Source organism: Hoplias malabaricus, chromosome 1 (genome assembly GCF_029633855.1).
Source record: "Hoplias malabaricus isolate fHopMal1 chromosome 1, fHopMal1.hap1, whole genome shotgun sequence".
Lineage (NCBI taxonomy): Eukaryota > Metazoa > Chordata > Actinopteri > Characiformes > Erythrinidae > Hoplias > Hoplias malabaricus.
Window position 1 is genome coordinate 5,245,182 of NC_089800.1, and position 121,896 is coordinate 5,367,077.

At 42.7% G+C, this 121,896-nt stretch overlaps 6 protein-coding genes across 9 annotated transcripts in view; 4 read left to right on the top strand and 2 right to left on the bottom strand.

Annotated features, from left to right (window-relative positions):
- The window catches only part of csmd3a (CUB and Sushi multiple domains 3a), a 287,911-nt gene extending 252,551 nt beyond the window's left edge, over window positions 1-35,360 (top strand). The window contains 12 exon segments of the mRNA XM_066676154.1: window positions 2,610-2,789; window positions 12,793-12,966; window positions 19,949-20,122; window positions 22,546-22,619; window positions 25,374-25,485; window positions 25,753-25,932; window positions 28,276-28,341; window positions 28,831-28,989; window positions 29,911-30,023; window positions 32,719-32,806; window positions 34,656-34,791; window positions 35,039-35,360. Of these exon segments, the coding sequence (XP_066532251.1) occupies window positions 2,610-2,789; window positions 12,793-12,966; window positions 19,949-20,122; window positions 22,546-22,619; window positions 25,374-25,485; window positions 25,753-25,932; window positions 28,276-28,341; window positions 28,831-28,989; window positions 29,911-30,023; window positions 32,719-32,806; window positions 34,656-34,791; window positions 35,039-35,198 (1,616 nt within the window). The 3' untranslated portion in view covers window positions 35,199-35,360.
- Window positions 35,361-53,555: 18,195 nt separating this feature from the next.
- Window positions 53,556-71,312, top strand: cthrc1b (collagen triple helix repeat containing 1b). Of its 2 annotated transcripts, XM_066644878.1 has the most exons (5): window positions 53,556-53,726; window positions 55,325-55,399; window positions 64,981-65,199; window positions 66,426-66,642; window positions 70,074-71,312. In XM_066644878.1, exons 1-5 carry the CDS (start codon window positions 53,604-53,606, stop codon window positions 70,214-70,216), a joined length of 777 nt encoding a protein of 258 aa, XP_066500975.1. In that variant the 5' UTR covers window positions 53,556-53,603; the 3' UTR covers window positions 70,217-71,312. The 2 variants fall into 2 exon arrangements, with proteins under 2 accessions (XP_066500975.1, XP_066500984.1); XM_066644887.1 differs by lacking the exon at window positions 55,325-55,399.
- On the bottom strand, window positions 71,195-79,065 carry slc25a32b (solute carrier family 25 member 32b). Its single transcript, XM_066644864.1, has 8 exons — window positions 78,986-79,065; window positions 78,639-78,809; window positions 77,586-77,736; window positions 76,666-76,751; window positions 74,726-74,880; window positions 73,934-74,047; window positions 73,588-73,733; window positions 71,195-72,378 (listed from the first exon to the last, which is right to left on the bottom strand). The coding sequence occupies exons 2-8, from the start codon at window positions 78,799-78,801 to the stop codon at window positions 72,234-72,236; spliced, it is 960 nt and encodes a 319-aa protein (XP_066500961.1). The 5' UTR covers window positions 78,802-78,809; window positions 78,986-79,065; the 3' UTR covers window positions 71,195-72,233.
- A 6,625-nt stretch (window positions 79,066-85,690) lies between these two features.
- Window positions 85,691-102,975, top strand: septin7b (septin 7b). Of its 3 annotated transcripts, none has more exons than XM_066644900.1 (14): window positions 85,691-85,732; window positions 85,964-86,066; window positions 89,242-89,348; window positions 90,343-90,443; window positions 91,653-91,787; window positions 94,049-94,166; window positions 95,536-95,628; window positions 95,876-95,972; window positions 97,084-97,135; window positions 97,284-97,409; window positions 98,421-98,441; window positions 99,881-100,016; window positions 100,422-100,567; window positions 102,062-102,975. In XM_066644900.1, exons 1-14 carry the CDS (start codon window positions 85,706-85,708, stop codon window positions 102,099-102,101), a joined length of 1,302 nt encoding a protein of 433 aa, XP_066500997.1. In that variant the 5' UTR covers window positions 85,691-85,705; the 3' UTR covers window positions 102,102-102,975. The 3 variants fall into 3 exon arrangements, with proteins under 3 accessions (XP_066500997.1, XP_066501004.1, XP_066501012.1); XM_066644915.1 differs by lacking the exon at window positions 85,691-85,732 and adding an exon at window positions 85,845-85,863; XM_066644907.1 differs by lacking the exon at window positions 98,421-98,441.
- An 891-nt stretch (window positions 102,976-103,866) lies between these two features.
- Window positions 103,867-107,997, bottom strand: LOC136666983 (protachykinin). The gene is made up of 5 exons (XM_066644984.1): window positions 107,258-107,997; window positions 104,861-104,963; window positions 104,702-104,725; window positions 104,093-104,143; window positions 103,867-103,935 (listed from the first exon to the last, which is right to left on the bottom strand). Exons 1-5 carry the CDS (start codon window positions 107,372-107,374, stop codon window positions 103,925-103,927), a joined length of 306 nt encoding a protein of 101 aa, XP_066501081.1. The 5' UTR covers window positions 107,375-107,997; the 3' UTR covers window positions 103,867-103,924.
- Window positions 107,998-109,075: 1,078 nt separating this feature from the next.
- On the top strand, window positions 109,076-120,336 carry si:dkey-256h2.1 (uncharacterized protein LOC337520 homolog). Its single transcript, XM_066644983.1, has 12 exons — window positions 109,076-109,567; window positions 110,224-110,363; window positions 110,606-110,781; window positions 111,986-112,146; window positions 112,269-112,409; window positions 113,281-113,402; window positions 113,576-113,744; window positions 114,864-115,009; window positions 117,141-117,268; window positions 118,583-118,709; window positions 119,039-119,172; window positions 120,115-120,336. The coding sequence occupies exons 1-12, from the start codon at window positions 109,161-109,163 to the stop codon at window positions 120,232-120,234; spliced, it is 1,971 nt and encodes a 656-aa protein (XP_066501080.1). The 5' UTR covers window positions 109,076-109,160; the 3' UTR covers window positions 120,235-120,336.
- The last annotated feature ends 1,560 nt before the right edge of the window (window positions 120,337-121,896 follow it).

Sequence of the window (121,896 nt, forward strand, 5' to 3'; positions counted from 1 at the left end):
ATTTTCGTCAAAGTTATCGTTAACGAAATCAACACTGGCCTTGAGGTTAGGGTTAGGATTATAGCCCTGGGCTGCATTTTCCTGTGTTGTAGTGACGTTGAACATTTCATTAGTTTCACTGCACAAACCTGTCATTTATATGCTCTGCTGCGACACTGAGCTGAATTATCAATGTAAACAATAAAAATACATTTTAAAGCCTGCATTAACACACAGTTCACACAACAGCAGCTGGAAATACGTGTTTCTCCTGGGATCACTCTTCCTATTCACAATAACAAGACCACCATTGTCCTGAGCTGGTCTCATGGCTTGGGAGGCCTTTGTCTCAGGCTCTGGAACATAAACCATGACGGGAAGTGCAGCCTCCAAGAGGATTAAGTAGCAAAGTGCCTGACGATAGCACATGCTTGAGATGTTTTTAATGCCGCTGTACATCATCTTCTCTCTGTGTTTCACAGCAGCCAAGCGCCCCACAGTGCTGCTTTTGATTACGGCTTATTGTGCCTTGGACGTGCTTAATAAACGGAGATTTGTTTAGGCTTATTGGCACGGCCCAGAAAAGCGCCCTGTTGATTCAAGGCAGGACGCTTACATAACCGTGATTAGCGTCTTATTTTCTGTGCGGAGATGGCTTAAATTGACCCTCAAGATCAGTCCTTGTGTTGTTTATGTGGAGTGGAGTCATGTCTAAGACTGTGGAAGTTGTTATGGGAGGATTTACTGCAGGATAATCTGTATACTCCCTGTTTGATGATCAGAGCTACACTGATCATTAGACCACTAACCTGACCCTAACCCTAACCCTAAGAACAGTAAGCATTATATTTACCTTAATATCACAGTTTTAAAATCATTGAGATGCGCCACTACGCTGTACTAGGAAGAAAGTAACCTCTCCTGGCTGTTGCTACTCTAGGTACAGCACAGTGGGAACAGCATTATGTACAGAGGTTGGACAATGAAACTGAAACACCTGTCACTGTAGTGTGGGAGGTGTCATGGCTAAATTGGAGCAGCCTGGTGGCCGATCTTCATTAACTCCACATTGCACCAGTAAGACCATGTGCATCCAATGGTTCAAACACTGTGTCCTGAAGGCGGTGCCGTGTATCAGGACGACAATGCACCAATACACACAGCAAGACTGCTGAAAGATTGGTTTGATGAACATGAAAGTGAAGTTGAACATCTCCCATGGCCTGCACAGTCACCAGATCTAAATATTATTGAGCCACTTTGGGGTGTTTTGGAGGAGCGAGTCAGGAAACGTTTTCCTCCACCAGCATCACGTAGAGACCTGGCCACTATCCTGCAAGAAGAATGGCTTCAAATCCCTCTGACCATTGTGCAGGACTTGTGTATGTCATTCCCAAGACGAATTGACGCTGTATCGACCGCAAAAGGAGGCCCTACACCACTCTAATAAATTATTGTGGTCTAAAACCAGGTTGTTTCACTTTCATTGTCCAACCCCTGTACTTTTGGAGCAGGGTAGGAAGCCAGAATTGGTAGTAAGTGTTCTCCTCCAAGTGTGTTGGGTCTCAATAACATTAGCAGCACTACAGACTATGCTTGTGCTAGGATTCTTCGCCCCTTGCTCTTCGGTGAGTGTGCTGAAGGCCAGTGCTGTTAGTGTTCTCCTGCAAGCGTGTTGATCTTCTTTAGCTGCAGTGCATTTTATGTGTCCTGGAGGAAGCTAGATGTAAAAAGGTATAAGGTGTTTTTCCAGTATAAAATCTCCCATAACGTCAACATGCAGCTTTATACGACTGACCTGCTCCACTGACCAGTGTGTGTTTTGCTTTATTTATGGTCAGTGCTCAGACCTTGGCAAGTACCCTGTCAGATATACCCTCTGAATTATAAATAAACTACATGATGGTCGATCTTTCCACAACACTGTGGTTTCCCTTGGAAACGGACCTGGAGTCTGCAGGTGTTTGCTACACTTTGCATGCAGTAATATTAATCTGATTATAAATGAACACATATATGCAAATATTTGAACATTAATAATACCATGCTGTAATATTATTCACAAGCATAAGTAATGAATCCAAACATTTGTAAATGTCAGTGCAGGATAAACAAAGTTAGGGCATTATAATATTCATAACACACAGCTGCAGAGTCTCGGGGTCCTGGGTTCGATCCTTGCCTCGGGTCACTGTCTTTGTAGTGTGTTCTACAAAGAACCCGTGGTCGTGTGTGTGGGTTTCCTCCTGGTGAGTGTGTAAGTGACTGGGTGAGTGAGTGATGCCTTGATGTATGTTACTGCCTTGGGCTAGGTTACGCATGAATGGATTAATGAATGAACACAGCAACTTCTCCTCGTTCCAATGCATATTGTATAACATTGATGTGAGGACAAAAACCTTGTATCTCCATTAGTTTTTAATGAAATTTAATAGAAACTTACTTGGACCAAATCATTTCTGTTTTGATTTCAATTTAAAGTTAATAATCAGTTATTATTATGTTTGAAATTAAACATTCATGTTTATAAATGACTGACAGCTGATTCCATACCTTTAAGTGTCGTTGCCCTCTAAAATGACCTTGTTTTATGATGGGCAAGTTTTTACTTGTGGTTTGTGTCTGTCCAGTGATCAGTTGTGGTGACCCAGGTGTTCCAGCCAGTGGTCTGCGTTTTGGAGAGACCTTTACCATCGGACACAACGTCTCCTACACCTGCCAGCCTGGATACCTGATGGAGAACAGCACCACCAACACTCTGACCTGCACCCACAATGGCACCTGGAGTGGCACCCTGCCTGCCTGCCAAGGTACTAATGCAAAACAGGCTTCCATCCACTTGTTTCATGGTTTGCATCCATAGTTTTGGATCAGTGCTCTATCCTCCCTCAAGATCCATAGCTGAGGTACCCTTGAGGCACCTAACCCCCAAATCCTCCCTGGGTGCTAGGGTTGGCCGCCTGCTGCTATGGGTTAAATGTGAAAGTACAATTTCTTGTACATTTTGCAATGACAATAAAATCACGTTTACCTTTAAGCTATTATGATTGATAGTGTTCTCCTGCAAGCGTGTTGAGGCAGTGAGGCAGTTACTGCAAAGTGTTACCAATGGTCTGTTTTATTACCAAACCATTTATTACCAAACCATACCTGCCTTGATCAAGGTCAAACTTAGAAATCTCTCGAATCTGTCTCCCGTTTCTTTTTGCTGTGTTTCTGGTTTGAGCTGCACTTGGAAGAGTGCATGACGGAAACTAACAGCCATCATCTTTGCTCTTTGCCTGCTCTGCATTTGTGACGCTGAGGGATTTTCAGAGATTTCCAGGGCCAGGCACGAACACCTGTCTCTCTGCAGCGCTGCCAAGATCGCAGCCGTCCAAGAAAACGGGTCATTGTTTCCGAGAAGCACATCTCGGAAATCGTCAAAGAGCAGGAGTTATTCCGTATTTTCTTCCACAGCGAGAGAGAGAGAAAGAGAGAGGGGGAAATAGAGAGAGGGACCTCATGAATAAATGATGCCACCTCCACACTCTGCCGGCTCTCCGAAATGACCACTGACTCCCACAAGCCCCTCTGCCCCTCAGTCACTGAGCATATCCAAATGGACCTTAACAATCAGCTCACTCCTTCGCCCTCAGATCACCTCATCTCTCCAGCCCTCTCTAGACTGGCATCGAAGTTCCTTTTCTTTCACTCAGACATGTTTTTTTATGAAGCCAAGAGTCAAGAGAAAGAATGCTGTGGAGCAGCTGTACATGATCATAATGTCATTATGCCCAATGCCTATTGTCAACTACAGGGACTTTATACCCATCTAGCCAAGATTATCAGCAATAAAACATAACCCCTAGACCCCTGGGGGAGTGTGTGACTTTGTCCACAGTTGTGTGAGTGACTGGATGAGTGTGTGAAATGAACTTACTTGTTTTTCTCATTTGGATGTTGCATGGTTTCCCTCTATGCTCAGCTAAATATCAGCGTTAGCTTCAGGGACTGTCGTCTATGTCGTCTCACGGCCCTTTCCCATAAATAATGAATGCTCCCTAATCACTAATAAATTTGCTCACTAATACAGGGGCAACAAATTGGTTCAGAATGCAAACAAGGCCAGAGTCTTGAAGGGTCGGAGCGTTGTTTGCTGATTGGGAGATGGCATAACCTTATTATCACCAGATCACGACTACGGCTCCAATAAACGAGGCCTCGTGGCTGAACGCTGGCATGTTTGTTTAGGCTGCTATCAGTCAAGCCAATCACATTAGAGCAGGAATGACATCCACATGAGCACAAAAGACCTCTGAAGATCTCTGAATACCACATAATGGGATTCTTTCTGCGTAATTGGGGTACCCACACAATTAAATACTGTGGCTATGTCCCATCCAAAATATGCACGGTATAGGCAACTTCTTATGTAATATAACTGTGCAAAGGGTGGCACAGAGACACTGCAGGTAGTGGAACTAATACACAGCTCCAAGGTCTCATGGTTTAGGGTTCAGCCCTGTGAGTGGCTAAGCCAATAAGAGTCCCTGGGCAAGACGCCTAACCCTATATTAACCTGCATATGTAAGAAGATCGCTCAGGAAGGTTCCCTCTAAGAAGGTTATTCCTTCTGCAGGCGTCTTGATAATGCTAATAAGAGACGTGACAGAAGAAATTGGCACTGACCAGCACAAAATGCTTGGAGAACTGCCCAGATCTTGGATGCTAGTTAGCATGATACTTATGGCACTTTTCCACTGTATAGTACCTACTCTTTCTTGAGGGAAAGCTGTGGCAGTGGGAAATGAACTAGGTACCAGGCACCAACAGCAAGTAGAGTCGAGCAGAGTCGAGTAGAGTTGATTCAAGTACGTATCTTCGAGTGGAAAACTGCCTATTAGTCTCAGGGTGAGATGGAGGGCCCATTCTACCCACCCAGAGGGAGCAAGACCAGTCAGCCTCTAATGGACTGCTGGCCTCAGATGGCAAAACCTCACTGGGGACCCAACCTGTGATCCTCCAGTGGTAGGGCCAATGTTTCCACTGTGGAGCTCCGGGGTCCGGTGTTAGTTGGCACCTTAAGATGAGTCATATGGTGCAGAGCTGTAGATGTGAGCTGAGGAGTGATCAGTACTGGCTTAATATCAAGCATCTGCGAGAGTGGCAGATCCTCGGGCATTTAGCCGCTCAGCCGCTCAAACACTGGACGCAAGTGGGAAGACGCCTGAGGGCCCTCATTCTCTTTATGTCTCTCTCTTTCTCTTTCTCTCTCTCTCTGTAGGACTTTCTTCTTTCATCCTTTTCTCTTTTCTCCGTCTCTCTCCAGACATGCCTGGCTGTGGCTGTCAGTGTCCACTGACCTGTTTGAGATCAGAAAGTGAGCTAGCAGGCTAGCAGGCTCACTATGTCCACACTACAATAGAAACTTCACATACAGTACACACACACACATGCAAACCTGGACAGACAATACAAGCCCCGGCTTCTCCACCTCTTTCTTTCCCTCAGAAAGAGCTTGCAGGGACAAATCCTGCCACCACTATGGGAAATCTCTCCAGCGATCTCTTTCCCATCCACTTTGTTTATGTAAGTCTACCAGTGTGGGTTTTTGGGGAGATATGAACTGTGGTTTGAGTGATGCCCTGACGTCAGACTCAGTGGTGGAAGTTGATAGAAGAACAGTAGGCCATCTGTCTTTCACACACACCAAAGGCCTATAAGATTCACACTTGAGTAAAATCGGAAAACACTGAAACAGTATGGAAGAAAAATGAATTAATTCATAAGCAAATAAAAATGCAATGTTTATAACATTTACTTTGCAACTGTCTGAATAATGATATTTTGTTTGGATATATACAATATATACATCCATTTCTGCTTTTTCCCAAAATTGGAACGAGGCAAATCAGGGCAAGTATGAGGTTAAAAGAAAAGAAAAGAAAAGAAAAGAAAAAGAAATTTAAAAATGAAATTTCAAAGGTTCAAAAGTAGTATTTATGACTGAGTCTTTGAGGAGCAAAGATGGATAGTGGATCTCCACTTTGTCAACATATAAATTACAAAATGTTAAAGAACAATGTTCCTCAAAAAAATACTGGAAGATATTTGCACATTTCTCCCTCTACAGTGTATAATATGATCCAAAATGGCATGTTAACATCCAGCAGCCCCTTCAGGTCCAATAAAATGATCTTGTATGGTACAATTTTCTTATTTCACTGTGTATTTCTATATGGTTGAAATGGCTAGAAAAATCTGTGATTCGAGGAATTGGGAGGGATTTCAATTTTAAAAAGAGCAAGAGAGCAACTGTAAACTGAACACCCGTGACCTTCTATCCCTCAGATGGCACTGCATCAAGAACCGTGATTCATCTCTGGTTGATAGATCCACATAGTCAATGGGTAAATTTGATACACCTTTGTCCAGGAACCCCAATACTGTGGTATAACAACAGTTCAAAATGTACCCGGAGGCACCCACCTTGGAATTAATAAATAGACGTGCCCTGATTACCAGAGCTTCAGCTTTAACATGTTCACCATCTAGATATTGGACGCCGTCTATTAGCTTTATTATTCTGCGCCTATTGTTGCTCTGTGGGCCTAAGCGTCATGATGTCTTGCGGTGTGTTTTCTGCATTAAAGCCATGCAGCCTGTAACTGCTGCATGAAGATATTCTTGTGTCAGTATAAGACCTACATCTTATAAGACCTAGGAATTACAGGAAACACTGCAGTTAAATAAACTCCTTAGTCTCTGGGTTGGTAGTATGTACTCCACAACACTCCCTATGGTGCTATTTAGTATGGGCATCTGATGGTTGATGTGACAGATCTGGACAGTTTGCAGTCTCCCTCACTCAGCAGACATTTAGAAAGCAGTGCTGGGCTGGCATCATGGTCTCAGAGGATACATGTTCATCTCCAACCTCCTGAGAGTGTTAATGCATGACATTATGTTCACATTAGCATATGGTGGAACAACAGTTGTGATTTTAGTCCCGTCCGAATACACTCTCACCTCTGCCTGCTCCTGTTATTAAAAAGTATAGCACCTTGTTTTAATCCAGTGCAAATTTAGCAATTTATACAAATAGAGCTATAATCAGGTGACGTTTGTTTTGAAAAAGCATTAAAACAAACACACTGTCACATGCACAGATACATTTGGCTCAGCATAGCATGTTGCCTCCATACTTCCACGGAGACTGCCAGACCCTGTGGCCAGACGGCACATCACTCCCTTTGAATGAACCATGAATTCCAAGTGACCCTGGCCTTCGTTTGCTTTTGCTTTTGTGCTCATCCTCTTCTCCTCAAGCCTCAGGACCTTTTTAATGTTCGGTTTTGTACAATAACTGGTGGCACTGTCTCTTTTTGACTTTGTAATGCTGTACACCTTGGGATTTCCTCTCACTTCAGCTGTAGGCCACATTCTGGAGTTGAAAAAAACACCTGGCCTTCAGCTAAAATTGTACCCGGCGGCACCTCACACTCTTCCCCACCTCAGAATTCATTTGTACAGACGTGCCCTGATTACCAGAGCTTCAGCTTTAATACAGCTACTATCAAGGTATTGGATGGCATCTATTAGCTTCATTATCCTGCACCTCTTTCTTTGCTTTGTGGGCCCCGGGGCCATGAGCCCTTGCGGTGTTTATGCTGCATTAGAGTTGTGCAGTCTGCAGCTGCTACGTGAAGATACTGTGGAGTCAGTTGAGCAAATGGAAGGCCAAATAAGTCGTAGGGATTAGTGTCGTTGCAGTTAAACTTGGGAGAATTACGGTTTTTCGTAACTAATCACTAAGCGTGGCTAGTGTGTTACTATGCAACACTATACACTGTATTATAAGTGTGTGTGTGGCAATAATAAATATTGCCATATTACCCACCCATCTGTTGCAACCTAAATAACAGAAAGGTCAGATGTAAAACTGTCCACAGGTGTGAGTGACCTGGGGCCTCATTTATAAAGGGTGCGTACGCACAAAAACAGGTCTGAAATGTGCGTACGTAACATCTCACATTGTGTGGTAAAATAGAGAATTGCAAGTACATGTGCAAACCATCATCACACATTTCTGTCTAAAAAGCATAAAGATTAAAAAACAAAGATTAAAGAAGAATTAAAGAAGATTAACACTCATTTAAAAATATTTTTAAAAAATGCAGAATATTAAAAAAAATTTCAAAGTTACATTGCTTGCTGTACCTCATTCTACTTTATTAGTAGTATTGTTTTTAATCACAGGTTTTTAATAACTGACAAAAGAGGCGACAGCATGTTTTCAGAGATCTCTTACCTCTGAAACAATAACTTCAAAGCTTCTCTTTTTTGTATTTTGTTTTTTTTTTTTTGTGTGTGTGTGCAACCGCTTATCCACTTCAGGGTCACTGTGGGTCCAGAGCCTACCCGGAATCACTGGGCGCAAAACAGGAGCACACCCTGGAGGAAGCACCAGCCCCCCACAGGGCAACACACACACATTCACTCACACACTCACACCTACGGACACATTTGAGTTGCCAATCCACCTACCAACGTGTGTTTTTGGACTGTGGGAGGAAACCAGAGCACCTGGAGGAAACCTACGCAGACACAGGGAGAGCACACCACACTCCTCACAGACAGTCACCCGGAGGAAACCCACGCAGACACAGAGAGAACACACCACACTCCTCACAGACAGTCACCCGGAGGAAACCCACGCAGACACAGGGAGAACACACCACAATCCTCACAGACAGTCACCCGAAGGAAACCCATGCAGACACAGAGAGAACACACCACACTCCTCACAGACAGTCACCCGGAGGAAACCCATGCAGACACAGAGAGAACACACCACACTCCTCACAGACAGTCACCCGGAGGAAACCCATGCAGACACAGAGAGAACACACCACACTCCTCACAGACAGTCACCCGGAGGAAACCCACGCAGACACAGGGAGAACACACCACAATCCTCACAGACAGTCACCCAGAGGAAACCCACGCAGACACAGGGAGAACATACCACACTCCTCACAGACAGTCACCCGGAGGAAACCCACACAGACACAGGGAGAACACACCACACTCCTCACAGACAGTCACCCGGAGGAAACCCACACAAACACAGAGAGAACACACCACACTCCTCTCAGACAGTCACCCGGAGGAAACCCACACAGACACAGGGAGAACACACCACACTCCTCACAGACAGTGACTGTGTGATGGTGCCTGTGCCCGGTGCCTAGTGTATGTTCCTGCCACGTGTACAGTGTTCCACTGATGAATGAATGAATGTCAGTGTTAAAAGCCAGTACTGAGTAACTCCATTCAGTCCCAGTTGTAGCCATCTATTTTCGAACCCCAGACCTTCCCATGGATGAATTCAGCCCAAACTTGTCTGTATTAATAGCCGCACAAATGAGAGGGATGTGAAATTAAGGAGCATAAAGGGATGTGTAATTACATTCTGAAGTGCAGCTGAAAGTGATGGTGTGGTTACAATAGGAGCCGGCTGTGTACAATGAGGAGTGCGGTGGTGGTGGAGCAGTGTTGTGATTCGCCCTTTTTTTCTTTTTCAGTTTCCGTTTTTATTTTTATCAGAACGCAGCTCATGGTTAATTCATCCTCGGCTCAAGCCCAGCTGCTCTCCTCTCCGTCGCTGCGATGTCAAAATATCAGCTGACTTGTTTTGCATCAGGGCCCTCCCACTCCCCCTGTTTCCCAATAAACAGCGTATTTGCAATTTAAAAAACATTGCTCGAAGAACCCCAGGCTGAATGCGATTGATTTTTCCAGTAGAGGCTCTATTAGAATCAAAGCTTTACATAATGTATCTACAGCAGCTTGTGAACCTTGTCGAAACACATGCAGTGATCAGCCATAACATTACATCCATTATCCACTGACAGTACACGGGCACATTGTATTTCTACAGTTACAAACTCTAGTCCGTCTGTTTCTCCACCCCCTGTTCGTTAATGGTCAGGACCCCCAAAGGACAACCACAGCACAGGTTTTATTTGGATAAGAGTCCAAATAAAAGTGACCCTGAGAGGTTTAAAAGCTCCAGGAGCCAGTGCTTTGTCTGATCCAGTTGTCACCAGCTAACAAACACTAACACCCCAGCACTATGTCGGTGTCACTGCAGTGCAGGGAATGATCCACCATACAGATTGTGGTCTGTGGAGGTCCCATGGTGGCCCTGATCGTTGAAGTTTAGGGTGAAATGAGGATAACAAGGTATGCAGAGCAACAGAAGGGCCACAGTCTGTAATTGTAGATCTACAAAGTGCTCTTGTATGGTCAGTTTTATCAGCTGATAAAATGGACAAGACGTGCTGATACAAGGAGATGGTTGTAATGTTAGGGCACACAGTGTACTTCCTGTGTCTGTGTGGTCTTTATATATATATATATATAATGTATTAAAACACCCCTTGGAGGCACAGCTCTCTGGGCACTGTGGGGTGTCCAGTCTGGAGTTAGTGAGCTCTTCACCACCTGTGGACCTTGAAGGCGTGATGCTAGGCTAGCGGGAGAGCAGTAACGATACCTGCTGCTTTCCACTCCATTTCTGACCACTGTTCTGCCTCCTGCTTTATTCAGCTGACCGCTCGCCAGCCTCTTTACTTTCCCAGCTTCAGTCTCAGGTGAACAGTAGGAGAGAAAAAAAAAGTGAGTGCGGTGTTGCATTCACAAGTGAAGCCATCTCAAATGTATTCCACATGTGACCGTTCTCAAAGATGTTATTAATAAGGTCGTTTGCCCTGTTTCTGGAGGTTTTGGTGTGTTCTAAGCAATTGTATCCAGCTGTGATGCCTTAATCCATTTGGAGAGGTTTGGATTTCAATTGGAACACTAAAGAAATAACACAGTTCTCCTGAATAACATCACTTTTTGTGTAGACATTCATATTTACAATCCTTTTATAAATTACTAGAGCTGTGGTGTGTTATCCCTGAGTCTGAGTGGGTTTCCTCCGGGTGACTGTCTGTGAGGAGTGTTGTGTGTTCTCCCTGTGTCTGCGTGGGTTTCCTCCGGGTGACTGTCTGTGAGGAGTGTGGTGTGCTCTCCCTGAGTCACACCAGTGTGTTGTGTTCTCCCTGTGTCTGCGTGGGTTTCCTCCGGGTGACTGTCTGTGAGGAGTGTGGTGTGTTCTCCCTGAGTCACACAAGTGTGTTGTGTTCTCCCTGTGTCTGCGTGGGTTTCCTCCAGGTGACTGTCTGTGAGGAGTGTGGTGTGTTCTCCCTGTGTCTGTGTGGGTTTCCTCCGGGTGACTGTCTGTGAGGAGTGTGGTGTGTTCTCCCCGTGTCCGCGTGGGTTTCCTCCAGGTGACTGTCTGTGAGGAGTGTGGTGTGTTCTCCCCGTGTCCGCGTGGGTTTCCTCCAGGTGACTGTCTGTGAGGAGTGTGGTGTGTTCTCCCCGTGTCCGCGTGGGTTTCCTCCGGGTGCTCCGGTTTCCTCCCACAGTCCAAAAACACACGTTGGTAGGTGGATTGGCGACTCAAAAGTGTCCTTAGGTGTGAGTGTGTGAGTGAATGTGTGTGTGTGCCTGTGTTGCCCTGTGAAGGACTGGCGCCCCCTCCAGGGTGTATTCCCGCCTTGCGCCCCCTGTGATTCCAGGTGGGCTCTGGACCCACCGCAACCCTGAACTGGATAAGCGCTTACAGAGAATAAATGAATGAATGAATCCACCAACCTGGGTGCGTTGAATGTATGGATAAAAATAGCTGTCAAGGGCGGAGACTTTAGAATTGCCCCACCTCCCTTGTCTGAGTCTCTTCAATCACAGCACTGGACAGGGCATACATACATGTTTAAACAGAGCAAAACAGACTCAATCAGCGCAGAGAAACGAGTGCACTGTGTCAAAACAGAGCAGTGAGAGATCTGAGCGAAAACGGCTCCTCGCTCCTCACTGCTGTGTGCTCAGGGTCGGGGTGATCAGCGAGTGGCTCATTACCATTTAAAGGAACAGGTGTTGATTTAGAGCAGGGCTATTTAGACAGGGGTAGAGAAGAATGCTGCTGTGGGGTGTTATCCTTGTGGTATTTTGACCAAAGAATGTCACAGATGTTTCATTAAGACCCAGGACTTTGTTCACTCACAGAAACGGGGGGAAATATGTTTATTTTAGGATGGTTTCACCGTAAAATGATGTTTAGCAGAGTAACTGGTCTTGGTATTATCCAAGCCCCTGGAGATGCTGGGCAACCAGAATAGTGTCACAGCACATGTTAGCAACAGTCTTTCATCATGTTTTTTCTTTAAAGAAGGACTGGTCAGTTCTGGCTTTAAAGCATAGTCAGAAGTAAATGGTGTCTGAGCTTTGCTTTTTCTCATTTTGTGATGTATGACACACTATCATCTTTAAAAATCAATATCAGTCCCCAGGGCATTCTGGGCCTTCAGAGGAATCCTGAAGAGGCTCATTGAGTGAAACAATGTAAGGGCTTTGTGAAGCTTTGATGAGTTAAAATTCACCCCAGCAGAACGTTGTCCAATCAGGAGTGCTTTATATCTCCTGAAACTTCAGGAGACCTCCAGGAGCAGAACAGAGTCACTATAGTGTGCACTAATTTGAGGTTCCGCCATTTTGTTTGTAGTGTCCAAAAACAGAAGACACACTTTTTAGTGTGCTCAAACAGTGCACCGCAGTACATAGTGGACACCCAAAATACACTGATATAAAAAAGCTGCTCATGCACCTGTGTCCAAAACTGTACACTACCCTCCTGAATTCAATGGCAGCTTTATTTTTGAGTGCATATAAATATATTTTAATCTCCTGCTAACCTCTCTGCCTGTGTCTGTTTTTCCGCAGCGGTGACGTGCCCCCCTCCCCCCAGCGTGGCCCATGGAGAGGTGGAAGGGTCAGTGTTCCAGTGGGGCTCCAGTGTGGGCTATCGCTGCCTGATGGGGTATGAACTGTCCTTCCCCGCAGTGTTGACCTGTGTGGCCAGTGGCTCCTGGAGCGGAGAAACACCCCTCTGCATGCGTGAGTCCTTATAACAGCAAAATACTACCTTTCAGCATACAGCATACAGGGTGAATGTGTGTGAGTGACTGGGTGAATGTGTGTGAGTGACTGGATGAGTGTGTGAGTGACTGAGTGAATGTGTGTGAGTTACTGGGTGAGTGTGTATGTGACTGGATGAGTGTGTGAGTGACTGGGTGAGTGTGTAAGTGACTGGATGAGTGTGTGAGTGATTGGGAGAGTGTGTGTGAGTGACTGGGTGAGTGTGTGAGTGACTGGATGAATGTGTGTGTGAGTGACTGGTTGAGAGTGTGAGTGACTGGGTGAGTGTGTGTGAGTGACTGGGTGAGTGTGTGAGTGATTGGCCGAGTGTGTGTGAGTGACTGGGTGAGTGTGTGTGTGTGTGACTGGGTGAGTGGGTGAGTGTGTGTGAGTGACTGGTTGAGAGTGTGAGTGACTGGATGAATATGTGTGTGTGACTGGGTGAGTGGGTGAGTGTGTGTGAGTGTGTGTGTGTGTGTGACTGGGTGAGTGGGTGAGTGTGTGTGAGTGACTGGTTGAGAGTGTGAGTGACTGGGTGAGTGTGTGTGAGTGACTGGGTGAGTGTGTGATTCTGTCCACAGGCTTGAGTGTGTGAGTGAACGGGTGAGTGTGTGTGTGTGACTGGGTGAGTGTGTGTGAGTGACTGGGTGAGTGTGTGAGTGACTGGTTGAGTGTGTGAGTGACTGGTTGAGTGTGTGTGTGACTGGGTGAGTGTGAGTGACTGGGTGAGTGTGTGTGTGTGACTGGGTGAGTGGGTGAGTGTGTGTGAGTGACTGGTTGAGTGTGTGAGTGACTGGTTGAGAGTGTGAGTGACTGGGTGAGTGTGTGTGAGTGACTGGGAGAGTGTGTGTGAGTGACTGGGTGAGTGTATAAGTGACTGGATGAGTGTGTGTGTGATTGGACAAGTGTGTGTGAGTGACTGGGTGAGTGTGTAAGTGACTGGATGAATGTGTGTGTGTGACTGGGTGAGTGTGTGAGTGACTGGGTGAGTGGGTGAGTGTGTGTGAGTGACTGGGTGAGTGTGTGTGAGTGATTGGTTGAGTGTGTGAGTGACTGGGTGAGTGTGTGTGAGTGACTGGGTGAATGTGTGATTCTGTCCACAGGCTTGAGTGTGTGAGTGACTGGGTGAGTGTGTGAGTGACTGTGTGAGTGTGTGAGTGACTGGGTGAGTGTGTGTGAGTGACTGGGTGAGTGTGTGATTCTGTCCACAGGCTTGAGTGTGTGAGTGAACGGGTGAGTGTGTGTGAGTGACTGGGTGAGTGTGTGATTCTGTCCACAGGCTTGAGTTTGTGAGTGAAAGGGTGAGTGTGTGAAATTGTCCATAGGGTGTGATCCTCCCTTGCGCTCAGTGATTCCATGTGGTCTCTATGACCCGCCAGAACACTGACCAAGATAAAGCAGTTATAAAAATGAATGAATGAATGAATGAATGAATGTAAAATATGTTTCTTATTTATTTGTTGTTGTTGTTTCTGTTTTTACTTTGATGTTTTAAGCTGAATCAGTATGAAAAGCCACATGTCCACTCAGAATGGAACAGCTGTATATCTGTAGTGTTATATGAATAAATATAATCATAATTCATAATTAATGAAGGAATTAAACACCACATAATTACAAAAACCCCTCTTTAGAAAAAGGAAGGCACAGTAAACCAGCAGTAATGACTGCAGTGGTCCGAGGGTTTGTTTTGGGATGAAGAGACGTCCTGTTTATTTGTGAGAGGTCCAGACATCACACAGCGCTCAGCAGAACACAGTCTCTTCCAGACAGCAGCAGAGAGCTGGAGTTTGTTTTCTTATTTTCGTTTGCCCAAGCCTTTGCAGCCACGCAAACCCACCGCTCGGGGTAAACAACTCATTACCCGCCCTCAGCCCAAACTCCGGAACCAGAACTCCATCTGCGTCCGCCAGTCGTTTGGGGACACCTTGTTTCCTTTGCAAATTGGAATTTTCCAGCTTTTGCTTTTCAAAAAGTTAGAGAAGGTGCCTCTGCGGAGTTGGATGCCATTAAACGGCAGTCATGAGCAGGAGGCTACGGCAGTAGCGGGGGGCTACGTAGCCCTTCATTGGTGACGACTGGCTGCAAGTACATACTTTACTTCTACAGGGTGGACCAATTGGATAAGAGTGTGTTACGCAGAACTCAAGCAGCACTGCTGTGTCTGATCCATTTGTACCAGCACAGCACACACTAACACACCACTGCTGTGGTCCTGTGGGGGTCCTGGGCACTGAGGTGTACAGGGCGAAAAAAAGGGTGAACAACCTGTGTGGTCAGTGGAGCTGATAAAATGGACGCCGAGTGTTTATTTTCTTTTTTTTTCATGCCTTTAAGCTGAAAAAGCTTCATGGTTTTACTGAGTGTGGAGTGGAATAAGAACCAAGACTCTGATTTATTTACGTCTGATTTATTAATATTTATTAAAAGAGTGATGTTATCGCAGCGAAGACACGTCACTTTGTATAGTGGGTGTCCCTGAACTTTTGACGCAACCCACAGCTCAGGACTTGTATCTGCTTTGAAGGAAGTCTATCAAAGCCTTGCTCAGCGTGGCCGTGAGAAGCCCCCAGGTGGTCAAGTTGCGAGTGTGACCCTATGACCCCGCTGGTCAAATTTCCTCCGATGTAGTTTTCCTGCTTCGTTTGCAATTCCTTTAAAAAAATTTTTTTTTTTACAACTTGGCATGGTGCCAGCTGCTGCAGTGGGGCAAAAAAAAAAAAAAAAAAAATATATATATATATATATATAAAATACAAAATAAAAGACCCCTAGAAAATTCCATTCATGTAGTGCTGATAAGGCACGAATGGAAAAGCACTCCATGAGAGGATCTGCCTGGGCCTGGGGATTAGCACCACACTAATATTCCACTCAAAAAAAGCCGCGCGGAAATCTTGTCCATGCTAGGGGAAGAAAAGAAAAAAAAAACGAGTGGCAGCTCAGGTATTAGGACCCGACCAAAGCTCAAAGTGAGCAACAGCAAAGTGCGAATATTAAAAAGCTGATCCCGAGGCTTTAATGGAGGTATTTAATCGCGCTAACTCACTTCCAGCACGGGATGTACACACCACATCATCCCCAAGCTTTGGGCTCAACCTGAAAATCCTTGATTACTGCTGTAACTATTTATTTTGTATTTCCAACCCACACTACAAAAGATGTTTGATCCTTGTGGTGTTTTGACCAAAGCAGGTCACATGTTTCATGTTTAAAGTCCCAGTCTTTTTTACATTTATAAGAAACATACATTGGAACGTTTCTGTATTTTTAAAGAGGGGTGGTGTTTCTGAAACGTTAAGAAACTTTAACTATGTTTACATAGCGCTCTGGAGTCTTTTCTTAAGGCGAAGGAGATTTGGTGTTTCTGTGATCTGCCTGTTTGAGAGGCTGCTTTTGTTGACATGTGGTGTTGAGAGCGTCTCGGACACTGTGTATTATTCATCAAGGAAACTTCCTTCGCAGTCGAGCACTAGCTGGGCCTCCGCCAGGTCTCTTTCAATTTGCACAAGTCAGTGAGGGTGGTTCAGGCCAGAGCTGTAGAAATTACTCTTCCAAGCACACAGTTGTGAGGAAAATCAGGCTGATTTGAATTGAGGAGGATCTGGCTAGTGACACCACGGCAACGGCGGAGGGATACATACATTTATCCATCATCGAGCTGACTCACTCACTCTGGAGGAAACCCCTGTTCCTCCACCATACTTACCTTCCGCGCTCCACTCTCCTGTGCCACATATTCTAATTTAGGAGCCACACATGGAAAAGAGGAGGTTTAGTTTTTCCCATGTCCCTGAGGATTAGAGTCTGGAATGTATAAATTATTCAGAGTGTTTTAGAGCTGATTTGCATATCTTAAAAGCATAGCCAACAATCACAGCTTGTTTCTTTTGGAAGGGAAACGCGAGGTCAGAATCCGGTTGTGTAAAAACGACTACATTTTGGTCCGTTAAAACCTCACAAACATCACACCTTCTGGGTAAACTGTAGAATATTGCAGCTTTAAGAAGCGCCACTACTTTGGCTTAGCATCTACCGGCTCTTCTTTCCCGCGGCACGGCAGCCGTTTCTCTTTTGCTCCTTTTCTCCGGGGATTGGGATGGTTTTATGGATGGAGTGCGCCCCGGAGAGACGAGTTAAAGATGAGTTTGAAATCCCGCGACGTCTCCTTGATCCACAGGGCTTCCACTGATCTGTCGTTTAGAGACGGTTAGCGTTTAGCGGCCGCTGTGAATTAACCACCGCTGTGCTAACGCTAATGCTAACGCTGTCGCTTCACTCGGCTCACTCAGCTAGCTCCTCCGCCGTTCTTCCAGCTTTAACAGCAGCATCCATTCATTCCTTCATCGCTTTATCCCTTCATACCTTCATATATTCAGTCCATCTTACCTTCATTTCTTTGTTATTCATCCTTTCATATCATAATTTCTTTATCCTTTCAAACCTTCATATATTTATTTAGTCATAGCTGTATTCTGTTATCCTTTCATGTGTTTATTACTTCATCTGTTTATTCTTTCATATTTTCATACATTCATTCCTTCATTCCTTTAACTTTTCATATGTTCATGCCTTCATCTGTTTATTCATTCATACCTTCATATATTCATTCCATCATACCTTAATTTCTTTATATTATTCATCCTTTCATGTCTTCAATCCTTTATCCTTTCATATAGTCATTCCTTCATCGGTTTATCCATTCATACATTCATGTATTCATTCATACCTTCATTCCTTTATATTCATCCTTTCATGTCTTCAATCCTTTATCCTTTCATATATTCGTTCCTTCATTGGTTTATCCTTTCATACAATCATGTATTAATTTGTTCATTCATTCATACCTTCATTCCTTTATATTCACCCTTTCATACCTTCAATTCTTTATCCTTTCATATATTCATTCCTTCGTCGGTTTATGCATGCATGTATTCATTCATTCATACCTTCATTCCTTTATATTCACCCATTCATACCTTCAATCCTTAATCCTTTCATATATTCATTACTTCATGCCTTCATCCCTTTATCCTTCATACCTTCATACGTTCATTCCATCATACATATATTCTTCTGTTATTCATCCTTTCATACCTTCTTTCCTTTATTATTATTCCATACTTTCATTTCTTCATCGCTTTATAACATTATCTTTTCATTCCTTGCTTCACACATTTATCCTTTTATACATTAATTTGTTCTTTTATTCTTTTCTCCATGTGTTCTTTCATTCCCTCATTTCTTTATTCCTTTATCCCTCCATCGTTTTCTGCTCCCGTTTAAATATAAATCAGTGTGTGGCAGGTGCCACAGCCCTTTGGCCTCAGCTCCTTTTACAGCGGGATCATTACCTTTGATTTATATTCAGGTGAGTCGACCTGTGGCTTAAGGGACGCCGACACTAAAACTCGCCCCGTCTCTCGCTTCCTGACGTCCAAACACACCACTTTTTCCGACCGCTCGGCTGTAATTTATAGGTCGGGAGCTTTTGCCCTTTGATCTCTTTACATATGAAAAATACATTTCTCTTTGGCCTGTCAGTAAACACTCCATTTTCCCTCGCTCTGTTACTCACCCACGAATTACAGCTGTGATTAGGTCCTTAATGCAGCACTTAGACATGGCTCTACACGCAGCTCGCTGAGATACTCTCAGTATCAGGATCTGTATACCATTATTAATATCACATTCTGATACTGACATTCAGATTTAACACTCACAATAATGGCCCACATGAACCCTGCATACGTCCGTCATCACCGCCGAACACCTTTAGAGGCTTATTCCAGAGCCTCAGTTGCACTCTGAATGATGCGCATGTGTGTGTCACACTTCTCTGACCTGCTTTGGTTCAGAATGGCCACTTTCAGCGCCTGTTCCTTTAAATGATAATGAGCTGCTCGCTGTTCACCCCAACCCTGAGTGCACAGCAGTGAAGAGCAGAAACTCTGTTCTCTTTCTCTTATTTCTCTGCGCTCATTGTGTCTGTTTTGCTGCGTTTAACCTTGTCTTTGCGCTCTCGTATGAACACAGTTCCAGCGATGTGATTGGACAGACTCAGATGAGGGGGCGGAGCAATTCTAAAGTCACTGTAGTTGACGTCAGAAGCGGCAAAATAGCAGAACGGCTTGTTTTAAACCATGATTTTTATTTTTGTTTTTGTTTTTTTGACAAAAGGCAGGTCACAGAAAACTGATTGGGTGAAACAGCCTTGTTTCACAGTGTGTGGGTCGGTGGGCTCCAGATTCCCCATTCATTTGCACTGAACAGTTTTCAGAAACTGTTTTACAGTTAAAGAAGACTCATCATAAATCGTAGCTTCATAATGGTCACACTGGTCATTTCAGGGAAATCAAGCCCACGTTCTTCACCAGCACATGGTGGATGGTGAGAGTACAGCTCTGTGGGATGGATGGAGACAGAAAGAGAATGGACTATGATAAGGTCACCGAGTGCTGGGTATAATGAGACGCAGTGGGGACGGGACGCTGGCGGAGGGCTGGACACTTATAGATCCTCTTTCTCTGCAGAAGATACGCAGCTCGTTGTGCTTTTTAAAGAGGAGGTCTGTGGAGTTGTTAATATTTCAGTTTCAGAACATTGTTCTCGCATAATGTCACTGAGAGGGCTCAAGTGTTCTAGAGTCAGAACTGTACTCAGTGGTAGTGAATAGAACCAGACGTCTGAAGAGTTGTTGTGACCCTGCCTCACCCCTGAGACATTGTTTATCAACGTTTTATATTGAGAAATTAGCCCAAGGACATTGTTACCATGGAGAGGTGTTTGTATGCAGTTTTAGTGCAATATAGTCCTCAAAGAAATATTAGTTTGGCAAGAAATACACATCTAATTTGCTACTCTGGACACTAATTTAATATAATTAGGTGTACCCTGTTTGTTATTGTTTACATTTTACGGTTCTTTGTGGTAAATTCACTGTGTAACTTTGTGGTTACAGCGAAGTTCTGCGGCGATCCGGGCCTCCCTCCCCACACCAAGCGAGAGGGGCAGAGTTTCATCTTCAAATCGGAGGTTCTGTACAGCTGCAGCGCCCCCTACCTGCTGGTGGGCTCTTCTACACGTATCTGCCAAGCAGACGGCACCTGGAGCGGCAACCAGCCTCGATGCATAGGTGATGTGTTGAAAACCTTGCCATATTTTGTGTTCCAGCATCCAGAATTCTTTTGTGTTTTTGCGACATAGATCTTTAACATTTTACATAATTTTTTCCACAGCTGTGGATGCGAACGTGATTTGAACAGAACAGTTTAGAGGGCTATAGTCCTAAAAAAAAAAGTAAAAGTACCACCAAATATTTAGCAAGTTCCTTTCAAAACCTTGGAACCACAGAACTATAGCATTAAAATGTATTATATAGGTTTATTCTTCACCTTCAGCCCACTTCCATTATTAAACTTGAATAAGAACACAGTCTCTCTGCATTCTCTTAAAATGTGAAAATAAAACCCATTGCCCAATCTCCAAGTCCATATCTCAGTCTGTTTCTGCTGCTGGACACTGAATGCGATGGTCAAAGGAAGGTAATAAATTCCAGTCTCACATGCATAATACATGTGGATCAAACTCAGGGTCCTATGTGTTAAACATGAATGCAGCTGCTGGACCATGAAGCTCTGCTTTTCGCATAGAAACATTCAGACCTGCCCTGCCTTCACTTCACAATACAGTGGTATTTCAACTTCTTTAGTCAACCTGCTTCTTTCTATACACACGCCACTCAGGAAGAAATCCCGTTTCCTAATATCTGACCAAGTGGAGAGCGCACACTCTTCGTCTCTGGATCTTTCTGTTACGTGGGTCCTCGTGGATGCCACTTTTGAGGATTTACGGTTCCTGTTCCATTGAAATAAGTGTCATTTCAATCTACATTATTATATATAATAGAATAGAATAGATATTATAGAATAGAATAGAATAGAATAGAGTGCAGCAGAAGCCTGTTAAAACCAAAAAATGGCCACCGCTATTTGGGAGACCCACTCTGTGTAGTGTAATCTTTTTTTCATGAACTACAAATCAGTGCGATTCTTCACTGGATCATCTGAGTTCCGGTTTATGGTAAAAGTTGAAACCTACTTACGTACATAAATATGGTCATGGTATTATGAGGGTTGTCCTGGATACATTGTGGCTATGGATATAATCTACTAATCCTGCAGGGGATGTTTTAAATGTTTCTAGAAGCAACACTGTCTGAGGGGAGATCCAGAAAACATCAGCTCATTTCCATCATTAGTTTGGTTATAATCACTACAAAAATTAAAAAGAGCCAAGAGGTTGTGGGTCCAAGTCTGGGTGACTGTCTGTGAGGAGTGTGGTGTGTTCTCCCTGTGTCCGCATGGGTTTCCTCCGGGTGCTCCAGTTTCCTCCCACAGTCCAAAAACACGTTGGTAGGTGGATTGGCGACTCCAAAGTTTCCATAGGTGTGAGTGTGTGAGTAAATGTGTATCTGTGTGTGTGTTTTGCCCTGTGAAGGACTGGTGCCCCCTCCAGGGTGTGTTCCTGCCTTATGCCCAGTGAGTCCAGGTAGGCTCTGGACCCACCGCGACCCTGAACTGGATAAGTGCTTACAGACAATGAATTAATTAATTAATAAATATGTATACACTATAAAATGTTTTTGAAATGGCTACCTATTCACTCTTCCCTGTATTACTCACTACACAGTGCACTATTATAGGGAATGGGATTCAGTACCATTTCAGACACCACTCATGTGCAATGGATTATGGGTATCCACTATCCACTATCCACTAGTGTGCATGGGTTGTAAACTTCTTTTTGCAGTGCATTCTGGGATTGCTTGAGTGCAATGAAAATTGTCCCCTATGTTTTTGGACACTGCTAAAAAATGGTGGAACCCATCAAAAAAGGGCCCTTGTTAATGTTTTTATATTGTGCTTTAATCCATATTCTTGTTTTTAAAAAAGCACTCCGTATGTGCAAAGTATGTAAGCTACTTAGGTCCAGTCAACATCATTTTAATTTATTGTCTGACTTTACGGACCTTGTTGATGGCTCGTTTTTAGTGGTAGAGAAGGCTGCTGCTGTAATCGAGTAATGGTTTGCTGGAATAGTCTGAAAGTACCTTCTTTCTCAGCGCTGACCCAGTTTGTGCCACTTTTGTACGGAGGACGGCTTAGCGAGAGCGTGTTTTGGTTTTGGGCTGGGATTTGAGCTTGGGATTTGCCTCCGCAGGTAAGAGGTGGTGAACATGATGCAATAAAAAGGCAAGAGGAGGGTAAAGAATGGGCTGTATACCTTAGTGTCCTCTACAGTGTCTTTTATGTCACTTCGAATGTAGCTTGCTTTGATGTAAATAGTGAAAGACGCTGGCTGTTAGTGATGACAGTGATGAAGATGATGATGAGGATAATGTTGATGGTAGCTACGATGGTGCTGATGATGATGGTAATGGTAATGCATGATGATGTTAACGATCATGGGAACGATAATGATACAGACAGTGATGATGATGTTGATGATGATGATGACACTGATGTACCATCTGTATCTCTCCCTTTTTCATTGTAGAACCCACCAGGACCACGTGTGAAAACCCAGGCACCCCTGAGTACGGCTCTATGAATGCAAGCCTGGGCTTCAAGGTGAGGAAAAAATACCCGATGTTTTTGCACCCTTCCACCCTTTTATTCAAAGCTCTGGACCCCCACAGGACACCCCCCCCTCCCATATAATAACACATTGCCTTCACATGAGTGGATCAGACACAGCATTTGCAGCTGGAGTTCTTAAACCCTGTGTCCACTCTGCGAGACACTCCTACCTCATTGGTCCACCTCGATGTAAAGTCAGAGAAAGTAGCTCATCTGTCACTGCACAGTGTGTGTGTTGGTAGTCCTTCAAGTTGGATGCCCCTATCCCCCCACAGGACACTTTTGGTTAGTGGACTTTTCTCAATCCAGCAGTGATCCAGAGTGGTTTAAAAACTCCAGCAGCAGCTGCTGTGTCTGATCCACTGAAGCACTGAGTATGCAAATCGTACCTGTTCTGTGGAGGTCCAGACCATTGGAGAACAGGGTCTGTAGTCTGTAACTGTAGAACTAGAAAGGTCTTTAGGTCAGAATGCCTCTGAGGGTTAGGTTTGTAGGTGGGATGGATAGCCAGATTGCTTATTTGCTGCAGCAGGCTTTATTTTTTCTACATTACTGTAAATACATATTGGTTAATTAGCTTAATTGCCTGTGTACTGCATATACTGTGTGTGGCAATTACGAAAGTGCATCTTGTTTATTGCAGTCAACTTCCGCTGTTTGCATGGTTCAATTTAACAGGAATGATTAATGCTGGATTCAGGCAATTCATCTGAGGATGTGTGTGTGTGTGTGTGTGTGTGTGTGTATAACAGCCAGTGTGTTGTCATTTCTTCCCAACTGCCCTTTCTTCTAAAGCACAATTGACTTATTGTCAGGATCGTTCAGAGGAACGTCGTCTGAGAAGCTTCCGGCAGTTAAAAGACGTGTCTGACCGTCTCCCTCTCTGTCGGCTCTCATTGTCTGCGCGGAATCCTCGTTTCCTACACGCTCTGGCTCTGATCTCTAGCATTAGCTGCCTTTCAAGGCCCTCCCCCTCCTCCCCCCCACCCACCTCAAAGGCGACGAGCTCAAAGAAAAGCAGCGGCAGGTGCTTTCATTACCCAGAATGGAAAGTCATTATTTCCCCCAACCCCCGGCTGGCAGGTCTCACCCTCGAGTGACACGATGGGAGCAGGCACCTGGATTAAGCACGGCTAAAAGGGAAAGGATGGCGTCGGACGCTAATGGGAAAAAACGATCCGGGGCCTGATCTGTTTCTCGGCCCAGCCCCCGGGGCCTCGCCAGGCTCTGAGGGATAAGCTTTTGAAGGCTGGAATAGGAATCCGACCCTCTTTATTTGGTACTGCATGGCGTGGGTGGCCCCAGCAGAGGGCTGTTTGTGCCAGTCACACTGGGTCACCAGCACAGTGGAGCTGCCACTTTAAGCCAGGGAGATGTTCCACCTGCTAGGGCCATAGGATCTCTGTTCAAAAGTTAGCATCTCCACCCTTTGCCTTTGTCACAGTTTCCATACTTTAGAAATGTACAGGGCAGGTGTGTTGAGGTCTATTGACTTGTGTTGAGGACAGGCAGCTGGAAAAGAGCTAGTTTTCTGTGGTTTTCTTTAGTTATCTCATAGGACACTTGTGCTAGGATTCCTCATCTCAACTTGGGGATGACTTTTCAAGTGAATGAAAGTGCTTGGGTAAAGTCAGGTCGAGGTTTTTTTGAAGGGGTTTGAATCTTAGCAGGGATGCACAGCCTGCGGAGTTTACTGACTGACCTGGCTAAGCAAGCTCTTCAGGAGCATCTGTGTATTAGAGTCATACATGTTAGGTTAAGGTTGGATCTGATCTCGGCAAGGCTTTAGAGATTCAGCTGCAGTATCGGAAGTTGATCTGCAAAAATGCAGTTGCTGTCCATGTAGGAAATGACTTTTCCTTATGAGGGAAAAGAAAGTGTATTGAAATACTGAAATGGAAGAAAGGCTCTGAACGTTTTGAGTGCCTTGATTGCTGTGATTCTTTTAACAAAATGGATTTAGCCTGAATGGCAGCAATTACGGTAGTTTGGTCAGAGCGGAACCTCTTGGATTCAAAAATCTCTGATGGCTTTGGAGCACTCTTGGCTTTGATTAGGGTATTTGGCTGGTGTCAGTCAAACGTGGTGGAGTTTGTGCTTGGTTTGGATGGTTTGGGAATGCATGGATATTGGGGACCTACTTCTGGATCACCACATTCCCAATTGTATGCTATAGAGTAGAGGATATTCTTAGCTTTGTAGTGCCACATGTCACTGGGTCCAGTAGTCAGCTTGCACTTCCAGAGATCTGGAATCACTGGACTGATCTGGCAAGGAAGACTCCAACTTGCAAGGACTGGGCAGCCTTGCCCTTAAGCATGGGAGTCTTTCGCACCCCGCGGAATTAATCTCGAGAGACAACTGTCAGTTCACCAGAGGTGGTAGGTGAACCAGGCTTTGCTTGGTTGCATGGACCTATTCTCAGCCTATATTTCAGATACCACATCTGGAGAGTTTAAATTTGTGTCTGAGATTACATTTTTACATTCGACAAGTCGCGAGGTATTCCCTCGCTTAAGGACAAGACTGCCCTTTCCCACCAGGTTCAAGAATAAAGTTGTCCCTTGCGAGGTAAGTCCCAGTTTCTGAATTCCAATGTTCTTTGGAGTCCAGAGGGGCTGGATCTGTGGGGGTACAAACAGACCAGTCTAATTTAATGACTGCCCTTGTCCCCAGCTCTTTATATGCATGAGTGACTATATGCGCACTGACTCCAAGTGTCCCAATATGTATGTTGTATCTCAGGTGGGCAGCACGGTGAGGTTCCACTGTCAGACCGGACACCTGTTACTTGGCTCCACCACTCGGACCTGCCAGCCTGACCTGACCTGGAGCGGCTCCCAGGCCCTGTGCATCCGTAAGTCCCTCTTTTCTTCTCTGAGGTTCTTGATAAACTGTGCTAGAAGAACTAATCCATCCTCCCGTTCCTGACTCGCTCTCCAGCCATCCACCTGTTCGTCTCATTTCTAGGTAAAATAACAAACGTGCGTCTTTCCCTGACCCTGTCCCATCCCGCCTCATTTGTTCTGGTCTAGTTAGCACATGTTGCTGGGGTGTTATCTGTCAAACATGACAGATTAGAGAACAGCTCACCTGACCAGGCTCTCCATGTGTCCCCGTGCAGCCCACTCATGCAAGCAACCGAGGAGCCCCCCTCATGCCAGTGTGGTGGGCATGGATCTGCCTGCTTTTGGCTACACACTGCTGTACTCCTGCCAGCCTGGCTTCACCCTCACCGGGGGATCGGAGCATCGAGTGTGCCGGCCGGACGGATCCTGGACTGGGAAAGTGCCCGTGTGCAGAAGTAGGCCAACCTTCCATTCACACATACATACACACACAAACACACACAGACAGAGCTACAGCTACATTACTAAAAACATAAAAAAACACATGTAGAAGCTATGTTCAGTTATTTTCCATTAAAAAAAAAATTTGAAATATGTAATTTGACCTGAAGCATCCAATTTTTGCACACGGCCCTTTACACTCACACAAACAGACTCAGAAATGCCATCCCCGGCTGTTTCCTCGTAGACAAGTCTTTGAAATTCTGTGCGTTTCTGCCTGAACTTTGTAGCCTGCCGTCTGCAGAAGGCAAGAACCTGGGATGGGGCCGTAAACCGGGCTCTGCTTGATGCATATTCATGAAGTTTATGTTCCAGATCAAAAGATAAATACGAGTTTAAAGCATCTAGTGTCAGCTTTTATTTCAGGGTAATATCCCTAACACATATTAAACTATGTGAATACAGCGACTTATTACGGTTTACAAACTCACAAGTTACAACAGGCATAATAGACCTCCGCTATATGGCCACAAAATTCAGAGACTCTTTCAACCCTTATCCGACACCGATAGCCCTTTAACACCAAAAGAACTCGCGTTCGTGGACCGGTTCTGTTCAGGATTCTTCCCATCAATCCTTGATGAATGACTGAACGACTGAATGAATGAATGAATGAATGAATGGATGAGTACAAGCACTTAAACTGTGTTCTCAGACTTTTAGATCTCGATGTGTGTAATGCACTGTGAGCACTTTCTAAATATTGCTGTTTGGACAAAGCAATTTTTTTTTTCGTCGAGGTTGCGTGTAATTTGCTGGAGCTACAAAAGGAGACGTTCGTGGGTGGACAGGTCGATTGGGTTTAAATCCGGAGACTGTCTTGGCCTGTTTAAAATGCTCCAGTTTCATTTTCTGATGAACTCTTGCTGAAGAGCATGTTGTATTTTAGGACAATGTTGGCTCATCTCTGTCTTTTTTTTTTTTTTTTTTTTGGCAAGTTTCAGTCTGACCTCTATGGCCTTGGAGGAAGACCAGTAGATCTGTGTTTCTGTGTAGTGACTTTATATCTTTTCTGTTCCTTCTCGGGAAATCTTTGGTAGATGGTAGAGGGTGGAACTCTCTCACCCCTGCAGCCCTGTAGAAGCTCTGCTATTTCTCTGATCGCTATTTTGGGCTTTCTCTTTGCAGCTCTAATGATTTTTTTCTGTGGTCAGGTCCCTGTGCCCTGGTCCCCCTTTCTCAGACAACCCTAGTTGCTCGAAAATTGGTCCTCCAGCAGGTTTAGCTCTTTTTTAAGAGATTCTATCCTGTTGCTGCAGTGAGGGCTGAGAGTTGTGTAATGGTTCCCTGAAAAGTTTAGCTTCTGAAGTTGTTACTTTAGTTCTGCCTTGGAATGATGGTGCTAATGTTGCTAATTACAGTAGAAAGGGACTTTTTTCTTTGGTTCTGATGAATACAGGCATTCGTGATTTGAGTTGGTTTTGAAGGGAATGGCTCAGTCAATGACTAATATCAGTTATCCAGTTTGGTTTTTAGCAAATGTGATCGACGAGTGAGTCCTGTGATTAGTTTTTCAAAAGTAACACACCACCCACCACTTGTTTCCCAATGGCTCCTGCTTCCAAAAATACATTGTAGATGCAACTGGAAGCCACCGTTCCAGATTATACCAGAATCAATACCCGATTTTGCTTGGAAGATGTTCAGGACTTTAGAATTAGAATCAATTTGTTGGGCACTGCACTTGCACACAGAGGAAAATTGTTCTCCACATTTAGCCCAATCCATGCAGTGAAACACACATTTACACACACTAGTGAACACTAGGGGGCAGTGAGGACACTTGCCCAGAGCGGTGGGCAGCCCTAGCCTAGGCGCCCCGGGAGCAGTTGGGGGTTAGTTGCGTTGCTCAAGGGCACTTCAGTCATGACCTGCTGGCTCTGGGGATCGAACCAGCAACCTTCCGGTTACACGCCCTGTTCCCCAACCACCAGGCCATGGCTGCCTTTAGCCCGTGTGCTTACAGTAATGAAAGCTTTAGACCTGGATCTTCATGAACATGTGACCACATGCAACTAAAACATGCATACGAAGGGTTTAAAAATTATATTGCTTTATATACATGTCATTATAAGCTTATAAATGTTGTTATAACATCACTGGGTAACAAGTAGCTTCAAAAGCAGCCATGGATTTCTCTCCTGTTCTTAAGCTTGTCACTGTACTTCATATTTGTATGTGCACTGTGTTCTGCACTTGGAACGGCATTCTCCGTGTGTTTTCTTCTGGGGAAATCAGGCGTGTAATGTATTGCTGCGAGTGTCTGCTAGTGATACGCATCACTCTGTGTCTTTCAGTCGGCCCCAAAGTGGCGGAGAAAGTGACGGTTCCTATTCAAGGAACTCCGAGCCCAAAAGCCAGCCGTAAGTATCCGTCCTCCAGAACGGCGTCGCTATAATCGACGTGGCATGAATTTTTAATAACCGGCACTTAGTCTGGAGAGCTGTACTTAGAGAATATAGACAGACTGTGTTCTTTTATCAGTGTTTTACTCAGCCCTCCTTAATTTTCTGTGAGACTACCTTAAATGATTAACCCCTCAAAGCCCAGAGCCTTGATATCCCTGAGAGGGAATATGAGTCTACTCCTGGACCAAAGGCAAGGCAATGAATAATATATTTCATTTTAAAACTACAGTTATCAATATAACACACCTGTAGTTTGGCTGATAGGCTGATATTCTGGTGTGGAGAAGTTTAAACAAGTGTTTTACAGTTAAGTACACTAGTATTAATAATAATAATAACTGGACTGAGAAGCCTCCATCTATTTTGAACACATTACGTAGTTTATTATTAGGTGGAAAGGCCCCGCCATCTAATGTGTGACAGCTTAATTGTTGTGGATTGCAGTTCCCAATGACGTCCTGGCCCCGGCGTATGTGTGGAAGGGCTCCGTGGAGCACAAGGCGGTGAAACAGCCGTCCACGCTGACAATCAACAGCTTTAACAGCAGCTCGGGCCGAGTCAATGCCACCCTCAGCACCAGGAACGCGGAGCTCTTACTGTCAGGTACGTCAGCCGAAACCGGCTCTTAACAGCCGCTGGGTTTGGGTTGACCGTCTGACCTCTACTTCACTTCCATACCCTTCAAAACATGCAGCATATCCTGCATGAACTAGTGAAGCCTCAATCCACAGGTTTGAGTGACTGGGTGAACACGTGAGCGCGAGTGACAGGGTGAGTGGCTAGCGTCCTATCCTGGGTGTGTTCCCTTGTGCCCAGTGATTCCGGGGCATGGGTTCTGGACCCACCTCGACCATGATCAGGATGATCGAGTGATCACAGGATATGAATGAATGAATGAACGAATGAATATATTAATTGAAATTGTATTTAAAAAAGTGTACATCAAAGTGCAAATTAAACCTCTATGTAATTGTGTTATAACAGTGTTATAAATCAATTGACATACCTTATTTATAATTTTAGTTCAAAACGAGTTTAAAAACCATCAGCAGTAATTATGTCACCAATACTCTCTATGTCTCTGGGCTTTATAACAAATGATTAAGCATTGAATAACATATTTATAACATGCTATCAAAGCAAAGTGTGACTATTGATTGCAAAGTGGTTGAAGATTTGTAGCAAGGTTTTAAACATTTCAGTAAAATTACTGCACATTTCTAATATTTGATGAAGTTTGTTTGTCGCCGGCCGACAAAGTCTTGAGTTTTATTTGTTAAAAATAAAGTAGATCCTTGTGACTCATGGTTTGTCTATAGTTTCAATGAAAATCATTTTTCTGTGTTCTGCGAAAGAACAGTGTAACTGCCACTGGTTCATTCTGTAATTATACGTAATTATACATCTATAATTACAGTCATGTGATTGCAGTTCAGAGTTGTATGAGTTATGTAATTCACACAGTGTTTGCTTTCCTTCTTTGCCTTTTGACGTGTGCTTGTTGTTTCGTCTTTTGACCTGAAGGTGTGTACAAAAGCCGAGAAGCTCGTCTGACCCTGCTGCTGTACCACCTGAGGACGCTGCTGCACGGCTCCCACACCAAAATCACAGAGGACACGTGGACCATGGACGGCTTTGTAAGGACTTCTATTGGTTTGGTTTATTCTAGAAGTGTCCACAGTTTCCTAGAATATAAAACACATATCACCGCAGATGCGTACGGTTCTAAAACGTGTCCTGTACGACTCTGCCTTCCTCAGTTCAGTGTTGAGACCAGGGGGCCGCAGGGCGCCTGACTACACAGTGGGAATATAGGCACTGTGAGCTTTGGGGACTCCATTTTCCAGAGTTCTTCAGATGAATCCGTGCAAACTACACATACCTGCGCTGGGCCTGTAGTTAAGACCACACGTTGGAACTTTGGAGATGAGGATGGCATCGGTGTTAAGGTCCCAGACATCAAGTCAAAACAGCTTCAGGCTTCAGAAGGAAGGCTCTCATGTCTGAGCTCATAAACTGAGTGACAGTTTACGTCAGTGCTTACAAGCCTCTGATTTTCCTGAACCACTCGATTGTTTGTCAAAGATTAAGGCAAAGCGAGTGTATTTATAGAGCACCTTTCATACACCGCAGACGTTCAAGGTGCCTTACGAATGAGAATGTACAGAGATAACGGATGCGAGAGAACTGAGATAGAAAACATATGTGTGATTAAAATGAATAGGCAAGCGCGATTAATAATACTTTTTTAAAGAATCTAAACATACAAAGCAGTGGGACATTCCTAGGAGACCTTCAGACAGGCATTTGCAAACGATAGCCACAATTTAATCACAAAGTTGAAATTAAAGGAACTCGATGTACTACTTTTACCTTAAAATCACAGCTAATACATCATTGGGCTGCTTCAACGACCTGTAATAGAGAGAACTGAGCCTCTGTCATTGCTACTCCAGGTGCTAAGAAATGTCCATTTTGGAGGAGGGTAGGAAACCACCATCTCACTCCCTAGTAAAATAACGTAATGACTGCCGTCTAATCAACGTTCTCTTAAGGTTGAAAATTAAAGTTGAAAAGACGTCCAAACACAGACGTTGAAAGACGACTATTAGACGTTTTTTGGACGTCCATTGACGTTATTGATTGGTCCAGAAATAAATGACTTGTATAAAACACATTTTGGACGTCCACTGATGTTATCGATTGGTCACCACTTAACTAACTTATTAAGATGGATTTTGGACGTCCATTGACGTTTAAAATATGTCCTTGACGGACAGACTACTTTTAGACCTATTTTGAACGTCCAGGGACGTCCCTTGTTTACTGGGTCCCCTTCCTTGTTGGTCTCAGTACAGTGCTGTAAATTTGACTTACACTCGGGGGAGCACCAGGAGCCAAGTAAATAAATAAATAAATAAAAACCCTTACCTCTTCATCAGAGACACATGAGGATACAAAGATTTAACCTGGATTTTAAAGTGCCTACATTTCCAAGATCTTCTGGCAGTCTGTTCCATTTCTACGCGCCGTAACTAACAGCTCAATGCTTCTTTACTTTCTTTACTTTACATGGATTTAAGAGATTGCTTTATATTCTTTAAACATTTCCCGGTTGTATTCAGGGCCAAAACCATCAGTGATTTATAGACTAGTGGCAGCACTTTAAAAGTCTGTTCTGTAACTAACTGGAGTCCAGTGTTGAGTTTTTACGGCATTGTTACAGCTTTAATATGGCTTTAATACGCCTAGTGAAGGTGAGATCAGAGTCTGAGAACGCCAAGATTTCTGCCTTGGTTTTTAGAGCCTAGAGCATTGAGGCGCTGATACGAATCCTTTTCTCTGTTTCCAAACACAACCGTCTCTGTTTTATCTTTGTTTAATGATAGGACGTTATGTCTCATCACATTATTTATGTGCTTTAGACATTATGCTCGGCTCCATCTTGATTTAAATATCTACAGAGGTTATATTTGCATGAGAAGAAAGCCATGAAACACTGCTTAATACCTGACTATATGTTATTATATGCATGATAATATTAGTGGAATCTGGCTCAAATATCAAGACAGTAGTATAGACCACTATTTCCTCAGAACAGAGCAATCGAAGCAATCGCTTTAAATCTGGGAAAGAGAGAGAGGTATTGTTATTGATTTCATTTCATTTCCTCGTAGCTGTTTTGTGTAACAACACTGTTATCACACGAGCGCAATGGAAATCTTTTCTTGGAATCATTTCAGATACAGATATAAGAAAACTCCTGAGGGAGCGGAGAAATTTGACGGATGCATTCTGAGTTATTTAACATCGACTTCACCAGGTCATTAGGACGGGCTTGATTACTTTGTGGTATAGTGTGGTATTCCGGCTGGGAATGCTTCCCGTTTGAGCTTGAGTGAATTCTGTAGCTGGGTAATGCATTTGCACTTTAATATGCGCCTCCTTTTGTTTCCCCCTTGAGTTGTTCTGTTATTCTTTTCTTATTTTTTTTTATCTAAACCTTGACATTCACGCTACTTGCTCCAGCGCAGATGCATCTTAATCACGCGCTGATGCTGCGTGCCCCGGTCAGGGAAGAGCTGTGATTATGCCTCTGCTTTTTACATTTGGCCAGCCACCTCAAAAAGGCAAAAATGAGGGAAGAAAAACAGCTCTTGCTTTTGAGTGCACAAATTCTGATAGTGAAATACTTAAGCCTTTTGATCTGACACTTTTGTGCCCGTTTTGTAAGCAGCGTTACTTAGCGAAACATGAATGGGTTTTATTTCTCCGCTGAGTGGAAGACCTCTTTGCATTGCTGTAAAAAGCTGTTATCGTTTCTCCCTCCAGGTCTCTGCCGAGCACGAAGGCGGGACTTATGTGTTCCAGGGCTACGTACACGGCCGAGACTATGGACAATTCGGACTCCAGAGGCAAGGTACGCTTCAGTAAAGAGGTCGGAAGCTTGGGTTCAATGTGCTTCATTATTTTCCTGTGACCAGACACTGTGCCACTAGTTCGGGAGTAAATGGGAGTGAAGCTGAGACCCTTGTGATGCAAGATGCTTTACAATATGCATCTTAAGTTGCAGGAAACTTTCAGTGCACACAATCATTCCAGAGAAATACAATACATTTTGTCTTTACTTACAATAACCTCTACACTGAGATCTTTCGAAGAGAGATTTGGGGAGATTTCCCCAACCCCAGAGTGAAACTCCTGTGGTGTAAAACATGGATGTGGCCAACAACAGCTAAAAAACATAAAGCACCAGAGTGTGCGAAAACAGTTCCTTGTTTATTGGCAAGAGCACTAATGTATATTAAATTATGATCAGTGAGCATAGTCGAAGAGTCCTGGTGTAGCACGGAAAAACATGTATGACGTACAAGGCCACTGTTAATTCTCTTCGGCTTTGTTCATACGTATCAGATTATTTTTAAAAAGGGATTTTTCCAAAAGCAAAATATCCTGTGGTGTAAAACATGGCTGTGGCCAACAACAGCTAAAAAACATAAAGCACCGGAGTGGGCGAAAACAGTGCCTTGTTTATTGGCAAGAGCGCTAATGTATATTAAATTATGATCAGTGAGCGTAGTGGAAGAGTCCTGGTGTTGGTTACAGCACTGAAAAACATGTATGACGTACAAGGCCACTGTTAATCCTCTTCGGCTTTGTTCATACATATCAGATTAATTTTAAAATGGATTTCTCTAAAAGCAAAATATCCACACCAACAGTGTTTTCCAAAATCTAGACTAGAAGATGCTTAATGAGCAGTGGCTGCCATTGATGTCGGAGTTGTGTAGTTTCAACTGAATAAACAGCACCAACCCATGGCCTTATGTTTTATTTTTGTGTGTTTTTAAATCTAGACAAATGCATTTTTGTAATTGATATATAACAATCAGGGAAGGGCCAGTATTGCACAAGCCTCGATGACTTGCAGACGATCCATCCGGCATGGTCATCATCAATAGGCAACAATGTCCCGTGGACTAAGTTGAGTTCACATTACTTAAACAGTGGGTGACAAATCCGCAATCCAGAAGGTGTCATCACCTATACACACTCCAGTCAGCTCCCATACATCCAAACAAACCGAAACAAAGAGTAACTGCAGGCGTGTAAAGGCCTTAAGCCGTGTCGAGCCTGACTCCCAAATGCACTTCTGTGCTTCCACTGATTGTCCAATTAGGCTTGAGTTGGCAGTGAACCCCCACCCGGCTGTACATTTCTTAGCGTGATTATGCTGCAATTAAAATAATTAATTGAACCTAAAAAGTATGAATTGACCGTCATAAGCACAAGGTCAGGGGCATGAAATTCCATCAGGACGACTGGGTGGTGTAATCCAGATCCACTGGGGAAAGGAACCTTAATCATGTCTCAAACTAACAGCTTTTAATTCTTATTACGCGGCAGGAGGCAAAAGTTTGGGCACACTGACTTAGGGTTGACAGATTGATTGTTTTAATAATCCAAGTTGGTATTTGTCTTTAGATGTTTTTCAGACCACAAGAGCAATGCATTAATGCTTCCATTGTCAATATATTTTTAGTTAGTTCTGACTGGCTATGTTTGGTGGCTCTACCAACAGCTGCAATGTCTCTGGGTCTTCAATTAGGAATGTGGTGTGTTCTCTCAATGCCTATGTGGGTTTCCTCCAGGTGCTCCAGTGACACACAGTTGATCTAAACTGTATTGGCTGTATTCGAGCGACAGTTCCACAGTGTAAATAAACCCCAATGGAGAGTGTAAGGTCAGTTCTGTTTTGTGTCCTGCAGGTCTGAACATCACTGAGACCACAAGAAGCTCTGAGGCTCCACCCAGGACCAACAGCAGCTCAGTGGCCGTCGCGATTCTTGTGCCTTTCTTCGCCCTGATTTTCGCAGGGTTCGGATTTTATCTCTACAAACAGCGGTAGGTACATTTCACTGGTCTCCATGTCACATGGAAGTGTCAGGAATCACACATTGAATAATTCGTACTTTGTTCATCAAACCTGTGTTTATTTATACGCTTTTATTTATTTTATTTATTTAATGGGGAAGGGGTGTTGTATTTAAAACCACTGCAGTTGAATCCTCATCCTTTACTGTGATATACCAGGCAGTTCTAACCCATAGTGATCATACTGTTTTGATTTTGTGTCCCTGTCTGATTTAAGGAGGACGGATAAAACTGAGTATAGCGGCTGTTCGGCACACGAAAACAGCAATGGCCAGGCCACTTTCGAGAACCCAATGTACAACACCAACTCCAAAACCATCGAGGGCAAGGTGGTCCGCTTTGACCCCAACCTCAACACCGTCTGCACAATGGTTTGATGAAGTCTGTTCGGCGTACGAATTAGGCTTCCAGCTATTTTTTTATTTTTTTTGGTAGCACTTTACAGATCTGTAATAAATGAATAATAATATGGTAATAACCTAGTAATAGATGTATTTAAACCATAAGTTGTCAGTTTTCTATACTGCATTTTTTTGAGGAGTCATAAAATTAGCAACAGATGCAAGTACTAAAAAATATTTCTTTACAAATATAAAATTGACATATTATTTGCATATATAAATTGACAATTTATAAATGCAGCTTCAATGCATTTGAATTAGTAATAATACAGTAACAATTGTTACTGTATTATTACACTATTATTACCCTATAATTACATATTTATTATCTATCTGTATTTTTTTTTATTTTTTTTTTTGCCGAATCCTGTCCCAAAACAGTGACTTCAAAGAAGGTCTGTCTTATGTCTTGGAGGACACACAAAAAAAAATCAAGCACAGTAAAGAGGAGCCAATACTCACATATGCCTATGGCTTTAAGCTTTGCGAGGGTTCTGGGATTCTTGGGTTGGGGGCTAAGGGGAGTTGGGTGGTTAGCTTCACAAGTCAAGTGGAGCATCTTAAGACTTTTATCTCACTCTAAGAGTGCTGTCGAGTTTTGTATTTAAAAAAATTAAAGTTTTGTCTGTGCATTATCTGAACCCTGAGGAGGACTCCAGGGGACTGTGAGCTGCTTCACTAATGGAGAGGGCTTTCCATAAGCCTTTCCCAGAATGCTGCACAGTCTTAGCTTCAAGTTTGCAAACCTCATCATCACCATCATCATGTGTGTATATTGCTTTCTCGGCCCCCCGCATCCCACCTCTCAGAAGCGGTACACCAACACAACAACAGGATCAAAAACATGGGTCCTTGGATTCACTCTTAAAAATAAAGGGAGCGAATGGTTTTGAAGTGATTTTCCCTAAACAACCTAGTAGTGGAGGGCTCTTTATCGTTTTAATTGTCACCACAAAGAATGAAGAGTTCTTAAGGTGAAACAATGAAGCACTTCATGGAACTGGTTTGTAATTCATTCACACTGACTCAGTAACTCTTATTTAGCAGGTAGGATTTCTCCACCAGGGGGAGCTACTAGCATTTTAGTACTTTTTCATAATAGTGGTGCTTCACGTCACTGACATCAGTGATAAATTGCTGGATGAACGACCTGCTAACAGTAATAGGTCTCATTCAGCTAAACTTTTTATGTTCATACTCAACAATAACTCGAAAAAATAATTGCTTAGAGTCTTTGGGTTTTAGTTATGATATGGTTAGGGTTAGGGTTGGGTTTAGGGTTTTTTTTAACACTGCGTGGGCATCAGAAATCAATTTATTCAATGAAATTACAAAATGTGAACTACATTTAGTACACATTGTACTAATTCTAGGAATGACCAAGCTTATTGTGTTATATAAGTCTTATAAACATTAACAGAATGTTTTGAAATGAGTGTGTTGAGTTCAGTAAAACCCTCACAGTCGCCTCAAACTTGGAGCCTTTATTTTTAAGAGTGCCGCCATTTTGTGTTGCGTCCGGCCACAATATCTGCCTCAGCCGACTCTACAGTTTGCTCCAATTTGGTTGTGTTTCCATTATATTTCAGTGGCTTGGGTTTAAATGTGTTATTTTGAGGAAACTTTCAACATTGTGGTTGTTTTTGTGCGGCTGTTTTTATAAAAGTCTACAGTCGTCCGAAACCTGAAAGAGCTGGTCATCAACACTCACTTTTCATTTGGCCATGGGCGGCCAGTCATAATTCATAAGAGTGCCTTGTATAATACTTCACGTGTTTTTCTTTTCTAAGAGGTCAAATGTATTTATTGATCAAAGTCTGGTAAAGCTGTACCTGTGTGTTCTTCGTTGTGTCGGAGAGGAAAGGGGTCACGTTTTCGCACTTCTGCCAAACACCCACCGAAGTTTTCAGGTTTCCTTTGTGTCCAGCGTCCAGTTTTGTTTCCCCACCATTTGCTGTGTCACGTGACCGCCGGAGAAGATAGGAACTCTGGCCCTATCAGACGGGTCCGCCTCCTCTGTAAATACTCTTCATAAGCAGATGTACAGATATTTAAACTTTTTGAGAAGAGCTCTATTTTTGTGAGAAATATGACTTTGTAAAATACTAATAAAAAAACGATTATGTAAATGTAAATATCCATTTGTAAATGCCATTTACAAATAAAAAGGTACCTGCTTTTCGTTAATAACCTCGGCCCTGGGCGCAGTTCTTTCTGAAGTGTGAATACCAAGACTTTTCCTTTGAAATGGATGTGGCGGGATGCGAGTGATGAGGGATTATCCGAAGCGGAGCGCTCGCAGCTGCAGTTCGGCTCTGATCGGGCTTCCCGCTGACTGAAGTTGCCTGAATAAAGTGCACGGCAGCAGTCAAAACTTTGGACGCACCTTTTGTGGGACGTTAAAAAATAAAAACACCCCGAGGATTTCACACCATTTTAGCTGGGAATGTGAAGTAAGCTGAAAAAAGCTTGTTTGTTCTCCTGCTAAACTGACTTATTAACGTAATGAATGTCAGGTCCTGCGTGGCATGAATTTATTCCCCCATAATAGTTTCTTAAAGGTGATGTATTAGAATTTACCACTTTTCCACTTGGAATGAAAGACCTCGGTCAAAATGCCACAAGGATCAAACCCCGCAGCAGATCGTCTCAGACCTCAGGGCTGGCGATGACTGAGGTTTGTGTGCTCCGCTGACACGGTGAGGGGACTTATCGGAAAGCTGTGGGGCTTGGGCACAGTGGGGAGAAGGAGCTGTTCTTGAACACTGCACACGACACTCAGAGCTGGGAAGCTCTTATTTCGGAGGAGCACATCCAGGACGGAGACGCCATCCATTATTGATGGAAGGCGGTGTGGTACAAGGTGAACCGACAGCTCTCAAAGCCCAGGAGAGCAGCATAAACAAAGCCGCCCTGGTCCTGATCAAATGGAGCGCACGCCGTCGATGTGGAGACGGGGCAGGTTTCAGTGACTCGCTAAAGAAAGAAAAAATAAAACCCACACCGTCGATCGATGTTTCATGGCCGCCTTGATGAGAAAATGATCTTAAACAGGTTCATTTACCCTTTACAAGTCCACTTTCTCCTTTACTCCAAATGGAGCCATCTAGCCGCGACGTGTCATTATACTGAAACAGAGAATTGGACACGGTCTAAATCTTTACAGGCCACATGTTCACCCCTTTTCCACAAGATGAGCACAGTTCTGGGTCTTAATGAACCGTCTGTGACGTGCTTTGGTCAAAATACCGCAAGGATCAAACCCTACAGCAGTGTTCCCTTCCTGTGTAAACAGCCCTGTTCAGAACTGCCAGTTTCAGCGCCTGTCCCTTTAAATGATAATGAGCCGCTCACTGTTCACCCCGACCCTGAGTGCACAGCAGTGAGGAGCGAGGAGCTCTGTTTTTTAGATGTGGTCACTCAGCTCTCTTATTTCTCCATGCTCGTTGTGTCTGTTTTGCTGTGATTAACCTTGTCTTTGTGCTCTCACATGAACACAGGTCCAGCTCTGTGATTGGACAGACTCAGATAAAGGGCGGGGCAATTCTAAAGTGTGTACTTGACCTCAAAATTGTTCCAGAATCGGAACCTCTCATTTTTATCCCATATTTATTTCTGACTTAACCCACAATTTAGCAAGACAATGGTTTTGTCTTGTTTCACAGTCTGTGGGTTGGTAGGCTCCAGACCCCATAATTAATGTGCACGTGCATTTTTTTAAAAATAATATGTCCCCTTTAAGGGTCTTGTCTCTTCTGAATCTGGTTCTGAATTAGTTTCTCCTTTGTACACTACCCTCATGACTCCAGTTCCCAAACGAACCCATATTTCAGACACCGTAGCAACTTCGGCTGATCAGGCAATCCAGATGTCTCTGCAGATGTTGCACCAGAAAGCACACAACACATTGTGTATCCTATCAGGACCTCCTGCTGCTCTCGGATAAGGCGGGATCCGAAGGCTGTCGATCGCAGCTGGCGAGTTGTCACACGGCAAGGCGCCGGCTCTTACAGGGTTAAAGATGAGAGGGAGCCCTATTCAAAAGTGGAAAGACACGGACTCAAAAGCCTTTACGAAGCTTCTTAGCCGACAGATCCCTCTAATGCGGCTTTAGGGGGGGGCTTGTGGGACCTCCCCTGCTGGTTGACGGAAGGAGGCAGTGCAACATCTAAGGCAGCATCACTGCTATCTCTGGCCTTTTCAACTCCGCCGCTCCTTTCTTCTCCCGTCAGCCTGGACCAGGCTGAATTCCAGCCTCGGAAAACTGCATCACAGCCGACGATGCCAGGACACGGGAATCTGGGGGACGTTTACAGCAGCTTTTCAAAGATCAGACTAATTCATAAGGCTGGTCCCTCTGCTTTTGCTGTCATCAGTGAGGTCCCACACTTTTTGCCTGTGACATCACAGATGAATACAGGTTCATTTAAATATACCCAGATTGACCAAAACTTTAAAATCACCTCCTAGTTTTGACACAGACTGTCCATTCTCTCAGCTCCACTGACCACAGCGGGGGCACGTTATAGATCTACAATTACAGACTGTAGCCCACCTGTTGCTCTGCATACTTGGTTTGACCCATTCATCCGTGCTCAGACCCCCATAGAGCAGGTATGAATAGAGCAGGTGGTAGGTACAACAGCGTGGATAAGACACAGCAGTGCTGCTCAAGTTTTAAACCCCTCAGTGTCGCTGCTGGACTGAGAACAGTCCACCGACCAAAAAAACACCCAGCCGACAGCATCCTGTGTCACTGATGAAGGACTAGAGGACGACCGATACACACATAGCAGCGACAGATGAGCTACTGTCTCTGACTTTACATCTACAAATAGGTAGGTGTGGACAGAGAGTGGACACGGTGTTTAAAAACTCCAGCAGAAACTGCTGTGTCTGATCCACACTGTTGTACCAGTACAACACACTAACACATGATCCACCACCCAAATACCAGCCTATACCTGCATTGTGGGGATCTTGACGATGAAGCCGAGACAGTCCTGTGGCTCCATGCGATCCTTAAGTGTGTCCACGCTGCATCTGAATTGGACGGTGGGCTTATTGCGGCTAATCACACAGACTCACACAGACTAATTGCACTGTGCTTCTGAGGCACAGGGTCTGAAAGACACGGTGGATCCATCCACATCTCGGGACGAAATAAGAAACGCAAGTGGAGCGATGAAGAGAAAGCCCTGTTAATAAACGAAGGTCTTCCCACAAAAACATTCCGCGGGGTCTCGTTCTTCCGGGACTGGAGAAATTGGTTTTAGAAAACAATAAGCCGGGCCGTCGGTGCCGGGGGAGTCACTGGGGTGAACTCTGGAGGAGAAAAGAGAACTGCAACAGGTTTATTGTGTTGGTGAATATTCCCTCAGCGCGTTTGAGACCCGTGCCTCCGTCCAGTCGCTGTGTTACACACTTTCTCTCACACACCTCTGAGAGAGTTCGTGTACCTGCTTGTGAACAGCACGGAGAGGTCCACACGCAGCCAGGGGCTGAAACTGCACAGGCCCTAATACATCATGGTTCTATATTTTCACTATGACTTACACTGATAACGAGTACATTTTATTCCAGCACACTGTGTGTGTGTGTGTGTGTGTAGTCACATGTTTCTGTGTGTGTGTATGTAGTCACATGTTTCTGTTTGTGTGTGTGTGTGTGTATGTTGCCACATGTTTCTGTGTGTGTGTGTGTGTGTGTGTGTAGTCACATGTTTCTGTGTGTGTGTATGTAGTCACATGTTTCTGTTTGTGTGTGTGTGTGTGTGTATGTTGTCACATGTTTCTGTGTGTGTGTGTGTGTGTGTGTGTAGTCACATGTTTCTGTTTGTGTATGTGTGTGTGTGTGTGTGTGTATGTAGTCACGTTTCTGTGTGTGTGTGTGTGTGTGTGTGTGTGTGTGTGTGTATGTAGTCACATGTTTCTGTGTGTGTGTGTGTGTGTGTGTGTGTATAGTTACATGTTTCCGGGTGTGTGTGTGTGTGTGTATGTAGTTATATGTTTCTGTGTGTGTGTGTGTGTGTGTATGTAGTTATATGTTTCTGTGTGTTTGTGTGTGTATGTAGTTACATGTGTGTGTTTGTGTGTGTGTAGTTACATGTTTCTGTGTGTGTGTGTATGTAGTTACATGTGTGTGTGTGTATGTGTATGTAGTTACGTGTGTGTGTGTGTGTGTATATGTAGTTACGTGTGTGTGTGTGTGTGTGTGTGTATGTATGTAGTTACATGTTTGTGTGTGTATGTGTATGTAGTTACGTGTGTGTGTGTGTATGTGTATGTAGTTACGTGTGTGTGTGTGTGTGTGTGTGTATGTATGTAGTTACATGTGTGTGTTTGTGTGTGTGTAGTTACATGTGTGTGTGTGTATGTGTATGTAGTTACATGTGTGTGTGTGTGTGTGTGTGTGTGTGTGTGTATGTATTTACATGTGTGTGTGTGTGTGTGTATGTGTATGTAGTTATATGTTACTGTGTGTTTGTGTGTGTATGTAGTTACATGTGTGTGTATGTGTATGTAGTTATATGTTACTGTGTGTTTGTGTGTGTGTGTGTATGTAGTTACATGTTACTCTGTGTTTGTGTGTGTGTGTGTGTGTGTGTGTCACTGCCATGGAACAGTTCAATTCAGAGTCAATTTCTTTTATTTTTTTAGGATTTGCAAATATTTTCTTTAGAATCTATTTCCTTTTCTCAGTAACAGCTCTGTCTCTCCACGTTCTTTCAGACCCATAGCACGGAGTGGTCCTTTCACCATCGACAGATGGCTGTGGATGTGCACAGATCTGAAGCGAGAGTGGAGCTTGTGTCTTCTCCTGTCTCTGAAAGATGAAACCTTTAATCGCGGTGTATCTGATGAGGAGAGCTTTAATGCTCCACTGGGTCTTATTGTGTAATATGTCTTTTTAACAGGAGAGTTAATAATGTATTGACTGTAATGAGAGCTTGATGGGTGGTCTCTGACTTGTCCACAGTGCTGTAGGCTCTTTCCGGTAACGCTGACACCTGAAAAAGTCCCAGAGCGTGGTCCTAGGACTTTAGTCTTTTCAGGAGTCACTAAAAGCAATAATTTTCCACGCAAACTATTGCACAACAATAGCAACCACCAGCACAGCTAGGCAATGTAATTACCCTGAGCCAAAGTAATTGCTCAGAGGAGCCGGGTCGGGCGGTGCGGGATATTTAATCAGATGGCGGCGGTTCGTTTGGATGAGCCGTGTACAGTAATCCGATTCTCTCGTAATATATCCCAATTTGAAAACAAGTCGGACCCCTGCTTCCCAAGGTTCGGTGTGGAGAATTTCACAGGCTTTCTGCGTCCTGTACCGACAGCGTGCCACTTGCGCCTGGCCTAAATCATCTGACAGTAATCCTTTTTCTGTGACTGATCTCTCTGTCAGCGGAAAGCAATATCAAAACCTTCATTTGCCCTGCCGAGAAATAACACAAAGCACACTCACAGCACCGGAGGAATATTTTCTGTGACGTTGACGTCTGCTCTCCTTGGGCGCCATCTGTAGCTCTTTTGTTTTCCCTTGATTTCCTATGCTAGTCACTCACTACTTTTTTGTCCTGCCACGGCTCGACGAGGTGGCCACACTCTGCTGTAATTATTAAGGTAATGATGCTTTCCATGCCTGCAGTCAGCATTCACATACACCCCTTATAAAAAAAACAACGTGACCTCGAAGTCTAAATGCTAATCCCAGCGCTTAAAGGAATAATTCACCTTGAGATGCTAACACTGCTAACAGCATGTGGTATGAAAGGAATCTTAGTGAATGAAAGCTGGCAGGAGACCCATTAGCATTACAGATTTGAGGCATGCTAACTGGGCAACATCAGAATAACTTTGCTGTTAGCACTCATTGATTGATAATTCATTGAATGTAAGCGCTAACCAAGTTCGGGGTCACGGTGGGTCCGGAGCCTACCTGAACTGTGAATCCTTCACAGGGTGACACGTGCTCACACATTCACTCACACACTTGCACGGACACTTTTGAGTCGCTAATCCAGCTACCAATGTGTGTTATTGGACTGTGAAAGGAACCCACAACCCCCAGGTCCCTGGAGCTGTGTGACTGCGACACTAAAACACATAAATATAAAATCCAAAACAATTAGCATTAAATATCTGAGGCAATGCCCAATACTGCAATTTATTTGTTGTTAGCATTGTATGTTAGCATATTATTCTTTAGATACACTACTATAAATATCACAGCTAGCATTAGATATGAGGCATGCTACATGGTCAATACTGCAAATTACACTTTGCTAGCATCGTATGATAGGCTTTTATTCTTTTTTAGATATGAAATTTTATTTTCCCAAATAACAAGATTTAATTATTTGAGGCATGCAAACTGTGAGCATATGTCAGGAGTTACCACATTGTTAGCATTGTACGCTACTATAAATATTGATATATATTTATCGTTTTAACTTCTATTATCTTTTATTTTGGTGATTTTAATTGCAGTTACACTGTTTACCCTTTCCTATTTCACCATTTCTGTTCTACAAAATTAATGTACAGCACATTGTTTGTATTTGTAATGTATTTTTATAGCAATATTCAGTGCAGTTCAAAGTACAAAGTTAAAATCTCCAACAATGATTTGAAACATGCTAACTGGTTAACACTGGGGTTCCAGCATTACTAGCATTGTATGCTAGCATTGTTTCTTAATATTATGCTACTGCGATACTGTATAATCCCAAAAAATTAGAATTACATATCTGAGGTAAGCTAACTGGTCAACACTAGAATTCCCTCATTGTTAGCATAGCATGTCATTTTTGGAAAACAATGCAAACAATATGTTTCTTCACAGAAGACACAGACGTGTCTGAATCCCTGCCTTGATTAGCCTGTCGTGCTACACCTATAAGACTCCTAGGTCAAGATTCCCAGGGGCCTAGATCTGTACCGATATACATCATGACTGCTCTGGCTAGGTCTGCAAAAATGGCTGCAACGTAAATGCATTCTCTACGTTAGCATGTGTTTCTTTATTAACATTTTCTAAGATTTAGAAGAGAGAGGTAGAGTCACAAATTCCAAAGCTGGCATTGAATCCTGACACAAAACCTTATGCTGTGACAGACGAGACTACTGTATAATCCCAAACTTGACTCTCTTATTTGTTTATTTATTTATTTTTTGGCAGCCGACCACTCTGGAGCCTACAGCTTGATCTACTTACATAAAAGCTGACTGCAGCGGAACGCAGATCCGGCACTAAACGCACAGAACAATGTGCTTTCCTAAATAAGCAACCTCACTGTCCCAATTGCAGAATTTTCTTTGTTAGGTGCCATCCCTCCAAGGTTTTATGTGGAGCATAGACTCATTCTATCATCTGTCCCTGCAGTGCACAGTGGCATTTACATGTAAATAAGACTCCCACTGTACATATTTACCACTGGCACACACCGAGGATTCAAGCTTTTCACAAAAAACAGAAGCGCTCAACTTGACTATAGCGCATTGTAAAGGGTCAAGACACCGGTTTAGTACTTTACAAGGTCTACAATGTTATTTACACTACAACATGTCCAAGAAACTTGCCCCATTCTTTGCTGCAATAAGAGCCCCTGTTCCTCTGAGAGAAGTCTGTCTGGCTTTCAGAGTGTGTATCTTCTTTAAAAGAGACAGTGTAACTTGATGTTCGTTATGTAGTTTGAAATGCTTAACATGGAAAAGCTTATCAAGACTTACTGTAGTTAAACAATGACTCAGGAACACCAAATCTCTCTCATACTTTACTGGTAGTAGTCTTAGCCTGCTGCCAAAAGGATGATCTGAAGAAGGGTGGCAGATAGCAAAATAATCATGGCCCTGGACTGGCCTACATCTCCCATTTCATCTACCACAAGGATTAATGGCAATTGAGAGGACTGCTCCTGCTAGCCACACAGGGGCCATGGTAAGGCCAGTTTATGCTTCTGTGTTACGGCATAGGCCCCACGCAAACTCTTACCATATGTCTGACACAACCTTCCCCAGAAATGTAACTTGAATTTACACAACTCGATGACTGTGACTGGTCCACAGTCGGACAAACATCTAGCTGAACCAAGGAAATTCAGAATTTGCGCTGGAAAAAATGTGCCAGTTTTGGCTTTCATGGCACCACAAGCGCTCTACACTCTTGATAGTGCATTTCACACATTTTAAAAGCAATAATTCCCAAAGTGAACACCATTTTATAGTATGTAGTTTAGAGGAAGATATTTTAGATTCAGCCCTAGCATTGTGGCGGTCTAACTGTAGAATGACAGAGACACCAAAGCACAAGTATAAACACTCACAATGGCGTAGGACCCTTGCACAGGTAACAGCATAGACTCTGATATCTAGGATGAACCTCAAAGACGTTCAGGCCTTGGAGTGATGGAAGGAGGTGGTATGGTCTGAAAAGCCGGGTTATGTGTGTGCCGTTTAGCTGGGGAAGGGATGAAGTAGGAGGCAGTATGGGAAGAAGACAAGCCGGTGGAAGGTGGGTGATGCTCTGGCTAAGGCCTGGGAAACCCTTGAATTCTTGGGTCCAACAATATAGACACGTGAGCTTGCTTTGAGGTCCAACTAATACTCTGAAAGGTGACATAGTTTCTATGTGGCATACTACAGTTTGTGATTCAGCACTGTGCATGTCTGCTGAAATTGTGTTTGTGGACAAAGTGTAGAACCAGAGCTTGGGAAATACTTGGTAAATCTAGCTCATAGCGGTGTCTGTGCTCTTCCCAAACCCGGGGCAGAGCTGAGAGTGTGTCGGGTGACAGCTGGTGTTGAAACGGAGCTGAGGCGTGCAGTGTGAGTCAGTGGATGCCCTATGTGCCGCAGTCACCGCGGCTGAAGTCTGCTTGAGATTCCTGAGCTCCGAGTGTCTCCCAGCTGTCTGTCACGGGGGAATGATTTTTCTATCCGCTCACTGCCTGGATAGAGTGGAGCAGTGCGCAAGGGAAAAAAATAGAAAGAGAAGAAGCCCAGAGTCAAAATTGGCTTCCATTGATGTCAGCGTGACACATGAAATGGCTTCTTTTGTACGACTCCCTGGGTGTCAGACAGAGTCCTGTTCGAACTCCCCCGCCTCCGGGACTGGTTCACTCCAGAAACCCAACAGCGTCTGTTCACATCAGCCTCCTGAACAGCAGCCCAGCAGCAAGAACTGCTCCACCACCGATATGTAATTTATTACTCGGGGAATAAGTCTGCAATCCGCGAGCTGCGCTTATCCGGAGTGATACATATACCATCGCTGTCATGGCGAAAACCATATCTCTGAAGTGGTCATTACAAGAGAAGGCAAAAACATCTGTAGGCCAAACCCTGGAAAGAGACTGTTTTGGAAAAATACATTGCTTCCACTAGTCCATTTTTCACGGCCATGTTAACACAGTGTAAGAGCAGCTTAATCAAATAATCAATACTATTAAATTAATCCAAATATATATCTACTTACCTCGAGTTTAATGTGAGTGTGAGTACATCACACACTTGTATTATCTGTTCATCAGAGTTCCCTAAGTAACAGTTATTAATACGTAATAAACGAAGTAATAGTTTAAAACTTACCTGTGATAGGGAGAATTGAGCCTCTGTTGATGCTACTCTGGGCTCAGCACTGAAGAAACTGCACTATGTAACCGTTAGAGGGCATGAACCCTATTCCTTTCCCGGCTGCCTGTGTCGTCTGCTAATGTTTGCCTTTAAAATATGTATTTTAAAATTTAAAAAGAAACTGGGTATATGTTATGGTCTTCTGTTGACCTTCATGTGTCGTCTACGACTTCAGCAAATCTCCCGGGAAATTTAGATTCAATTTCTTATGCCAATGCATAATGATATATCAATGTAGCGAATGGTGAAAGTTGTGGGACGGATTCCCAGTAAACAATTAGTCGTTGATTCAACGTTGAAATAACGTAATGACTGCCGTGTAATCAACGTTCTCTTAAGGTTGAAAATGAAAGTTGAAAACACAGACATTGAAAAGACGACTATTAGACGTATTTTAGACGTCCATTGACGTTATTAATTGTTCCCGAAATAAATTACTTGTATAAAACGCATTTTGGACGTCCACTGACGTTATCGATTGGTCACCACTTAACTAACTTATTAAGATGGATTTTGGACGTCCATTGACGTTTAAAATATGTCCTTGACGGACAGACTACTTTTAGACCTATTTTGAACGTCCCTTGTTTACTGGGTTACTGTATATGATTTGCACTGCTGTGTATATTGCTGTGTGTGTTAGTTTCCTTTAAACGATGCTGTATTTGTCTAGCTGTCCATCTCTCTATCCCCAAAAGCTTTAACTGCACCGTAATTCACTTTGCCAGATCCTGATGCCAAGAGGTTTACCGCTTGGAAAAGTATGAAGTTCAATGGGCCTTGGGAGACAATAACAATATCAACAGTCCGAGCTTTTCTTTCGGAAAAGTCCCCAGCACTATCAGCAAAGTGACAGCCGAGCTGGAAGCAGATGACACAGCTGGCCTCCCCAGTGCTTAACTCATCGCACAGTTCGATTCATTATGGTGTCAAAAAGCCGGCCTGTGTTTAAACATGCCCGCAGGATGAATTGGAACGAGGCGAGAAAAGTATTTTTCATTTCTTATCAGCTCCTGTCTCAGAAGGGGCGCCGGCGCCTGAGCCAGAGCTCGGTAACCATAGGGACGAGCATATGAAATCCACCTGCGTTTAGATTCGCAGCGTCTGTGGAAGAGGCAGCGAGGAGCGGCTCCAGAACACAGCGCCAGGTTTGTTGTTGCTGATACATGAGGCCTAAGGCTTCGCTGTCATGATCTTTGAAAGATCTGGGGTCCAAATACAGTCAGCCTGAAACTGAGCGGGAGCGTTTTTGAGGGCGCCAACAGAAATCCCCAAGGTGGTATTGCCATCTAGAGGACTAAGATGGAACAGACGTGAAGACGTGTTGGTTATGTAAGTGCTGATGAAAAGTTTTAACCCTTAACTGTGTGTTAAAGCTACACGTCAGTCAAAAAAAATGTAAGATGCTAACAATAAATACAATCAAATTCTCTCCACTTCCTGATAAACATGTATGAAAAATCAAAGCTGATGTTGAAACTAGGAAGGAAGGAAAGAGGGACAAGTTCATAAACATTAGTAAGATCATATTAGTTAGTTCTGGATCACAAACGCCACTCCAGCTCGTCCAAACATACTGCATGCAGCTCAGTGGGGGTTTATACCCCTCTGACTCTGGCACTGGGCCTGGAGTCCTTAGACTCGTGGCTGCACCGGAGCATCCAATTAAATTGGCAGTGCTTATCTATATAAATTAAGCAAACTGTGTATGCATAATTTAGCACCTGATTCAGCAATGGTGACTGAAAACATGTACTGAGATATATGGTGTGTCATCAAATATTAACTTTATCCTCTGCACATAAGCATGTCTGGTCTATCAGGAATCCTTTTTCAGATGAATTTGTATCTAAATATAGAGGACAAAGTATCCCACCGAACCATTAGCTACAGAAAAGCTAACAGGATCTCCACGTAATCAGTACTGCAGAGCTTTGCTACACTCTGCTAGCTCAGAGTATGTTTTTAGTACATTAGCTAATGTTACATGCTATTTACATGTACTACTTCTGGCTGGCTAACATTAGCACTGCAAAGTAATTCGTTATTTGGGTTATGTTGATGTTTGAAATGCTTTGTACTGATTCAACAGAACAAAACTATGCCAGCTAGCTAGATAAAAGTAGGCTACACTTACTGACCTCACTGAATCTCTCGAGAGTCCAGGCTTACTGTCCTGAGTCAAAGTTCTCTCATATTTTCATGTATTTATGTTATTTTAGCCAGTCCTGCTTCTTGTACTAATATAGCAGCAGTCCCTCTGGACTCTATGTACATGAGCCAGCTAAATGCTAGTGTGCTAACTGAGATTAATGAGGTGCTTTGGACCTAAAAATGGGTCAAATTTTAAAGCCCTCTCAATCAAAAGTACAGATATTTTTCATACTCAGTTTTATGGTAGTTTATACAGAGTATTTCTCTGCTGTAATGGTTTCCCAAGCAAAATTAAACATCTAAGAAACTGGAGGAGGGGTCAAATATTCATTAGCTAAAAAGCTAATGCCCGAGGATAATGATCTTTTTAATGTGCTAACAGCAATAACGTCAGAAGCCCAGACAAGGCAAAAGGGTCTTTTAAAAAAATGTAAACTAACTAGCTCTTAAAATTCTGACAGAAGCTCCAGGCTAAGAAATGCAGTACCCAAAGGAAGTCAATTTACTCCACCTCTTTGACCCATTCTCAACCAACACTGCATCATTAGCTTCATGGTGATAGTCTTGATAGGGCTGCCATTTGGAAAGAACTAGCAACAAGAGCTAATGTTAAAAAAAAAAAAAAGTTGGGGGAGAAGAAAAAAACAACAGAAAACGTAACTGGGTTAAATGAGCCACACAAACTGGACCCAAGAGCACTGGGAGAAAGTAATGTGGTCTGATGAGCTGTCTTTTCCCCCATTTTTTCTATTCCTGGATGTGTTTTTCTCATTGAGAAGGCCAATTGAAGCTTCCAACCCACACTGCCTGCTCCCAGCTGTTCCACATATTACGGCATAGAACAGCTGAAAGCAAAATTGTTCAAACGTGTACAGTATAATCACATTTGTGGTGAAGTCGTGATGTAAGACTAAACCGTTCTCTCTGAAGTGATACCTCCATATGCTTTAAGTCTGGGTGATTTTATTTACACTCTGCAGATTACAACACCTTTTTTTTGTTAACTGTAAATTATGCGAGTTTATACTTTTGACAACTGCAATTATAGAGACAGTAGAGTTTAAGGCCTTTATTCCTCTACCTTAGATGTGTGCCTCTGTAGATTTGCTTTGTCTGAGCTGAACATCTGAGCCCCATTCGCAGGGTGACGTTTAATGCAAACAGAAATACAGCTCTCATTTAAGAAGGTTATGGGGGAAAATAAAGCATGTGAGCAGTGGCAATATTCTGGTTATTTTTCTGCTCTCATGGGCAAACTGGTCTGTATGCACAGTACAGTGAAAATGATGTCATGCCAATAGGCCTAGTCCATCTTACAAGTACCTTCAGGGTCATTTCAGCACTTGGATAGTCCAGAACCAAATGAACAACTAACCAGTAAATTTACAAATAAATGTAATCATAGGTGTATGTACTGAAAGTGTCTGTGAACTGCTTTTTTAATTTTATTTATTATATATATATATATATAGACTTTGTCCCCAGGTTCTAGCAGCAGAGAGCAGCATTAAAGGAACTCTGGGTAATATTTAATCTTAAAATCATAGTTTCAAAATCATTGTGATGCTTCACTGATCTGTAACAGCGAGAAAAGAGCCTCTGTCATTGCTACTCCAGGCTCAGCACTGCAGAAACTGCACTATGTAACTTTCAGTGTCAATTAGCCACTTGCTCAGTTAGTTTGAAACATACCTCATCAATCACTTTGCAAATGCACACATTAACATAATTAATATTAAGGAATTTAATTATTTTTATCACACAAATATCACACAAAGGGCTAGTTAGTCACTTACCTTGGTGTTAGCATGCTAAGTTAAAATTACTAGCTCTGATTATCATTTGGCTAACTGGTATTTTACATAGATCATCTTTATTGTTATTGCTAGTATGTTTTTTTTTTTCTTGGACGCAAGGGTCTTAGCATGAGCTAACCAAGTATCCAGGAGCCAGGATAATTTGCTTTAGTGATAGCTTAGTAGCTTGATGCTAAGTTAACTCGGTTAGCTTTCAATATATTGTACACTTTTAAAAGTGTGTACATTTTATACAACTCTAGCTTAAATGCTAGTTTGAATAATAAAAAAGACAGTAAGTACTTGGGGTTCAAACTGATTTTATGGGTGTTTTTGTATAGCAGGACATTAATTTGGTAGGTGATCTTACCTAAGGTCCCACAAGCCATATGGTCAGCAGTCGCCCTGTACCCAACTGTTCCATGTATTTACTAAGCTTAATTACATGGTACAAGACTGTGGGGAACCAAGATCGAGCGAAATGTCTGAAAGTCCCAGAAGAGCAGGTTTGGAAAAACTGCACTAATACAAAGGCATCTCAAACCTACAGTGCTTGGAAGAGGTCCATGGGTCTGGCAGCAGCAGCCGGAGGAGAAAGAGCTCATTGAGGCAGGAGAAGACTTCCCCAGAAGAGCAACAGTGCTTCTTACAGTACACTAACGGTTTCTCGTTTCTCTGCCAACACTGGGACATGGCCAGAGGCTGTGGATCGGGGGGGAAAAAAGCAAGAGGGAGGACATATTGAATGGTGTACTTGTTTCACAGGCATTAGGTTTACTTTCAGGGTCTCTACCCCTCCCTGCCTGTTTTTGCTGGTCACGATTGGCCAGTGTCTGTGGTAGACACTGGGTGGCCGCTCTGTTCACAAGGTGAATTTGATTTAAGCTTTATATTAATTCATATTATTTATTATAATCAAAACAATTATTATTATTATTATTATTATTATTATTATTATTATTATTATTACAATCAGTGCATTTTCTTTTGAATTTAAGACTATAAATAATTAATTTGTTGCTTATTTGATGAACTATCAGCCTCTGTTGTTATTCCTAGATACTGGAACATTGCTGTAATGATTTGATTACACTGAGCCATATAAACATCAGTGACACTGACTTTGAAACAGTAGTTCCAAATCACAAAATCCACTCTAACTCATTCTAAAGGGATTGGATGGAGGTCTATTAGCTCTAAAGGTTTACATACCCCTCTAGCACAAACATGGCACAAACAAAGAGATTGTACACACTGTTATACGCTGGAACAGATGGACAACTGAGGAAGGAAGACTACAGTTAGGCACTGATATAAATTGTTTTTACTGTTAAATAATTAATCGCTCGTTGGTTGTTAAAAATTTGTCTAGTATGAAAAATTAATAATACTGTGTGAAGAAAACAAAGCTGAACACGAAGCACCGTTCCAGTGAAAGCAATTAAGTGCTTTGCAGAAGCTCTTGTTTCATCAGCAGCTTCTTTTGGTGCTAGGACCGGTATTTCTGTGCCAGAAAATGAATGCTATATTAGTTCAAAAAGAGATCAGAGGTTTGCTGAAATTCTGTGAAAACAACCTAAAATCCAGTCCAAAACCATTCATTCATTGTCTGTAACCGCTTATCCAGTTCAGGGTCGCGGTGGGTCCGGAGCCTACCCGGAATCACAGGGTGCAAGGTGGGAACACTCCCCAAATATTTTAAGGTGCCCCCAAAATGGATACAAATGATCAGTTGTGCAAAGAGAGCATGTACACCTTCGTGGATTTATTTATTTATTTTTGTCTAAAATGAAAGCGAAATAAAAGCTCTAAGATGAAAGGTGAAGAAGATCAGAAGACGAACTATCACAACAGAGTGAAAACACAAAGAAAAGATGAAAAGCCTGAAACTGAAATATTGTTGCGCATAACTATGCCATGTGAAAATCCTCTGAAAATTTCAACCAGACTGTACCCCTTCATTTGACAGTAAAATTGTTTTACCTTAACACGCCCCATGTATCATTTTAATATGCTAGATATACGTTGTGTTTATGACTTTCATTCATTCATTCGTTATCTGTAAGCGCTTATCCAGTTCAAGGTCGCCGTGGGTCCAGAGCCTACCTGGAATCATTGGGTGCAAGGCGGGAATACACCCTGGAGGGGGCGCCAGTCCTTCACAGGGCAACACACACACACTCACACCTACGAACACTTTTGAGTCACCAATCCACCTACCAACATGTGTTTTTGGACTGTGGGAGGAAACCGGAGCACCCGGAGGAAACCCACGCAGACACAGGGAGAACACACCACACTGTGTCACTGTGTGACTGCGACACTACCTTCTGCGCCACCGTGCCGCCCGTTTATGATTTAAGAAATCTTTTTTGTCTGAACCCATTTATGAATGGAGGGAATCTTTAACTTGTTTTTAGAAACACAAATATAATCTGTTGCTGTGATACACTGTGTATACCTTTAACACTACACAGTACAGTATACGGGAATAACTTCTAAACACAAATACATTTTTCAAAATAGCATCATGTTTTTATATTATTTATTTTTCTTGTCCTTGTGTAGTCTGTGTGGATTGTCCCTGTGAACAGTAATTTCATTTTAACCTTGGGAAGCCTCAGTAAACAAAAATTGTATAAGCCCTCGCTGGGGTTGTAAAGCTGGAAGTTCGAAAGGAATCGGTTCCTGCGTTTCATTGAAAATGATCGATTCAGAAGAACCGATTCAGGAGTCGCGTATGTGCAGCTCGCTCAGATGGCCGTTGGAGTTTTTTTTTTCAATCTCTCCGCTTGAACATGGAGCCGCTGACGGTAACAACAGGAGTTCTGGTTGTTATCTGCTTTATTTTTCCCTGCCACGGAGTTGAAAGAATAAAACAAAGAGGGCTTCGGCAGAAGGACGTGGAATACGTGGAGAAAGTAAGATTTAATTTTACTTTTCGTGTTTTTGTGTTCTCATAAACGTCTATTTAAAGTTACCTCAGGTGGGGAGCATTAACCTCAGCCGAAAGCAAACTGAGGTAAACGTCTTCTTACTATAGGATATTAGCTAAAGTCTTCAAAAGAAGTCAAAGAAACTTCCAGAAACATCTTGAGACTGAGGACTAGCCAAGTAACTCAAAGAAGTGCTGTATTTTCAGCACAGAAACTTTCATAGAAAAAAACGTTTTCCTTTTTTTTTTTAAATTATTATTTTTTTAAAATTTAACTGAATATCTAGCTACAAATCTAAACAATGCAGTTAGGTGCAAACTAGACAGACCTCAATACAATTAAAGGGTAATTCCACCCATTTTAGCAAATTTTTACACAGGCTACTCTTTAAGGCGTAAATAAATTTAAAGTGTCTTGCTGTGAATTAATGGTAATGAATATTGAGACTCTGGGTTTGTGATTTCTGCAACAAAAAAGACATTCTGTATACTATCCAAAACTGCAAATTAACTTTAAAATGTGTTTTTTGGCACTAGGTTATTGGATATATTCTTAAAACACTCAAAATACCCCAAAAATGTAGTCACCCTCCAGTCATTGATTAAGCCCTTAAATGATCTCATTTCAAAGATATTTTCAAGAAGAAAAAAAAATCCCCTAATGCTGTAAAAGAGGTTTCGATGTAACTATACACCCTCTGTAATTCAGTATGTGGCGATCTATGAATATACAGTTATCCCCACCTCCATCTTCTTTCATGACTCCACCACTCGCCTGCAGCTTGAAAGCCCCACCCTACAAGTAGAGGATTGGTCCTTTAGGTTTATGATGTAAGAAAACCTGGCAGTCTGACTTAGCTGTTTCAGGTTGTCTTTCATATGGAAGTACTCAGTATGGTATGTCTTCTGTTGTATAAATAACGCATACACATGCTAACAAGGCTCAATATTAGATTAGACCTTCTGTGAGGGGCTTGCAGAGGCTTCGGACGTCTGGTCCCTATCACCATCACAATGAGCGATTCTGAGTCTTTTGCTAGAACGCAGCATTTCACACCAAACCACTTACTTTTGGAAGGCCAGAAACCAAAATGTGAAGGAATTATATAGCAGGTTCCTCACAAATATTTTTAAATCTTTTATTAAGAACTGAGTTAAATGGATATAATTTCTGCACATTTTCCCTTCATTGGTTCACAACACGGAACTGTGTCCTCAGAAATTGCCCACCTTTGGTATAAAGAAGTCACCATAAAGAGAGAATAACACACTATACACAATATCCCTGTCTCTTCTGTAAACCCACAGCAATTGATATCCATTAGATACCCAGACAAAATATCCATTAGGTGTCACTTTCCTGTTTACAAACACTAACCCCCTCACATCTTCTGACCAGTGTGACTGGCCCCGGTGTTATTAATGCCACAAAGAGACTGATTTACAATATGTAAATGAGAAGGATTTCAAATGGACGGGGTTAAAAGGTAAGTTAATGAATCAGTCCCTAGCATGTAGTAGATGGTAAAAAAGCAATTACAGTCCGAATCCCATGCTGATGAGAGATATTTGTGATCCTTTTAGTGCACTGAGGGACACACAGACAAACTGAACTGCACCAGACACACAGCTGAGAGCCAGTCTACACAATATAACATGGTAATTGTCTTTCCGTTTAATGTTCATTTAATGAGGACTCCATAGATGAGCAGAGAAAAATGCAAAGGATTGTTTGACACCGTATACTGTGATGATTATAGCTGTCATTTTCAATGGCCCTGAATGTCTTTAATACTTTTCTTTCCAACCATTTATCCTTTATTTTTAACATTTATAATGGGGTGGTTTCCTACCCTCCTCCAAAAGTTACATAGGCCTGTTTCTGCAGTGCTGAGCCTGGAATAGCAACGACAGAGGCTCTGTTCTCCCTGTTACAGGTCAGTGGAACGTCACAACGATTTTGAAGCTGTAAATTTAAGATGATAACACTACCTACTGTTCCTTTAAAATGAATCAGGCTGTTTTAGTTACTGTTCCATTTAGACTTATATAAATGACCTCTGTTTTGATTGTCTGCCCTTTGTTGTGTCTCATGTTGAAACCAGTCATCTTTGTCTTTCTCTTTTTCTCTCATTGTGTGTATCGCTTTCTCTCCTCTGTTGTTTTTTTCGCTCTTTCTCCAGCCTAGTTTTCTCTTTTCATTCTCTCACTCTTTTTCTTACTTTCTCAGTTTCTCTTTTATTTTTTCTTGATCTCACTTATTTTGATCTCTCACTCCCCGTCCAACTCTCTTTTTTTTTTACTCTCTTAGTTTGTTTCTTTCTTATCTCTCACTATTTAATCTTACACCATTTATCTCTCATTTACCCTTTTTACATCTCATTGTTTGTTCATCCTCTCTTCCTATAATTCCGTGACTTTTTGTCTATTTCTGTCACTTGCGTCTGATAGCTCTGTCTCTTCCTATCGCTCCCTCTGTCTGTTCGTCCCTTCCTCCCTGTCATTCTCTTTCTCGGTCACTCTCTTGCTTTTTCTCTGGTCTTTTCATACGGTGTTGCCTCCATGGATTATTGGATTGGAAAATTTCTTTCTCCCTCGTTCTCACTCTCTTTTCTTCATGAACAAATATGAAGTGGCTCATGAAACATTAAGAAACAAGTCTAGCAAGCTCCATGTTTTGCACCTAATTTCCTCCCTTAAAACGAGATCTCAGATCTGTTTATCCCGAAAGCCATTGATTTTATGACTTATGGTGCCATTTTTATTACTCAGCGATGTTGAGAGAGTCAATGCGCTTGATCATCGGCCGACGGTTAAATGCTAAGGGTGTTGCAAGCAGCTGCAATAAGTTATCCTAAAAAGCCTCGCCTCGCTCTGAGGCGCTCTGACAGCAAGTGGAAATAGAAAGCAGTAAACAGAGTCAATTGATGGCTACAGCTCTGGGAATGAGTTTTTAAAAGAGCTGCGTCTGACCAGCAAGGACTTGGAAGGAGCGGAGAATTCTGACAAGTCCACTTATTATTTTATTTATTTTTTCATTATTATTTTACATTTTTCTTCTTCTATTCCCGCCCTCAAGCTAGTCTGTTTACTTCAGGCCATAGGACACCAAAGGTGCCGCCCACGTGACGCCTCAGTCAGGCTTATGGCAATCCGGATTCAATAGGAAATGGAAAAAAAAAAGATCAAGGGCGCAGTTTATCAGGGACAGAGAGGGAGAAGAGGGTGAAAAAAAACGACGTAGCTCCCTTGATTCATCATAGTTCATCATCTAAAAAAAGCTTCCCCTTCAGCATCTTATTGTAAATGGTTCTATTACTTAAATATCATACCAGATTTATCATTGTAATGAAAAATCTGGGAGCTAAAGGGGGAGTGCTCATCTGTTTGAATTGATTCAATATTCACTCCATTGTAAGGGCCTGTGGAGTGGGCAGGCTCACCTCGGTGCATTTTTCATCGGGGCTCTCCCGTGAGCCTCCTCGGCCCGGCGCGTTCGAGACGACGGCTTTCAATTGATGGACCCGACGGCCCCGGCAGCCAGCGTCCACCCCGGTCAAACGCAGTTGTTTATCTGTGTGTGCATCCGTGGCTTTGTTTGTGGGGATCCTTGAGCTCGCTGTCAATAAGAAGGTGCCAAAAGCGCCGAGGTGTGAGAGCGCCGGGGCCCTTAATAAATATGAATACGTTTCACTCCACAGTCTGCCTCTGGCCGATAGCGAGAAGATTTATGGCTTGGTTAAAGACCCTTATTTCCACGCTCGGCGCTCACAGGCATACCGATGAGGCTGTGAATTACTCTGGCAGGTGGGAACGATGGCGACGGCAGCTACTCGATGGCAAAAACAGACCCACTTCTTACAAGTCCACCTTTTGTCCTCAGAGTTGGGGTCAGGTTACAGAGGCAGCCCTCCTTCATGTTGGCCTCAAGGCCAACACACTGTGGACTTCTTAGATATGGTCTTTTTCCATTAAGGAGCACAACTAAAACATACAATACATCTGAAAGTCGTGTAGCATACCGCCTAAACCTGGAATCTAAACCTTACAGGGAGCATAGATGACTCTGGGGGACTGCTGTTCTCACAGTAAAACAAACTCATTTTAGTATGTTTTCATTCAGAAGCCCTGTATAATTTAAGGTGGAATGGTATATTTTAATATGAAAAAGGACTGTAGTGTATACATGGTTTTAAATTTAACTTGTCTGTGAGTTTATATTCACTGTTTCAACAACTGCAGAAACTCATTTTTCACTTGAGCTGTTTAGGTTTGTAACATTTTTGGTCTGTTTGGTGTTTAACTTCATACAGTTAGCGTTCGCCTGAATTTGGAGTCAGTTCCACCTTAAGTAATCTGTAACAACAAAAATAAGTCCTTGTTACCCACCTATGGAGCGGGAATAAAGCAACATTTTCAATGATCTGACATCTTTTTGGCATCAAAACACCTCCAGACGCTGTTATTTATGGCTCAGACAATTTTATACCCCATTTACTGAGCCAGGGCTGGAGCTTTTTCCAATGTGCAAACAGAGCACATTGAGAGCTAACAAATGATGAGGAAACATCCTCAGAATTTTATAATCACATTTTTTATAATATTTACAGATTACCCTACCCTACATTTGCAAAGTGTAATTCACTTTTACAGTACTGTCCTGAAATCAAGGCAGGGAGAGTGAAGTGATTTCCTACCTTTCTCCAAAGGTTACATGGTGCAATTTCTGCAGTGCTAAGCCCAGAGAAGCTCTACACTCCCTATTACAGCACAGTGGAGCTTCACAATGATTTTGAAGCTGTAATTTTAAGGTAAATATATTACATAGTGTTGCTTTAAGGGATTTCAAATTTATATAGTTGTTTATGAGGCTTTTCTATAAATAGACCTCTATCCATTGTCTTTACGTTAACTACATTAGCCTCGTAGCTCCAGTACGAAACTAAAGAAGCACATTTCCGACACCAGCTGTGTTTGGCTGATCAGTTACAACAGGGGTAAGTGGAAATGTTTTATGGCAAATGGTCTTGATATATGTTAGCCTTAACTATGACCCATCATATCCTGTTTTTAAGATCCTCATATAACCTTAGCCAAAAATATATTCATCCCGTGGCTCTCCAGCTTTGTACCTAATTAGAGCTGGACGATACGTCCAAAATTTATATCACAATATATTTCGGTCAATACGATATAATTCCGATATCAATATAAACAATTAAAAAAGCCACAGAAATGCTGCCAAGAACTGAAAGCAACATGACATCACCATCAAACTCCAACCTCTTGGCTTTGTCAATATTAATATTTTTAAACTAACTTTAAAATTGAGTGCAATAAACTGATGTCAGTGCCCATTAATGACCGTCAGTGACAGACATTGTAAATAATGTATTGAATTATTGAAAATGTGTATAAAAATCATACAATTGTTACTGAAGGATTTTATATTGCAATATATATTGATATTGAGTTATTGTCAAGCCTGTGCCTAATTCAAAAATCTGTCCAAACTGAAACTCCCATAACTACTGCAGTAGACTGAACAGGTGAGTATATGTAAATGATTTTTGTGACCTTAAGAAGTAGTTAAAATGGCTGTTTTTTGCTGATGTTGCTGTATATGGACCATATGCATCCATCTATCCATCCATTTTCCACCACTTATCCAGGTCCGGGTCGTGGGGGAAGCAGTCCAAGTAAAGAAACCCAGACCTCCCTCTCCCCAGCCACTGATTCCAGCTCCTCCGGGAGTATACCAAGGCGTCCCCAGGCCAGTCGAGACATGTAGTCTCTCCAGAGTGTTCTTGGTCTGCCCCGGGGCCTCCTCCCCGTTGGACATGCTCAGAACACCTCACCAGAAAGGCGTCCAGGAGGCATCCGAACCAGACCTCCGAACCACCTCAACTGGCTCCTCTCGACATGGAGGAGCAGCGGCTCCACTCGGAGTCCCTCCCGGATGTCTGAGCTCCTAACCCTGTCTCTAAGGGAGAGTCCAGACGCCCTGCGGAGAAAACTCATTTCAGCCACTTGTACCCGCGATCTCATTCTTTCGGTCACTACCCAAAGCTCGTGACCATAGGTGAGGGTTGGGACGTAGATTGAACGGTAAATCGAGAGCTTTGCTTTTCTGCTCAGCTCTCTCTTCACCACAACGGACCGGTACAGAGCCCGCATTACTGCTGACGCCGCACCGATCTGTGTCAATCTCCCGCTCCATTTTTCCCTCACTCATGAACAAAACCCAGAGGTATTTAAACTCCTCCACTTGAGGCAGGATCTCACTTCCAACCCGGAGAGAGCACTCGGACCATATGCAGTGGAGTTTAAAAAATAATCAGTGAAACTTTGTTCTTTAAAAATGGTTTCTAGTGTGGGTCCTTTAGCACTTCACAATTCAATACAGCAATGTTATCTTTGTTTACTTTCCTTTTGAGTATTAGCACAAATTAATCATTGACACCTATATACTCTGAGCTTTTGTCTGAAGTTTTTTTTTCCTCCTGCCATTACTTTAGCAAACTCAGCTTCCTGTCTCGCAGGAGGGAAGAGTGTCACGACGCTTCATTAGGATGCCACTCTGTCTGTCTAACGCTTATATAATTAGTAGGATTTTTTTTTTTAGAGCTTCTTGCTTCAGAATGTTGAATACTTTGTGAGGAATAAATTACATTACATCCTCCGCTGCCTTAAAAGTAGAGCTGCTTCTCCCTCCAGTGATGGCTTTACAGTTTCAAAACCCACAATGACGGCGCCATGTTCGATGCAGCTTTAAATAACAAGCCTTTCATTCTAGGAACACCTTCAGTGTAACGGGCAGAAAGAAACGCTGCACAGAGTACAACAACCTGGAATGACTGTGAGGGTTTTGGAAAGCGCAATAGCTAGTTTAGCTGTTTTTGTTGGCAAATCTGGCTATAGTTTAAGGAAACAACAGGTTGCTTTCTGAACCTTTAAGTGGATACGCTCTACGGTTGCATGATATGGAATAAACGGAAATTCAGTTTTAATTCTGCAAAATACATTGCACAAAAAGGTGTGGTCGTATGAAGGAATCATCACTAGATAACTTGAGCGTCTTTATTTGGAAGGAACAAGTATCTCTGGAATGATTGAGGGGGCTCTACCCTGGGGGCTGTTTCGCAGATGGGGTTGAAGCAGTTTCTTGACTTGTGAATGAACTGATACAATACTAATACAGCACATGACTCACTATGAAAACTGTTTTTCTGAGGATAAAGCTCCCCACTGACTCTTTAAAGTTACACTCAGTGAAGGCATAAGCTTGAAGTAGGATGGTCTTAAAATGAGAGTACACCCAAAATATTACAAACATAAATTCAGTTGTAAACGCAGGCAAGTCTGTGGTCTGTACATTAAGAATGTAGATTTATTTATGAATATTTTACATTAAACAATCAGCTGTCGATGACGATGCTGCTGCTCCCAAAGAAGCATATACACCATATAAACAATGATGCTAAATATATAATTACCAGTACATCTAAAAGTGGTTTTATTTTATGTGGTGTACAATATTCTTAATAAATAACGAACATTTTTAAATGGAACTTTTGGACTTTAACAATTTTTTACAACTGAAATAATATTTTTGGTTTTGGGGAGAGTGTAAAGTACAGAAAGACATACTGCTAATGAGTTCCAGGTACCTGTATTGGTTCAAATGTGAGTGGCACCCAACCCTGCTTCTGGCTAATGTCTGCTGATAAAGAATGACTGTGATTGGTGGTTTTCTGTGCATGCAGTGTCTCAGTGTAACTGACTAGCAACAGATGTCTCCAAGAGCTCGGAAATCGGAAGAAATGGTTTGATTCTGACGTCAGACTTCTCTTGTGAATTACCCATGAAAAAAAAAGAGAACAGTTAGCGTTTTCCATTTGGAACAAGCAAAAAATATGTTGCAGCTTGACATATTTGGTATAAATCTCCTTGTTTGACAATGCACATGCTGCAGTGACAGTGCTCAAACAACATATTTTGCAGCTTTAATAAATTATGATTATAGCTAGCTGGCAAACTTAATAAAGAACCTAACCATTCCTTTTTGCCTCTTTCCTTTAAACAGCGCAGTTACTGCATGGTGTAGATCGGTCTGTCCTTCAGACTAAAGGCTTTTCTATAATTAAAGGCTTGTTATTTAAAGCCAATTCTTGTCCATAACTTGACATAGATGTTAAGTAGGGGTTTCCTTTAGCACAAAGCATTGCCTGCAGCTGATATGGAGACATAACTCTAACTCTCCAGTAAACACAAAGTTTGACTCAGACTTGCATGAAGTGAATCATCTAATCCATCATCTAATTAACTGAACATCACTCTAATTGATTATAATCAGTCGTACCCTGCCATGCCTTTGACACACCACCTGTAAATCAATGCCTCACAATGCATTGATGTATTTCCTTCACACCTCGGACAGTGCTATTCAGTTTGCACATCATTTCTAGGCTGTTGAAGAAGTGGCATTTTCTATTTGCATACGCCACTTATGTAACCACAGCTGCGCAAATATGGCCCAGCTGCAGATGTACCGAGAGGCTTTATAGGTCACAGGAGCTTAAGTGTTTGTCAATTTATCATAAGAAATCTCTGTTCTGGTCTTGGGCAAGAAGCGTGAGATTCGAGGGCTCGTGTTTGTCTTCTGCGGCACAGGCCGGCTGGGTGGCGTATTGTTCTGGCGTCTCTGGCGAAGTGCGCCGTCTGTGTTTGAATCAGTCTGAGACACAGCGAGCATCTGTGTAAACAGCAGCAGGGGTGAAAAATAAATCACACCGCTGGTGACCAGACCTCGTCACTGCCTACACGGATAAATGATTCAGAGTCCTCTGCATGATTCATGGAGAGAAAGGCAGAGAGGGAGGACATGAGCCTTGACATTCCAGTGAACAGGATTTTTTTTATTTTTTTTGATCAAGGAAAAGCAGATGGGATGGGACAGAAACCTTATCTCCAACACTACATCCCTAAAACTACAATGCGGCGAAAAGAAAAAAACAAAACGTAGATCTAATTTACTTCCCGGATGATTAATGGCGGTTTTAAAATCTGTTAAGGCAGCTGGGCCCTCTATGCCATGTGAAAAGTGTGATTGTATCGGCTGCATTTTACTTAGGCTGCACATCCACAGAAAAGGCCACCCTTACGCCACCCCTCCTGGAGCCAGAAGATTGCTCAAATACAAACCACTTCACTTTCTGAATGCAAATAGCATACTTTAGAAATTGCCCAGTGCCTATTTTAGTGGAGGGAAGGCGGCTGTGTTTGTCTGAAACTGGTGTTGCAAACAGTAGGCTTTATTTAGGTGAAATCTGATGCTGCTTTTGGCAATATTCATGCAGTGGTTGGGGCAGCAGGGCAGCTGTGATAAACAGGATGCCAGTTTCAATGTGGTCAGTCTCAATGTTGTTTTTTTTCTGCTTTTTCAGAGTGAATAATATCTGACCAACTTTCCCACACCACTTTAAACAGTGTACTCCTGAAGTGGACTTCAGTTGGCTTCAAGATAAGTTTAAACATAGGTTTCCTTATAGGGGTTTACTAACACTGCTATGGATTAAAGAGGAAATGTATATATGAAGTATACACATTTATATACACATTTTTTAGTGTATTAGCTTATTCATTTGAGGGTCTGGCACTCCTATCTTTGAACAACTTGTGCAACAAAACAACCCAGATTTATGCTTCTGCACTGACTCAATGCAGAGTCTACTCTGCATCAATCTGCAATAACACAGTGAAACCACTAGGGCTGAATCTCAAATATCTTCCTCCACTCTGTGTAGTGCAAAGTTTAGTGGTGAAGTAGTATTAGTTTCGTAATCTGTGAAGTGCATTATTTTACAAAAATTTGTTTGGTAAGTATTTTCTCTTCACTTGTTTGATCTTTGACGTCCAAGCCAATGTCTGAAGAAATCTCTCACCATGAACTTGCTGCTCTCTACAGTTGTGGTGGAAAAGTGGAGTCCATAGTTTTGGACTTCTGTTATCTTTCCTCAGCTCGATACTTCTTCATCCCACTGTGAACCAATCATGTTGTGCTCTGCATCCAAGTAATGCGTAGTTAAATGTTGTTGGCTTAGGGACCTACCTGTTGCTTATGGCATAACTTTGACACAGCAGCATACGTTGGCCTTGAGTCTGATAACATGAGATAAAACAAATTTTGATTTTGTGCTGTATAACAGGCACTTCAGAGGTGCTCTTTGTCTGTCCAATCACAGCGTTTGTCTCCCGTTTATATGAGGGCACTGAGAAGAAAGAGAAGTGAGCAAAAACGGCTAAAAACCAGAGCTTCTACTCCTCGTTCCTCACTGCTGACCACCTTGGGTTTGGTTTACATTGAGGCTCCTCCTTAACCAGCCGTTTTGCCAGGGCTGTTTAGATGAGAGAGAATGTTCAAGGCGTTTTATTAAGACCATAGAACTGTGTTCATTTGAAATATATGTTATAATGTCCTATTTAAATGGAAAAAATGCACCATCACAATGGGTGCTACTACTGGTTTGGTCTTTTTGAGATACATTCACCGCTCAATATGGTTTGAGGCAAGAGTCTGATCATTAAAACTTACACAGTTTTAACTGATTGGGTATTACCTTCCATTACTCCTTAACTGCATGGGATTCGTAGCTCCAGCACAAAACTAAAGAAGCAAATGTTGGACACCTGAACATATCTCAACTGACTGACTCCACAGGGGGTAATGCAGAAAGCTACATACATTGATTTTTCATTGAAGTTTCCTTTTAAATGAACTCTGCTACAGAGCGGTTGCTGCAAGTTTGATTATCTCTCCCTAGATTTAAAGCCACACTGTGATTTCAGAGCTGTTTTGTTTGCTTAATCTTAATGGCAGATCATTTAAGATGCCTCAAGACCTCACAGTAGCTTCCTAAGCACAGCAGGAGGCAATATTTGAAAGTTTTTGATTGCAGAGTTTACCATAGTGGCATAAACATGGCAATTAGAGCTTCAGCACGTTTCATCAAGGTACTCTGTAGTCTGCCTCTGCGTCTGACATAGGCAGCGTGCCTCACCTCCAGCTCTTTCTGTAGGCTTTATCATAAATCAAGGCGGCATGGCGACGACATCGCTGTAAAACCCAGAGCCTGCACTTTTCCAAATAGCGTTTTTAATGATCTGTGACATGTCGTATAATCCATTACTTTGTCGGCTCGACCTGTCGGATCCAATTGTTGTTTATTTTCCTCTTGCAGTACTCCAGCTGCCTGCAGGGTCCACAGGGCATCCCCGGGAGGGAGGGAAATCCAGGAGCCAACGGAATCCCAGGAACACCAGGAGTCCCAGGACGAGACGGCGCAAAGGGAGAGAAGGGCGAATGCGTGAGTGAGATATTTGAGGAGCCCTGGAGACCCAACTACAAACAGTGCGCCTGGAACTCACTCAACTACGGAATCGACCTGGGCAAAATCACTGTGAGTGAAGGGGTGGTTGTAGTTTTAATACACTTCAGCTCAACAGCTTCTTCTCAAGTTCCTCAAGAGCTGAATCAGCAGGTGGGGAAGGGGAAGGGAAAATGCCAAATGCCAAGTCCTCTGGCTCCCCAGAGCCGGGAGTGAAGGTCACTAGTCTGGCAATTTCTCACCTTCAGTCTTCTACAGAACCTTATCATTCCTTTAGTGTCTGAGTCTTGATAACTGTGTTTATCGTGATAGAACATGTTGAGGTGTCAATGCAATGTGTTTGTCTTTTTTTCACCTTAAACTTGTAACTCCTCAATCCAGTATATTGATAAAGGCTTGGACTTGAACTGTTGATTCTTCACTAAAGCAGATAGGGGAGGGAAAAGAATGCCCAGATTTATTTGCCACAGCTTAAACCAGAAGGAGAGTTAAAGGTTATTTTCAGTTTGAAATTACAGAGAGAGAGAAAAGCTGGAACACGTGGAGGCACATGTCCTCTGTAAAGTTTTCTTACATCAGATAACAGAGAGCAGACAAATCAGGCTTATTGATGTCTTCAGCATTTTAAAAAATATACCAATCTTACATGAAATCAGTTGATAATATTTGTAAATTAATAATGAATTGTAATTTAAAATTCCCACACTCTCCCTCTCATTTGTTTATTTATGGCAATTGCTGCATAGTATTAAAAATGCCACTTGTCAGTTTATTTAAAATAATAATAATAATAAAAAAAAACCTATATTTAAGTATTAATACACTTCACTCACAATTGTCAACATAAAAATCACCAACTTTACTGCCCCTGGGAACTCGAATCTGAGTTTTCTTTCTAGTTAAATTATTCTGGCTCCTCACGACCACCAATGTAAAAATACAAATTAATATTTTAGGAATATCTTTCCAAAGTCTAATAAATGCTCTCCTTATGTAGATATGGTAAAGCTTGCATAATCTTTACCCTAAACCAATCAGATCACGGCTCTGCCCCCTCCTCACGTCTGAGCAACCTGGCACTAAATCTAAGTGTTAAAGCAATTATATTATTGTATAACATTACCCAGCTTTACTATTATGGAGGCACATGGAAATTTACAATGATAGACTGATATGGAAAGATATTTCCAGCCCTGTTTCTGACCCTGTTTCACACATTTTGATTTTGAAAGTTTGTTTTTTTTTTTTTGCTCCTTTTCTTCAGTTAACTTCCACTAAACTTGGCATCTCTTCTGCAGGAGTGCACCTTCACAAAGCTGCGTACAGATAGTGCCCTGCGAGTGCTGTTCAGCGGCTCTCTCAGGCTCAAGTGTAAGACGGCCTGCTGTCAGCGCTGGTACTTCACCTTTAACGGAGCGGAATGTTCCGGGCCACTGCCCATAGAGTCCATCATCTATCTGGACCAGGGCAGCCCAGAACTCAACTCCACCATCAACATACACCGCACCACATCAGGTCAGATCAGCCTACATTAAGGAGATGATACATCAAATGTATACACACTTCCCCTTATTCCACACGTACTGAGCCAAGGCCTGTTTGGGTTTTGAAGCATCATTAACACAGTGAAAGCTACATGCCTGTTTACTTCCCACAGAGCTGACTTTCTGTCAGAGATGTATTATGTTTTATAATTTACTCAAGTACTATTCATTTAAATATGAACAAATGCACTCAATTATATTTTTCAAGAAAATGTAAATTGTTTTTACTAACTACATTTTTATGGAGAACTTTTATGGAGTTCCTATTACAAATCTTAAAGGCAATTTCTGTTTTTCTTTATAGTTCAATTAATTCATGCATCACCTGTAAGCGTTTCATTCTGTGACCTGGAAACATTATGTGCAAGGCAGGAATACATCCAGGATTGGACACCAGTCCATCACAGGGCATCACACCCAGTCACCCCTATTGACAGTTTTACACATACACAGATGTTAAACATAGGGTTGTCAAAATATAAAATAACTAACCGCCATTAATCACATTTGTTTGGTTAATTCTTCATGATTATTCACATTTTATTTGCTGGTGTTTTGATATTTGAGCCTAAAGTCCAGAGGTTCCTTTTTAAAATCAGTGTGTTTATTTACAGACAGAAGAGTGACACGGTTATTACTGTTACATTCTTTTACACTTGTCTGGTGTTTGTTGTAGCAGAAAGCCTCGTGAGACATGGAGCAGTTCCCTTATAGAACAACAGAGACAGGCCATTTAGGAACAACATTCCCTTTGTTTTCTTTAAGATTCACTGTTGGCGATGTGTGTCTTGTGTCTTTTCTAAACAAGCACAGTACCCATATATTTTAAAGTACACATGATGAAAGATCATTTTTTCAAAGCATTTACACATTAATATGTTTATATAGAGCTCACAAACACACATGGTCAAATAAATCAACCCAGTCAGTTGTTTGTGCTCTGCTTAAGTTAAAAAACCCTGGGATAAAATGAGCTGTTCTGATACCGCGTTGCATCCAACATCAATTACAAATACTTTAGATTTGCCCCGCCCCAGAGTCTGTCCAATCACAGCGCTGGACCCGTTTATGTGAGTGCACAAAGAAGAGGTTAAACACAACAAGTGCGGAGAAATAAGAGCACTAAGTAAAAATGGAGAAGAAAGAGAACAGAGCATAAACGGCTAACGGGTGAACAGAGGGCGGCTCATTATCATTTAAAGGAACAGGGCGAGAACACTGCTGTGGGGTTTGATCCTTGTGGTATTTTGACCAAAGCAGGTCACATATGTTTCAGTAAGAACCACAGCTGTGTTCCCATGTCCCCTTTAAGTATTATTACTCTGTACAATGCTCATTGATAACAGTATGTCTAAATTGTGTCAGAACCCACGATCAAATTTATCTTCATTTTCCCTTGAACCCATTCACTCCGCACAGAGCTGGTGACGTGTTTACATAGACCTACTTCAGCCCAGAAATGCTAACCCGACTAATATTTACTAATGAAGCTGGAGTGTGGTTTGCATGGCCTTGTTTGTGCTATGTAACCTGTTCCTATTATCTCTGTTTCATTATTCAGTATTTTAGCGTTTTGGGGTGAAACGCTGCTTTCATGTCTGTCTGTTGTTTATGTACGAGGACGGCGGGTTCATTTAAATGCACATAGTAAAAGACGCATTTAGAGCACCGTCGCAAATTGCATGATTGCAATTGTGTTTTCAGTCATAATTGTGTTTGCAATCACCGCTGAAATCAACAGCACCATTTCCTTCTAATGGATGCGAGCGGAGGACTGATATCTCATACGAGAGCCCTCGAAACAGTGTCATCATAGCTTATACAAGGCAGAGGTATCTCAAGTGCACATTCAAAGAGAACTCTCGGCGTCAGGAAACACTTAAACTTTTTAAAAAAGCTCTCAAACAGGACCTCTGAGAATAATTCGATTGCATTCTGCTCGTGCTCTCTGAAGGTTTGCAAAGACCTCATATCTCAGCAGCAGATTAACAGATTCATTTTATTCTTCCCAAGGGACCTTCTTAGATGATAGTGCTGTTGCAGTATCTGCTTGGGGTTTGAGCTCTACTTACACCATACACGAAAAGTATAGAAGCGTACTGTGGTGTTGTTTTTTTTCTTTTCTTTTCAAACCTTTCAAAAACATTTTTCAAGTGAGTGTGCCAGCAAAAAAGTAACATGTTTACTGTCATTAATTTAACCAAAGACATTTTTCCACATTATTCCAAGGGTTCGCAGTGCTCTGTAATGAGCTTCAATGAAAAAAAAAACCTTCAGTCTTTGTGTATAACATATTATTACATTGACCTAGTTTCATTTAATTAGCATACCTGCTTACGTACATCAGACTGACATTAAAAACAAGCAGAATAGTGTGACAAATGAGGAGCTGCAGTAGACAGTTAAAGTAGTTGTGCTTTAACTGTACACGCTTCCACAATGGGGTTTTATGGACAACGGGGTTTTATTTTGAGAGTTTGAGAAGTTTTGAGAATGAATTCATAATATTTCAGAATTAAAGTCTGAGATTATCGTATTTGGAGATTAAAGTTGTAATTGGAACTGTGGAAAAGACACCGTGAGACCGCTTCTTGCAGAGAAACGCAGATATCCAGTATCCAAAATACCTGGATTCCACTGATTATTTTGATTTTTACTGAGGTTTAACCCCAGAACAAACCTGACCAGTCAAATGAAGGTGTTACAAACCGTATAAGAATGTTAGCAATGCCGATGACATGGAGGAAAGTTTCTCTTATTACCAATGGAAATATATTTTCTGACCATGTGTAATTTTCATGTGTTCATATTATAGGAATGTGGTGTCCTGTAGTCCACAGTGACTCTATGTTTAAAATATTATGACTTTAATCTTTTAATCTTGGACTTTAATTTTTAAATCAGTGTATTATCAAAATATTACAACTTTCTTCCCATAGCCATCGTAATATTCAAGCAGGTATTTAGATAATTAGCCTATTGTTCTGTCTTTATATAATATTGTATTGTTTATTATTATGGGGTGTACATCTGAGACTTCACAATGATTCCTAATGCAGTGCAAAATGATTTAAATGATTAAAATACACTGAATAAATTAATATGGCTTGACTGTGTCCGGTCCAGTGCGTGTTCCTGCCTTGTGCCCAGTGATTATAAGTAGACCACCGTTTACCAAAATGAAGGGGTACAGAAGATGAATGAATGAATGTTGTGGAATATAGCCACCAAACTAGCTTTGGACTAACTAAACAGTTCTTTTCTCTGCTACTTTAATGTCTGTTCTTTGTGGATTTAGCGATCCACTAAAATGCACATGGATCAGCACTGATCCTGCAGCTTATAAGCATCCACCGAATGCAGATTCAGATTGCTGACTTTTTGCTGTTGTGGTATTTTCAGTGGAAGGCCTGTGTGAGGGGGTTCGAGCTGGACTGGTCGACGTTGCGATCTGGGTGGGAACGTGTGGCGATTACCCTCGCGGCGATGCCTCCACAGGCTGGAATTCAGTCTCCAGGATGATCATCGAGGAACTGCCCAAATGACATCTGACCGCTTCAAAGATGATGCATATCAGGAGTAGGCTCATAGACCTTTAATGCGGTGTCCTAATGCCATGTCCGTAAAAGGAACTCCGGACCTACGCCTTGTTTCTCTGTGGGAAAAATGTAAGCGTTCTTGAAAATCACCCTGGGAAGAAGTGCATTTACACCTCATTATCACTGGCTCTTCTCATTAAAAGGTCAGAAAAGAGTTAAGATGCTAATATCGCTGCGTACAAGCTAACCCCGCTTTACATCGCTGACTGGCCACTGCAGAAACCCCCCAACACAGCCCACGTTGGACTTTTATGAAATGTGAAAGAGCCTTTGCCAGCAGCAGTCCACACATGAAGTAGGGTTGTTTGAATAACAGGGTCGTATTACATTCGTTCACATCACTTCAATGCGCTTCATTGTATCCCAGATGTAGTATTATTTACATTCTGACCCTTTAACATCTGTGTACGTTTGAGGACCTAGTGATATTGGGGGCGGGGGGTGTGAATGTACACAGCACTTTTTTGGAACATTTTACTCTAACCACAAGATGTGATAGCATCAATTTACAAATAACATTCCAATATTATTTTCCCACAGAGAAAAGCTAAGACCCAGAATTCCTCATTTGGACACGATGCCTATCAGAGGTCTCTAAGCTTTAGGAAGGGAACAAAACGGTATAATCCACAACTGTAACAGGATCAAAGTGAACAAATTACACAACCACGTACGGTTAGTGTTTATGGCATTCTTCTGTAAGATCTGGTACTCTGGCATCATTAAAACAAACCCGTAAAACAGCTCATCTACTTGAATATTTACTGTAGACGTTTACTTAATTGTTTTGGTTCGTTTGTATATGTTTATACTGAGTATTCTATCGTGAGTAGGGCTCAGACTCGCTTGGGAGTTCTTTCAACTGAGGCTCAGAACAAAAGATAATGAATGTGTGTTATAAGCAACTGAAAAAGAGATAGAGCTGGTGTTAAAAAACAAAAACAAAAAAAAAACTAAAGCTGTACTGTGGGTTAAGTCCAGATTTATTACATCAAAGAGTTTTCACTGTTGTTTTAATAAAGGAAAGTGAACTAAAGGCACTCCTCACATGTGCTTTCACTCTTTTTCTTTCTCTCTCTCTCTCACACACACACACACCTCTGACATACACTACATAGTGGGGGGGGGGGCCTCTATTCTCCCTATTACTTTCTATCTCAGCAATTCTGAAGCTGTAATTTTAAGGTGGAAATATTATGCACTGTTCCTTTAAAGTCAGGGTGGTGTAGCCATTCCACAAAGCAGGATTTCTTGATTTAGCCAGATATCTTGAGCTTGAAATCAGGGCTGTTCAATAAAAAAAGAGCTGAAGGACATACCTATTGGACAAACATCAATTCTGGGCTTAAGTTGTGTTTTTAATTGAGGAAGTGTGCTTTTTATTATGTAGATGTAATAAACTCAGCAGTCTTTAACGGGATTACGCCACTTGTTTTGGGTTTGGGAGTAAGGAATGGCTTTACGGAGAGATCAGTCATTTTACTGACACCTCCGTGAATGTCCTACTGGCCCGGGTGTATCAGAGATTCTGTACTAAATCAGCAGCCCAATGTGGAGGACCCACTCTATGGAGCATAAACGGATCTAAAAATCATGACTAGTCTTATGACTTATGACCTTTTAAGCATGTGTCCAAGACCCCCACCCCCCAGTTCTTTTTGGGTCATGCATATTCATTAACATTCATACACACACACAGCCTTACGTCATCTTTCCAACACACCTCATTCAGATCAAAGCAATGCAAAGACCACCTGTCTACGCTTTGCAATTCCTTGTAACTGAAAGCCACATCGTGTCCATATCCTCTGGACAGTGGTTCTTTCAAAGGAACCTTCAGCTCCCCATCCATCTTCTGCTCACGTTTCTGCCATCCAAGTCTAGCCTAGGGGGAGGTGTGGGGTCTTGCTCCATGCTGTCTCCCCCAAGGCGAGTTTTCTCGCTCTAGGTTCGCTCCGTGTGATCACCCCCTGCCCTCCAGCTTACTTGTGCTGCCCAAGAGAAAACTGGACACGTTCTCGTAAACAACAAACGTGAGGCAGCACGCAGGGGTCACTCGGATGAGGTTGGGCACCATGCCTTTGTAGAAGCCCAGGGGACCTTCGTTTCTGACCGGGAAGAGGGAAGAGGACTTTCTGTTATTACTGCAGACAGCTTAGTACTGAATCTGTCTCTATATTTTTATAAGAATACAGTATATGGCCCAAAGGTTTACGTCCAGTATTTCTCCTAAGGTCCAGATTTCATGCAAAATTTGGGAACACTGTGGTGAGGATTTGGTTGCTTCCAAAAATGTTAATATCAGTGAGGTCAATTCTTTATTGGAAGAGCTGTTTACAACCTCTTGGACATTATTGGTGCTTTTCCACTGCATGATTTTTCATCGACCACTGATACAAGGAGCATTTGAACCTCGGCAAAAGACCACGGCGTAAATTTACGAGCTGCCGTTGTGAGTCGGATAAAAACAAACGTGAAACGCTGTAGCAGAGGATGTAAGAGTTGGAGAGTTTGTGCTGGTCGTCTGCATTTCGTGGTAATGGACAAGTCAGTGCTCTGCAAGGTTTACGCATCACAATTTAGTCCCTACTCGTCTCACTCGTGTTGCTTCTCCACTGGATGGGTTCGGCACGGCTCGACTCTAACAGGAACCGCAGGCTTTGCAACCCATAATGCTGGCGGTGCTGTTAAATTTTGTAACATTTGCATGTTGTTTTGGACTGAACATGGCTCCGTGCCCCAGTTCTCACAGATCAGTTTTCCTTGTTGTATGTACGGCTTTCGCTGGAGATTTACATCTACCACCGACCCAAGGAGCGTTTGAACCTCTTCTAAACACCTCGGGACCTGCCATTGTGAGTTGGATGAAAACAAATGTGACCTCTGCTATAACTTTTACAAGCGGCTGCAGCTCAGCTTTTAGTGGTGATTGACAGGTCTCTGACCAATCAGAGCTCTACAAGATTTACACACCACATTTAGCATCTACTCAGCTCTATTTCATATCAGACTCGAATAAAAAGTACCCAGTACCAGAGATCAGGCACCAGATTTGGCCAGAGCCCTGTTGAGTCGTGTAGGTACCATGCAGTGGCATTAAAACCACAAGAGAGCAAGTACCAAAGAGGTACCCAGTTCCAGGTACCGGGACCCAATTTAGCTAATGGAAAAGCAAAAGCTGAGTGAAGTAGATTAGGGACATTGCTGTGGAAAAGCCCCAAGAGTGTGACTTCTCATAATCACATAGTTAAAAGAGGTGGTTGAGCTAAAATGATTTGGCCATATTTTATTTGTGTGTGTGTGTGTGTTTGGCTCACCTCCACGTCCTCCTGATGACATCCACCAACCCACTGTAGCTATTGTGCTGATCTTGCAACCGTGCTCGGACCACCTGGTACGGGTAAGTGGTGGCCACCGCAAAGATTTTGGACAGAGCCGCCATGGTAATATACTCCAAAGAATTCTGAAGAGAAGGAAAGGACAGAGGAGAGGAACAGAGAACGTTCTGAGTCACGACACATACATAATACAGAGCCTATGGTTATGTAAATGTAAACTGCTCTGCAATTCCCCCCCCCCGTTTTGAAATCACACGACATCTGTAAAAATTGTCTTAACACATTGGTGGGTGTTGAAAGTGCGGAGCGAGGAACTTAGACTTGCCAGTTTAGCGTCTGAATGCATTTGCCTGTATTTGTTGTACTCTCTCTTCAGCTCCTCGTACGCCATGAACTGCAGGGCTCCGTGAGACGTCCCAAACAAGCCGGGAACAAACCCCTACCCGCAGAGAAAGAGAAGAGAAAAGGAGCCGGGCTGAGTCGCGGCAAAACAAAAAGGTACTGTCTTTCAGGACTCGGATTCACTGACATTTCCAGATTAGCCACATCTGAGCACCCTGTGAGAACTCGGCTCCAGCGGCCCCTGCTCTAACAGCTCGAGTGCTCCCCCTAGTGGCGACTGGTGGTGTGTGTTACACAGCTGCTTATGCAACATCCATCACCTGTTACCAGGATTCACACCAACCGAAGCGGGCTGACGAAATGCTCGCCAAGGCAAGAGCCTTTGATTGACTGACTCTGTTCATTATTTATGATTAGACCCTCCGTATCAACAAGTGGTGGTAATGTCAGATACATTAGGGCAGAGGACAAGGCACAGCCGAGAGAAAAACACCAGCCAGGTATATCAATCATGGATGAGAGATGGAATACATTGCGTTTCCGTGTTTGGAAATATAGATCTAGCATTAATATTGTAGACTATACATGTTTTCAGCTTCACTGTCCAAACAGGAGCACTCTGTAGTTTTACAATTGCAGACTGTAGTCAATCTGTTCTTCAATGGTCACAACAGAGCTGCTGGATCAGACACAGCAGTTGCTGCTGGAGTTTTTAAAACACTGTGTCCACTCAATTACGCACAACTACCTCAACAATGTGACCTCTGGGTCTTACCCGATATAGCCCTGGTATCCCTTCTTGTCTGTAAATCTTGACCAAGGCATCCACCATGCCCTTGTACGGCTTCTCGCTGGGGTCAGCGCCGTACTGCAGGACTAGACGAGTCTTGGTCACCCAGATCGGGTTTGTGAGGCAGAGGGTCATCGCCCCTGAAAGAAGAGAGTGTATCCTGAAGGTTAAAACATCAAACTTTCTAAATGTGGATGTCTGAAGTTTCTGTTCATTGTAGCTAACGGCTAATAATTAGCACTAAGCACTGAGTACATTTGGATTGTAGGGAATATGGTGTAAAGGTACATTTTCACCAGACTACTACTTTAAACATCACACCAGCGAACTGCAGACGAGACAGAGGTGTTATTAAATGCTGAAGAAATGCAGAATCCCAGCGCCAGATCACTTTCATCTGAGCCTGAGAAACGAGAACTGCCTCCTGATTCACAGACATAACGAGTCAGAAGCCTACCGTCGGTTCATTAAGCTTTATTAACGTCGCATGGTTTGAAGCTCAGGACATATACGTTCGGAGCAGTGGCTCTTTAAACTCGCCGAGGCACTTTCCTTTGTAGAAAATCAAACAGCATTTCACTGCGCCATATAAGGCCACGTTTGATCTTTCAGGCCATAATAAAACCTGATCTGTACGTCATGATCCGAGCTTACACTTCAGCCATTAAAACTACTGTCTACTCATTTCCGAACTTCTCTTCCGACTATTTTGTGTGTTTAATGACGAAGGTGCTGCAGAGAGAATGATGCAGGCATTTTTTTTTTTTTTCTGCAATGTTCTTTTGTTGGATTTTTAGTGGGCAGGATTAAATTTGGCGTCTGTGAGGTCAGTTCTATCACAGTCAGGATTAATGATACGTTTACAACATTCACCTTCATAAAGACACTGCCTCTAGTGCATTCAGCCTCTAAAACCCTGTGGTGAGTGACTAGGTGAGTGTGTGAAATAGCCACATAGTTGGGTGTGTGAGTGACTGGGTGAATGTGTGAAATACTCCACAGATGTGTGTGGGTGTGTGTATGAGTGTGTGTGCAGAACAGTCCCCAGGCCTGAGTGAATGTGTGAAACACCACAGTTGTGAGTGAGTGACTGGGTGAGCGCGCGTGTGACTGGGTGCGCGTGTGAGCGAGAGAGTGACTGGGTGAGCGCGCGTGCGACTGGGTGAGCGCGCGTGCGACTGGGTGAGCGCGCGTGCGACTGGGTGAGCGTGCGTGTGACTGGGTGAACGTGCGAGCGACTGGGTGAGCGTGCGTGCGACTGGGTGAGCGTGCGTGCGACTGGGTGAGCGTGCGAGTGACTGGGTGAGCGTGCGAGTGACTGGGTGACTGGGTGAGCGTGCGAGCGACTGGGTGAGCGTGCGAGTGACTGGGTGAGCGTGCGAGTGACTGGGTGAGCGTGTGAGTGCGAGTGACTGGGTGAGCGTGCGAGTGACTGGGTGAGCGTGCGAGTGCGAGTGACTGTGTGAGCGAGTGATGCCCTGTGATGGACAGATGCCCAATGACTCCAGGTCGGCTCCGAACCCACGGTGACCCAGATCAGGATAAAGTGGTTACAGAAGATGAATGAATGAATAATGGGCTAAGCTCTGATGTCACAAATGACTTGATTCAGTGCGTCATGCAGTTGTTAAAAGTATTAAAAATATACTGAACACACAATTTCACCTGGAGGAATTCTCCACAAAATAGTGGAATATTTTAGTGGAACTGAATGTTTTATATTTTTTAATTATAACACTTCAGATAAAGCACTGACGTCATTCTGAAATGCCTCAACACTGTGTTCCTCTTAAAACCAGACCCTTATGAAACATAACCCATGATAACCTGCAGACCACAGACAAGTTATTGCATTTGTTTTGTTACGGACATTGATCTGCCCACAGTCATGGTTTCCATGGAAACCAGCGACGACCTGAACTGACCTGCTTCTGCTGCGGACACCAGGTGCTCGGTGGCGCTCAGCTCTGTCTGCCGGCCTTCTTTAGTGTAAGCCTTGATGGCGTTATAGCTGTAAAAGAAGATGTAGTTAGTGAACAGATAGACTTCCTACAGGCAGAAATGGCACGTTTCTGATACCAAAAGCTTGGCTGTCCTTTGATACGTATGTTTCTTTTTAAGCTTGAAATGTAACTGTTTTAAGGAAGCCCTTAACTTAAGGTGGCTCAAACTGCATAAAAAATACATGTTTCTACTTAACAGGACCAGCAGTGTTTTCTTTTAATCATGTGCACACTAGATGAGGTTAAACGAAGCAAAACAGACAACAATCACGGAGTAAAAACTGAGAAAACGTTAATGAAGAAAAAAAGAGAAACAGCTAAAAACGAGAGCGTCTGCCCCTCGCTGCTGTGTGCTCAGGGTCTGGGTGAACAGCGAGCGGCTCGTTATCATTTAAAGAAACACTTGCTGGAGTGGTTCTTCTAAAAAGGGCTGTTTAGATACGGGGACTTTACTGTTTCATTACGAAACATTACTGTGTTTCTTTTTGGAAACGCAGGGTGAATATATCCACTTTAAAATAAAGAACAGTCGTTTTAGGACAAGCTACTTGCTTTTATGTTGAAGAGCCATTATTTCAGGTCATTATTTATTTCTAAATGGTCTTGCCATTGAGACTTCTGTATGTAAATGACCTCTATTCTGATTTCCGCTGTGTATTTTGCTACATTCAAAAAGCAATAAAGGCTTATATCTATAGTATGAATGGGTGGGTCACATGACCCTAATAAAATGTATTAGGGTCATGTGACCTACTCTGCTTTGTATCAGATTGCTGATAACAGCCTGATACAGATGTACAGAAAAGAACTCTTTGAAAACAGAAAGGGAAATTTGTGCATACAAGTAAAAGTAAAGACCCCACGAAGCTCCGGCCCCGCAAACGTTGGGGGTAACGCCTTGGTACAACCCTCGCAGCCCCTCCTGCTGCCAGACGCTCCTCATACAGTGCCAGACGCTGTGGTACTTCGGCCTCAGCTCCAGACCGTCACTCACTGCAACGACATCAAAGTCTCATCAGGCTTCTACCATAACAGGCTCCACACATCTCCTCCAAAAATGCCAACATCACAGGGGAAGAAAAAGACCTTCTCCACTTTGAATGTACATTAATGTAATGTGATTTTATTCAGGGTCCTTTTGGAGCTCTTCTACTGGTCCATTTTTAGTAAAAGAGGTACAAAAGCTTTTGGACAGTGATGCAACACAGTGGCCGTTCACATTCAATACTTGACCACATAGACTCTGGCTAAAGTCCAGTTTGGTAAGTGTTCAAACGCATTGCATTCAAGTTAATGACCACTAATAATTGTGTTGGACCAAGAAATACCACCAAACGGTGCCGGACCCTGGGTCCGAGGGCCAGAACTGCCCCTGACTCAACTGTAGAGGAGGTCTTCCTCAAATCTCTCTATTAATTTCTGACCAACTGCCAAATGACAAAACCATGTTACGGCCTGAAACACATACACCACTATTTTACTGTTATTAACACTGCTTATAACACTCAGAATTCACGTGTGTACAATCAGTGGTGGCTGTGAATTGTCAGGAACACGGTTTTATCTGAGTCTGAGTCATAACAAGCTCTGGTTTCATCATTGAAAGCACATTAGGGTCTAGAACTAATACATTTATATAAATTAAAAAGGTCTTAACCTCTGTATTCTGTTCTTGTAGAACTGTCTTGTTATAATCGTCCTTGTGGTGACAATAAGGGCTAGAAAATAGTGTGTATGGGCCCTTTAAAGCTTTTATTGACCCCTAAAGTGTGCAGTGGCCTACAATCCAATCCAACACTAAAAAATACAGATGTAGGTCCAAGCAGGACATAATATAAGAATGATTTAACATCAGCCTCTGTTTAAAAAATCACAAGCAGAGAAAAGCAGTTGACCTGCAAACCTGATTTTGACCAGGTCTAAAGGGTGCAGCACCAGGGTGGACACCACTCCTCCGCTGAGCCCCGCTGCCAGGTTCTCTAGCCGCACATGGCGCATCATCCGCCGGACGTTGTCCGTCACAGACACCGCGGAGTCCGAGCCGGAGCTGGAGCTCATGATCCGAGCTGAAACGGAGGTGAACACACACCTTCACTGTACTACACTAATGCACTATTACTAACTAACCCTGCTCACACCAGCGTTTTCAGCCAGTAACTCACACCCTCCGCCTCCCGTTCCTTTTTAAAAACACGTTAACCTCATTTTCCTCTAGAAACGGGGACTATCTGTATTTTCTGACCTTTCTGTCACAGCCGGGACATGTTGTCACTGCCCCTGCGCTCTTCACCCACAACGTGCAAACAGTTTTCAAAATAAAAGTCCCTCTTCTCGGCTTAAAAGATCTTAGTTGTTTTTTCCCCTATTTCTGTGTTGGTTTATGTAGGTCTTCTTTACCCAGTCATAATTCATAACACATGTTTACACATTAAAAATAACCCAGATTTAATTTAGAATCCAGGCTATTTTAGTATAACTGTGACTAGGGCTGGACAATAATTAACTATCAATATATAATCGCAATATAAAATGTTTCAATAACAATTATATGATTTTTAATCCACATTTTCATTCATTCATTCATTATCTGTGAGGGCTTATCCAGTTCAGGGTCGCGGTGGGTCTAGAGCCTACCTGGAATCATTGGGCACAAGGCGGGATTACATCCTGGAGTGGGCGCCTGGACAGGGCAACACACATTCACTCACACCTACGGACACTTTTGAGTCGCCAATCCACCTACCAACGTGTGTTTTTGGACTGTGGGAGGAAACCGGAGCACCCGGAGGAAACCCATGCGGACACAGGGAGAACACACCACACTCCTCACAGACAGTCACCAGGAGGAAACCCACACAGACACAGGGAGAACACACCACGCTCCTCACAGACAGTCACCTGGAGGAAACCCACGCAGACACGGGGAGAACACACCACGCTCCTCACAGACAGTCACCCGGAGGAAACCCACGCAGACACAGGGAGAACACACCACACTCCTCACAGACAGTCACCCGGAGGAAACCCACGCAGACACAGAGAGAACACACCACACTCCTCACAGACAGTCACCCGGAGGAAACTCACACAGACATGGGGAGAACACACCACAATCCTCACAGACAGTCACCCGGAGGAAACCCACGCGGACACAGAGAGAACACACCACACTCCTCACAGACAGTCACCCGGAGGAAACTCACACAGACATGGGGAGAACACACCACAATCCTCACAGACAGTCACCCGGAGGAAACCCACACAGACACGGGGAGAACACACCACACTCCTCACAGACAGTCACCCGGAGGAAACCCACGCCGACACGGGGAGAACACACCACACTCCTCACAGACAGTCACCCGGAGGAAACTCACGCGGACACAGGGAGAACACACCACACTCCTCACAGACAGTCACCCGGAGCGGGACTTGAACCCACAACCACCTGGAGCTGTGTGACTGCGGCACTACCTGCTGCGCCACCCATCCACATTTTCAATAATTCAATATACATTATTTACAGCATCTGTCACTGACTAACGGTCATTACAGGGCGCTATCTTCAGCTCACTGCACTTGATTTTAGTTAAAGTTATTTTAAAAATATTACTATTGACAACGCTAATACTGTTTGATGGTGATGACATGTTGCTTTCAGTTCTTGGCAGTTTTTCTGTAGCTTTTTTATTGTTCATATCGATATCAGAATTATATCGTATCGACCGAAACGAAGAAATATGTTGTGGTATAAAATTTGTCCGTATCGTCCAGCTCTAAATGTGTCTTTCAGACTAAAATATGCATAGTGCCATAGGTTTGGACACTCATGGACTCTCATGTTGACTTCATTACTTTTTTACTTTAGACAAATTGAGAATGAGTGTGTGTGTGAGTGTGTGTGTTCCTTAATTTGAGATTTGTTCATCTGTCATAACCACTTCATCCTGATCGAGGTCACAGTGGGATCGACACAGAATCATTGTGTATAATAAAGGGCATCACACACACACACACACACCTGTGGACGATTTCACCCACTCACCCAGCCATTTTCATACACACAGCTATGGACAGGTTTACACACTCACCCTGTCACTCACTCACACACACAGTATTAATGTGTACCATATGGGTTAATGTGCTTAAAACAGCACTGTCATTTTCTAATACAGTGTAAACCATGGTGGTGTTTTTAAAGCAGCTGAGACTAATGTTCCTCTCATACATTTACAAAGGCTGTCTTTATTCTGTGTTTCTAACCCATATTTTTTAAGACTGATGAGATATGGGCTTGGGGTGAAATATTATTTGTGGGAATAAATATCCATCCGCAGATACAAGAGTCGTCACAAGGTGAATTCACTTCAGTCTGTCGCACTATGTTTGGTTCTACATTTTTGGGCCTAGAGCATTTTCGTTTTTATTATTCTTTGTTTCTCTACTCATTTTACTTTTTCTCCCCCATCTCTCTCTCTTCTTATGATTTCTCTTCGTTTTTCTGTCTTACTTTGCCTCTTTCTATCTCATCCTCCTCCTCCTGACCTTTTTCCTTTCTTTTTTTTCCCTGTTTTTCTGTGTTTCTCTCCTCTCCTGTTTCTTTCTCATTTTTTATTTCTTTTTTTTTCTTGCTCTCCTCATTCTCCCTCTCTCTCTCTCGCTCTTTCTTGCTCTTCTCACTCTCCCCCACTCTTTCTTGCTCTCCTCATTCCTCCTTTCTATCTCTCGTGATCTAAATTCTCACTCTCTTCCTGTCTATCTTCTCTTTCGTGTGTGTGTGTGTGTGTGCGAGTATTTTAGATTGTATCTCCGCGCATCGCGAGATTCAAATATTTTCCGTTGGCTATTCACCAGGCGCTGAACGCAGCTTGCGCAGCTCAGAACTAGTGCATTTGGGCTGCGGCTGCGTAGAGCGCGTAGTGAATTTTACGCAGTGTCGCTTCGGCAGTGATCGGTTACTCGGAGCAGCTGCGAGCGGCGGGATGGGTAAGATTTCCGGCCAAAATCACACTAAAACAAAGCAAATATACACTTTACTCTTCGAAGCTGTAGCTAAAAGTGGTTTAGTCCAAAGGCCTGGCAGTTTCAGAGTAATTTCGGTGAACGCTGGCAGGAGAAAGCCCGTACGGAGGCGTTTCCTGTGTGTTTTTGTGCTCCTCACACCAATTTTCCGTTCCACCTTAAATGGTGCAGTAGTTGCATTGTGGCGTTTCAGGCGCCTGAATGTAACCGCTGCACTTTTTAAGGTGGAACGGAAAATTCCAGGAGGAAGCCAGCTTCAGCCTCGTATGTCATTGATTTGAGGAACGTTTTTGTTGGCGATGGGATACCGGCTGAAATAACGGGAATAAATTTAAGATACGTAACGTTAAGCTTTAATGTGTAATATTATTTTAATGATAATATCTTATCTTCGTGTTTTGCCTGTGGGAGTCAATGTACAAGGCCAGCTAGCTACAGCTTTGTGTGAAGTAATGCTAGGGCCTAACAAGCTCATTGTGTTCTTTAGCTGTATTTTAGGTGTAGAGATGGACCTTTTATATGTAATATACTAACGTCTGAAACTTATTGGACATTCATTGTTCAATATTTAGGACTTTATATTGTAAATGCTAAAAGGAAAATAAGGTTTATTTGGATAGAGCCAAGTAGGGATGGGCTCCTATGATGAATACCAATACCATTCATTTTCCTCAGGAGTATAAGTCATCCCTTTTAAAGGGGAAGTCAATAGATTCTTAAATATTTCAACATAATTTTGACTCTTCTTCCAGATGTTAGTCATTCAGAGTTCACGTGCTGATGTAAAATGCAGTAGTCCAAAGAAATTTATCTGAAATTCTCACAGTGAGGGTGATGGGAACCAGACGTCTGAAGCATTTCAAGACAAGACTCCCTCCGGTGAAAATCAAGTGTTTAACTTGGCTAACATCTGTGTGTGGTGTTGTTTATACACTCAAAGATGTGTGATAAAAGAAATTAGCATTCAATGCCATGAAAAAGCATTTCTGCTTTGTAGCTGTTCTCAAACGGGTGGATTCAGACGGCCAGGGTTTCTTACATCCTTAACCTCAGGAACCAATCACGTTTATACAGCAATCGTGGGGCAGGCATGAGCCTGAGGAGAGAGCTGAGATAGAGGTGGGGGCTAATTGTATATATTTCTAGATCTAAATGAAGGGGAAGGTGTAGTGTAACACCTAAGACGCTTTTAGTCCACGGTTGAAGGTAGAAAGCGACCAGGCGCTTCCTGTGAGAGCATGCGATTTGCAACCGCAATTTGGTGGCAGGAGACAAACAACAGAATGGCAAATGGAGATTTTCTCTATTTTTAATCGGATGATTTATGATGTAGCGAAATGATTGCTTCTGACTTTTTTCCAGAACAATCAGAGTGGCATTTTGTCCCAGGTCCCCTCACCACACTCAGAGACACACACCCAAAAGTGGCATCACCAGTGCCCACAGGAGACAAATATGGGGCGTCATGAGGGACTTTTATCTGATAGTGTAAGGAAGAATGGGAGATTAGACTTTTTTTGTGGAGGGGGTTAGTCAATGACCAGGGTGGGAGTTTAATTCTTCTGGAAGCTACACCACAGATTGTTCTTACATAAAATGGTTGCCTGCTTCCTGAAGCTTCATTTTGCTGTAGTTTTAAGGTGAAATGCTGGCCTGCAGCAGATGGCAGGACATTGCCACTTCCCGGTTGTAAAGAAAATCGAAATATTTTCTTGTTATTATGGTTTATATCTATTTTATATTTTTATTGAGAACTAAGCTTCTAAGGTTTCTACAATGGAGATACTAATCCATTGTGATGTCATAGATGAAAGAAGCCATTCACTAGAAGACTGTAAATACCTTTAAAAAACCAAATTTTGTCATTCTCTCACATCTAAAGACAATGTACCATTAGTTTGCACAGACCCAGATGTGTTCATGAGCCAAGACCAAACACACATGATGATATTGAACAGTTCATTTAATCAGAACACCAAGAAAAGGAAATAGACTGGCTTAAGAAAACCTGACCTTAAACCAAACGCCTGAGAGGACAGGAGCGAGCCACATGCTCTAAGAACACTCCTGATTTTATTCCAACAGCCTGCAACAGTCAAGTTTGGTGTAAGGCCAGCGTAAGTTAAGTTAGTTGAACATAGTTCACTCAGTGAGCTGCTGTCTTACAATAGTGGAGATTTATTTGATTGTAGGCCCGTGTTTAAAGGCAGAGAAATGGAGACAGCGTTATAATATTCCTTCAGGAGGTCATAACTGACAGTAGAAAGCCCAGCAGCGCTCCTGACGCCTCATACTTGCCAGAATGCCTTCATATGTTGAAGAAAAGCCTTTGAACAATGCCATTACACACGTTCCTTTATTTAACGGCTTTAATCAAGATGTCATGCTCCTTCTAAAAGCCACAGCCTGTAGTCACTGTTCATGGTGTTGTACAGAACAGAGAATTTGAGCTGTAAATAAAATTCGAGCGTATTAGTCATGTTTCGCTGCCAATTACCCGAGCTCAGGGGCTATACTTCATACTCGCGCTGATGAATTTCTAATACTGCTCTTTCTAAATGTTAAACGCCGGTTTTGAGTAATTCTGCCCGAGGGCCAATAAAGAGATTTATTTCCAGAATAATGTGAACTAGCATGCAGAACAAATGATGCTGCTGGCATTAAGGGAGGAGGCGGAGCGGAACAGAAGATATTGCTGTGTGACCGGCTGCTGATCACGCTGTCGAGTATCATCTGAACTCCTCTCTTGTTCACTACCTTTTTTTTTTTAAATCTGAGGGGAATATTCCAGCCATCATTATATCATTATCAAGTTATGAATAGTAGGAAGTAGGTAGAAGAATGTTAGTTAGATCAGGTTCATTTATTTTAGCAGTGATACCATTTATGACTAGAGTAGTCCATTAAAGTCCTGCATAAAACAAGGTCATCCAGAGGGGTGTGTTGCAAACCTGTACATTGGAACCAGAGTTTGTGATGCCTTCAACGCCAATCAAATCATTTTATTTACTATCCACAACCGCCAACCAACCTAGACACGCTGTATGTGATGTCAATAAAGGAAAAACTGCCCAGAAGCTAAACCCTCACATTAGGACGTCTGGTTCCTTTTGGACATCTCAGACTACACACTTAAAATTGATGGTTCTTCGGGGGTTCTTTATTAAATAAATATAAAAAGCCTCTCTATAGAACCCTGAACACGCCAAGAACCTTTTGCATGATTAAATGGTTCTTTGGATTATTCAGAGAATGTGCTATAGATGGTTCTATATAGTGCCTTTTAAGGCATCTGTTATCCATCCGTCTGAAGAATGATCTGTGTGTTCAGGGTTTAATATAGTGCTGTTTTCTTTACTAAAGAACCCTTGTTCTTGTGTACTATGAATATATATGTATATGCATTTTTCCATTCAAAAAAATAAAGATATCAGTGGACTTCCTCTTTAATGAGAACACTGATTTCTAAACGTAGGGCTATGCTGTTCGGTTCCCATTACCGTACACTGATTTTAACTGTGGTCTCATCTGGCTGAAGTCTTTTTTTTAATGAGTACAGGGTCACTGCATAATGTTAAATGGGTTTCCAACGTTTTCTTGTTTGCTCTGTGTCTTGTTTGATACTAAATGATCAAGCAATCCTCTTCTGAGTCAGATGAGGCCAGAAGACCGTTGGATTATCCTACTTGTGAATGATGTCAATTAGTTGATCATTTATTTTTATTGCAGTCATAATTTAATGCTCCTATTATTTTTCCAGACTGGTTCTCTTTTATGAGTCATGCTACTGTGTTTATTAATATTTATCTGCCTTTTTCCCCATTGCTTTTTCTTTTTTTTTTCCCCAATGGAAAAACAAAACCAAATGCCACTCTGGACACCGGGACATGCTTACCATCACTTGACGCTTGGATTTCACCGCATTAATTTGGGACCGGACATGGCTGGGACTTGGAAAACAACAGCAGTGAGTGTCGCTTTAACACTGAACACAACATAAGGCCTTAAAAGATGTGACCGTCATTCCAGTGTTTATATAAACACTTTACATCATTTTCTTCTTGCTATTGTGGTCATGGAGAATTTATAGCCTGAAGGGTTTGTACAGAGTTGCTCTGCTTGTTTTCAAAGCGGTGAAAACCGTGACTTCAGCTCCAAAGCCTTCTTGATCATAACTGTTTGTCTGATATTCTCGCAGCAACAGAAGAATCTTGAGGGATATGTTGGCTTCGCGAGCCTCCCCAACCAAGTCTACAGAAAGTCCGTAAAACGCGGCTTCGAGTTCACGCTAATGGTTGTGGGTAAGAAAACATCTTTTCATTTTATGTCCGTATCGTAACTTTGGATAACAGATTTATCTTCATCATAAACCGTGTTTGAGTGCTGAGTGACGACTCCAGTGTGCTCTGTACGTGCGTGCACTCTGAATTTCCTGTGTAGTTTTGAACGTTGGCCAGCTGGGTGACTGCATTCTTGACATTCAGTCTTAACGCTGTCAGGATAACCACACAGGAAGCCAGGGTTGAAAGGCAGTGATTTCACATCCTGCTTGAGTTTTTTTAAAAAAATCATGCTTTTTGAAATGTAGGCCTGCTTTTTCAAGGTGGAAACGTTTTAACGACTGACTATGAAATATATATACAGTTAGTTTATGGACTCTCTTAGCGGCCTGGCTTTTCATTTTTCTCTGTGTTTATGGATCCGGAGAACATCTCCAAGGTTTGCACACCGTCACTGTCCAAAGAACAACATGTATCTCCAAATAGTAGCTTTATAGGAGAAGGGGAAATAAACCTTCTTAATTATCAATGGAAGTCAGTGCAAAAAGATTTTATTCCAAGTCATTTTCAAGCAGTTCTGTTGGTCCATTCATCACGATATTTTTAAATAAGTGTGAAGGACAGCCACTGTGTTCAAATGATGTACATCAACAAACATGGAGATACGATTTCTTAACTGGACATGCCACTGATCCAACCCCAAGTATCAGTGCTGGGTAAATATTCATCCCAAATCCTGAATCCCATCAAATTCCACAAAATCAAGAATACGGGTAGACTCCGGACCCACTGCAACCCTGAGCTGGATGAGCAGTTAAAGACAATGAATGAATGAAATTGTAAATCAAATTTGCCAAATCTAAACCTGTCGTAACAATCTCACATTTAACGAAACACATTTATAAATAAATAAAACATAGGAAACAGATTTTTGAATTCTGTGCTTGGCTTTTAGCCGCTCAACACCAGGCCTCCCTCGAGGATGACCACGCCTTTCAACATGTTTGGCCGGTTCTTTAAACCCAGATGGATGTTTTAAATAGTGAAACCCTGTGGACGTCGCAGTAAAATCCAAGTTGGATGATCATTCTTACGGTTATCCGTCTATTGAGCAGGTAGTGTGTGAAAATCAAATATCTCAGCAGCCAAGTGTAGTCTCTGCAGCTAACAACACAGAGTCTGTTCTTCGTTGATAATGTCTCAAGGAGCAAATATTTTTCACCTGCAGCACTTCTCAGCATCTCTGCAAAAGCACAACATAAAGTTTCCAGGGCTAGAAGCTCTTCTCAGAAAGACAAAAAACCAGAGTGCAGCTGAAACTCTTGGGTTCAGTTCCTTATTAATGAGGCCTGGGTTTCTTTTTCGTGTGATGTCTTTGGAGCATTTTCAAAGCCATGGCATGAAATTGATGTTTTCAGTGTTTTATAGAGCTGCATAAGAAGGCTACTAACTGCGTAGAACCCAGATAAGACTGAGAAATGTGCCTGGAGTGCAGCTAAAAAAAATAAAATCAAATCCACAATACTCAGAACTGATCCTGTAAACCGGGCTTGGGGCCTGTAGACAGGGCTATTTCATCGAGAGTTTGTGTTCAGCGCATTCCTTCAATTCCTTCATGAGTTGCACTGTCCTCAGAGATGTAATGCAGAGAAAGAAACAGCAGGGGTTTAAATTCCATTAAAATAATCTTGTGGTTATCGTTGTGGTTTATTATACGTTGTTTTGGCCTCAGTGTGATTTAGTGCAGGGTTCAGGGTTTTAGCGTTACTGTGTTTGAAATACTAATGTCACATGATATCTCATTTACATCAGTTACTGGTTTTTGCTTTGCTGATATATCAGTATCCACACAACAACCAGGAGGTATATATGTAATTTAATGTTTAAAGGTGACAGTTGTTCATATCGTATCGATTGAAATTTAGAAATATATCGTGATATACATTTTTGGCTGTATCGTCCAGCCCTAGAGCGAATGCTTCTGCTCCTCGTTCCTCATTGTCTGTGGTGATCCTTGTGGTATTTTGACCAAAAGAGGTCACAGACAAGGCATCAAGAACCCGGAACTCTGTTCCCCTGTGGAAAGGGGGAGAATATGTCCTCTTTAAGCTTTAATTGGAGTTATTTTGTGACGGCTGTTTGGCATTAACATATTGTCTAAGTTTGACTTGTACTGGTTGAATCACTAGAATGTTTTTGGTGTTCTTCCTGATGTCCAGCTCTGATTATAATATATATCCCGCTGTGCTGCTCATCCAGTTTAGCCCCGATTTAGTTATAGTGATGAACTTCACCTACTTGTCAGGGTAAGTGTGTTAGCATTTGGTCTGGGAGAGTGGCCAAGTCTGCCACTAATGGTGCCAGGACCAATTAGCCTTGATTCATGTTCTAACGTCAGTGTCCGAGGGCATGCAGATAAAGGTCTGTGTGTCTGATTACCGACCTCGACTTACTGTCTGGGCTGTGCTTATTCACCCACTGCTTGGATGTGCTCGTAGCCAAAGTCCAGTGCACTTTGTAGTATTGGCAAGTAGCTGTTTCATTCTGAAATGATGTTTATTCAAAGGAAAGCCCTTGTGTGCATCCTTTGTTTGTAATGTAGAGATACATAATATACCACCATGAAAATACAAATTTGTTCACACACAATGTGCTGTTGGTTTTCCGTTTTTTGGGCCTTCAGAGATGTGTCCAGATCTTGTGAGCTCTACAATGTCCTCTCTCATGGATTTAGCTATTCTCCATCTCTGCCAGGAGTGAGAGCAGTGCACCTCACAAAGGCGATGAGAATCCACCGTATGAAAGGACCATTCTGTGTCTCGGCATGAGCTAAAAACTGCTTACGCCATCAAAAGATTAATGATTCTCCTGGGCCACTTTCGAGTCCTTTTTTCGACAACAAATAAACCATCTGTGCATCTCTCGGAACCGAACTGTACGATTTACAGTCCGAGGTTGAGCTTTTATATGGAAGCTTGTTCCTAAGTGGTTAAGATGGCCCACATCTGAGCATCTGAGATAGAGGTCAGCTCTATTTTTTTTTTTTTTTTCCCTCTCATATGATTACGAGATGCTTTAAGGCAGACATTCAGAGCTCAACCCAGAAAGACCCTTGAGCCACAGTCTTGTTTTGATGAAATGGGTTCAGAAACTTTGCGATAAACAGTGACATTAACATATCTCTTTTTAATTTCAGGTGAATCAGGACTGGGCAAGTCCACGCTGATTAATTCACTCTTCCTGACGGACCTGTACTCCTCAGATTATCCAGGACCTTCACATAGAGTCAAGAAGACTGTTCAGGTACTGCACCAAAACAAAGGCTGTCATCATCTTATCGATATTATGCCCCTGTAAAGATTTCTGTTTCCTCTCTGAGCGAAATGAATGAATGGTGTTGCTGCTTTTTCATTCTCCTGCACATGTTCCAAAACTAATATAATAAATAAAAATCTAATTAAAGCTGATTATATTGTACATGAACATGCAGTGACATAAATACATAACATAGTCTTCCATTTACCTTCATTTTCAAGTCGAATAACCAAGTGTTTTCCAATATTTTATTATAATAATTCTTATTATTTGTATTATTTTATTTATATTTGAATCATCTGAAAGCAAATCTGTTTTCAGGAGGGGAAACCCTACTTTTTATAGTGTTTTTATTCTCAGCAAGTTCCTCTCTTCAGAGCACTGTTGCACCATAGTGACTCTGGTTTCCCAGCATACCACAGTAATGGTACATTGCCTCGTGCTACGTGTTCCTACTTGCAGCTTTAGGAAAGAGTGTCAGCTTTTTCTTAGTTTCACACCTGATTTTTAAAAAAGTTTTTCAGTGTTTTCTCGCTATCGTATTTGGTGAAGCATAGACCAGGCACTTTTAGGGGTCTCTCCGAGCATTCAGTACTGATCTGTAATGCAGATGCCTGTTTGGTGCTAATATTAGGGATGGGATGAGCCATAATGATCCAGCTCAAACTGATGGAGTAGACACATCAACCTACTGCGAAGACACAGCTATTAACTTAAGAATTAACTCACACCCAGGTTTATTTACTCGAATGGTGAATGTTGCTGTAGAAGTAGCTTTTTAAACTGGATCAAGGGATTGTGGAAATTGGCCTATAATTGGTTTAATGGACTTTATGAACCACTCAAGAGGCTTAAAAGCCACCCTGGCAAAATCAGATCGATGATGCATCTTAAATACTACTACTACTACTACTAATAATAATGATAATAATATGTAAACGTGTTTTGTAAGCCTCTAAAATCTGAGCGTGCTGGGTTTCAGGTAGAGCAGTCCAAAGTGTTGATGAAGGAAGGAGGAGTGCAGCTGTTGCTCACAACAGTGGACACTCCAGGCTTTGGAGATGCTGTAGATAACAGTAACTGGTGAGTTTCTATTTATCACCTCTAGGGCTGGACGATATGGCCCTAAAATAATATCACGATATTTCATGATATTTTTACGATAACGATATCATTGGCAATATGACAAACAATGAAAAATACTTTTATTAATTTCAAGAATATGCTATTGCAGCAAAAAAAGTTATATTAATATTAAATATGTGTAATATAGGGGGAGGCACGGTGGTGCAGCAGGTAGTGTCACAGTCACACAGCTCCAGGGACCTGGAGGTTGTGGGTTCATGTCCCTCTCCGGGTGACTGTCTGTGAGGAGTGTGGTGTGTTCTCCCTGTGTCTGCGTGGGTTTCCTCCGGGTGACTGTCTGTGAGGAGTGTGGTGTGTTCTCCCTGTGTCTGCGTGGGTTTCCTCTGGGTGACTGTCTGAGGAGTGTGGTGTGTTCTCCCTGTGTCTGCGTGGGTTTCCTCCGGGTGACTGTCTGTGAGGAGTGTGGTGTGTTCTCTCTGTGTCTGCGTGGGTTTCCTCCGGGTGACTGTCTGTGAGGAGTGTGGTGTGTTCTCTCTGTGTCTGTGTGGGTTTCCTCCGAGTGACTGTCTGTGACGAGTGTAGAGTGTTCTCCCTGTGTCTGCGTGGGTTTCCTCTGGGTGACTGTCTGAGGAGTGTAGAGTGTTCTCCCTGTGTCTGCGTGGGTTTCCTCTGGGTGACTGTCTGAGGAGTGTGGTGTGTTCTCTCTGTGTCTGCGTGGGTTTCCTCCGGGTGACTGTCTGTGAGGAGTGTGGTGTGTTCTCTCTGTGTCTGCGTGAGTTTCCTCCGGGTGACTGTCTGTGAGGAGTGTGTTGCGCCCAGTGACCCACCGCGACCCTGAACTGGATAAGCGCTTACAGACAATGAATGAATGAATATATATTAAAAGTATTAAATGTTTTTATTTGCCAAAAAGTTTTATTTTACTACAAATGTATTTTCAGTCATTCAGAGCCACTTTCCACCGTACTCCACTGTGCCATAACGACTCATGTTAAGAACGTATGCCATATTGTGGCTAATTGGATGACGTCATTAGGTAAACATGTTAGAATATCACGAAACTGACTTTTTAAAATCGTTTAAAAAGTGGTGACGATATTATTGCGAACGATACGATGTGGCACAGCCCTAATGGCCTCTGTAAGAGCAGATTTTTGAAAAGTTTAATGCAGATCCTCAGTCCGCTCTGTGCTTTGTGTCCTGCAGCTGGCAGCCAGTGATCGATCACATCGACAGTAAGTTTGAGGATTACCTGAACGCAGAATCACGCGTCAACAGGCGGCAGATGCCGGACAGCAGGATCCACTGCTGTCTGTACTTTATCGCACCCTCAGGACACGGGTAAGTGTGTAAGAGTGTTAGCGTAAGACAGAGACAGAGGGAGACAATATGCTCTTTATGGCTTGTTGGCTTCAGTTAGCTTACTTGTTTGTGTTCTAGTGTGTGTGTGTGTGTGTGTGTGTGAGGATGGAAATTAATCGGGTGGGGAGTGAAAAGTTATTTCTGTTTTCATAATAATATATCAACAATATAAATATAAAATGATTCTAAAATGTGAAGGGGTGGGGTCTTTTACTCCAGTGCCGTAACCAACAAAATATGGCTATTGCTATATGTTTTTTAATAATAAATCATGTCAACGCAACACTAGGTTGTTTTTTTAACCTTAAAATTACAGCTTCAATTGTTGTGAATCGCCACTGACTTGCAGTAGGGAGAGTAGAGCCTCTACCATTGCTATTTTGGGCTCGGCACAAGAGAAACTGCACTATGTAACTTGTGGAGGAGGGTAAGAAATCACCCCTCCCACTTGATTTCAGAACATTGCTGTAAAAGAAAATTACATTTTGCGACTGTAGAGGGAGCCCATGAGCAAAAATACCAAACCTTACCTAGTGTTCATTGAAGCATACACTTGTGTGACATGCCACATTTATTTTATTATCTTTGTGCTTCTGAGCGGTTTTAACCTGCTGCATCAGTGCATCATTTTACTGAAGAGCAGTCCCTCGTATTCATGGGGAATACTTTTTAAGACGGAAGCCCACCCCTGTACATTTCAGATGAACGCAGTTGATAGCAGTTACGGCATGTACTCAGAACGACTCGCAGTTTAAATGCATGTGAGTCAAAAGCGCAGGACGCACCTTTATCGGAATAACCCAGCAAGGAATGGGTGAAGGGGCCTATCTTTTCGGCTATGTCTGGAACATGGCCGCTTTATTGGATCAAGGGCAGTGGGAAGGTGGTGATGTAGCATTTTAAAGAAACAAAAGGGCGTTCTGCGATGTTTGTCTCACTCTGTATTGAATTCTGTTCTTAAATTTCGATACGTGGTTAACAATGGTTAATTAAAATCACATGTAGGGAATCTGCAGATATGTGGGAGGGCTACTGTATTTGTGTTTTAAATACGTGTGGCTGTTTATTTAATATACACTTTAAAAAATATACTGGGACAGACACAAGCAGGAAAAATCGCAGCCTCGGGCTCCAAACTAAACAGCTTTCTATGTTCATGTAAACCCAAAGTGCCAAGGGCACGTGCAGCGGGAGGAATTACCGCACCACCACCACACCCATTTCCTACTGTTTACTGAGGTTTGACAGATAATGGTCAGAAAATGAAGTCCACTTGTTTACAGCTGGAAATTACATGTGGTCCTTTAAGGCCTATTGTGCTGCGGATATAACGTTATTCAGCTGTTGTTTACATACTGTAAGTGTTAACGAGAGTGCTCGGCCACCACCACCGGCTGTGATGGTCTTCCACTACACAAGGGTGGAAAAAATAGAAGTAGTCAATTGACAGTCTCTGTGCTTGGGCGGTTCAGATGCCTTCAGCTGGGAGCCGGTATAACGTGCTTGCAGGAGTGAAATACGGACATTGAAACACAGCCAGTGTCTGTGTAGTGTACTCCATGCCGACTGTGCTAACTCATCACTGTGGTTGATAACAGATGCTCGGCTCCACTGTTATCACAACTGAAAACTGGCAGGAAATCGCACACCCACAGCTAGAGCAAGAGGAAAGGTCACTTTAATTTCAGCCTCAGGCCACATAGCTGAGAACCGCAGAGGCTAGTTTTCAGGAATGTGCTGTGTTTTCTTGGGAGAGGTCGTGATTAGGGTCTAACCGATGTATCATTTGCCGTATCAGAATGGATCAAAGCAAACCTAAGCAGCAACATTAGCTTTTCCATGGAGGGAATTGATAGGGAGAATTGAGAGAGAATAGTGCCCCTTGTTTGTATTTATTGGAGGCTAGGTTCTCTTATTTTGTATCAGCTCTCAGAATAGGAAGGTCTGTCCACTCTGCAGGAATTATGGCAACACCCTGGCATGGTAAAAGACCAGGCTCATGCCTGCTTGCATGGATAGAGACCTTGAAACACAAATTTCTAGCCATGCTTATGGTTTAAATAACTGCACAAACAGCGGTAAAGGCTGCCCGAATTATGACACATTATTAAGCTGTCTCTCTTATGTAACTTACAAGTATACGCCATCCCACATGTCTCTTCCTGTTTTATCATCATATTTGTGTCATGGTCGTTACGGAAGCTTCGTTAATGACACACGGCCTCTGTTTTCTCCCCTAGGTTGAAGCCTCTGGACATTGAGTTTATGAAACGGTTGCACGAGAAGGTGAACATCATCCCCCTGATCGCTAAAGCCGACACCCTCACCCCAGAAGAGTGCCAACAGTTCAAGAAACAGGTTTGATTACAGAGGTCTTCTCTTTCTCCCGGCCTTGTGTCTCTCTCTCTCGCTCTCTCTCTGTCTCTCTCTCTCTCTCTCTCTCTGTCTCTCTCTCTCTCGCTGTCTCTCTCGCTGTCTCTCTCTCTCTCGCTGTCTCTCTCTGGCTCTCTCTCTCTCTCTCTCTCTCTCTCTCTCTCTCTCTCTCTCTCTCTCTGGCTCTCTCAGTCCCTCTCAGTCCCCTCACCTGTGTTGGAATACTGCTCAACTAATGCTAATACACGTCAGGAGTGTGGATGGCCTCAGAGCCGCCCGTCCTGTGGGTGTTGAGCCATCTGTTTGAGAATTATCTCGGCAGGAGGACACCCACAGAGAGAGAGAGAGAGAGAAAGGCCTAAATCCCAACCTGGTCTTCCAAGCAACATTATACCTAAGAACCTGTGCTCTGTGTTAAATAAACAGATACAAAGCAGGAGAGCTGCAGGGTATGGAATTACAACAGATATGTTGCTTTATACGTATAATAATTGTTGTTGTTATTATTATTTATTTGTTTATTTCAAGCGTCTTTCTGTGCACCCAAGGACACTGTGCAAGCCAAAAGAAAGTATATATTTATTTAACTGTGTTGGTTTATGGGTAAACAATGGATCTATTTTATTTGTTAATTTCCTTTAACTGAATAATATGAATACCTTTATTCTTTACAATTACCAGAGACACCCTAATATTGAACTGTGATTGATTAGAGCCCACATTTGCCTACGTCAGCATTACTGCTTTTAACATGGGGAAAGTAAGATCTGATTATATCTGGTCAGCGTTGGAACGCTTTATTAATCAGATTCATGTTTAAATCTCAGTTTAAGAGCAGATTTCCTTCACTTTTTTGGTTTGTTTTATGGTGGAAATGTAGGCTTGTTTATCACATTTGTCTAGACTAGTTTAACCCTAGTCTAGCATCACGTTTACTCCATCCTCAGCTTCGTTAGACCACAGTGATCAGATATTCAGATTAGAGCCCACATTTGCCTGCAGCCTGTCTGCACGTTTCAGTACACGCAAACAGCAGTGATTAACAATAAATATATTATGCAGCTGTGTCGTTTTCCTTGAAGCAAGATACAAGAATATCTGTTCCTGCTCATAATCAATCAATCAATCAATCAATCAATCAAAAAGTATTTACAACTGATGATGTCACAAAGGAGCTTTACTGAACTGGTGACAGATGTGTCAGTTTCCTTAAACTAAAATGGTCCGTCTGTCCAAACTCTGAGAGTCATTTTCAATCCCTGGTATTTTGTAAAGCCTGGCTTGATATTGTCTTTGCGAGTAGAGGCCCAGAGTTCGTTCCCATGCCGACTGACTTCTCCCCCCGCTTTCTCAGATTATGCGAGAAATCCAAGAGCATAAAATCAAAATCTACGAGTTCCCAGAGACTGATGACGAAGAGGAGAAAATGCTGGTGAAAAAGATCAAAGTGAGTTTTCCTTGTAATTTCTGCTAATGTTATAATATAACGTCATGTGATGGTTTTAGATACAGCTGCAAAAATTAAACTGGAATTAGTCACTAGTCTGAGAACTACACAAGACCCATTGTACCAGTGTGAATAGCATTTACAGTGTAAGGTGTGTGCCTTGGCAGAGATAGTGTGAAAAGCTGTTCCTTCTGTGTAGAAGCCAGATTAGAGGTATTCATCTGTGTGTGTGTGTGTGTGTCTGAAGGATCGGCTGCCTCTGGCTGTAGTTGGCAGCAACACCATCATCGAGGTGAACGGGAAGAAGATTAGAGGGAGGCAGTACCCGTGGGGGGTGGCAGAAGGTACGACAGCCAGAACGCTCGCAGTAACACCTGCTCTTGCTTATACAACCACACAGACTCATGTAGCCTGATTTCAGCTCTATAGAAATACTCAGCTGATTGATCTATTTACTGGCTTCCTCAGATCTAGGTAGTGGTTGATGCTTGGTGTTAAACCGTGGCCAGTTTTTAGTTGCTGTGTGCGTACACCATTTTAATGACAAATATTTGCTGACCTCAGTGTTGCACGTTGTGTTTTTTTGCGTGCCATAATTTAATCTCATTGTGTTTATTTACTTATTATTTTTTATTAGTCCAGTATCTGCATATACGTAATAATTAAAGGTTCATTGCTCTTTAAAGAGGTGTAATTACATTAATATACTACTATATTATCTTATCAGTGGCATACCGTTACCTTAAAAAAGTACCGTAAAAGTAATTTATCAAAATTGCTTCTGGGAAAATATTTACCGCCACAAAAAAATGACTATTAGGCCCAGGTCTCTGTGTCCCTCTGTGTTTATTTATACCTTGCATGTCTTTATGGAGATCAGATAATCAGATTTTGTTTGACCATTTGTTCGTCAATGTGTCATGCCTGGCTTTTTTTTTTCTCTCCAAATGAGTAGCCCCCATTTCACCAAATTAGTTTTAAATGACTGGTGTCATATGCGAAAGAATGGCCTGTATTCTACATCTCTCTCATTTCCGAGACCACCTTTGGACGTTAGCAGCGCTGGCCACTGCAGAAATTACAGCAGTTCTCCATTTGAGAGAAGCAGACATTCTGTTTCCTGCCGACGCTTAATATACGGAAAGTTCCAGGAAGTAAAACATAAACAGTCTGTGTTGGTGTGTGCTTTTAACATGGGAAAGTAAGATCTGATTATATCTGGTCCGCTTGGATACTTTAACGTTGGAACGATTAATCAGCTTCATATTGAAATCACAATTTAAGAGTGCAGACGTTTAGCCCTAGTCTAACATCACGTTTACTCCACCCTCGGCTTCGTCAGACCACAGTGGTCAGATATTAAGCCAAGTGTATACAGGGCCTTTGTGTAAAATTGTCTAATATATTTTACAATAGTGAGTCAACTTTTTCTCAAATTGTGTTTCCTCTCCTCAGTTGAAAATGGAGAGCACTGTGATTTCACCTTTCTACGGAACATGCTCATCAGGTAGACGTCGAACTTACATTTACATTTATGGCTTAATGTTTTTAACCACCGCTACCTTCTTGACCATCTCAGCGGGGCCAGACGAGACTTTCAGATGGGATAAACATTGTTACTTTACGAGCAATTGTTGCCGTTTTGTTTCCACAAGGACCCACATGCAGGACCTGAAGGACGTGACAAACAACGTCCACTACGAGAACTACAGGAGCCGGAAGTTAGCCGCTGTCACCTGCAACGGAATGGACAACAACAAGAGCAAAGGGCAGCTCACAAAGTGAGTTTACTTGGGTTTTAAAACATGTGGTTGTTCTTTAAAGGAACGTTAGGTAGTATTTTTACCTCAAAATTACAGCTTCAAAGTCACTGTGATGATTCACCGTCCTTTAATAGGGAGAATAGAGCTTCTGTTGTTGATGCTACAGGCTCAGCACTGCAGAAACTGCACTGTGTAAATTGTGGAAGAGGGTAGGACATCGCCAAACCCCTCCCTCCCACTTCCCTTTGATTTCATGACAGTGCTGTAAATGTGAATTACACTCTGCAACTATAGACAGAGCCCAGTTATATTTGTTATAAACAATAATGGTAGTAATAATAATAACAATATATACATATACAATACTGTGCAGAAGTCTTAGGCACCTACGATAATTATATAATTAAACTAATGCTTTCTCAAGTGTTTGTTGTTTGTTTGTTTAGCAGATAAACACTTACTGCTTAGAGAAATAGCTTTTTAAATCTCAATCTCTGGTGCGTAAAACTTTTGCTGTGAGTGTGTGTGTGTGTGTGTGTGTAGAGACTGGTACACCACCAGAATTGTGAGTGTTATGTTTTTTGAGGTATTGATTATTAACAGAGCTTTTGATCCGCTCTTTGGTTGTATATCTGCAGCAGTCAGCACTTTCTCTCCATAAAATGGATGCTGCAGCACCTCCGTTTCCTGTGATTCGACTCTAACCCCGACGATTAATTTGCAAAAACAGTCTGGTTTGAAAGTGGTTAACCTGCTCACGCACTAGCCCCACGCATGCGCAAGCACTCACTCTCTCACTCACTCACAGAAACCCAGACTAACCTCCACACACACTTCTCTGACCTGCAGCCGCAGTCTGTGCAGTAAGCCTTCAGTTAGTGGTGGTTCCTGGGGACGCCGCTTCATCATCTGCTGCAAGGCAGCACAGGAAAAGCTCACTCGGTTTAGTTTTTAGCTCTTTTTGACTGTTTTTGCTTCTCAGCACACTATGATTTTAGCATGCTAAGTTTGTGTGTTTCTGTTTTGTAGAGATGACTCGGTCGAAGGCATGTAAGTGGTTGTTCTTTTGTTCTTTTTCATTGTTTTATGTTGTTCCCAAAGCCCTGTGTCACACATGAATTGCTTCCTCCACTGGTGATGGTGCCCCCTGGTGTTTGTGGTGGATCTTTTTTTTTTTTTTCTCCCCTTTTTCCCTCCTCTCGCTCTTTCTGCCAGCTTGAGAAAGAAGATTCATGCAGTACTGTGTTCCACACGGATTCCAGCTGTGCAGCTTGTGGTTTATTCCTGATGTTTTACTGCAGGGGAGCTTCTTTAGAGCAGAATTACTGATGTTTCATTTCCTGCTTCAATCTTTTTTTTTTTTTTTTTTTTTTTTTTTTTGGAATAGTAGTTGTACAGCACTTGCATTGGCAGCTGATTTTGGAAGAACTTGCATCTCTCTCTCTATCTCTCTCTCTCTCTCTCTCTCTCTCTCCATTCCAAACCTTTTTCCTCCCACCACTATCGCCCTCCCTCTTTCTCTTTCCAGTCGTCAATCTCTTTTGACCTCCTTCCCTCACTCCTCCTACCTCCCTTTCTCTCCTTTCCTTCTATCCCTCCCTCCCACCTCTCTTTCTCGCTCCCTCCCACCCTCCCATTCTTCTCTGTCTTTTCCCCCTCCCTCCCACACTCCTCTTCCTCCTCCTCCTCTCTCAGACAGATCATCATTTGAGTAGAGCTTGTTGTAATTGGCTCATTGTAAAGTCATTTTCTCGTTTTGGAGGCAGTGATACTCTGTAGTTCCAGGGGCATACAGCCACCGTTTGCTCATTCAGTCCTCGCTGTACTATGTTCATTACCACAGAACAAAACAAGAGCTGCTTTTTTTTATTTTTTTATTTTCTGGCACGCAAACAAAACAATATCATGTCATTACATTGAGGACTTGTGTAGGGCACAGCCGCTCCTGAGGATTGGTTTCGCTCAGCTATTATCTGCTCAGCCTACTAACTCCAGCTTTCGCTCTTAAAACAGATCCTCTCTTTAGCCTCTCTGTGCCACTGGCTTCCAGGTTTGCAGCCCTTGACAGAGCTGGAAAATTGGATGGACTTTTCCCTCACCTCCTGCTCCTCAGGCTGTCCACTGCTAATCGCGAGAGCTTTGTTACTTTCGGTTCAGTTGAGAACATTTTGGGTTGAGGAATTTTAAAAAGGAGCAGTCAGTCATTTTCTCCAGTTAATTCTTCATGGAAAAACATAAATGTAAAACTAATAAATAATGCCTTTCTTAAATGAAGTTTGCTCCCTTTTTGGTAGAAAATACATATTGTTCTTTTAAAAAAAAACAGAGCTCATGATTAGTAGTGGCTCCTTTCTGCTTTCCTGCAGGTGTTAAGTGTCTCCTCCAGCTTGAAAAATTCATTCCCTCATTTCCTCGGTAGAGGAGGAATCCCTGAGGATTGTAGGGTACATAGTAACATTCGTTGACTGTTGTGTAAATGCGTCTTCCAGGAGCCCTCTGGCCCAGATGGAGGAGGAGAGGAGAGAGCATGTGACCAAGATGAAGAAGATGGAGATGGAGATGGAGCAGGTCTTTGAGATGAAAGTCAAGGAGAAGATCCAGAAGCTGAAAGACTCTGAGGCAGAGGTATTACGTCCTCTTTTACAACACACAAAAATGCATCTGTGTTGTGGGTTGTAGTGATATTCGGCGTTCTGCCGTTTGTTAACTTAGTAGCAGATCTGGGCAGTTTGCATTCTCCTCCGAGCGTATTAGGCTTTCCAGTGGCATAATGGTTGGCTTTGCATGTCTCAAATTAAGCATGCCCCCTTTCAGTTTGGTAGGAGTAGGTGCTGTGCGGTGGGGTGGAAGTGGCAAAGAGTAATACGAGGAGAATTATGGGTAAAAATGGTTTGTTGACGGAATGGTTTTTGCACTGCTATGGGCACTTTTTCATTTAAAGCACCAATTCAAAGTTCTCGAACAGCTGGATTAATATTGCTGTAACCCTTAGACTCTAAACCTGACCTCTGTGCTCTGTTTACTCTCCAGCTGCAGCGACGTCATGAGCAGATGAAGAAGAACCTGGAGGCTCAGCACAAGGAGCTGGAGGAGAGAAGGCGCCAGTTTGAAGAAGAGAGAGCCAACTGGGAGACTCAGCAGCGCTTCCTGGAGCAGCAGAAACTCGACGCCTCCAGGTTTGCACCATCACAGCATGCACGGGCTGATTCTGAAATGTCCTAAATGCAGTCTACCGGGGCAGTACTGGGTCATGTCTGAAACAAACGTTTTTATGAAATGCTGCCTGCTTTTTGCCCAGTATCTTCAGAGTTGTAGGGCTGGCCCCGAATATTCGGAAATTTGTTTGTTGGGTAGGAATTTGGTTTATAATTTGGATATTCAGATATTCCTTTTTGATAAATGTGGCGATGTATTCAGTATTCAGTCTTTTCAACATAAGTCTTGAACAAAGCTTAAAACAGCCTCATGCTACAGCAACCTTCTTACAATGAAGCATGGCCAAGCTACAGTTCATATTGTCAGCTTTACACCTCATATTAGAACACACCCAAGAAGCTCTGGCTTATTTGTGTACATTCTGTGTCCTTAGTGGCACCGTGTATGCATGAGTTAGCGAACGACTCAGTGAGTGGAGCCATGCTGGGAACCGCAGTGCAGCCTTAATTTTAAAGCGGGTGCTGAGTTTCTGAACAATAGTGCTGACCTAAGTATTCGGGTATTAAGATATTTGTTCAGTGGTTATGTATTTGGTTTCTAATTTTGATATTTGGATATTCCGTTTTATTTTTTTTATTTTTCCCCATTATCTATAAAGGCAACACTCCACCCATATTCAGGCTCATCAACATAAAAGTCATTGTGCAAATGAAGCCTAAAACTCAGTCATATAAAACAGCCTAACATGCTAAAACAACATACTTACAACGAAGCGACATGACGCCACAGTTCATTTTGTCGGCTTTGTGCCTGAAATTAGAGCACCTCCACTCAAACTGGTTAAACTGTGTATATTCTGTGCCCTTAGTTAGCGAGCTAGTTAGCAGGTTAGCGAGCATACCTAGCGAGAGAAGCCGTGGAGGGAGGGATATTAACGCAGGGGTCGGATGCGGATTTTGTTAATGACAATATGTTAATGACACCACCCCGCTTTGAAGCTTATAATTTATATTCGGGGCAGCCCTACAGAGTGTAATTATTGCGACCAAACTTGTGTGAATCGATGTCCTGGCAAAGGTTATGATGTCTCTAAAACCTTCATCATGTCAAAGCCCTGATCCACAGGAATCAAGGCATCAATCTTCAGCCTTCAGTTTCAGACACATTTTTATGTATTTTTATTTATACTAACAGACTTATTTACAGTAATATTGGAAAGTTTGGAATATTTACCGCAATATTTCAGCTAAAGGAATGTAGAACACAACCTTACGATATATTTTTTTTATGCTAGCTACAAATAAAAATTTCAACAACTGTTCTTTTCAAACATAAAAACATAAATTTATATCTTAGGCTGCACCCTGCTGTCCCCTGGCTCTCTGCATGAAGGCTGCTTTATAGTTTTTTAAATTTAAAATGTATTCCAGGCTTTTGAACCTTAGTGTTCTCTTGCCTTTTAATGTTTTAACACGTTCTTCACTGAGATCTACCCTGCTTTCTGTTCCCCACAGGACTTTGGAAAAGAACAAGAAGAAAGGGAAGATATTTTAAAGCCGTGCGCAGGACGAGCAGGCTGTTTTTCGTCGCCACTTTTCCCCCAGACCAGTTCTCTGTGTAGCTTCGTCAGTGCTGCACAAAAGCGGCTGTGTTGTGGCCCGCGAGCGCCGCTGGACGCAAACAGCTGGATGTGGACTCTAGTCCACCTGACCTTAGAAAAGCCAAACCCTTCTAAACAAATGTGTGTACATATATATCAAAATCTATACTCCTTAATAGTTTAGGTTCACCATTTAACAGCAGGTGTCCACTGTTATATGCGACTGTCAAACTGTTTTCGGTGGTTATTGTTGCCAATTTCTCAAATTTCCCCCCCAAAAGAAAACTGGCTGTACCTCTTTTTCATTTTTATGCATAAACCTCATTCCAGAAGGCATCGTGTGTTAACAAAGGGCAAAATTCCAAACTCTTAATGACGTGCAAATCAAATCTTACAGAAATTGACGAGCAGAATTTTTTTTTTGTACGTGTTGATTGAAAGTGTTCCAAAACTATTTGCCATTTTGTCTTGGTCACTATCCTTCGACCACCTCATATAACTTCATTAATATTTCAGTTAGTTTATTTTTTATATATCTATATATATGTATATGTATCCCGAGCCAGCAAAAATAATATTTTTTCTATAATAGAATACTCAGCAGACCAGTTTTGTAAAAGAATTGACCGATTCTGTTGTAATCCCGTGATAAAACGATATCCATAACTTCACCTGTGTTACCTCTCAGTATGACCTGTTGTATTCTGCAGGAAATGCGAGTTCACAGCATATTCCTCCCCTGTTTGGATATGTACTCCTTCTGTATTTTTTGAAATTTTATTTTTCATTTGTTATTGTACAGCTACTTAATAAAGGTGTGATATGGATTGAGGTAAAAACGGGTACTGATGGTTTTTTCTTTCGTTATAACTCCAGTGTAAATGGATAGATTCCAGATATTTCCAATCTTTACAAAACACCATGGCATTTCAGAAGAAAACAACACTATATTGTTTCACTTGTGTGGTTTGTTTCCCCTCCTTTCTTTCGCTATTAATTTGTGCCCCAAAGATTCTTTATAGCAAAGGATTCTTTTTTACCAAACATTAAACAGACTTATTCATTCATTATCTGTAACCGCTTATCCAGTTCAGGGTCGCGGTGGGTCCAGAGCCTACCTGGAATCATTGGGCGCAAGGCGGGAATACACCCTGGAGGGGGCGCCAGTCCTTCACAGGGCAACACTCACTCACACACTCACACCTACGGACATTTTTGAGTCGCCAATCCACCTACCAACGTGTGTTTTTGGACTGTGGGAGGAAACCGGAGCACCCAGAGGAAACCAACGCAGACACGGGGAGAACACACCACACTCCTCACAGGCAGTCACCCGGAGCGGGAATCGAACCCACAACCTCCAGGAGCTGTGACTGCGACACTACCTGCTGCGCCGCCCTTAAACAGACTTAGTTAACAGAAATTAATTTTTAAAAATAGGTGCTTCTTACGTCAACAGACGTCAAAAGGACACGAGAACAACCTCCAGAATTAATTTTTGTTATTTTAGTTTTTTAACATTTCACAGACATAGCTTGTGTTTTTATTTTCTTGGTCTATAATAACTGTTGTAGCTGACTCTGAGCCGCTGTACTTCATCCTCTCAAAACAAGACTAATTGATATTTCATGTGGTAATTCATTCGCAACTTGAGCAACAAACTAAAAAATGTTTGTCCCAAAGATGACACCTAAAGGTTTGATTTATCACTTTTATTAACCCCTTTTAACAGGTGTTGCCTTGAAACAAGATTGATGATGTTCCACTTGTGATTCCATCAAAAAGAGCCTAAAAGAGAACAAAGATTTAACAGATTTCAATTATATTTTAAAAGAATTGTAATCAATTTATGGAACCGATTTTTTTTTTCCATAATTTTAAAATACGAAATTTTAAAAAAGAGAAAAACAAAATGAAAAAGCAGCTTAGAGGAAAGTGCACCAACCCTCCTCACTCCGTTTCCCCATCAGACCAACAAAAGGCTGAAACTTTTGCCCTGGAATAAAAGAGAATATTATGTAACTACCCTCCTCCAGATGTTATCTAGTACAGTTTCTGCAGTGCTGAGCCCAGAGTAGCAATAGTAGAGGATCCGTTCTCCCTATTACAGGTCAGTGGAGCATCACAATTATTTTGAAGGTGTAATTTTAACGTAAAAATACTACCTAGTGTTGCTTTAATGCCAAGTGTTGGCAAGAGGGTTATAAAGCCCCCAGCATTGGGCTGTGGAGGCATGGAACTGCATTCTCTGAAGTTATGGAGCTCCATCCAGTACCTTAGAGATGAATGTGAGTGGGTTTTATGATCAAAAACTAATCCCCTGGCATTAGTGCCTGACCTCGCTGACAATCAAATCCTTAACGCAATGTTTCAACATCTAGTGTAAACCCTTCCCAAAAGAGTAGAAGCTGTTACTGCACACACTGACCCGGTCCCTGACAAAACACTGGCTGAACAGACATTGGCATGCTTTCAGAAAGTGTATGGTTTCTCTCACTATAAAAGATACACTTCAATATTTCACTATAATCCTGAAAAGCTCAACTGCACTTACGTTTTCTTGTGATCTGTGGTTTTGCTACAGGAAAAGAAAGAAAAAGCAAGTGGTTTTATGTAATTCTATATTACAGTTGATGTTATTATACTTAACAATTCTATAATATGTGGGGGGACATGATGCAACATGCTCAAGTTATGTTAGAATTAATATTACCTGAGGACCTTCTCCCCATTAAACCGTAAAACAGCTGCTGGTCAGGTCTCCGCACCATTCTCTTCAGCATCATCTGTATAGGCTCAGCTTCAAACCACTTCATCTTAACGTGTAAAAGGAGTTAATTCAATGAATTATGGTAAGTATACGACAAATCAGTCAGTATTAGAGCAACCTTGTTTCTACACTCACTGTCAATTCTCTTAACTCCATTGACCATACAGCACTTTGTTCTACAATTACAGACTAGTTTATTTTTTGCTCTGCATCATTTTTTAGCCTTCTTTCATGCTGTTTTTCAATGGGTCCTTCACAGTTCAGGTATGATTTGGATTGTGGATCATTCACAGAGTGGTGGTGTGTTGGGCTGATGTGAGTGGATCAGACACAGCAGTGCTGCTGGAGTTTGTAAACCCTGTGTCCACTCTCTGTCCACTCCGTTAGACATTCCTCTCTCGTTTGTCCACCTTAAAGTCAGGGAGAGTAGTTCATCTGTAGTTCAAATCCATCTTAATAAGTTAGTTAAGTGGTGACCAATCGATAACGTCAGTGGACGTCCAAAATGCGTTTTATACAAGTAATCTATTTCGGGACCAATTAATAACGTCATTTGACGTCAAAAACACGTCTAATAGTCGTCTTTTCAATGTCTGTGTTTGGACGTCTTTTCAACTTTCATTTTCAACCTTAAGGAAACGTTGATTAGACGGCAGTCATTTCAACGTTGAATAAACGGCTAAATGTTTACTGGGATATATTTAATTGATGGATTCTTTCTAATTTCGAAAAATTATATATTTTATTAAGATATTTATAAATTATCAGTTTTTATTCTGACTGATTCTGTCTGAAAGTTAAGACTTGGAACAATGCTGTGTTACCGGCCATGAACGTTGCTTTAGCTCAAAAAGAATAAATTAAATTAAATTAAAAATACAGAGGAAAAGCCGTTTTTTTACGCGATTTTTTCTGACTTTCTCCCTCAGATTTGCAGCACGACGCTGCGAGCAAATGTCCTGAGGTAAATACAACACACATGAAAATGATAACGCATATCATATTTCTTTTAAAAGGGTACAGTTTGCACTTTCCAGAAAACCTATATTTTCCCCAAACTACTCACATACGACATATTTTCACGGACTTTTAAAAAACGTTTGTGTTTTTACGCGTGAAACTATGTTTTCGTTCTGAGAGGAATTCTAATTTTTGATTCCACCTTAAATAGTGCTTCAGGTCCATTTCCTAGGTCCACGCCATAAGGTGGAATCGAAGGATACGAGGTTATAACTGAAGCAGAAAAACATTTCCACTGAATTCACTGAAGAAATACATGTTTTTGACATCCTTTATGGAAAAAAAAGTACCTTGGAGTCACAAATGTGTATTAAATCACACGTAAGTATTTTAAATTATATTAAATTGGATTTAATACATGTGTATTATTTATTTTGGCCACCATTCTAATACAATTTAAATATATTTATATGGTTAGTATGTCATATACTTTGAATGTACAATAATTTGTAATAAATCGTTTTATTAATGACTATTTTGACACGGCCTGTTCATTTTTATTATTTAGGGTGACCAGACGTCCTCTTTTACCCGGACCCTGTTTTTTAAACGTAAAAAAATGTCCGGGCAGAATTTCACAAACGTCCGGCATTTTGTTTTTCTAGAGCTTACATAGAACTTCTAGAAGTTTCGTTCACAAACTAGTCCCGCCCTCCCCTACTCCGATTGGTTCGCTTGAGTGAGAAGGGGGCGTGGTGAAGTAGCCTAAAATCTTCCGATTGGACGGACTGACTATAGAGCTACCGTTATTGGTCGATAACCTTCTCTGTAAACATTTAATTGGTCAGTCTGCACGTCAGTAGTCCTTGTTTACGTCAGGCAAAGCTCATGTACCGACCCTCATCTCGAGCAGCTATGCCGAAACGTAAATTTAAGTTCTTGGATGAATTAAAAGAGAAATTCCCATGTTTTGTGTAGCAAATAAAGGTGTAAAGGACCTAAAAGCACACATAGGTTCAGCTAAGCATTCAACAGCAGCGAGGGACGAGAGCCCCCCCCCCTCTTTTTCACCATCTGAGATCTGGTCACCCTAGTATTAATGAAATTTATTTTATTTTATAGTTAATAAGTAATTTTCACACACGTTTTAGAGCTGAATCAGACAGCTCAAAGTAATTGTATAAGAGTGGTGAAAATAACATGACTGTACTTATTGTATTTCAAGTGTAACTTAATATAACTTAGTATATTAATCAATTAGTGGTGATTTAGTACAAATTAGTGGTTCCAAAATAACACGTTTTAAGTAAATGATGTTCATAAGGGATCAGAAACCCTTTGTATTTTGTCATCGGAAAATTTGTAATTCATTGTACTGACCTCAGTCTCGTATCTGTCGTCTGTCCCGTTTTCCTCCTCAGAATTGCTGTGGTCTCCGTGGCTGAACGTAAGGATGAAGCTGAAGATGAGCAGAAACAGCAGCAGTAGAGTTTTCATGGCTCCTGTCTGAGTGGGGGGGAAAAAAAGAGTGATATCTCTCGGTAGAACCGGTTTCTCTAAACTTTTCGCCACCACAGACCCTCTGAAGTGGGATTAAAGCTCTGTGAAGAACATACAGCAGCTCTTCATTTTCCACATCTTCACAGAACTCTGTCACACTCTCTGCTCCAGTTAATAATCTGAGGTAAGGAGCTCAACAAAGGATGGGTCTCTCCTGATTGTCTGTAATTACAGATAATTATCACAAGCAGGGCATTTTCAGTCGGACTCCTCTGAGCTCTATCAGCTTCTAAATAGTTCATCCATAAAAACCAACCCCCGGAAAATTCCCCATTAAGACACTAATACTTTGTGGAAATCTGTCTGTTCCAATGTCTTCTGAAATCAAGAGCATTGAATGTGATTGGTCCCCATTTGCTGGAGTAACTGCCTCTATTTTTCTGGGATAATTCTGTGAGAATGTGGTGGCATTCAGCCACATACCAAGCCACCACACTTTATTGGGGCATGTGGGCAGAACATACTATGTGGGTTAGTACATGGGTTATGTCTGGTCCACACAGGCTCATGGTGTGGATTGTACAACCCAGATTATCCCTATGTTTAACCCGTCCTCTTTGAGTCACTGACCCTTGAGGGCCTCCATATGAGGGGCCAACACTTAACCCATGGACCAAATTTGCTGGTGACCACCTGCGCTGTCATATGGCCCCCAGTGAGTGTGCGATGCAGCCCAGGTAAAGATTAGTGAGTTGTACTGGTATTGGATGAAAGGTCTGGATTCATCACTCCACAGCTGTGGTTCTCAAACCTGGTCCAGGTGGGACCAGGGGGATCATAAAAAATGTGCAGGGCAGTGCCCCACCAGGAACAAGACTGCCCAGTAAACAGGGAACTCCCCTGGACGTTCAAAATAGGTCTAAAAGTAGTCTGTCCGTCAAGGACATATTTTAAACGTCAATGGACGTCCAAAATCCATCTTAACAAGTTAGTTAAGTGGTGACCAATCGATAACGTCAGTGGACGTCCCCCACACTAGCGTTTTATACAAGTAATTTATTTCGTGACCAATCAATAACGTCAATGGACGCCCAAAATACGTCTAATAGTCGTCTTTTTAATGTCTGTGTTTGGACGTCTTTTCAACTTTCATTTTCAACCTGAAGAGAACGTTGATTAGACGGCAGTCATTACGTTATTTCAACGTTGAATCAACGGCTAAATGTTTACTGGGTGAGAACCAATCCTTCAGAGCATGTGGTTATGTGTTATTGTGACATCACAAAACAGTGATTTCAAAACTGGGTTTCTGTATGAACTGTGTGGAGTGGGCAAGAAAACACATTACTATAAAATGTTTGATATTACAACACCCGTTTATTTAAAAATTGGACTGAAAATTAATTTTCAGTTGTTGCGTTTTTTTATTATATCGTTATAATTGCTAACGGCTCTGGGGCCGCCGTAGATCCGCCCTCAATTCTGTACATGGCTGTGTCCCAATTGACTTCCCTACTCCCTCCTAAGTACATTTTGTAAATAATAAAAACTAAATTAACTAGGTTTGGATAACAAAGTCCTGACAGCACATACAAGATTTTTATATATAAAAAAGAACACAACGCACTGAATGTGTGTAAATCCGTTATTTCGTGACCTACGTAGTGCACTACATGGGGCACATGCAGCCAATTGAGATCCGACCCGTTATAATGGTCGCCGCGATAAAACTTCCCCAACTTCCACTTTCATTATCAGTCGACGGTGGTCTTAGAGGGTCGGAATGACTCGGTTCAGACCCGCTTTGTCGCCACTGTCCTGCCTCCTGTGGGGCTGCATCCTGGCCGCGGTGGAGAGCCGGCTCTCCCGAACGAATCTGCGCAGCACTCGGGCCGGACTCGGAGGCTTCGATCCCGGGGACCCAGCGCCGGAGTTTCGCGTGCACACTCTGGACGGGGAATTCATATTCCAACCGAAGAATCAGAGCTCCCCCGGGTCGTCGCTCATCATCCACGCCTTCACCAACAAATCCGCCTTTCTGGAGGCGCTGTGGAGCTCCAACGAGTCTCTCTCGGATCTGGTCGAGTTCCTGCCGCTCAACGCCCAGGTGCTCTTTCTCTCGGCGGATGACCAGGCGGCGGAGCAGGCGCTGTGGATGCGGGATCAGGTGCACTCTGCTGCGGGGAGCAGGTGAGGGATCTGGCTGTGCGGTGGAGGGGATATTTTTTCTGCCTTGTGGGGACTACAAGCTGGTCCCTGTGACGTATATCAAGTCATTTTAAAGTGAAGACAACTTTAAAGTTAGGGTTAGGGTTAAGATATTAGTACTTCTGGAAAAGGTAAGGGTAAGTCTCCAAAAAAAATGTGATGTTTACACAAAACAATTCAATAATGTAATTGAAAGCAACACCTTTTATTACAATTGTTTCACAGGTTTTGTTTATTTATTTATTTATGTGCAGTACTTGTTGTAGCCAGCATTGTATCTCTAATCATTATCTTTCTGTGAGTATATGCAAATCCCTCTCACATTTTAAGTGGGTTCATGCAAATTTCCAAAAGTTCCTAGAGGGTGTATCGCACGTGTAGATCATCCACCAAAGGGTTAATACTGGAAAACATGATGAAAATATGAATGAGTTTACTTTAAAAATGTGAATTTTATTTATGATGGACAGTAAATCTTAAAGTGCATGTAATACGTTTATTTATTTATTATTTTGACAAAATGCCCTATGGTACTCTGTGGGTCATTTTCAGTCAAATTCCCAACGCTTGAGGAACTCTCATGCACTGTTCGGAAGCCATGATTGGTGTGATTTTAGTTCTTTCTTTATGTTGGACAGGTGGAAGGAGATATTCCCCAGACTACACTTCTCTCCCATTCCTGTCCACGCTCTGGGGAACTGGATCCCGAGAGTCCTGTACACCTGGGGCTGTGGAGGACACAACTGTGGCCTTGCTCAGGCTGTCTTCACATCTCCGGGTAATCACACAGTCAAGGGCCGCTGCTGTATAGATGCAGGTCTATGGAGTCGGCTCTACTTTTCTACAGATCTTTGCAGTTGGACCAGTATTGGACATAATTTGAAAAAATCCCCACTGCTGTTAATGCGAGCCCTTCCCTGTGGGGCATAGATCCGTGGCATAGATTTCAAAGGTAACGAGACTTGTTCGTCTGAACTGATGAAGTTTAAAACAGGTTTCTAATGTGTCTCCTGTTTCTAGAGTGGGCTTCACCGGTGATTGCGAAGCGTCTGAATGCGAGGTACGACTGGCTGAATGGACGCTGGGGCTCAGAGCCGTATATTCTGGCTGAAGCAGGCGATGGCTGTAAACCCGTTGCCGAGGTCTTCGGAGCTGTTGCCTGGGTGTCGGAAGGCGGCTGCTCTTTCTTCACAAAGGTATGAGGCAAACGATGGATGTGGTTTGTGTGGATCTTGAGGTTGGATTTATGTGGATCTGGGTAATGACTTCATGGCAGTGTCACAGGGGTCCGGAGCCTACCTGGAATCACTGGTGGGATTCACACCCTGGAGCAAGGTGGGAACACACCCTGGAGAGGGCGCCAGTCCTTCACAGGGTGACACATACTCACACATTCACTCACACACTCACACCTATTTATACTTTTGAGTCTTCAATCCACCTACCAACATGTGTTTTTGGACCGTGGGAGGAAACCACATTCCTCACAGACAGTCAACCGGAGGAAACCCACGCAGACACAGGGAGAACACACCACACTCCTCACAGACAGTCACCCAGAGGAAACCCACGCAGACACAGGGAGAACACACCACACTCTTCACAGACAGTCACCCGGAAGAAACCCACGCAGACACAGGGAGAACACACAACACTCCTCACAGACAGTCACCCGGAGGAAACCCATGCAGACACAGGGAGAACACACCAAACTCCTCACAGACAGTCACCCGGAGGAAACCCATGCAGACACAGGGAGAACACACCACACTCCTCACAGACAGTCACCTGGAGGAAACCCACGCGGACACAGGGAGAACACACCACACTCCTCACAGACAGTCACCCGGAGGAAACCCACGCGGACACAGGGAGAACACACCACACTCCTCACAGACAGTCACCCGGAGGAAACCCACGCGGACACAGGGAGAACACACCACACTCCTCACAGACAGTCACCCGCAGCAGGACTCGAACCCACAACCTCCAGGTCCCTGGAGCTGTGTGACTGGGACACTACCTGCTGCGCCACCGTGCTGCCCAACATACGACTTAATATTATTTTATTATTAAAATAACATCGTTTTTATATAATATAATCAAAATATTAGAAATATTGGCACAACATTATTCTCAAATTGTATTTACGTTATTCTCCAAATAGTGGCAAATATTTATTCCAAACATATTCCAAAATATTATTACAGCTGTATTTTTTTTTAAAAACATATTCTGCCATTTATGAAATTATGTAAATGGTAATATTTACCATTTTGACAGTTTCTCTAAAACTGTCATCTGTTTCCTACCTCTGTATCATAAGGAAAAATGAACTCTGTCCAAGGCCATAAATATAAACGTAAGTTCATTAAAAAGTCTTGTGCTCTCCCTCTTTAGATTAAAACGATGTCTGAAAGCAATGCTACGGGAGTGCTGGTGTACGCTCTACCTGGCAACCCCATCCAGGACATGAACTGTGTTGGAGATGAATGTAACACCACTCTCAGTATTCCTGCTGCTATGCTGCACATCCAGCCAGCCGTGGTCCAGGCCTTAGCGTAAGAGTCTGTCCTGGATCTCTAGGTTTACGCTTACTGTAACATCTCAGCTTCTGTTACCTGTCTTCTGTTACATTGTTCAGTGTGTGTGTGTGTGTGTGTGTGTGTGTGTGTGTTAACAGGAAGAGAAAGCCTGTAAATGTGTCATTCCAAGTCACTCCATCTCCACAAGTCTTCTTTGCGGTGAACCAGCAGGGGGAGCTGGCGGAGATGGGCTGGTCCCTCTACCCGTCGTTCAGGTTCCTCTGCTGGCAGGCTCAGTGGTACGTCCACGCAATAACACCATTGTAAATCCTTTAACGTTGTTTAATCGCTAACAAATTATATTTGCTTTTGGTAGAAAAGCCTTAGACTTCATGTTTATTACCAGCAAAGATTAGAAAGTCAGAAAGGTAGCTTTAGATTCACATGGGGTTAAATTTCCAGTTGCTCCTCAGTGAATTTATTGCTGTGGTGACCACAGCGCCTCCTCCAGGGTGTATTCCTGCCTTGCGCCCAATGATTCCAGGTAGGCTCTGGACCCACCGTGACCCTGAACTGGATAAGGGTTACAGATAATGAATGAATGGTGACCACAGCACGACATCACATTTATTTATGACGGTGAGTGTGAGGGACTGGCGCCCTGTCCATGGTGGGCTTCCTGCTCTGCGCCCAATGACTCCGGGTGGTCTCCTGCCTCACCACGACCCTGATGAAGATCAAGGGCAGTTCATATAGAAAATGGGTGAATGAATGTATCATGATGCCTTGAATAAATGTAATACCGTTCTTTCTTTGGGTCACTGTCTGAAGAGTGTTCTCCCAGTGCCTGCATGGGTTTCCTGCGGGTGCTCCAGTTTCTTCTCCCAGTCCGAAAAACAAATTTCAGTAGGTGCATTGGCTGTGTGAGATTGTCCACACGTGTGAATGCTAAACTCAGCTTAGTCTCAGCTCAGGAAACAACAGAAAAGGCTAATGGCTTTCAGACCTGGCTGTTTTTGCTGGAGCACAGGTTCTAACTGTTGTTGGAGTCCTTTTCAAAATAAGAGTGTTACGCTCTGATCAAATGGGCTGAATTATGGATTCTTTTCCTGGGACCTGCAATTTTTAAAGAGGGCTTTATAAAGCATTTTGTCTGACTGTGTGCGGCAGGTTTGACTTCTACTCGGACTTGCTGGAGCATGTTAAAAGGCCTGCCAGCGTGGTGCGTGTGTTTGATAAAGCGCTGATGCAGGGGGAGGCCGGGGCCCAGGCCGTGGTGGAGCTTCCCCCAGGTCAGTCTGAAATTCATCACCGTTAATGGGTCACTAGCATTGTGTTCATTGTCTCTGGGTCTCTGCTCTGTAAGAATTGTTGGTAATTACTCAGAAAAGACCATCCAATGCCTTAATGATAACAAATGATTTATTATCCACTTGTACCTCTTTTACCTGCTGTTTGCTTTCAGACCTGCTGGAGTATGATGTCCTGGAGCTGGACGCTGCTCTGTCCTGTCCAGGCCTCAGGGATGAAACGTGTGCACACTGGGATCACACGGTGCAGCTGTTTGTTTGCTGTGATCAGATCAGTCCCTACTGTAAACTGGAACTCGGCCGCTGGATCACAGCCTTCCGCAGGTACACTACCAATGTCTGTGATAACGACACGTCACCTCTAATGACACAATGATATTCACAGTCATACATATCAGTTGTTATGAGGACTGGTTCTACACAGGTTGCTTTTTAAATTAGGCCCAGCACAGCGCAGTCACTCACAACAGAGGATAAAGGACAGTCGTATATGTTGTTATATTTTTGTGTAACATATAATTGTAATAGGCGGCACGGTGGTGTAACAGGTAGGTGTCGCAGTCACACAGCTCCAGGGACCTGGAGGTTGTGGGTTCGAGTCCCGCTCCGGGTGACGGTCTGTGAGGAGTGTGGTGTGTTCTCCCTGTGTCTGCGTGGGTTTCCTCCGGGTGACTGTCTGTGAGGAGTGTGGTGTGTTCTCCCTGTGTCTGCGTGGGTTTCCTCCGGGTGACTGTCTGTGAGGAGTGTGCTGTGTTCTCTGTGTCTGCGTGGGTTTCCTCCGGGTGACTGTCTGTGAGGAGTGTGGTGTGTTCTCCCTGTGTCTGCGTGGGTTTCCTCCGGGTGACTGTCTGTGAGGAGTGTGTTGTGTTCTCCCTGTGTCTGCGTGGGTTTCCTCCAGGTGACTGTCTGTGAGGAGTGTGCTGTGTTCTCCCTGTGTCTGCGTGGGTTTCCTCCGGGTGACTGTCTGTGAGGAGTGTGGTGTGTTCTCCCTGTGTACACCTAATATGACAAGTTCATATTATATATGGGCCCTTTTAAAGGAACCTCCACAAAAACACTGTATATCAGTGGTTTTATATAAAGATCTTCCTTGACCCTTTATATTACATGAAGGTTCTCTAACTGTACAGGGAACTTAACCCTGAGGGTTGAGTAGGTTTTTTTTTTTTGGTTTTTTTTGTGAGGAGCCACCATTCAGGCTCATGTTTTTTTTGTGTGTGTTTTGTTTTTTTCTATGTCTTTCCCAAGGACTAACACAGTGTTCCCGTCAGCACTGAGACCTGAAACCCTAAATGCTAAACGAAGGCCAGTGTGCTATAACAACCTCTCCGACCTAGCAGCATTAGTGGACATTCACCTCCGCATCCGCTCAAGGTCATTACAGCGGATCTGAGCTCAGTAACAGTTTGAAATCTCTTTAATCCTTCCTCCGTGTTTTGGCAGAGGTACCGGCCGCTGGCTGACGGACGTCTCTCCTCTCATTGCGCTGCTGGACGGACAGCGCTGTTCCCTGACGATGAAGACCGTTCCCTGGGCGATGCCTTGGATGACGTCCCTGAACCTGCGCTTCGGTTACAGCAACCACTCAGGTCAGTACGGTACGGTCCGGTCCCAACTGACCACGTCTTCCCGAAATCAGGTCAGAGCCTCGTAATCCCGATCACAAACTGGAACAGGTCACGGTGAACGGTGAGGAGTCGGAATTGTAAAAAATGACGAAGTTATTACTTTCTAGACAGTATTTTTTTTTCCTCTATATGGGGCAGGCTAGTTTTGAAATTATTTGGTACAGAATTTTTCTGATACCTTCAAGCCTCTAGGTGTCAGGGTTATTGGAGAAAATGGGTTGTTGCTCCTGTAGATTTAAGAAATGATCTCAGATATTTTTGATTGGTTGGAATAAGCTAAATTATCTAGCATTCTACAGATACATTTAGATAAATCAAGTATAAAATCTAGGAAAAATATGGCTAATCATATGTTGTTTTTCAATGATCCCAAAGTGAGATCCCAGCAGTCAGTTGGGGGCTTCAATTTAAAAAAAAAAAAAAAAAAACAACTCTCCCAGAGTTTTACAGTCACACTGCAGCCTGAGAGTCCCAGAAATCTCCAGGAGGTGCTGAGATGGATGGGGAGGATAGAGGAACTTAATTGGTCGATTACAGCAATGTCCCTTTCACAGAGAGGAGAGCAGGGCAGGAGTGCAGTCTGTCTGTTGGTTATGAAGCGCAGAATGTGGCTGAATCAGGCTAAAAGCACCAATCTTGCTCTTACAGGAAGTACACCAGCATTTTTTTGGGTCCATCAGAGCGGACCATTACACTCACGAAAATGAGCCGTCTAATAGCAAAGAGTGATAAGAAACTGAAGCCAGACAATTCCATACAAAATTACAAATACAAGATACAACTTATGACCTCTTCACAAAGCTTCAGTGCCAGGGTATTGTTCTCCCTACACCTTTTACATTAGATAAAGTTTCTTTAAACCTTTTCTTGGAAGAAGCCTCCATACATGTTTAGTTTTTTTTTTTAAATGTAGTTATTTATCACTCTTTCCCCTAATTCCGGCCACTGCCGTATATGGTGCAATTCCGCTCTCTCTCTTCGCCGTTGGCATTGGCTAAAACAATAATACATAAGTTCAAGCCTTAGTAGGGCATTTAAACATCAGTCTTGCAAGAAATCACACATCTAAACCATATTTAAGTATCTTTAACAGTGTTGTAATTCTTTGTGTGCAAAACTGCATGTGGAACACAACACATTTCCATTTTGTTACAGATATTTACCTCAGTGTAAAAGTTAGCTTAGCGGTTAGCTTCCTTTTCTCAGAGGGGGAAAATCTACCGCCATTTTAATCCTTACATGTAGAGTACGGATACCAACACAGGACAAACGTAATCTCATTGTGAACCTCTCAAAACCACTGAATGTGGTAGCAACCGTCTCGTTTGACTGTCACAAGCAGGGGAGGTGGCCGAAGTTAGGGGGCGCTAGTAATCTTAGCAGTATTAGCGTCTGCTTAAACAAAAGTGTTTTTATCTAAAAACATTTTCTTTCAAAGTCAAGCAAGTCTTGGACATTAATCTACACACTTATGACTCCTGAAAAATGTTGATTTGAGTGAGTAAAGTACTTCTATTTATTTACAGTTAGCTAAGATTTCCAATATTGTAATTAAAGTGGCCGGAACTTGGGGTACCTACGCTATTATATTTACATTGTGTTCTATACAGTGCAGATCACGAGGTGAAAAATCTAATTGCTTTATACAACCTGAATAAATATGTTTATGCTCCACAGAGTGGGTCCCCCACATACAGAAGGCCACTTTTAGCGTTTAGCATCGAATCTGACACATCTAGGCCACTAGGTGTCATTATAATAGCTGTGAAGGAGAATCACCGCACACAATGGCTGCTTCAGTAATTCATCTTTGTTATGAAACAGCTGTTATACTGACACTACTGGTCTGGATGGCTCAGAGGAATATCTGAACCTGTTTATAAGCATGGCCGCCCCCACTTGGGACCCACTCTATGGAGCACAAACAGGGTAACTCAGGGGCTACAAAGCAATGACCAGAAATTTCAAAATATAAAAAGTAGTATAATACAAGATCAGTTATTCCATTAATAAATATTGGTGATACAAGTGTCTGATTGCCCTTTTGAAGATCAATAAGTCTATTGTCTTATGTTTGTGTGTGCACTGGTAGGAAACACCTCAGAGAAGCTTCATCCGTACAAACTGAGCCCACTGTACAATGGACAGGAACAGTTCGACCGAGATTACAACACCAAATTCCAGGAGATCAAGTTTGATATTCCAGCTGCAACTAAGAAGGTGATGGATCAGTGTGGATTTAATGATTTGTTCCACGCTTTTGTTGATGTAACTATAATTATGTTGAATTGGTTCCCTTTAAAGCCACACTATGTAGTATTTTACCTTAAAATTACAGCTTAAAATCCATGATGCTTCACAAATAGGGAGAATAGGGCCTTTATTGTTGCTACTCGGGGCTCAGCACTGCAGAAACTGCGCTGTGTAACTTCTGTATTAGGGCAGGAAACCACCAAGTCCTTCCCATTTTCCCCTTGAATTCTTGACAGTGCTGTGAAATTGAACTACATTCTAAGTGTTTAGGAGGAGATCAGGAGCACACTTGGTCTGGCCTGTGTATTCAATTCACTTAGGAAAGTGTGTGTCTCTGTGTGTGTGTCTCTGTGTGTGTGTGTGTGTGTCTCTGTGTGTGTGTGTGTGTGTCTCTCTGTGTGTGTCTCTCTGTGTGTGTCTCTGTGTGTGTGTCTCTGTGTGTGTGTCTCTGTGTGTGTGTCTCTATGTGTGTGTCTCTGTGTGTGTGTGTGTGTCTCTGTGTGTGTGTGTGTGTGTCTCTCTGTGTGTGTGTGTGTGTCTCTCTGTGTGTGTCTCTGTGTCTGTGTGTGTGTCTCTGTGTGTGTGTCTCTGTGTGTGTGTCTCTATGTGTGTGTCTCTGTGTGTGTGTGTGTGTCTCTGTGTGTCTGTGTGTGTGTGTGTGTGTGTGTCTGTGTGTGTGTGTGTGTGTGTGTCTGTGTGTGTGTGTGTGTGTGTGTCTCTGTGTGTGTGTGTGTGTGTGTCTCTGTGTGTGTGTGTGTGTGTGTCTCTGTGTGTGTGTGTGTCTCTGTGTGTGTGTCTCTGTGTGTGTGTGTGTGTGTCTCTGTGTGTGTGTGTCTCTGTCTGTGTGTGTCTGTGTGTGTGTGTCTGTGTGTGTGTGTGTGTGTCTGTGTGTGTGTGTGTGTCTGTGTGTGTGTGTGTCTCTGTGTGTGTGTGTGTGTGTCTCTGTGTGTGTGTGTGTGTGTCTCTGTGTGTGTCTCTGTGTGTGTGTGTGTGTGTGTCTCTGTCTGTGTGTGTGTGTGTCTCTGTGTGTGTGTGTCTCTGTGTGTGTGTGTGTATGTATGTTTGTGTGTGTGTGTGTGTGTGTGTGTATATGTATGTTTGTGTGTGTGTGTTTGTGTGTATGTGTGTGTGTATATGTATGTTTGTGTGTGTGTGTGTGTGTGTGTGTGTCTGTGTGTGTGTGTGTGTATATGTATGTTTGTGTGTGTGTGTATATGTATGTGTGTATATGTATGTTTGTGTGTGTGCGTGTATGTGTGTATGTGTGTGTGTGTTCTGCAGGTGGAGTTATACGCTGTAATCACAGGTCACGGCAGTGATGATAACCAGTGTTGCGAGTTCTGTGTGACCTCGCATTACTTCCTCATCAACAGCGTCTCCAACAACACACTCACATTCGACTCGGCTGGTGAGGCTCTTATGCGATGATTGGATTTTAAAATGTCTTGTTGTTCAAACAATAAGCGGTCTGTTGTTGTAACCCAATTCACTCTGTTTATCCTTATTTACAATAATGATGAATATTTAATATTGTATTTGAAAAATTAATGATCTTTCTATTTTTGTATGAAAGTCCAAAAGATGGTAACTGGCCTTTAATTTTTGTTTGGAGGGGAGGAACCTGGCTCGGCCATTAGTGTTGTCCTCCAAGTGTGTTGAGCTTCCGTGACGTGATGTTAGAGGAATCTTGTTCAAACATAAAAAAAAAGATTACATTATTAGTGTTTGTTTGTGTAGGCTCAGCTCTGGGCTGTACCCTCAGAGTGGGTGATGGGGGTGTGCCCAATGAACACGGGACGTGGCTGTACGGACGTGGTGGCTGGTGCGACGGGCTGCAGGTCAACCCCTGGACGATCGATATCACTCCACAGGTGTGGAAACCGACCACAGCTAATGAAGGAGCGTTACTAAGTTTGTGTTTGTTCAAAGAATCGTTTTGAAGTGGAGCACTGAAGGGATAACCTTTCCCAAAATACAGAGGGTTAAAAAATGTCCTTAAATTCTGCCGCGTCAAAGTAGGATTTCAAAACTCAGACTTCAAAAAATCTGATTATGAATTAGACTTGGAATAGAAAATTCCTCCTGGGAGTTCATTCGTCTTTTGCTCTCAGTGTGTGGCATCAAATTAACAAAGATGGTGGCTCCTGAGTGGCGCAACTGACCATGGAGAGGAGTTCAAGGCAGCACAGTTGGCCTTTATCTCTTTGGGTGGGCCTCCCTCTCCAAATAGTGCAGTGATTTGTTAGAATTCTCCTCCAAGTGTTTTGTGCTTCAAGTTCCAAACTGTTAGCCGCAGGGAAGCATGTGCTCTCCTTGACCCTCCCAAGGCTGAAAGCACTGAGTGATTTGTGGGGAGGGTCCCTGACTGAAAGGAGGAATTAGCGACTACTAATAACTGAGTGGGGGATATCTGGGGGTTGGGCGTCTTGGGGATTAAAAATGTAACACAATGTGCTTTCATCTACAAATCAGATCCACCGAGATGTTTGGTATCAAACGTTTGTGTTGCACTGAAGCTAACACGCTAATGTAGCTAACAGGTCAGGGAAACGTTCTAACACTACAGTTAGCATTTTGCTAACTACATGCTTAGGTAGTCACACAGTTACCACAAACTACCTTGTAGGATGTCATTTTTTAGAATTGTTCCTTATTACGTTTTCAGACATTGTAAAGTGAGAATAGTGATCTGAAACAAAAGACATTGTGTAACACTATAGTCAAGTACATGACAGTATAGCGTAGAAGCTAATAATCGCACTGGTTTATATCCAATATGTCAGACTGTTACATTTATTTCCAATCTTTTGCAGCTGGATATGACTGGTCCCAATACGATCCTCTACTTTGGACTCTACGACGGCAGGAACCCCAACCCAACCAGGGATACAGGATACATCATAATGTACTCCTATCTCATTTTTTACAAGTGATTTCTTGGATTAAAGTTGACTTGAAAGATTCTCTGTACATAACAAAGCCATGATTAAAGACTTTTATTTTTGGGAATCAAGTTTGGCTGTGTATTAATTCCTGAAATTATTAAAACAGTCGGAAATGTTTAGAAACGCTGTCTTTTTTGTGTCAGTTTGTGAGATTCTCTGGACTCCTGTTATTAACAGGTGAGAAAATAAGTGTTGGCACTATCACAGAGAGATCACAATTTTGACCAGACCAGATGGCTCTCCCTCTGCCCCAATTACACAAGCGCAGTGCTATCCAGCATAGGCTTCTTTTTCCTTTGCCCTCCTATGTTGAGGACATGATGTTGCTAGTCACCCAGTGCCGATAGTCACACAAACATATATTAATGAGTCTTGTTCCCTTATATTTTTGATATTTGATTAAGTAGGTTTGTCAGTTTTTATAAATGGCTTCCCCAGTCTAATGAACGATGATAGAAAGCCAATGTATTAGCACAAAATCTGCATTTAGCAACCCACCAGTAAATCAAAAACTCAACGCCAAATCAAATATCTTAGCATCCGAAACTACTGTTCGTAACTACATGATTTTAGCTGAAAAGCTCAAGTTTGACATCTCTAAAGTCTTGGATACAAGTGGCTAATTTTGTTCTCACTCGAAACCACTGCTGAAGATGGAGGTTCCTTCTGTAGAAATTAGCATGGATCATTATGTGTAATAAGCATTTCTTCAGATCCTCTGCCAAGTGTGAACTGTGGGGAGACGAGTGGTCTTTGGATAATTTAATGCCCACGAGGAGAATCCTGGACACATGCTATTCATGCTAGTGCCCAACTTTTTGTTACGCTACCAACCCTGTTTTCTTGAAAGTCAACTTTTTTCAGAGCAACCCAGTACAGTAGAGTTAACTGATTTCTCAGAGTGTTTACAGTAACTTGCTTGTGTAGAATATTCTTTATTTTTTTTTAAACCTTTCAACACCTTGCTGAAAAATCCAGCATAAGACCAGCTAGCTGGTAGTTTGTTTGAGCTGGTCTTTGATAGTCAAGGTGGTTGGAAAATCAGTAATTCAGACAAAACATACCCTATGCTGGTAAGCTAGCTTGTTAACTAGCTCTTGACCAGCAAAGCATGTGTTGCCTTTGCTTTTGGTAATGCTTGGTGGTGCTGCTCAACCGCATGGTCCAGCTTGGTCAGGTTGATCATGCTTGTAGACCAGCTAAACCATCAAATTTAAATAAAAACATACTGGTCAACCAGTTTAACCAGCATGTCTAGCTTGAACTAGTCTTTTTAGTGTTTTCAGCAGGGCAGCCAAGGCTAAGAACACTACGCCCATCCATTGTCTGTAACTGCCTATCCAGCTCAGGGTTGAGATGTTATTTTACTTATTCATTTATTTCTTTAGGGCGGCACGGTCGTGCAGCAGGTAGTGTCGCGGTCACACAGCTCCAGGGACCTGGAGGTTGTGGGTTCGATTCTTGCTCTGGGTGACTGTCTGTGAGGAGTGTGGTGTGCTCTCCTTGTGTCCGCGTGGGTTTCCTCCGGGTGACTGTCTGTGAGGAGTGTGGTGTGTTCTCTTTGTGTCCGCGTGGGTTTCCTCCGGGTGCCTGTCTGTGAGGAGTGTGGTGTGTTCTCTTTGTGTCCGCCTGGGTTTCCTCCGGGTGACT

Excerpts from the sequence above, each read along its gene's own strand:
- cthrc1b (XM_066644878.1), top strand. The coding sequence starts at position 53,604 with ATGGAGCCGCTGACGGTAACAACAGGAGTTCTGGTTGTTATCTGCTTT. Across the intron at positions 55,400-64,980 it reads AGTCTACACAATATAACATG|TACTCCAGCTGCCTGCAGGG; the intron begins GTAATTGTCTTT and ends TTCCTCTTGCAG. Across the intron at positions 65,200-66,425 it reads TCGACCTGGGCAAAATCACT|GAGTGCACCTTCACAAAGCT; the intron begins GTGAGTGAAGGG and ends TCTCTTCTGCAG.
- slc25a32b (XM_066644864.1), bottom strand. The coding sequence starts at position 78,801 with ATGAGCTCCAGCTCCGGCTCGGACTCCGCGGTGTCTGTGACGGACAAC. Across the intron at positions 76,752-77,585 it reads TGGGGTCTTTACTTTTACTT|CTATAACGCCATCAAGGCTT; the intron begins GTATGCACAAAT and ends CTTCTTTTACAG. Across the intron at positions 74,048-74,725 it reads GGATACCAGGGCTATATCGG|GGGTTTGTTCCCGGCTTGTT; the intron begins GTAAGACCCAGA and ends CTCTGCGGGTAG.
- septin7b (XM_066644900.1), top strand. The coding sequence starts at position 85,706 with ATGGCTGGGACTTGGAAAACAACAGCA. Across the intron at positions 97,136-97,283 it reads CTACGGAACATGCTCATCAG|GACCCACATGCAGGACCTGA; the intron begins GTAGACGTCGAA and ends TGTTTCCACAAG. Across the intron at positions 100,017-100,421 it reads TGAAAGACTCTGAGGCAGAG|CTGCAGCGACGTCATGAGCA; the intron begins GTATTACGTCCT and ends TTTACTCTCCAG.
- LOC136666983 (XM_066644984.1), bottom strand. The coding sequence starts at position 107,374 with ATGAAAACTCTACTGCTGCTGTTTCTGCTCATCTTCAGCTTCATCCTT. Across the intron at positions 104,964-107,257 it reads ACGACAGATACGAGACTGAG|ATGAAGTGGTTTGAAGCTGA; the intron begins GTCAGTACAATG and ends TTACACGTTAAG. Across the intron at positions 104,726-104,860 it reads AATGGGGAGAAGGTCCTCAG|CAAAACCACAGATCACAAGA; the intron begins GTAATATTAATT and ends CTTTTCCTGTAG.
- si:dkey-256h2.1 (XM_066644983.1), top strand. The coding sequence starts at position 109,161 with ATGACTCGGTTCAGACCCGCTTTGTCGCCACTGTCCTGCCTCCTGTGG. Across the intron at positions 110,364-110,605 it reads GGCTGTCTTCACATCTCCGG|AGTGGGCTTCACCGGTGATT; the intron begins GTAATCACACAG and ends TCCTGTTTCTAG. Across the intron at positions 115,010-117,140 it reads CGGTTACAGCAACCACTCAG|GAAACACCTCAGAGAAGCTT; the intron begins GTCAGTACGGTA and ends GTGCACTGGTAG.